General features: G+C 45.3%; 2 protein-coding genes across 2 annotated transcripts; both read left to right on the forward strand.

Moving 5' to 3' along the window:
• The first annotated feature begins 478 nt into the window (after positions 1-478).
• LOC120994578 (rho guanine nucleotide exchange factor 19-like) lies at positions 479-56,241 on the forward strand. Its single transcript, XM_040423250.1, has 16 exons — positions 479-1,014; positions 27,547-28,046; positions 30,253-30,564; positions 30,698-30,794; positions 33,797-33,981; positions 35,333-35,580; positions 39,062-39,222; positions 39,669-39,821; positions 43,036-43,165; positions 44,404-44,478; positions 46,935-47,024; positions 47,156-47,319; positions 52,776-52,934; positions 53,744-53,823; positions 54,048-54,152; positions 55,525-56,241. The coding sequence occupies exons 1-16, from the start codon at positions 1,010-1,012 to the stop codon at positions 55,680-55,682; spliced, it is 2,622 nt and encodes an 873-aa protein (XP_040279184.1). The 5' UTR covers positions 479-1,009; the 3' UTR covers positions 55,683-56,241.
• A 19,431-nt stretch (positions 56,242-75,672) lies between these two features.
• Positions 75,673-83,214, forward strand: LOC120986822 (rho guanine nucleotide exchange factor 19-like). Its single transcript, XM_040415527.1, has 12 exons — positions 75,673-76,253; positions 76,869-76,933; positions 77,034-77,275; positions 77,430-77,590; positions 77,687-77,839; positions 79,109-79,238; positions 79,315-79,389; positions 79,976-80,068; positions 80,866-81,026; positions 81,345-81,506; positions 81,996-82,079; positions 82,925-83,214. Exons 1-11 carry the CDS (start codon positions 76,228-76,230, stop codon positions 82,057-82,059), a joined length of 1,332 nt encoding a protein of 443 aa, XP_040271461.1. The 5' UTR covers positions 75,673-76,227; the 3' UTR covers positions 82,060-82,079; positions 82,925-83,214.
• The last annotated feature ends 60,965 nt before the right edge of the window (positions 83,215-144,179 follow it).

Here is a 144,179-nt window from a genome sequence, read left to right on the forward strand (position 1 = left end):
CCCTTCCAATACCTGCATGTCTGGCTTGGGGGAGCACTGGAGAAGGTTTAGCCACTGTGAGGACAACAACCACCCTCATTGCTACAGCCTCCAATGCGGACCTGCACAGTGTACAAGCTTTCCCAATATACCATACCTTTAACCCTGTCACCGCTTGGGTTTGCTGGTGCTTGGGTCCAACTCACTAAGAGTTGGCAACTGCTCTAGGGATGGGGGTCTAAGTTGATGTGTTTGCTTTCAGCCTGATGGTTGCGTAAAATTTAAAAAGTTTCAGTCTGTGGGGTTTAGTGGCGGCGTGACCCTCGTTAACCCGTTCTTGGCCACAGTTGAGCAGGGATGCCCCCTCCCTTTCCCCTCAGCCTGGCACAGCTCTCCAGTCTCTTGTGTGATGAGACATTTCTTCCTCCAAAAATCTCCCTGTTATTTTGGGAGCTGCCAAACCAGTTCTGAGCTTGTGAGCAGAGACATGTCTGGAGGGACTGGGAGAAGAAGGGAGGGGGCTGGGGCGTGTGGCTGGGACATGTCAGCACAACACTAGGAGTCGGGTCTCCCTCCTCCCCCCTGTGCTGTGTCCCCAGTGTACACACACTCCCAGGCTCACACTCTGTACACACTGGCACCCAGGCCGGGCACACACAGGCCGAGGATGAGCGACAGGTGCTGAGGATGACCTAGCTGTGGGTACGCAGGAGATGCTGGGGGGCCACGACGCAAGACGAAGAAAAAAAACCCTGGGATTGTGCAGCAGCTCTGCAGCAAGGATGAAAGAAAAGGGGTCAACTACATAACCATCCGAGGGGGAGGGAAAGAGACAAAGGGGATGTGAGACTGGGACTTACATGGAGATACTGGAAAGCACCTGTTGGAAAGAAAAAGCCAAAACGAGGGACACCCCAGGCGACAAGTAAAGCCCAATCAGGCAGGGGGCTCGGTGCCGTAGACCCAACGCCATGTTCCGTCTGAAGACCCAGAACCCACGAGCAGATGGAGCCGGTGAAGGACTCGCACAATGAGGTACTGTGTCCCGCTCGTATCTTCTAGAACATTAGTCGGGGCCCCATCAATGATACTTTTGTTGTGTGCAGGGTCCCGCCGCAGTCCAGTGGATTCCCACACTCATCCCCCCACACCCTCCACTTGTTGATCCGAAAACTTTCAGCCAGTTTGTCGGAAAGGCCCGGTTGGGATATTAAAAGTTCTGTTCGGAGCCCGAGGGAGATGCACTTATGGTTAGGGAGTAATTGTAGGTGGGGGGGGGGGGGACATTGAAAAGATGGGGGTGGGGGGTCCATTACTTTTGTTTGCTTGCAGGGAGAAGTGAAAGCGTTGCCTGACAAACTTGTCACTGTTATTCTCTGTTAATCCTTTTGTTCCCCCCGCTGCTGCTGACAATGAATAGGGGGCTCTCTGCTCGCCGTACTGGGAGAGGAGGGGGGGGGGGGGGGGGGGGGGGGGCTTGCAGCAAAACTTTCTGCAGCAAGCAGAAAGTGAGATGTAGATCCAGCATCGGGGTATGGATTTTTTGGGATGTATTATGTACATGTGTGGCAGTCAGATCTCGGCTGCGTACAATGGATTTTCCGCTATAGGTGACTCTCGGTTTCTGCACACTCAGCATACGTCCTGACCGTTTGCTAAGGAGAAAGTGATGAAATATTTAAAGGGCCAGTGCCCAGTCTTCATCATTGTGAAAAGAAATGTTCTTAGACACTTTGGCCTTCGTGTGCTTATGGAGTTGCACCACTTTTTGCTGCATAATTTTGGGGCATTTCCAACACACTTTTTCGCAGGGCTTGGTTTGAAATGTGACAAGGTGCACCAAAAATGTGCCAAATATTTTTATGGAAAAACTATGCAAACAGGTGGTTTAAAGGGGAGTTCCAAGAGTTTAATACTAATGATTTGTGGGGGTCTGACTCCCAGCACCCCCGCCAATCAGTTGTTTCAAAAGACCGAGATGTTCCGTGAGCACAGATTTGTCATGTGGCCTAGGGGCAGCTCAGTCCCATTCAAGTAAATGGGGCTGAGCTGCAAAACCAAGCATGGCCACTATCCAATGGACGGCACTGTGCTTGATAAGTTGCGAGGAGGTCGCGGGGCAGCGGGAGTTGGACCTCGGGGGTTAGTATTAAACAACTCATTTAAAGTTACACACAAGTGCCTAAAATTGTGTCGCTGTGATAAATTTGGGCATTTTCTGACTCTATGGTTTAAAATTTAGACAGCATTTAAGAAAATGTCAGCCTTTGTGTTTCAAATTCTTGTCTTCAAGATCTTTGCATGCTATCAGTGAACAGAAACTTCCTTGTTTCCATGCAGAGGCTGAAAGCCCATCCTGATCTGACACAGGTGCAGAATTCATGACAAGAAGCCTGGTTTAAGTAATAGGCTATGGGCAACTCAGCCAGTGTTCCTTTGCACCAGTTTTGATAAATGTCATCCAGTCTGTTTTAGTGACCTTAGAGCCTGGCCCCCTGACATGTGGAGGTTTATAATGTCCTCGTAGACAGTGCGAGGGTAGGAGTGTAATCCATCATGGACTACCTGATGTCATCAATGTGACATCACAGCGCTAGACTCACAATTCTGTGTTTGATAAAACTGGGACAAAACCTGTCACTAACGTATTACTGGCCGGGCGTCGCACATGTGGATGCAACTGCCTCAGGGGGTGTCTTATCCCAATATGAAGAATACAATCAGGGCCAAAAGTTTTGAAAGTGACAGTGCTTCAGGGTTTTTTCAATCTTTTTGTAAGATGTCTATGGAACATTAAAGTACAATTATGAGCACGTTTTTTTTTTTTTTTGACTTTTTTTGACAAATCCATCCAGTTTATGTAAAGACCCAATCGGGCAGAAAGCGCTGGTCTTCATATCCCCTGCGCTGCCACAGGATACGCCCTAATTTATGACGAGGCGGCAGTCCAAGCGACTGCGTTCAGCAGTCCAGGTGCCTAAACAGAAATCTACGGTAGCTCAGAGCTGCCGTAAATTTCTAGCTTCATTTGAACCAGAAAATTGGCGTAAATGAAGATAAATTTGTCGCATCAGCTGGCCACACCCCCTTCCCAACCTTGCCACGCCCCTTTTCTGAAAAGTGATGAAGGCAGCGTAAAAAACTTGACTTTGCAACACCACTTTTTGGGCTCATGACAACCCATTTTTGTCTAATCAGTGCTTGGGGTTTATATCAATTTCTGACTTTTTGTTTGGCGATAGGTTGAGATCTGGGAAGTTTCCTGCCCATGGACCCAAAATTTCTGTGTTTTAGTCACTGAGCTTCTTAGTTCTCACTTTTGACTTCTGACATGATGGACACCATGCTTGAAGAAGCATTGTTCATCACCAGATTGCTCCTGCATGGGTGGGAGAAGTTGTTCCTGGATGGTTAGAAGTTGCTTCTGAATAGGATGGGAGAAGTTGCTCCTGAATGGTTGGGAGACGTTGTTCCTGGATGGTTAGGAGAAGTTGTTCCTGGATGGTTAGGAGAAGTTGCTTCTGAATGGGATGGGAGAAGTTGCTCCTGGATGGTTGGGAGAAGTTGCTCCTGGATGGTTGGGAGATGTTGTTCCTGGATGGTTAGGAGAAGTTGCTTCTGAATGGGATGGGAGAAGTTGCTCCTGGATGGTTGGGAGAAGTTGCTCCTGGATGGTTGGGAGACGTTGTTCCTGGATGGTTGGGAGAAGTTGTTCCTGGATGGTTAGGAGAAGTTGCTTCTGAATGGGATGGGAGAAGTTGCTCCTGGATGGTTGGGAGAAGTTGCTCCTGGATGGTTGGGAGAAGTTGCTCCTGGATGGTTGAAATCCCATTCGGTTTTCGTGGCCATGTTCTTAGGCAAAACTTTAAGTGAGCCCACTTCCTTAGAGGAGAAGCAAACCCACATATGAATGGTCTCAGGATGCTTTAGTGTTGGCACTCACAGTGATAGGAAGGCCTTTAGAGGATGGCCTGATGTCAAGAAGGGCAGCAAAGAAGCCACTTCTGTCCAAGAAAAACATTAAGGACACACTAACATTCTGCAGGAAGTACAGGGATTGTACTGCAGAGGACTGGGGATCTGACTCTTGGCAACCTGCCATCAACTATTTAAAAGGGCCATGGCACTATGGCAAGCACGGCATCTCCTGAAAGTGTAACTGACGTTTTATTTTTATTTGTGTAATGTATAGGGGCAGTGATACTGACCATTTTGTAATATACTTTAATTACTGAAATCATACATTTCTATTAGAAAAATAGCCCCAAAGTGGCCCATTTTGAGCCTTAGGCCGCTTGCACACGACCGTTCTGTTTTTTTGCGGTCCGCAAACCGCGGATCGGCAAAAAACGGAAGGCCTCCTTGTGCCTTCCGCACTTTGGCGAACGGAACGGGTGGCCGTCAATATAAATGCCTATTCTTGTCCGCAAAGCGCGGACAAGAATAGGACATGTTATATTTTTTTAGCGGGCCCGCAGAACTGAGCCACGGATGCGGACAGCACACGGAGTGCTGTCCGCATCTTTTGCGGCCCCATTGAAGTGAATGGGTCCGCATCCGAGCCGTCAAAACGGAGGCTCGGATGCGGACCCAAACAACGGCCGTGTGCATGAGGCCTTAGCAACGCTTCTCTGTCTTCTGTTTACATAACACAGTCAGTGCTAGCAAGTCTCCACTGTTATGTAAACAGAACACAGAGGAGCGTTGCTAAGTCTCAAAATGGGCCACTTTGGGGCTATTTTTCTAATAGAAATGTATGATTTCAGTAATTAAAGTATATTACAAATATGGTCAATATCACTGCCCCTACCCATTACACAAATAACAATAAAACGGCAGTTACACTTTAAATGTTTACCAGGCATAGCTCATAGTTTTAGTAGAGCCTGTGTCTATCATTGCAGTTCAGAGCAGATCGGACCCATGCATGTTAAAGTTTTATCCCATCTCAACATTTGTGGCCTATCACTAGGATATTCAACAAATGTCAGATAGGAGTAGGTCACATTTCTGGGACCCGCCGTCCTATCTCCAGAAGGGGACCCCCAAAGTGAAGGAAAATGCACCGTGGATGCATGGCATCCTTTCCCTTCACTGCTGTGGGACTCCGGTGCGTACCTGCTATATATATGGATGGCATACCTTTGACACTATCTATCCATGTATGTCACAGCTATCTGTCGGTCTGTCTCTCATATCTAAAGTATCTTTATCTATCTATTTAAAAAAAGAAATAAACCGTCGCACTTCTCCACAATTACATATATCCATCTATTATCGATCATATGTATCTATAAATGTATCTATTTCATATCTATATATCTATCCATCTATTTTCATGTTTATCTACCATCTATATATCTATACTGGAAATACCTGGATATCTGCATTGATTACTGATAAAATGTAGTCTGATTGATATATATGCCAGAATTAGGTTGGTTCCACACATATGTTTTTATTTTTGGCCCATATGCAGCATTTTTTAAAGGCCTTTTTTTCCCACTTTTAGATTTGCGTTAAAATCTTTTTGCATGTCACTTTCTGTGTTGTGTTACATGGGCACACTCAGCTGATTGTATATTTTTATGAAATAAGAAATATCAGTCAAATTTCCCTTATCTCCCTTTAAATATAAGGCCGGGTTTACATCACCATTTATTTTTCTGTTCTTGTGAACCGTCAGCGGAACAGAAAACATAAACCAAAAAACGGATCCTGTATTTTAAGCTTCCGTTAATCATTCATTCACATTTTGCATCTATTTTAGCCATTTCTGTCTGAGATCTGTCATTTTAGATATGACGTAGGTTTAGTAAATCTGCCCAAATTTCTTCTCTTTTTGAATCCACTCCTGGCTTTAGCTGCACTGAACCTGAAAGTAGAAGCCCAGCACTGGGGTACATCTTAGTTTACTTTATGGGCTCAATAAAAGACATGGATGGTACAACTGATTGTATCAGTATCTATCTATCTATCTATCTATCTATCTATCTATCTATCTATCTTATATCTATCTATCTATCTATCTATCTATCTTCCTAGTATGTTTCAGTACATATAATATTTCATATCCGTACATGATTTGGGGGTCACAGTAGGAATTGTGCGTCCTCCTAAGCAATCCATTGGCACTGACACTTGGAAAGTCTTCCCCAGCCTTTGCAGTAGGTTTTGGAGCTGGAGACAGAGCCTGCGGTAATATGGATTACCACACAGGCGAGACACAGCACCCGGCGTGACTCATGGACCTCAGAGCTGGAAATGTATGTGTGTATACTGTACATCTCACTTCTCACTGACAGCATTCCTGTTCTTCTGTACCACGGGGCCAGTGTATCTAATGCTCGGGTGTAGCTATAGGGGAAGCGGCTGCTTTGGGGCCCTGACCCAGAAGGGGCCCATCCAGAAGGAGGAGGACAATTTTTTTTTGTCAGTGCCCCCTCAACAGTATTACATAATAAAATTATATACAGTGACAGTATAGACCAGGGGTGGCCAACCTTACGGACACAAAGAACCAGAAAAAATGACACAAGCTATACATCGCGCGGTTGTGATATTTTTTTCTGTTACGGCGTTCACCGCATAGGAAATATTTTTTAAAATTTTAATAGTTCACACTTTTTGGGGCATGGCGATATGTAATATAATTTTTTTTTATTGTTTGTAAATGTTATATGTAAAATTGTGAAAGAGAGCGATTTAAACTTTTAGCATTTATAATTTTTTTTTTTACTTTAGATTTTTTTTTATTTACTATTTGTCCCCTTACGGGCTAGAACCCTTGTCCTATTCACCCTAATAAAGCTCTATCAGGGTGAATAGGACTTCACACTCTCCCCGCTGCCCTGTGCATAGTGCACACAGCAGCAGGGAGCTTACCATGGAGGGCTTCAGTAGAGTCCTGGCTGCCATGGTAACAGATCGGAGCCCCAGGATTACACTGAAGGGGCTCCGATCGGAACTGCCACCAATGAAGAGGGGGAGGGGACCCTGTGGCCACTGCCGCCAATGATACTAATACTTGGGGGGGGAGGGGGGCACTGCGCCACCAATGGCTAGAATTTATAATACCTGGGGGGGCGCACTGCGCCACCAATGAATGTAATTAACACATTATTTCAAGTATAGGAGGCAGCAGGTGCCGGGGGCGGTATCACATACCCGACACCCGGCCTCAATAACAGGGCATGCGATCCACCAAACCGCGGCAAGTAACCCCTCAGGTGCGGCACCTGGGGGGTTAATTTCCGTTATATGGCGGATCACATGCCCTGTTATTGAGACCGGGTGCCGGGTATGTGATACCGCTGCCGGCACCCGCTGCCTCCTATACTTGAATTAATGTGTTAATTACATTCATTGGTGGCGCAGTGGCCACAGCCGCTCCCCTTCTCCTCCCAGCTATCTCCCCATTGGTGGCAGCGGCAGCCGCGTCACAGTGTAGAGGGACTCCCTCCTTCTCCACTGTGCTAGTGAAGAGAACATGGTACGGGCTGAGAGCGGCGCATGCCATGTTCTCTATTAGGCTGCGCAGCTGCTTCCCACCTCCACCGCAAGAGCCGCACTTGAAGCGGCAAAGAGCCGCATGCGACTCGAGAGCCGTGGGTTGGCCACCTCTGGTATAGACAGTGTAGGCAACGGATGGAACAGCTGCCGGGCCTGGTCTGAGAGAGCGATCTTTACTAGTCACGGGAATGGGGGCGGCATGAAAGGAAGGGGTTGCGAAAAAATTACTGGGGGGCCCAGTCATTTCTAGCTACGCCACTGGCTCGGACACAATATTATTTTATTCAGAGGTTCCAGTGTTTTTTAGGGTAAGAAAACCAGAACCTGGTCTCAAACTGACTAATTTTCTTAAATATCAGCAGGTTTCTTTCAAGATTTGCCAAGATATGTTTGAAACCAGATCCACCATAACTATCACAGCTCTATTATGATCAGAAGCCAAGATGCTAGTATGAACAGAGCCTAAACCTGTCATGTGCGATATTGTCTGCTGAGCTGCTGTATCTAAGTCTAGGTTTTGTGATACTGTCTGCTGAACCTCTGTATCTAAACCTATCATGTGAGATGCTGCCTACTTAGATACTGTATCTAAGACTGAAATATGTGATACAGTCTGCCGAGCTGCTGTATCTAAGCCTATTATGTGTGATGTCAGCTGAGCACTGTATCGAAGCTTATCACATGAGACACTGGCTGCTCAGCGGCTATATCTAATGCTGTGTGATGCTGTATCTAATCATTAGTGATACTATCTGCTGAATCTCTGTGAGCCAATCATGTGTGATGTCTGCTGACCTGCTGTACCTAAGCCTATTATGTATGATACTTTCTGGTCAGCTGCTGTATCTCATCATATCATATTTGATACCATCTGCTGTATCTAATCTTATCATGTCTGCTGAGCTGCTGTATCTAATCCTATCATGTGTGATACCAACTGATGGATCTAATCCTATCATGTGTGATACCATCTGCTAAGCTGCTGTATCTAATCTTATCATGTGTGCTGAGCTGCTATATCTAATCTTATCATGTGTGCTGAGCTGCTATATCTAATCTTATCATGTCTGCTGAGCTGCTGTATCTAATCCTATCATGCGTGATAACATCTGCTGAGCTGCTGTATCTAATCCTATCATGCGTGATACCGTCTAGTGCTACATTCCGTTTCCAGAGACTTCCTCCGTGCATCTTGTTATGTGCAGGTGAGCGACTTGTCACCTGACACGGGCTGGGGTGGGGGCCACACATTCTTCAGAGTCTATAACATGCCAGGGGCCGTGCTTTTATCTTGTCCTCCGGGAGCAACGCATGTAACCTCAGAAGCATCAGCCCCTGTAAATCCTTCACATTTCACAATCATTATCCACGTTTCAGTGAGTGGCTTATAAACATCTCCCTGAAATTCACCCCAATTACTGCCTCTTAGGCGATTGTTATGTATGTAAAGAGTTAATATGTTTTAAACTTTCTCTTAAGACGCCTTCAAGCCTAAATAGCAGCCGTGAGCGGCAGAGAAGCCGCGTGTTATAGGGGAAGCATTTATCTGCACACACCAGACTTCCCGTCAGGAACCGCTCTGGATGACAGCGCACTGAGTCGGGGATTAATGTGGTTTATGTAGGAGAACAATAGATTAAAGAAATGGAAATGGACAGAGCACACAGCACCGACACGTGTAATATCACACATGTACGGTAATACGGAAAGTCGCCTGTGTAATATTACGCGTAATACAGAAGCTCCCCATGTAATACCACTTATCGCTCTCCATGTTAATATCACACATGTAATACAGATGCTCCCCATGTAATATCACACTAAATACAGATGCTCCCCATGTAATATCACACATGTAATACGGAAAGTCGCCTGTGTAATATCACACGTAAGCTCCCCATGTAATATCACTTATCGCTCTCCATGTTAATATTACACGTTATACAGATGCTCCCCATGTAATATCACACATGTAATACAGATGCTCCCCATGTAATATCACACTAAATACAGATGCTCCCCATGTAATATCACACATGTAATACAGATGCTCCCCATTTATTATCACATATGTAATACAGATGCTCCCCATGTAATATCACACATGTAATAAAGATGCTCCCCATTTATTATCACACATGTAATACAAAGGCAACCAATGTAATATCACACGTAATACAGAAACTCCCCATGTAATATCACACATGTAATACAGATGCTCCCCATGTAATATCACACATGTAATACAGATGCTACCCATGTAATATCACACATGTAATACAGATGCTCCCCATGTAATATCACACTAAATACAGATGCTCCCCATTTATTATCAAACATGTAATACAGATGCTCCACATGTAATATCACACATGTAATACGGAAAACCGCCTGTGTAATATCACACGTAAGCTCCCCATGTAATATCACTTATCGCTCCCCATGTAATATCACACATGTAATACAGATACTCCCCATGTAATATCAAACATGTAATACAGATGCTTCCCATGTAATACAGATGCTCCCCATGTAATATCACACTAAATACAGATGCTCCCCATGTAATATCACACATATGCTCCCCATGTAATATCACACTAAATAAGATGCTCCCCATGTAATATCACACATGTAATACAGATGCTCCCCAAGTAATATCACACATGTAATACAGATTCTCCCCATGTAATATCACACTAAATACAGATGCTCCCCATGTAATATCACACATGTAATACAGATGCTCCCCATTTATTATCACATATGTAATACAGATGCTCCCCATGTAATATCACACATGTAATAAAGATGCTCCCCATTTATTATCACACATGTAATACAAAGGCAACCAATGTAATATCACACGTAATACAGAAACTCCCCATGTAATATCACACATGTAATACAGATGCTCCCCATGTAATATCACACATGTAATACAGATGCTACCCATGTAATATCACACATGTAATACAGATGCTCCCCATGTAATATCACACTAAATACAGATGCTCCCCATTTATTATCAAACATGTAATACAGATGCTCCACATGTAATATCACACATGTAATACGGAAAACCGCCTGTGTAATATCACACGTAAGCTCCCCATGTAATATCACTTATCGCTCCCCATGTAATATCACACATGTAATACAGATACTCCCCATGTAATATCAAACATGTAATACAGATGCTTCCCATGTAATACAGATGCTCCCCATGTAATATCACACTAAATACAGATGCTCCCCATGTAATATCACACATATGCTCCCCATGTAATATCACACTAAATAAGATGCTCCCCATGTAATATCACACATGTAATACAGATGCTCCCCAAGTAATATCACACATGTAATACAGATGCTCCCTATGTAATACAACACAATTTAACAGCACCTTGCAAACACAGAATATATTAACTAATTTCACTATATAACATGAATATGAGATACTAAGCAAATATAGTTTGATCAAAATAGGATGTGCCCATCCACCACGGCAAGGTGACTTCTTTCTGGATAGGAATCTACTCTATATGATACCTCTCCATGTGCCAACCGGACTCTAATTAATTTAGTTAGAGCAGGCTCCACATGTATACTGGATCTGCTCTGTGTTACCTATCTTTGCACCAGCAGTTCTGAAGTGAATTCAGAGAGAGCAGACTACAGCTATATATTGCACTAATTAAAACAGCCTGTGGAAAAGATGGGTAACGGCCCATTCACACGACCGTATATCGAACCGCAAACAGCCATTGACTTGAATGGGTCCACAATCTGCAAGATACAGTGCGGAACGGAGACATGGATCGGAAACCCATAGAAGCACTACGAAGCACTTCCGTGGGCTTTTGGGTCCGTGCCTCTGCACCACAAAAGATAGGACATGTCCTATCTTTTGCTGTATATTGCGGATCGTGGACCTTTTCAAGTCAATGGGTCCGCGTCGCAATACGGGATTCACATAGCCAGTGCCCATGCATTGCGGACCGCAATTTGCGGTCTGCAGCACGGGCACGGGGCACACAAGGTCGTATGAATGAGTTAGGAGTGCACAACCGAAATAGAGACAGCCACACCTCCGAATGCATACTGCAGAAACAAAAGACAAAGTTAGTCATTACATCCTGTAAAATGAAGTGCGCAGGTGCGCATCGCCATGGCCGAAACTACAAAAGTAAAAGCAAACACAATGCAACAGCACTCTGCAAACATAGAATATATGAACTAACGCTATATTCACTATAAGAATTAATATGAGATGCCTAGCAAATATATTTTGATCAAAATCATTTGTGCCAATCCACCACGACAAGGTGGCTCCCTATGTAATAAAACATATGTGACACAGACGCTTCCTATGTAATATCACACGTAATACAAACGTTCCCCATGTAATATCACACATGTAATATAAACGCTCCCCTTGTAATATCACACATGTAAGACAAATGCTCCCCTTGTAATATCACACATGTAAGACAAATGCTCCCCATATAATATCACACATGCAACAAAGGCGTTCCCCATGCAATATCACACGTAATTCAAATGCTTATTATGTAATACAGACACTTCCTATGTAATATCCCACATGTAATAAACACTCCCCATGTAATATCCCACATGTAATAAACACTCCCCATGTAATATCAGACTAAATACAGATATTCCCCATGTAATATCACACATTTAATATTGTAATAGCAGATGCTTCCTATGTAATATCACACATGGAATACAAATGCTCCCTATATTACACACTCAGTATAGAAGTCCCCCATGTGATATCACATATAGAATGCAGAGGTTCTCCTGTGTAATATCACATGTGTAATACATTCTCTGTGTCCTATACATGTAGTAATAATGATCCCCCCCCTATGTAATGGAATACAGTCTCTGTGTAATCACACATGTAGTAAAGATACTGCCCCCCATGTAATATCACACAACAGTGCAGATATCATCGGTACAAGGGTACAGCCGGGGCCGTGATATGGTCGGGTTGCGGTCGTGCTGCTTTTCTTTTAACTAAGGAAGACCGCACTGTAGTCGGTCTTCATTGTTAATGGATGAGCGGCACATAACGCTGCACTTTTTGTCTGGTAAAATATCAGTTTTTCTAACGGAAATCCACATGACCCCTTATAGGTCTGTCGGACGCCATTTGTTACCGTTAATTGACGCCGCAGATGACTCTGTTTTTTTTATTGCTCTGCTCTTATAACAGAGCAAAACAATGGAAATTGAAGCACTGGTGTGAACCAAGCACAATACTGGCGGCCCTGTGTAATACAACACACGTAATATATCATACATGCAATACAGACAGCCCACCGTCTAATACAACACACATAATACAGACAGTCATCTGTTTATCACACATGTAATACAGACAGTCCCCAGTGTAATATCATACATTCAATACAGACAGCCCACCGTCTAATACAACACATGTAATACAGTCTCACATGTAATATCACACAGGTACTACAATATGGAAAAAAGGTTATGATTCCTCAGTGGTTGATACCTTTTACTGGCTAACACGGTACAAATATACACTCACCTAAAGAATTATTAGGAACACCTGTTCTATTTCTCATTAATGCAATTATCTGGTCAACCAATCACATGGCAGTTGCTTCAATGCATTTAGGGGGGTGGTCCTGGTCAAGACAATCTCCTGAACTCCAAACTGAATGTCAGAATGGGAAAGAAAGGTGATTTAAGCAATTTTGAGCGTGGCATGGTTGTTGGTGCCAGACGGGCCGGTCTGAGTATTTCACAATCTGCTCAGTTACTGGGATTTTCACGCACAACCATTTCTAGGGTTTACAAAGAATGGTGTGAAAAGGGAAAAACATCCAGTATGCAGCAGTCCTGTGGGAAAAAATGCCTTGTGGATGCTAGAGGTCAGAGGAGAATGGGCCGACTGATTCAAGCTGATAGAAGAGCAACGTTGACTGAAATAACCACTCGTTACAACCGAGGTATGCAGCAAAGCATTTGTGAAGCCACAACACGCACAACCTTGAGGCGGATGGGCTACAACAGCAGAAGACCCCACCGGGTACCACTCATCTCCACTACAAATAGGAAAAAGAGGCTACAATTTGCACGAGCTCACCAAAATTGGACTGTTGAAGACTGGAAAAATGTTGCCTGGTCTGATGAGTCTCGATTTCTGTTGAGACATTCAAATGGTAGAGTCCGAATTTGGCGTAAACAGAATGAGAACATGTATCCATCCTCTGATGGCTACTTCCAGCAGGATAATGCACCATGTCACAAAGCTCCAATCATTTCACATTGGTTTCTTGAACATGACAATGAGTTCACTGTACTAAAATGGCCCCCACAGTCACCAGATCTCAACCCAATAGAGCAGCGGTCCCCAACCGCCGGGCCGCGGCCCAGGACCGGGCCGTGGAAGATTGTTAGCCGAGACGCGGCGATCAGGGCAGTCTTTAACTCTGTACTAATGAAGCGCTTCATTAGTACAGAAGGACCAGGGAGCGGTGAAGGATCTGTACTCACCGCTTCCTGGTCCTCGGCTCGGCTATCGGCTGTGCAGGGCTGCGCACAGCGTGAGGTCTCTCTGTGCGCCGCTATACACAGCCAGCCGACAGCAGAATGAAGAATGAAGAGGATCGCGATGGTGACCAGGAGCAGGAGAGGTAAGTGTTTTTTTTATTTTATTTTATTTGCACTGGGGGCTGATGGCTGACCTGGGGGACATGGGGCTGACATGAGGGGCTAATGGGGGGCTTATGGCTGACATGAGGGGCTAATGGGGGGCTTATGGCTGACATGAGGGGCTAATGGAGGGCTTATGGCTGACATGAAGGGCTAATGGGGGGCTTATGGCTGACATGAGAGGCTAATGGGGGCTTATGGCTGACATGAGAAGCTAATGGGGGGCTTATGGCTGACATGAGGGGCTAATGGGGGCTTATGGCTGACATGAGGGGCTAATGGGGGCTTATGGCTGACATGAGGGGCTAATGGGGGGCTTATGGCTGACATTGGGGGGGTTTATGGCTGACATTGGGGGGGTTTATGGCTGACATTGGGGGCTGATAGATGGCTAAAGGTTTGGGGGTTGATCTGAGCCATCTGAGGTCTGATTAACATTGGGGGCCTGATTGCTGGTCTGACCTGAGGTGTAATGAAAAATATTTTTTTCTTATTGTTCTCCTCTAAAACTAGGTGCATCTTATAGGGCGAAAAATACGGTACAGTGCAGCAGAGACCAGTGCAGCAGAGACCAGTGCAGCAGAGACCATAGTCAGTTTATATAGTAATTATATACTGTAGTGTTATATATTTTAATATGCACCTTGTGTTTTGTTATGCACGTGAATCAGTCAGCCCCGCCCACCCCCTAAGACCCCCCCAGAACCACCGCCCCCTTCCCCCCCCCCCACCCGGTCCCTGGGAAAATTGTCTTGCATCAAACCGGTCCTTGGTGCAAAAAAGGTTGGGGACCACTACAATAGAGCATCTTTGGGATGTGGTGGAACGGGAGCTTCGTGCCCTGGATGTGCATCCCTCAAACCTCCATCAACTGCAAGATGCTATCCTATCAATATGGGCCAACATTTCTAAAGAATGCTATCAGCACCTTGTGGAATCAATGCCACGTAGAATTAAGGCAGTTCTGAAGGCAAAAGGGGGTCCAACACCGTATTAGTATGGTGTTCCTAATAATTCTTTAGGTGAGTGTATATATATATATATATATATATATAATTTTTTTAAACTTTTAACATGTAATACAGACAGTCCATATAATATCACACTTGTAATACAGACAGCCCACTGTGTAATATCACACATGTAACACAGACAGTTCCACGCATAATATATCACACATGTAATACAGACAGTCCTACTTATAATATCACACTTGTAATACAGACAGTACCATATATAATATCACACATGTAATACAGACAGTTCTGTGTATAATATCACACATGTAATACATACAGTCCGTCGTCTAATATCACACATGTAATACAGACAGTGCCCCGTGTAATATCACACATGTAATACAGACAGTGCCCCATGTAATATCACACATGTAATACAGACAGTACCATATACTGTATAATATCACACATGTAATACAGACAGTTCTGTGTATAATATCACACATGTAATACAGACAGTTCTGTGTATAATATCACACATGTAATACATACAGCCCGCCGTGTAATATCACACATGTAATATTGAGATGTGACCATGTTATTTCTGGCGGTTTGTTATGTTCTGAGAACGCTACTCTTATATAATATGTTCTTGGAGATGTAACAGATTATTTCTGCTGCGCATATAATTAGTAGGAAAGTGATCTGTGATAATTAGGGGATTTAGTGTGGGGTATCAGCCACTTTACTGGGAGCAGGAGCCAGAGAGATTACTATGTACTGGGCCAGCGGCCATACTCTGCAGACCCCAGGGTGGAAAATGTGAGCACAGGACCCAGGACAGGAGCCAGCTGTGGCCGGCGCTGAGTGGTACAAGCACCATCATCGTGTTACATGTTACCCCGCACTCGGCAGTGATCCGTCTTCACATCAGTATCAACAACAAATGTCAAAATCTATTATTACCCTGCACAGTTATCAGTATGTGCATATGTTATGTGTATACGCTGCTCTTTCTTATCAGCCTCTTAAAGCTTTGACAGGATTATTGGACAGACATTTACTGTATAGCAACGATTACGACATTTTCAAATATTTTTCAAGCCTATTGAATGATTATATCAGTGTTTCCATACATGCAATTAAAGGGGTGGCCCATCTGGGGATTGATGGCATATCACTAGGATATGCCATCAATGTCATATAGGTAAGGGTCCCAGGGATAGCTCTTATGTCCAGAACGGGGCCCCAGAAGTGAACAGAGAGCCGCTATGGGAGTTTGGAAAATACATAAATAAATACAGCACCAGAACCAAGCGCATTACATAAATACAGCACCAGAACCAAGCTCATTACATAAATACAGCACCAGAACCAAGCTCATTACATAAATACAGCACCGGAACCAAGCTCATTACATAAATACAGCACCAGAACCAAGCTCATTACATAAATACTGCACCAGAACCAAGCGCATTACATAAATACTGCACCAGAACCAAGCTCATTACATAAATACTGCACCAGAACCAAGCTCATTACATAACTACAGCACCAGAACCAAGCGCATTACATAAATACAGCACCAGAACCAAGCTCATTACATAACTACAGCACCAGAACCAAGCACATTACATAACTACAGCACCAGAACCAAGCTCATTACATAAATACTGCACCAGAACCAAGCTCATTACATAAATACAGCACCAGAACCAAGCGCATTACATAACTACAGCACCAGAACCAAGCACATTACATAACTACAGCACCAGAACCAAGCTCATTACATAAATACTGCACCAGAACCAAGCTCATTACATGAATACAGTACCAGAACCAAGCGCATTACATAACTACAGCACCAGAACCAAGCTCATTACATAAATACAGCACCAGAACCAAGCGCATTACATAACTACAGCACCAGAACCAAGCTCATTACATAACTACAGCACCAGAACCAAGCTCATTACATAACTACAGCACCAGAACCAAGCTCATTACATAAATACAGCACCAGAACCAAGCTCATTACATAACTACAGCACCAGAACCAAGCTCATTACATAACTACAGCACCAGAACCAAGCTCATTACATAAATACTGCACCAGAACCAAGCGCATTACATAAATACTGCACCAGAACCAAGCTCATTACATAAATACTGCACCAGAACCAAGCTCATTACATAAATACAGCACCAGAACCAAGCTCATTACATAAATACAGCACCAGAACCAAGCTCATTACATAACTACAGCACCAGAACCAAGCACATTACATAACTACAGCACCAGAACCAAGCTCATTACATAAATACTGCACCAGAACCAAGCTCATTACATAAATACAGCACCAGAACCAAGCGCATTACATAACTACAGCACCAGAACCAAGCACATTACATAACTACAGCACCAGAACCAAGCTCATTACATAAATACTGCACCAGAACCAAGCTCATTACATAAATACAGCACCAGAACCAAGCTCATTACATAACTACAGCACCAGAACCAAGCTCATTACATAACTACAGCACCAGAACCGAGCGCATTACATAACTACAGCACCAGAACCGAGCTCATTACATAACTACAGCACCGGAACCAAGCTCATTACATAACTACAGCACCAGAACCAAGCGCATTACATAACTACAGCACCAGAACCAAGCGCATTACATAACTACAGCACCAGAACCAAGCTCATTACATAAATACAGCACCAGAACCAAGCTCATTACATAACTACAGCACCGGAACCAAGCTCATTACATAACTACAGCACCAGAACCAAGCGCATTACATAACTACAGCACCAGAACCAAGCTCATTACATAAATACAGCACCAGAACCAAGCGCATTACATAACTACAGCACCAGAACCAAGCTCATTACATAACTACAGCACCAGAACCAAGCTCATTACATAAATACAGCACCAGAACCGAGCTCATTACATAAATACAGCACCAGAACCGAGCTCATTACATAACTACAGCACCGGAACCAAGCTCATTACATAACTACAGCACCAGAACCAAGCGCATTACATAACTACAGCACCAGAACCAAGCTCATTACATAAATACAGCACCAGAACCAAGCGCATTAGATAACTACAGCACCAGAACCAAGCTCATTACATAACTACAGCACCAGAACCGAGCTCATTACATAACTACAGCACCAGAACCGAGCTCATTACATATATACAGCACCAGAACCAAGCGCATTACATAACTACAGCACCAGAACCAAGCTCATTACATAACTACAGCACCAGAACCAAGCTCATTACATAACTACAGCACCAGAACCAAGCGCATTACATAACTACAGCACCAGAACCAAGCTCATTGCATAACTACAGCACCAGAACCAAGCGCATTACATAACTACAGCACCAGAACCAAGCTCATTACATAACTACAGCACCAGAACCGAGCGCATTACATAACTACAGCACCAGAACCGAGCTCATTACATAACTACAGCACCAGAACCAAGCGCATTACATAACTACAGCACCAGAACCAAGCTCATTACATAACTACAGCACCAGAACCGAGCGCATTACATAACTACAGCACCAGAACCGAGCTCATTACATAACTACAGCACCAGAACCGAGCTCATTACATAACTACAGCACCAGAACCAAGCGCATTACATAACTACAGCACCAGAACCAAGCTCATTACATAACTACAGCACCAGAACCAAGCTCATTACATAACTACAGCACCAGAACCAAGCTCATTACATAACTACAGCACCAGAACCGAGCGCATTACATAACTACAGCACCAGAACCGAGCTCATTACATAACTACAGCACCAGAACCAAGCCCATTACATAACTACAGCACCAGAACCAAGCTCATTACATAACTACAGCACCAGAACCAAGCTCATTACATAAATACAGCACCAGAACCAAGCTCATTACATAAACACAGCACCAGAACCAAGCTCATTACATAAATACAGCCCCAGAACCAAGCATGGTACATATATACAGCAACAGCTCAAACGAATAGCTCAGTACAGATACCATTTGCATAGTCCGGTTAAATCTTTCCCGAGGTAGTGGACTCCTGACGATCTGATATTGATGATATCATGATATCAATATCAAAATCTTGGAAAAACCCTTTAAAATAAAGGGCCACATACAGTGGTTCTAATGGCAGTGCATCCTATAGATAGTGCCACACTCTGTGCCACCATATTTAGTGCCCCTGTATATACTGTCACACACCTTGTGACCCGTGTTTATAGTGCCAGGTTCTGTGACCTGTTTACATAATGCCTTTTTGCCCAGTGCCCCTTTATATGGCGCCTCTTGATCTGTGCCCTGTATTCAGTATAGTGCCAGGTTCTGTGACCCCTTTATTTAGTGCCTTTTTCTCTGTGCTCCTTGCTTTATGCCCACTTTATATACTGCCAGAATCTGTGACCCCTATACTAGTGCCTTTTGCTGTGTGCCCACTTTGTGCAGTGCCAGGTTCGGTGTCCCCCATGTATAGCACTTCTTGCCCAGAGGTAGAAACATAAACGTCTTTCTTTACTCAAGTGCAAAATGGGAGTTGTAGTACATCCAATTATAGTCACAATTCGAAATGTACGAAATGTTATGGCCCTCTTTGTACACTATTTTACTAAAGTCTCTCTCAGTAGAATCTATGGCTGTCAACGGAACCTTGGCAATAATCGCTGTAATGTCCACTGCAGGATACAGAGTTTTGAAGGCATGTCTGGCCAGGATGTGTCCAAGTGTAAATGGTGTCTTAGCAGTGTCCCTCACAGCAGTAAATCTGAATTGCTGTAGTAGCAGGTTACCTTGAACTCCTTTGCTTAGCCACGGAGATTCCAAGTTCTCCTTTATCTTTGTCTCTTTCTGTAGATCTTGCAGATCTTGTACATCTTTCTGGACCTTAGAAGATGGAGCACATGGACTTTGCTTCCTCTATCACTCTAAATCTCCCTAGAACCACCTCAAGTTAGGGTTGGAGCTAGCCGCCTATAGGAGCTGAGACAGGATTGTTAAGCTTGGCGTGCCATCCATATATAGGTATATACTGGGCATAGCTCAGAGGTTCGAATCCGGAGTTTGTATGTTCTCTCCGTGTTTGCATGGGTTTCCTCCCACACTCCAAAGTGCTGGGGTCCTAGGTTTGAATCCGGAGTTTGTATGTTCTCTCCGTGTTTGCATGGGTTTCCTCCCACAGTCTAAGGATGTACTGATAGGGAACATAGATTGTGAGTCCCATTAGCTTGATGCTAATGTCTGTGAAGCGCTGCGGAATATAGTAGCACTATATAAGTGCATAAAATACTAATACATAACAATACAATATATTACATAACAAACCATTTGCAGATACCCCCTGCTCGCGGCTACTGCATAGCGCCATGTTCTGGGCACCTTTTCTTTGGTGCCAGGGTATGTGCTCTCTATTAGAGCTTTGAGGATCTTAGCGGGATGACAGAGGCGGAGCTAAGCAGAATGATGGGCGCGGAGGACAGCAGTGCTGCAGGCGCAGGGCGCGAGATCCAATGAAAACAACATGTGCTATAGAAATAGTGAGAGTTTCAGCATTCCAGAGGATTTTTGGGCAGGTGTGGATGATCTATCTTCACTCTGCTAAACTCTCTCACACCAGTGTAAACTCACCGGGGGAGATTTATCAAACTGGTGTAAAGTAGAACTGGCTTGGTTGCCCATAGCAACCAATCAGATTCCGCCTTTCCTTTTTCACAGCTGCTTTGGAAAACGAAAGGTGGAATCTGATTGGTCGCTATGGGCAACTAAGCCAGTTCTACTGTACTTAAGGCTACATTCACATGTCAGTATTTTTCTATATCCCGATTTTCGGTCCGTTTTTTGCGTATCCGTTGTTCCTGAAAATGTTTCCGTATGTCATCCGTTTTTTGCGGATCCGCAAAAAACGGAAACATGTATAAATTTCAATAAGCAAATAAAGTTGTTTGGATTTCTTTGAAAACAAAAAATAAAAAATTAAAATGTAATTTCCAGGAACGGAATCCGCATAAAACGGATGACATACGTAATGACATCCGAATGTCTTCCGTTTTTTGCGGATCCATTGACTTTGTATTGTACCAGGATCCGAATTTTGCGGAAAAGAATAGGACATGTTTTATATTTAAACGGACATGCGGAACGGAACAACGGAAACGGACAGCACACATTGTGCTGTCCGATTTTTTCTAGGACCCATTGAAAATGAATGGGTCCAGATCTGGTCCAGATCTGTTCCGCAAAAAACGGAACAGATCAGGAAAGAAAAAACGGACGTGTGAATGGACCCTTACACTGGTTTGATAAATCTCCCTCACTGTCCTTTAGGCCATCAGTACACTGCAGACAGCCTCAAGTCACCTCTGAGAGGCGGCAGTGTTACATCCCAGCATTCTTCAGTTATGAAGGAGCATCCTATGAATGCTTCTTGAGGCTGCCACATCCTGAGAGGAGTCTTGTTTTGTTCCTTGGGGTCATAATGATGGAAGATGATGCGGCTCATAGAGTCCGTGAGTCAGTGCAGCCTCAGGCTCCAGTATGGGGAATATTTTTCTCACCTAACCTTCTATCACTGACATGCTCCCATCTTGTTAATGACCATGACCTGGAGGAGACAGTTGACCTCATTTCTTGCAATCTGACCTCGGCCTGATAAGTGGAGAGAATCCCTGCGGAAGTGTCCCTCCAAAAGATGAACCTGTGTCATCTGTGCGGAGGGTGAACACACTATAGAAGACTAGCTTATGAGAGCATAGAGGATAATTCCCAGACCTCTGAGGAAAAGTGAACATATTGCCTAATATGAGGCAACCTAAACACCAGACTGTGGGATAAAGAACACTATGTGTGTATGAAACGAGGGTGGGATTATGCAGAACAATTTATTTCAAGAGAGGATGGATCTAGAATAGAAGGATCTCAGACTATAATGAGGGATCCACATGGGATTATAGTCATCCATTGTGGATCCCTTAGCATTTTGGCAGGAGCTTTTTCCCGCCTAAAAGTGGTTGCCGTCGTTGGGCAGATTTGCCCAGGGTGGTAACATCTCCTGGATTGGTTAACATTTTGTTGCCATCCCTTGGCAGAATTTCCCAGGGTGGCAACAGGGTTCAATTGGTCCGGTATTCCAGCCAATCAGTCGCTCTGGCTCAAGGAAGATTTTCGCTGGCCCTAGTGACAGCTATTTTATTGGGAATTAGGTCCCTCATGTGACCAGGGGTTTGACGTAGAAAATAGACTCATCCAGGGGCCTGTGTGACTTACCTGTCAGAATCTGAAGATTGTGGACAGACTTTCACACTACTATTTCCTTATGATTCATTGTTAATCTGGGATAAAATTGCTTTATGGGCATTTTAGTGGTAGCGCTCGAGGGGTTGGTTTGATAAAGTTATTCAGTTGTTGACTGATTATAGTTTATTAATTTTTATGAATGATAAAAGTTCATTAATAAAAGGCAGCAGCCCATTCATTTCTATGTGTCTTTTATATATTTGCATTTGGAATGGTATTAGGTATGACTTGTAATCCCATGAAGTACTCTGTGTAGGACGATGAGTTATATATAATAATGTATCCTAAGTGCAGTGTGAATGGTGATGTACAGGGCGTTGGATATATCAGAGTATCAGAGCGGGGTTACAGAGAGACTATAAAATTACTTCGGAAAGTGTGGGCTACTACTAGAACATGGTGGAAGGTAAAGGGTTCATTCACATTCGCGCCTCTTTGGCATAATGTACACCTGCAGATGTTAGATGGTATTGCAGCGGACACATTTTGGCAAAAGAATAGGATTTTTTATATTTCACAAGTAGTCAAGGATAGAGAGATTAAGTCATTCACAGAGTTATCACATAATGTAGAAAACCTTTCATGGTTTAGGTACCTTCAACTGCGTTCAGCATTATTTAGTCTGGACGATAAACTGGTGTTGGATATAGATAGCTCATCCTTTTTGAATGATTGGATAGGGAGGACACCCTTTAGAATGAAGATTTCAAATTTAAGGCACGGTTTTGTGATACACAGTCACCAGGACAAAGAGCCTGGGAGTCGGATTGTCCGAATATACAATTAGAAGGATGGGGGAATATCTTTGCGAATTTAGGTTCACTATCCCAGAACTTTAATCATGTTCTAGTACATTTTAATATCTGCCATAGACTATATGTTACCCCTACATGGCTAAATAAATGTGGGTAGAGGTACATCCAAGTGCCCTAGATGTGACACCTCAGGTGCGGACTATCTCCATATGATCTGGACCTGCTCAGAACTTATAAAATACTGGAATAGCATTAATAACTTCCTTACTTATAAACTTAAAATACGAATACCTTTTGAACCACAAGTGTTCTTGCTTAATGAGTTTTCCACAATAAATAGCCATAAGTATCAAAAGATCCTCCTAGGCTGGATACTGCTGCTAGCTAGAATTTTGGTTAGTCGGACCTGGTTTGCTCGGCACACCCCAGAACTAAATACATGGATAAACCTAGTTAATAAGGTAAAAAACTACGAGCAAATTCTGTACAGGCAGAGAGATGGGGATGAGAAGTGGATTAAGATATGGGGCGGTTGGAAGACTTGACTCTGTCTCTGCCCCCTTTTTTTGGGGGGGGGGGGTTGTACAGGGGGGGAGAGGAGGGCGGACGCATCACCGGTTTAGGGTGGGAGGGAGGGGGGTTGGTTCGGGGAATAGGAATAAGGGGAAAATATATTGAATATGTGGAGTATTTACTTAATCTTTTTGTTTATTGTAACTTTTTCTGATATATTAATAAAGATAATTAACAAGGGCTCTTTCACACTTGCGTTGTTCTTTTCCGGCATAGAGTTCCATCGTCGGGGCTCTATGCCGAAAGAATCCTGATCAGGATTATCCCAATGCATTCTGAATGGAGAGAAATCCGTTCAGGATGCATCAGGATGTCTTCAGTTCCGGAACGGAACGTTTTTTGGCCGGAGAAAATACCGCAGCATGCTGCGCTTTTTGCTCCAGTCAAAAATCCTGAACACTTGCCGCAAGGCCGAATCCGGAATTAACGCCCATTGAAAAGCATTAATCCGGATCCGGCCTTAAGCTAAACGTCGTTTCGGCGCATTACCGGATCCGACGTTTAGCTTTTTCTGAATGGTTACCATGGCTCCCAGGACGCTAAAGTCCTGTTTACCATGGTAAAGTGTAGTGGGGAGCGGGGGAGCAGCACACCCACCGTCCGCGCGGCGCATGGGGCGCCCCGACGCCACCCCGGGAGCCGCATGCGCGGCAAGCACACTGCTCCCCCGCTCCCCACCACTACCATGGCAACCAGGACTTTAATAGCGTCCTGGCTGCCATAGTAACACTGAACGCATTTTAAAGACTGATCAGTCTTCAAATGCTTTCAGTTCACTTGCGGTGTTACGGATCCGGAGGGCACCTCCGGCAACGGAAGTGCACGCCGGATCGGAACAACGCAAGTGTGAAAGAGCCCTTAAAAGGAAAAAAAAAAAAAAAAGAGTATTGCATGCAGATGATATCATCTGGGTGGTAGGTGAAGGATGATATACTGTATTTGTCTAGTAGGTTCACGATGATATATCTAGGTGCCACAGTCAGGATGATAACTCTGGGTGGTAGTTTCAGGAACCTGTCTGGGTATTGACTGCAGTAATATATCTGCTATTAAATGCAGGATGATATACAGGTATCTAGGTGGGATCCCAAACCTGTTCACCCCTGGTCCCAATGTTATCCACAAGGTCCAGAAGAGCCCAACATGTAGGAAGGCATAGGAGAGCCCAGTTGTATCATCATGAACCTAACACACAGATCTATCAAACCGAATCATCTGATAGATATGAGTGGTAGGTTCAGGAAGATAGATATGGGTGGTAGGTTCAGAATGATAGATCTGGGTTGTGTTGTATATCTGGGTACTGGTTGAATGGTGATACATCTGGGTCTAGGATAAGGTACAGTACTGCTTATCTGGTACTCTTGATATACCTAGACATGGCTGATATGCAGTGATATAAGCTCTGGGCTGTGCAGGTCCAGGCAGTGACAGACATCTGGCCCTCATGTGATCAGAGGAAGAATTTAATCATTTTCAGTCTGCATGATTTACATCTCCTGATTTCACTCACCGCTTCCACAGAGGGTGTGAATTTTGAATTTTTGGGTTCCTATACGGAATTATACGCGGACTATTCTGTTTCCAAGGAAAAATTCACTCCATGGTCCAACCTCAGCCAAGTCTCCAACACACTAGTGTTACAAAAATGTATATCTGTAACGGCTTGAGAAAAGGAAAATAAAGCAGAGGAACGCTAGGATAATTTAAAAACACTTATTTTATTACTTATACTCAAAAAAAATAATCCAGCATATTAAACAGCACATGTGCAGATGCTGGCCAAATATACCAGAGCCTGACTTTTTCCCTTGCTTCATCTGGGGCATGGTCAGGTAAGACTGAATTAGCATGCTATATAGGTAGCAGTGAATGAATACCACACCCACCAATTACAAGGTTTGAATATTCTAACTGTACTTAAAACACATATTAAAAAAAGGTAGATACACAATTTCCAAAATGTAAATATAAAAAAAAAATAGAATAAAATTAGCCCTTTAGGTAAACATAACTCCCATGTACATGGAGATTTCCCCATAATTCACGTCATCTCGGGATCCCCAATCACATGTCATAGAGCAGCAAATAGAAAGGTTTGGATCTCGATCTACTAACAGTAATTAACCCAGATGGCATTTAATTTCAAATTCTAAATTAATACCTTCCGGACACAATGTTTTCTAATGTATAAATCCAAAAACCTTCCTGTTTATTCCGTTTCTTATTCTCATCTTCGTCCCTCCACCATCCCTTTACTAACTCTATACCCCAGAAAACCCACAAATATTGCACTAGACCAACAATTAATGAATTAAATCATGACTTTATTAGAGAAATAGATAATACACTTAAAAAACATATAAGAGGGACATACCTAAGATAACATGGTGATACTAAGGTAAGGTACTACATAATATTATGGCACATATGGTACCCTGCCAGATATTCCCACAGACATAAAGATCTCTGGACTAATCCTGGGGCCAGCAAAAATAGGTAACAGCATGCAATTGAGATAAGAAAAAACAGAACATATTGAGCAAAGTAGAGCACCCCGATGTACGTTTCACATGAAAGCTTTGGGTGCGAAACGTACAAGGGGGTGGGTTATTGGACATATATGATGGTATAATATGGTGAACACAGATCTATAGAATATTGTCAGCAATGAGTGGTAGGTTGGACAATATAATATGGGGGAAATGAGTGCAAAAATGTTTGAAAATGTGACTAAAAATGCTGGACATAGGATGATATAATAGGTAGGACATTATAACATGTTGGATACTTCTTAATATATTTTGGATATGTGGCAATATATTGGGTGATATGCTATACATATCACAATATGATCAGATTGATATCTGGGAAAACTGCAGACAAGTCATCACCTTGATCTCTCTGTCATGTTCCTTGTTCCTGGACGTGTTTAGGTAGGTGGTATGTATAACATCCACATGATGTCAGGTTCGAGCAGAACATTGCCCAGAACATCACAATGCCTCTGCCGACTTGTCTTCTTCTCATAATGCATCCACAGGCCATCCACATGATGTAATATGATTTAACCATTGCTCAATGGTCGGCCATACTCTGACCAGTCAGCGGCTACAGAGTAAGCTGTGATGTCCTGTGTCGCTGGTTCACTAGTTGTCCTCCCTTGGACCATTTTTGGTAGGTATGAACCACTACATACCGGGAACACCCAACAAGACTATACGCTTTGGAGATGCTCTGACCCTGTCGTTAGACATCACAATCTGGTCCATGTCACAGTCGCTCAGATCCTTACATTTGCCCATTTTTCCTGCTTCCAAAATATCAACTTCAAAAATGGGCAGTTCACTTGCTGCCTAATATATCCCACCGCTTGTCTTCACTTCACCAGTCAGTGGTTAAGGCTGTTGCTGTATGTCCAGGACATTATAATGAGCAGTGTATGTTCTACAGTATGTAACAATAGTGGACTGGAGGAGAGAACATCATGGCTGTACGTTATCAGTTATAGGGAATATATATGCACCTAGACTAAGGATGGACAGAATATTGGGGGCAGTTGTTCTGCTCAAGGTAACAATGTGATTTTTAGTAGCTCAGCAGCAGAATAGACATCTATAGAAAATGACCCAATGGTTTATATTTTTGTCTGTACAATTTCTATGTTTCTTGACATTCACTTGCTGTTTTTTCCCCAGGCCCGGTCTCCCTAACACAATATTCATGGATTATCAAGCCCTCCCTGATTTCCAGCCACACCGCAGCCCAATACCCTATGGGCGTGAAAGCAGCATGGTGCCCGGTATTGGAGATCCACCTCCCAGAGAGAGGCATCGGGTGGTTATGTACCAACAGGAGAGTTTGGCTTTTGGTGGTGTCCCCCCTCTTTGCACTGAGAGACAGTTGGGGTTCAGTACTGTGCAGAGTCCTCTCAACTCTGGGATCGCTGGAGTGACAAACCACATACAGGATCACTGGATCATGGGTTTCCACAACAAAGGTTTGGACCATATCATGGAGACCCAGACCCAAGCCAGAGATCAGCATCATCTCTCAGAGGACCTAACCTTACAGGAACAGAAGAACAGCAGCACAGAGAGTGACAGTGACCATCCCGAAACTCCATCTGTCTCCAGCCAGGAGAATGCAAGACCTGTCTGCAGAACTCCACGGAGCTCAGAAAGAGCCAAATCAGCCTGTAAGTGGCCACCACCAACTAACATATCCCCTATACATGATTGCGAACTGACTGTCGAGATTGCTGTCACTAAAATGTTTTTGACAGGACTTAGATATTGATGACCTATCCTCTGGTACACACAGCCACCTCACTGATCATCTGTTTCGGGCAGCGGCCAGGAACAGAAACCATTACATAGATGGACCTGGAAGCAGAAGGCTCCGTCCACTGTGTAGTGGTCGTGCCAGGGTACTGCAGCTCAGCTCCCATTGAAGTGAAACAGCTGATCACTGGAGGTGCCAGTTGTCAGACCCTCATCTATCTGATATTGTTGACCTATCTTAAGGAAATACCATCTAGACCACCCTCTTTAAGAGGCACAAGCCTCTTAAAAAAAATTGGTGTATCCTTGGGTGGTTTGTGAACCAGAAAAAAGAATCTACACCTATAAGGAAGCTGGAATAGATTTCTGGCGTAATATACAAAATCTTTCTGCTACACATGTCGTTAAAGGGGTTATCCCAAGTCTAAAATATCCTCCCCAATGCCCAGACCCCTCATATACATTATACTTACCTACTCACCGGCACCCGTGTCGCTCTGGATCCCTGCACGGCCGCCACTGCATCTCCCCGTCACGTGGATTAAAACATCCGTCGCCAGATGTTTTGATGTGCGTGACGGGGAGATGCAGAGGTGGTCGTTCCGGGACCCCGAGCGATGCGGGTGTCGGGGAGCAGGTAAATATAATGTATAAGAGGGGCCTGGGCTTGGGGGGGGGGGGGGATATTTTAGACTTTGGATAACCCCTTTAAATGAGATGGAACATGGAGGTCTCACCTGCTGCCCACTCTCTGTAAAAGTGGTGACGATGGTGGAGAAAGCCAAAAAGTTATAATGTTTGGTCGAACCAGAACTAGCCACCAATGTCAGATAGGTGGAGGTCCCACCTCTGGGACCTGTTCTTATCTCCAGAACAGAACGTCAATACACCTGTCCCTGACGTCTCTGATTCTTGCACCTTTGCCTTGCGCTTCAGTACCCGGCGCAGGTGACAGAAGCCCTTTAAAATGCATACTACACAGATTAAACATATACGGTCATATGAATGATCAGTAAATTACCTGTTCAAGGTTTTATGTTGAACATTTTTGGTGATGTTATTTTTAATTTTCAATGTTACTATCTATATATAAAATATCCTAAAATCCCAGTTCTCTCACTGGACACTGAGCCTCCTAAGATATATATAGTCGAGACGTCCTGTCCTGAGGAGATAACTTTTTAACAGTCATCTCATTATCACAGACAGGATTACAATGAAAGAAAACACAGGATCCACCATTCACAATAGGTGATGTCACAGCTTATCTACTCCTCCTCCCTGCACAATGCCCGCTTCACAGATCACAGACCACGTCTAGAAAACTCTCCCATAAAAGTCAATGAACATCTCATGGTCCATGTGTTGCTGTTACAGTATAACTCTAAATGCTGCTAACTGCATCTCAGGAAAGTTGGCCGCCCCTTAATCATGTATTGAAAAAAAAAAGAATTAAAAAAAGCTATAATCCCCCCCCAAAAAACCAATGGTTTATTAAAATTCCAATTCCACCTATATTAGTGAAACATATAGGTGATTATATTCCCTTTCAAAAGGACGCGTCCCCTCTCCTGACATGTCTGCTTTAGTAACTTTTTGTATTCCTCATGTAATTACAATTCTGGAGCATCTATTGTTATGACTCTATGTTGTACCATTCCTTTATTATTCCTGAATTGCTAGCAGTTTTCAATGAAGGTCCAGATGGGTGTTACCAGTTGGGGGATGTCCTTGTTCAGTGCTGCCAGACTGTGCAGGGACACACCCTTAACTGGTAACACCCATCTGGACCTTCATTGCAAACTGCTAGTAATTCTAACTCCCAGTAGGAATAATAAAGGAGTAGCACAACATAGAGTCATAAGAGTCAATGCTCCAGAATTACTTTTGATTTGCAACTTGGCTGTAAAGAAAAAAAAACTGCCAAACCCACACTGGTCAATTTGTGTGTTGATTTTTTTGCGATAGTCTGTCACAATTATTAGATTTCATGTCGAGCAACACATGTATCCTTATGTAGGAAAGTACTAGTTTAAACCTAATAGACTTGTGTCTGTTTTTCACTATACCATGTGAATAATATGGCACGGCTGACGGAACCATTGCACTTATTTCCCACAGGGCGTAAACTTCGTCTGTACCTCCCCGAAGTCAGCAGCTCCCTACCTTCTCCGTCAGGAGAGGAGGATGCCGTGTTTCCTGAACCTGAAGACCCCACTCCTCCAGTGACTGAGGAGAAAGAGCCTCCCGAGGTTCTGGAGGTGACGTCACCCCCCGGTAAGGTGGAGCAGGAGAGGTGGAGATTCTCAGCCACGGAACTTATATCTAAACTGCAGCTCACCCAGCGGAGGAACAACTTCACTGCCAGGCTCGGCAAGTCCCTGTCCACCAAGATCACCTTAAGAGAGCGAGGGGCGTCTGCTGGACATGAGGGTGCGTACAAAGCCTAGCAGGGCACCTGACACGTCATACCATGCCTCACATGTGATCCTACTATATACATAAGATACACTATGATGGGGAATGTAGTGCTGTGAGGTTCTCTGAACTGTTTGTCAATTTATAGGAAAATCCGGGAGAAGGGAAAGAAGATGCAACAGTGCGGGCGTGACCAGTCTTCTTCAACCAGCCACAGTGGACACAGCAGACACCTCATGGCTCAGGTTAGTACAAGATCCGGCTGTGCATAGTGATCTCTGCAGGCCCTGTCAATCAAGAAGAAGAAGAAGGAGGAGCAAGGATGCACACAGCAGCTTGGGTCCGCCCTCGGTGCACTTTACTGCTCATTTGCATATGGATTAAAAGTATTATGATTACAACAAATCAACGAATCACTAAGTGAAAGATATCGTTACATTTTTAGCTGAACTTGCCCTACAAGACACTGTGCCTGGTTTACCAGTGAAAGACTCCCTTTAAAGGGGTTATCCAACCCCTAAAATGCCTCCCCATATGCCCGGGCCCCTCACAGAGGAAGGGGGGGTTACAGCCTATAGCAGGCCGTGACAGAAACGAGCCCCTCAGCAGGCCGTGCGAGCGTCAGAAGTGATGCGGGTGCCAAGGAGCCAGGTAAGTACAACCTGTGTGAGGGGTCCGGGCATATTGGGGGAAGGGGGGGATTTAGGGTTTGGATAACCCCTTTAACTCCTGTGCTGAGCCCACTCCATACGTAGCGAGTGCTGGTGGTGTAATACAGCCAGCACCCTGTCTCAATGACCAAGATTAGGGATAACGCCAGTTCCGGACAATAACCCCGCAGATGCCACAGTCAATAGCAACTAGGGCATCTGAGCGGTTAGACAGAGGGAGGTGGCTCCCACTGTCCTCCGATCATAACCCCTGCGGAGTAATCGCGGGGCTCTAATGTCACAGTAAGCTTGCCTATGGCCTGACAGGCAGCCTGTCAGAATCCCATTGACTGCAATAGTTTTCTATTGCAGTCTATGATACAAGCCAACAGGAGATCGCACATTCAAGTCCCCTAAGGAAAATAAAAATTACAATAAAATATTAAAAAAAGTTTTTAGAAAATGTAAAAAAACACAAAAATTTTAATCACTATTTTTTCTAGTTTTACACTTAAAAATAATCAATAAAAAAAGATCTGAGCTAGTAAAATATAAAAATATTTTCCTGTGCAGTAAATGCCGTCACAGAAAAAAAATAAAAATGGCTGATGCTGTTTTTTTGGTCTCCTCGCCCCTCAAACAAATTTTATAAAAAGTTGTATGTATTCCATACATACAATAAACAACTCCTCACACAGCTCTGTAGACAGAAATATGAAAAAGTCATGGGTGTCAGAATATGGTGATGCATAGAAAAAAGTTTTTTCAAAGTTTTTTTTATTTTTTTCAGAGCAGTAAAACATAATAGAAATTATAAAATTATTATCGCTGTAATTGTACTGTCCCGCAGAATAAGGTCGTCATGCAGTGGCGTACATAGAGAAGTAACATGGGGGCGTCGCGGGTGAGGGCCGGATGTGTTCAGGGTGCATTGCGGGAAACCCACGCGAGTAGGCACGCAATTGCAGTCAGTTTTGTCTGCGATTGAGTTCCGATATTCAGTTTTTTCCGCGTGAGTGCAATGCGTTTTGCACGCGCGTGAGAAAAGACTAAATGTGGCACCCAGACCCAAACCCGAACTTCTTCACTGAAGTTCAGGGTTTGGTGTTCTGTAGATTTTATTATTTTCAATTATAACATGGTTATAAAGGAAAATAATAACATTCTTTAATACAGAATGCTAAGTATAATGTCAATTGAGGGTTAAAAAATAATAAAAACATAACTCACCTCATCCACTTGATCGCGCAGCCGGCATAGTCTTCTTTCTTCTTCTTTCAGGACCTGCAAAAGGACCTTTGATGACGTAATCAATTCAGCAGGACCTGCGCTGATTATGTCATCAAAGGTCCTTTTGAAGGTCCTGAAAGAAGAAGAAAGAAGAAGATAGAAGATGATGCACGATCAAGTGGATGAGGTGAGTTATGTTTTTATTATTTTGTAATCCTCAATTGACATTATACTTAGCATTCTGTATTAAAGAATGTTATTATTTTCCCTTATAACCATGATATAACGGAAAATAATACAGTGAATTGACTTTAATGGGGTCCGGGGTTGCTCATCCCTATCATCTCCTAGCAACCATGCGTGAAAATCGCACCGCATCCGCACTTGCGATTTTCACGCAGCCCCATTCATTGCTATGGGGCCTGCGTTGCGTGAAAAACGCAGAATATAGAACATGCTGCGATTTTCTAGATGGCCGCTAGCACATCCGCAATACCCAGTCCCCATAGCTCTGTGTGCTTTTATTGTGTAAAAAAAACGATTTGATACATATGCAAATTAACCCGAGATGAGTCCTGTAGGTGAGATGAGTCAGGGACAGGACTCATCTCAGGTTAATTTGCATATGTATCAAATCGTTTTTTTTACACAATAAAAGCACACAGAGCTTTGGGGACTGGGTATTGCGGATGTGCTAGCTGCCATCTAGCAACCCATGTCCTCAGCTCTATACACAAACTCCCCATGACAGGTTCCCTTTAAATAGGCCTGGGTGGCAATACCAAGCGCAACCACTATACAATGTATGGCGCTGTGCTTGGTATGCTGTGAGAGTAGTGTCTAAATCCCATGCGCCATAAGGGTCTTGTGATGTCACATGACATGGGATGTCCCAGCAGGGTAATATCTACATCCCATATGCTCTGGTAATAAAGATTAGTAATATAATGGAAAAATAATAATAACTAATGGTACTAACCCTAATGAACCGAGGCCTCCTATATCACATGACCTTGATGTAACAAGGTCCTTACGGCAAATGGGATTTAGACACCACCATGCTCACCGGAGTGCCGCAGCCTCTTCAATCAGCTAATTGGCGGAGGGGCTGGGTGTCTGACCCGCACCTATCCTGAGGACAGGTCTTCAATCTCAATGTCATCAGCCAAAAGTAATATCGGACGACTGGTCGGTCTTCCATGGGAGAGTGTTTCGGATATTTGCTCATTACATTTCCTTCTCCCAATGCTCAAAGAACAGACTCTTTGTTTGCTCCATTTAAAGGAATTTTTCACACTTGCCCTTCAATTGTCTCCACTCCCTGCCTCCCCCGGGCCGCCTCACTGAGTCTTTTTTTACCCTTTCAGGAACAAACTGACAGAGGGTGGGGAGTCCAGTCCCGTGAGGCCATCCAGCCAGGAGGCCGAGAGTCACAGCCATATGAGAGAGTCACCTTGTAAAGAAAGACAGACTGGGTGTCGGAGTGATTCAGAGAAGACAGACAGAAGGCAGTCATACTGTGAGAGGAGGCAGTCACGCTTCCTGCTGAGCTGTAAGACTTCATTATTATTTGTATCTGGTGGAAACCAATAATGGTAATTGTGAACATTTTTGAGATCATTTATTAAGACCGGTCTTTTAAACGACGGTCTTAATAACCCCCGTGCTGGCGCTTTCTGCGTCTGTAGAGGTGCCGGCCTAAATCTAGGCCAGCTCCCTTGCTGGTGTACATTTAGCTCAATTGATAAATGAGACGGCCAGGCGGCCGGCCTGTCCTCTTCCCCGCCGACGCCATGCCTCCTATTTTAGAATTAGAATACGTGGCGTGGATGGGGAAGAAGTCACAGATTCGGCGGCAAATCCCCTTTCCGACCGAATCTGCAATAGATATACACCAAAAATCGGCATATATCTATTCATAAATGACCCCCTTTGTGTCTATGTATGAGACAATGAGATATAAGAATGCTCTCAAGTGGCCATCGTCCACAAGATCACAGTGCCTCTACCAGCAGAATAGTGAGTGCAGCTCTGGAGTATAATACAGGATGTAACTCAGGATCAGTACAGGATAAGTAATGTAATATATGTACACAGTGACTGCACCAGCAGAATAGTGAGTGCAGCTCTGGAGTATAATACAGGATGTAACTCAGGATCAGTACAGGATAAGTAATGTATGTACACAGTGACTGCACCAGCAGAATAGTGAGCGCAGCTCTGGAGTATAATACAGGATGTAACTGAGGATCAGTACAGGATAAGTAATGTAATGTACACAGTGACTGCACCAGCAGAATAATGAGTGCAGCTCTGGAGTATAATACAGGATGTAACTCAGGATCAGTACAGGATAAGTAATGTAATGTATGTACACAGTGACTGCACCAGCAGAATAGTGAGTGCAGCTCTGGAGTATAATACAGGATGTAACTCAGGATCAGTACAGGATAAGTAATGTATGTACACAGTGACTGCACCAGCAGAATAGTGAGTGCAGCTCTGGAGTATAATACAGGATGTAACTCAGGATCAGTACAGGATAAGTAATGTAATGTATGTAGACAGTGACTCCTCAAGCAGAATAGTGAGCGCAGCTCTGGAGTATAATACAGGATAAGTAATGCAATGTATACAGTGACTCCAGCAGCAGAATACTGAGTGCAGCTCTGGAGTATATTATGAAGTGTAAATCTTTTAGCAAAACAGCTATGAAAAGATATTCAGTAGGTTGGGCAGTGTCCTTGTGGTCAGTTTGCCTCTGCATGGTCTTTGAGATAACCATACATCCTGTCCACCAATAGCTGTTTTTATCTGTTATGACTCCCTCTTTAGCCCCCAGCTGATTACACACCCCCTTGTGTGCCCCCCCAGTAATATTGCTGGTGCTGTCTTGTCTTCAGCAATCCTGTATCAAGAGTACAGTGATGTGGCCATAAACCGAGAGCTACAGCGGCAGAAACGTGAGGACACCACCGGAGAGGAAGATGATGTGTCGGCAAGTCCCAAGAGCAACCTATCCCCAAGCAGCTCCTTCCGCTCCCAGCGTTCGTCCCGAGGTTCCACATTCTCTCTGTGGCAGGATATTCCAGATGTGAGGTGCAGTGGCCTGCTCAATACACTGACCATCCAAGAGAGGAAACTACAAGAGGTACTATATTATGTCCTGTCCTATAATGGAGCAGAACAACTGAAATATAAATGCTGATGTGAACCCAGCCTTACTCATTCCCTGAGGTCATGTCCAATTACAAAGTTGAGCGGAGAAGCTATACCTCTTCTCCTCTATCTGCCCCCCCTTCCAAGCTGGTCAGCTGAGGAGGAAGGGGGCTGCTTCAACCTGGAATATCTCAGGCTGTATAGCACCTAGAGATATGAAACAAGAACTCATCTGCAGAGTATCACAATTTATAGGGTACAGCAACCTAAAGCACATAAACAATAGGATAATCTTCATTATCTCCAAGGGGTCTTTCAGTACCAAAGAATTGCTAATGCAGGAGGCGGAGCCTGCTTATATAACCCCCTAGTCAGCGATGACATCACAATGCCCTCTGTCACATCATCAGCAAGTACAAGCTGACCAATCACAGTGCAGCTTTAATGTTTCCAAAGAAGGCTGTCCTGTGATTGGTCACTTTAGGCAACATGGACAGTTTTTCTGTTTGCATACATGTGACCCATCATCTTTGGACACTTTTAATTAGAATCATCACCTACACTATAGAGATACACTTTACAGAGGACCTTACAGAAAGCAAGGTGGCTGGAGCTGGAGAAGATGGGAGTGGTGACGGTGGCCACGAGTGTGGCTGTAGTCAGAGTTACCAACCAGAATTTTTCTTGACAATTTATCCCAAAATTACAGCCAACATTCTTTTTACGCCAGACAAATTGGAAAACCATAATGAATGATAAAGATGATAAGTCATACATGTCTATAGGTTAATATATTGATAAACCTCATTACCAGCATTTACTGTGAGCTGTAAAATGATAATTACCACCAAAATAATCTAGTCAAGTATCACCAGCCTAAAAAAACATAATGGATAAAAAAAAATTCAGGGAACCAGGAAAAAAGTTGTCTATTTTTACAGACTGTCCAGAATTTTTTAGACGGTTGGCAACCCTGGCTGTAGTCCTGGTGGCTAATCCCTCTTCCTCTAGCTCTCCCTGGGCTACGTGTTCAGTTAATGGTGGTGCACAACCCTTCTCTCTCTGCTTTGGGGTCTCCTGCCTGTTGGTGGCTAGGGTTCCCTTGGTGTTAGGAGGATGAGCAGTAGGGCAAGCGTGCAGGCCGGTGGAGGCAATGATCAGGCCCCTTTTGATTAGGATAAATAGGAACTCTCCTTTGCTAAATAGATGATGGGAGTCATAGTACAAATACATGTGGCAGGCACAGTCTTGAGATATTTCACAGAGTAGGTTCTTCCCAAAAGCTCTATATATAAAGTGGCTATGATGGTACTAGTACTCCCTGCGTCTCTCTCTAGATACACTATACAATCTTTCCAAATAACCACAGGCATGCAATCACTCTCACTATATTTTCTGCAGTTCCCAGTCACAGGGTGCAGTCCTTCAATGGATGGCCATTCCATCTCAGAAGTGTGACGGGCGCCTGAAGCAATTGACCCATTCCGCATGCAGTAAAGTCTATTGCCATACACATACATTTACCTTACAGACTCTGTCCAGCAGCGTCAGTAAGAAAATGGTTCTCAATCTTCTGTAAATATTCAGTGCTTTCTTTCTGTCTGGGAATAATCCTTAGTTAGGTTGCTTTCTGTCAGTTCTCCACTCCCAGGAATAGTGTTTTCCTGGATACGCTTCTATTTAGGCCTACTTTTCAGCAGCACTCAAACATATCTTGTCTGTAGCTTTGCTGACTAAGCACTCAATACTCTAGAAGCCAGGGGGTTGGACCAACCTGTAACAGCCAGTTTAACTTGTTCCTACCTATACACTGCCTTTTGGGATACACAGTGCACAAATCATAAAAGTCAACATTTTGAAGTGATGAACCTGAATATAAAACTTTTAACAGTGAATCACAGTATTAACCCTTAACCAGTGAACCACTGAGTCACTGCATAGCGCCATTGTGGTGCTGTAGGTCTGCAGGAGAGAGGTCTGGACTTAAATGCCTCTCACACTACTACTAAATTTAGAGTCAGGAATTTGCCCTTGGCATACTTGCCACCTCCCCAGGAACCTCTGTGAAGCTCCTGGAAAAATGGGAGATTTCCTGAACTACCAAAGTCTCCTGAACAGAGAATAGAGAGCTGCTTTCTCCCATAAGCTCTAGCTTTATGTGATGCCTGTATTGTACATCACCCCTGACACCTTTACCTGCTCTTAAAGGGTGGGATACATCACAAAAAGGGAGTGTGATGTGCCATAAAGGGGTGGGGCCTATGTGCAAGGGTGGAATTTGGGGAAAAGGGCTTGTCCTCCACACCTGAAAAATAAATTAACTCAAGAGACCCTACAGCAAGCCATCTTCTAAATGTTGGTAAATATGCCCTTGGGTAATGGTGGGGGTCAGGTTTGGGTGTTATTACACTGATATAGTTTGGAAATACATCAGCACTGTGCTGTCAGATTCACCCTGAACAGCTTAGCAGATCCTATATTAAATTTCCATCTGTTGCGCTGCATTGTTCACTGGATCTTTGTCTCCTCCTCTCTCTATCCTCTCTCCTGTCACCAGCTCTATGTCTCATCCTCTCCATCTCATTTGGCCATTCACCAGCTGTCTCCTCCTTTTCATCTGTTTCTGCCATTTACTAGCCCTATGTCTCCTCCTCTCCTCTTGTAGACATTCATCAGCATTATCTCTCCTCCTCTTTGTCTCTCCTTGCCATTCAGCAGTTCTATACCTCTACCTCTCTTTCTTTTCTCCCCATATACTAGCTCTATGTCTCCTCCTTGTCATCTCTTTGTGCCATTCACCGTCTCTATGTCTTCTCCTCCCCATCTTTTCTCACCATTCACTTCCTCTATGTTTCCTCCTTGCAATCTCTTCTCACCATTCCCTTCCTCTCTCTCTCCTTCCCATTCCCTGGCTCTATGTCTCCTCTCTGTCTATCCTCCCCATTCCCTGGCTCTATGTCTCCTCTCTGTCTCTCCTCACCATTCCCTGGCTCTATGTCTCCTCTCTGTCTATCCTCCCCATTCCCTGGCTCTATGTCTCCTCTCTGTCTCTCCTCATTATTTCCCGGCTCTATGTCTCCTCTCTGTCTCTCCTCACCATTTCCCGGCTCTATGTCTCCTCTCTGTCTCTCCTCACCATTCCATGGCTCTATGTCCCCTCTCTGTCTCTCCTCACCATTCCCCGACTCTATGTCCCCTCTCTGTCTTTCCTCACCATTCTCCGACTCTATGTCTCCTCTCTGTCTCTCCTCACCATTCCCCGACTCTATGTCTCCTCTCTGTCTCTCCTCACCATTTCCCGGCTCTATATCTCCTCTCTGTCTCTCCTCACCATTCCCCAGCTCTATTGTCTCCTCTTCTCGGTCTCTTCTCACTATTCCCCGGCTGTATGTCTCCTCTCTCTTCACCATTCCCAGGCACTATGTCTCCTTCTCTGTCTTTTTTCACCATTCACCATCTATATGTCTCCTCAGGCTAAATTCGAATTAGTGACCTCAGAAGCTTCGTACGTGAACAGTTTGTCCATAGTTGTGGATCATTTCCTGAACTCTCCAGAACTAAATGAGTGTCTCGGCGCCCAGGAGAAGCAGTGGCTTTTCTCTAAACTTCCAGAAGTGAAGGAAATCAGTGAGAGGTGAGGACAAAATGTTCACCCCCATTTTCACCCCCATTTTTCTATTGTGCCCTTTCTATTGTGCACAATATTGGTGCTGATTGTGGAGCACCACAGATGTAATTTTCACATTTTTCTTCTAACTTTCACCATTCACATCCCTATATATTTCAGTGTAATGATAGGTGGTGCACTCCCAAGTGGTGTCTCAGATCAGTGATCTCAGTGATCACAGCGACAGAGCAGCTTTGGCATTTTTACATTTTGTTCCCAAAAAATGTCATGCTGAGCAATGTTTGGAAGGAGCAATTATTTACCCTGACTTGCATGCAAAGTGTGAACCATCTTGGTTTAGAAGCTTCAGAACACTGACTGTTTCCTATGCCAATTTCAACCACAAGGGGGCAGCCAGTTAAGTCGAAACAACCAATGTTTGTGTTGAGTACTTCTTCTCTGCACCACAACAGGTTCCTGACAGACCTGGAGGTCAGGCTGGAGGAAGACATCTTGAGATTTGACGTTTGCGACATTGTGTTACGTCATTGTCCAGAGCTGCGTCGAGTTTATCTTCCATATGTCACCAATCAGGCCTACCAAGAACAAACCTACCAACGGCTGCTGTAAGTGTCGCCTCCAGTAAATGTAGAAGGGCAGATCACATGACTACATGAACAATGGGGCAGAGATGGGCCAACCTATAATTTGTCATCCTGTACTGGGTTTGCTGGAAATCAAGGGTTAGGTGGGTGAACATTGGATTGAGTGTAATATCGCAGTGTGAATTACACCCCTCAACACTGAAATTGCAACACCAAGAAGGAAAAGTAATGGAATTATGAAAATCACAGGATCAACAGACATGTTAATGATATGCAAATGTTAAAAAAAAGGAAATACATGCACTTGCACACCTTGGCATGCTATCAACGAGGTTATTAATGGTTATCTGAGGAATGTTCTGCCACGCTGAATGCACTTGGGCACACAAATCATCAAGATCCACTGCTGATAGCTCCCTTTGCAACTGCAGACCAATGACATCCCAGTAGTTCTCTATGGGAGACAAGTCTGGAGATGTTGCAGGCTATGGTAGCACGTTTAGGCCATGCAGACTGCTTACAGTAGCACGAGCAACATGCGGCCTGACGTTTTCATGTTGAAAAACGGCTCCTTGGTCACTTTGGAGAAATGGTTGTCCCACTGGTTCCACGACCAAATCAATGTAACTCTGAGTTGTTAGTGTACCTGAAATTAAGATATTGGGTGGGGTCCAGTCCATCTACCATATATTATGCCACCCCACACCATAATCCCGGGAGTAGGACCAGTGTGACATTCCTATGTGGAGGCTTCTTCATGGTGTTGCCCATGTCGTCTCCAGACCAATGTGTGCCTATAATTGCGTCCGAGACAAAAGCAGGAACCATTGCTGAAGAGCACAGACCTCCATTCCAGACTCCGATGTCGTCTTGCTGTGCTCTATGACAGACTTTGAGAGTGGTGGCATAAGGTCAATGGAACATCTGGAGCTGGATATCTGTCTCACAACCCAATGTCGTACGAACACCTTCTGATGGTTTGTGTAGACACTATTTGCTGCCCTAGACTTAGGATGTGACATCCAATTTCACTTGCAGTATAGAAGGGATCACTATGGTGAAGGCTGCGCTGCAGGAATACTTTGAGGTTATTGTGGGTTCGTCCTCAATACATGCAGTATGGGAGGCCATGAAAGCCTATCTGAGAGGAATATTAATTAAATCCATTAGTAGGATTAAATCTAGGCCTAGGAAGATATCCGAATGCAGGCGGCGGAGGAAGCCTTTACTCAGGTTCTGTCAATAGAAAATGGAGAGGGATTGCGAGTTGCGCAGGAGGCGCTGAGATGTCATCTCCTTTGAGTAACGGAGAGGAAAAGCCTCTTTTACAAACAAAAGTTTTTTGAAGAAGGGGAAAGAGTGGGGCACATGCTCTCTAGGATATCCAAAGCACAGAAGGGTTCTACTTGTATTATGGGGCTAATGGATTCGGAAGGAAAGCTTAGACAATATACTAGTAGTATTTTGGAAATCCTTGGTGGTTTTTAATCCTCTTTATATTCCTCAAAAACATCATGTTTGGAATCAGATATTAGAGAATTTTTGCATGAATTAGATCTCCTGAGACTGTCAAATGAGGACTGTACGCTATTAGATGCCCCCTTAAAATTGGAGGAATTAGAGGAGTCAGTGAAATCCATGGCTAATGATAAGGCGCTGGGGCTGGATGGTCTACCTGCCGAGATATATAAAAAAAATTCTGAGATATTGCATCCTGAGCTGTTGAAAGTGTTCAATCATTCCCTGGAGATAGGTTATTTGCCTGATTCCATGCAAGAAGCGCTAATTGTGGTTATCCCCAAACCGGGTAAGGACCCAAAACTGCCAGATTCTTACAGTCCTATCTCACTGTTGTCCACGGACGTCAAGATCCTAGCAAAGGCCTTGGCTATGCGCCTATCCAAAGTTATATTGTCTGTAATCAACCCAGACCAGACTGGATTCATGCCCCAAAACTCCACTTCTATCAATATCCGTAGAGTCTTTACTAGTTTGCAGATACCAGCAGAAAATGTGGGAGATAGGGCCATTTTCTCACTGGATGCGACCAAGGCCTTTGATAGTGTCGAATGGCAGTTTTTGTGGTGTGCGCTTAATCAAATGGGATTTGGGCAAAAATTTATATCCTGGGTAAAAGTACTTTACTCAAGCCCAAAGGCGAGAATCAGGGCAAATGCCCTCTGTCGCCGTTGTTGTTTGCTCTGGCGATAGAGCCATTGGCTGCTGCAGTGCGTACGTCTCATTCTATACAGGGATTTCGGTATGGTACAGTACACATTGAGGTGGCGATGTATGCAGACGACACCCTGCTGTTTTTGGGTGACACATCTACATCACTAGTTGCTGTAATGTCTCTTATTTATAGGTTTGGGCAGTTTTCTGGTTTAACAACTAACTGGCATAAATCTGAACTAATGCTCATAGATGGTCAGCCAAGATCACCAGTGATAACTGACAGAAATATCCCATGTGTAGAGACATTTAAATATTTAGGTATTAACATATCTCCTAAAATTAAGGATTTTGAGGAGTTTAATCTTACCCCCACTACTAACTAAATTTCGCAATAAAGTTAAGGCCTGGTGTAAACTTTACTTGTCAGTGGTGTGGAGGACAAACCTTCTTAAGATGGTATTGATGCAGCAGCTTTTATATGTTTTCCATAATGCCCTGGTCTGGCTGCCAAGGGACAGGTTTAACAAAATTAACTCAATATTTAGGCATTTGATATGGCGCAAAGAAAATAAAGATTCATGTCCCACCTCTGTTCACCTATTTCTGTCATTCCAGTTAGTCATTGTTCTCCCAACCACCGGGACACACAAAGTTAAATCTCTCGGCTTAGGCACGTATTGATCTGACGGAGAGATAAACTAAGTTCTCTCAGTGCAAGACTTCTGTCAGTCTCAGTTTGTGACAAGTGGCAATAACTGTCACGTGCACATCGATGAACAAAAGGCATCTTTGTGGTTTCAAGTGGCTAAAAAACTTTGCTTTTAATCTGGCTTTTATGCCTCTCCTACATGCCACAGATTGGAGCTAGTTGCTTGAAAATGCGATCATCTGCAGATCTTAGAGACACCTCCTACTTCCTTGATTGGCATACCATTATGGCTTGCCCTTGGTGTTGCAATTTCAATGTTGAGGAATGTATTTAGAATAACTAACCTTAGCCAACCAGCTCGTGGCCCTGTGTACAATGTACAGTACTGTACGGTATATATTTCTCCTCCAGACAAGAGAACGCTCGTTTCCGTGGTGTCCTGGTCAAACTGGAAGAGGATCAAGTCTGCCAGCGCCTGCCCCTGACATCCTTCCTCATCCTGCCCTTCCAGAGGATCATGCGTCTGAAGATGCTGGTAGAGGTAGGTGATTGGATGTACCCGGGTATGTTCTGGGCATGGGCACCTCATAAGTGTCCCTTCTTTATGGAATATAGGTAGCATTAAGGAAAGGAAACTCTCTTTAATGGGGTTGGGCCATCTCATATATTGGGGGCATATTGCTAGGTTGTGCCCCCAATGGTTGATAGGTGCGGGTCCCACCTCTGAGACCCGCACCTATCTCTAGAATAGAGCCCGCAAACTGAAGGAGAGCGAACCACGCATGCACGCCCACCCTTCATTTATTTCTATGGGGGTGCCAAAAATACGCGAGCAGCATGCTTGGCTATTTTCATAATTCCCATTGAAATGAACAGGAAGTGCACTGCACAAGCGCGGCCACTGCTCCATTCACTTCTATGGGCTGACAAAAATACAGCGCTCTGCTATTTTTGGCAGATCTATAGAAATGAATAGAGGGCTGCTGTACGAGCGCGGTGCGCCCTCCTTCACTTTGTGGGCTCCGTTCTAGAGATAGGTGTGGGTCAGAGAGATGGGATCCGCGCCTTTCAGACACTGGAGGCATATGTTAGCAATAAGCCCCCATTGTACGAGATCCTCAGGGATGTGGTTCTGGAAGTAGAAGGTAATATATTGCTCACTGTTATGAGCCATTTCAGGTTGGAGAGCGGCTAGATGTAGGATAGATGAATATAACTGTGAAATGAAAGATATTTTCCTAGCAGAGATTTAAAGGGGGTCTGTCACCAGGAAATTCACTTTTATGCCTTGTAGGGCTGGATCAGCTGAATGTAGTGATGCATTTCACTTAGCAATGCATTGCTTCATTCTGGAGACAAAGTACTTTTAATCCATATGCAAATGATCAGTTAAGTGCACTGAGGGCGGGCCCAAGCCACTCTCTGCACCCTTGCTCCTCCTGCTTCCTCTGCCAGCTCCTCTCGTCTTAATTGACAGGACCAGGTGAGATGACTGTGCTTGAACCTGAGTCTGTCAATCAAGAAGAAGAGGTAAGGGCTGGCAGAGAAAGCAAGAGAGAAAGAGAGAGGCAAGGGTGCACAAAGTGGCATGGGCCCACCCTCAGTGCACTTAACTGATCATTTGCATATGGATTGAGTGAAAGTGTCCTAACATTCAGCATAGCTAGCCCTGCAAGGCATGGTGCCGGGACTATCAGTGAACTTCCTGGTGACAGACTCCTTTTAACACACGATCCCTCCTCCCTAGTTCTAAATTGTCCTGTCCCTATATCTCCACAGAACATCTTGAAACACACGGCCCCTGGGTCACACAATGAAGAAACGGCGAGCCAAGCCTTCACTGGACTCAAGAAGGTAACAAGAACCATTACAGGTTAATAGTGCTACATAAAAAATGATGTAAAATAATAAGACAGCCGTGTAATCAAGCTGTGGCCCTCAAGATCTGCACAGATGGTTTGTATACAGTACATGCAGCTACCAACAGACCAATGCACGTAGCTCCTCCTTGTAACATCAGTGTCTGTCCTCAAGAGCTCACAATCTAATCAACCTATCTCACACAGTGTATCACTCCCATCATCCTTGTCTAATCTACTGATCTCATTAACATGCTGGGGGAGAACTTCATATGTAGCCAGTGACGCAGGTATATGCACACGACGCAATTTGCGGAACGGCGCGGACAGCCTTTAATATAACTGCCTATTCTTGTCCGCAAAGCGCGGACAAGAATAGGACAGGTTATATTTTTTTTTGCGGGGCCACGTAACGGGGCAACGGATGCGGACAGCACACGGAGTGCTGTCCGCATCTTTTGCGGCCCCGTTGAAGTGAATGGGTCCGCACCCGAGCCGCAAAAACTTCGACTCAGATGCGGACCCAAACAACGGCCGTGTGCATGAGGCCTTATGGTGAGAAAGGGGAAGCTTATACAAACACGGGAAGAACATACTAGTTAGACGACTCATCAGTGCTGACATCTGCCTCTGTGTACACATCACGTGTATTGTAGACTGGTTACTCGGGAGGTGACAGGCGGTTGAGATGTGACACCCCAGTGTGATTGTATTGGGAGAGGGGGTTGTATTTGACATGGCAGGTCTGCTGAACATGTGGGGCCCACCTGGACATCCGTGTGCAGCAGATGGCAGTCATTTAGTGCGGTATGGCAGTATAGTATTATAAAGCAGTCCCATCACAGGGAGAAGCGGGGCATGAAGGAGGAAGGTTAATGAGGACCCATGACCATGACATGGCTGAAGGCGAGGTGCTACCTTATGTATATTAGTAAAGCTTATCTCCACCAAAGGCAACAGAGAATAAATGTAATAAAAGAGCATCATTTTCCTCCCTTCTTTCTCTGTTCTGATGACCCTAAAGCAGGGATGCTCAACCTGCGGCCCTCCAGCTGTTGTAAAACTACAACTCCCAACATGCCCTGCTGTAGGCTGATCGATGTAGGCTGTCCGGGAATTATGGGAGTTGTAGTTTTGCAACAGCTGGAGGGCTGCAGGTTAAGCATGCCTGCCCTAAAGACTGAGAAGAGGAATTAGATGGAGCTACCCTTTAAATATACATGATAAAACATGACTGGTCAGGGTCATAAACTAATTCATATTATATTCAGTGATGTCAGTAACAGGGGGCGGGGCTGTGACAACCTCTCAGACATGATATAGAGGCTGGTTGTCAGCAGTAATAGATGAGTAGCTGCTCCTGTAGTATAAGGTGTGAGGATCTCATGTCTGATCACAATGTAATTATAGGGGTATTCCAACCTTAGACTACTTTCACACTGGCATTTTGGTTTCCGTTTGTCAGATCCTAATGCATTCTGAATGGAAAAGGATCCGCTCAGAATGCATCAGTTTATCTCCGTTCCGTCTGCTTTGGAGGCGGACACCAAAACGCTGCTTGCAGCGTTTTGCTGTCCGCTTGACGAAACTGAGCCAAACGGATCCGTCCTGGCACACAATGTAAGTCAATGGGGACGGATCCATTTTCTATGACACAATCTGGCACAATAGAAAACGGATCCGTCTCCCATTGACTTTCAATGGAGTTCATGACGGATCCATCTTGGCTATGTTACAGATAATACAAACTGATCCATTCAGATCAGTTTTTGCAGATCCATGACAAATCCGCCCAAAACGCGTGTATGAAAGTAGCCTTAGACATATATGGGATGTCCACCTCTGGAATCTGAACCTGGTACAAATAGCCCCGACCTATGTCGCGGCTTGCTTGGCTGTTTTAGTAACTCCCTCAGAAGTGAATAGATAGAGTCACAGACATGCCCGGCCACCTTTCCATTTCTTCTTTGCCTGGATGCACCGGCCTGTGGATATTCCATGTAAATACCCCACTAAAGCCTCATGCACACGACTGTATGTATTTTGCGGTCCGCAAAAAAAACGGATCTGCAAAAAAACAATACAGATGACGTTCGTGTGCATTCCGTATTTTGCGAAACGGAACAGCTGGCCCGTGATAGAACAGTACTATCCTTGTCCGTAATGCGGACAATAATAGGACATGTTAAAAAAATTTGCGGAACGGAAATACGGACATACGGAAACGGAATGCACACGGAGTAACTTCCTTTTTTTTTTCGGACCCATTGAAATGAATGGTTCCGTATACGGTCCGCAAAAAAACTGAACGGACACGGAAAGAAAATACGTTCGTGTGCATGAAGCCTAACAGTGGAATTACAGATTCAGGGTGGATTTATTTTCCTACTCGAAGCAGGAGATGCAGAGGGCAGACTGTAGTGTATTTAATGGCGGCCTCTTCTTGCGCAGTTGGTGATGGAGTGCAATTCTAGCGTCCAGTCCATGAAGAGAACCGAGGAGCTCATTCATCTCAACAAGAAGATTCACTTTGAAAGTAAGGTGAGGAGATGAGTGCGCTGTGGGCGGACTGTGGTGGAGGAAAACCGCCTAGGGTAAAACGGATGGACTGTTACATCAGTCTGCACCGCTAATTAATCACTCCGGGACTTTATATCCTTGTCTCTTTGCAGATTTTCCCACTGATCTCGCAGTCTCGCTGGTTGGTGAAGCACGGGGAACTGACAGAACTGGACATGCAGATTCCGAACACGGCCGGATCACGCTTTAAACTCTGCCCGAAACCTGTGTATCTGCATCTATTCAATGACTGCCTCCTGCTCTCCAGGAAGAAAGAGTAAGTGCAGGCACGCTGGCACCATGTACGAAATAATTGTGGTGGAATTCTAGCTGAAATCGATTTAAAGGGGTACTCCGAGACCTGGAAACCTTATTCATAGGGGCAGAAGGAATGCAGGAGTTTAAAAAAAAAAAAGACTCACCTGCCATCTGGCGATCCACTTCCGTCACTAGGCTCCCTACTCCTCTGCTTCTGGTCCCTGTCGGACCCGTGATGTGTCACTGCTAGAAGCCTGAGTGGCTAGTGGCCTCAGCAGTGACATGGGCAGGCACGGCACATAACAACTGCCACGGCTGAGGCCACTGAGCAGTGACGTGTGTGTAGACCGTGCGCCACAAGTCCAGTGGGGATCGGAGGCAGAGAAGAATATAGCCCGGCACCAGAACCGGAGCGCTGGCGACAGGTGAGTCTTTTTTTGACCCCCCATATGAAAAGGAGCTCCCAGTCTTGGAGAAGCCACTACCCCATGGGTGATACTTACCTACAATGTATTTTCCGTTTTTTAGCTCTGTTTCCTTTCATGGTCTGTTGGAGTCTGAAGTTGTGTCAAATCCATTTCCTGTGTAATTAGAGCATCGGGATCGGGCTGCTTTCCTGTTCCCATGATTTATACTGAAGCTCTGCTTGCTCAGATTGGCTGCTGTATATAAGCAGGAATTGAGGTGTAATTATCTCACGAAGAGATGATTACATTACAGTAATGAATAAACTACAAGTAACTAAAGGGCCCTTTACACTGGCTGAGAATCCACCAGATAATCGATAACAAGCGTTCATACGAGCGATTATCTGGCGGTGTAAAGGTGCCGGCGATTAACCAGTGAACAAGCAAAACGCTTCTTCGTCGTGCAATAGATCATTTGTGCGGACGCAAAAATCATTGTTCTCCGGCGGCAGATTGTGCTGTCTAAACACGCTCTGCTGCCAGCAAACGAGTCTGTGTGGGGACGAGCAATGGCATTAGCGATCACTGCTCCCCATACTGTGGAGGAGATCTCCTCCACTGACAAGCAGAAGGAACGCTTTGCCGGGGAGGAATGCTTCCTTCCTGACAATCGTCTGCTGTATCGTCCCGTCTAAAGGGACCTTAAACCACCAGTGAGAAGAAGATTATCTCGAAACCACAGACCAAGGAGAGGAGCCGCGATAAGCGGAAGGAGAGTCTTGGTAAGGTTGGAGACCTAGGAGAAGATTTATAAAAACTGGTGGAAATAAAATGTGACTTCATTGCCAAAAGCAACCAATCAGATTCCACCTTTGACTTTCCAAAGGAGCTCTGAAAAATGAAAGGTGGAATCTGATTAGTTGGTAGGTGGGCGACTTAGGCTACTTTCACACTTGCGTTTGGAGCGGATCCGTCTGGTGTCTGCACAGACGGATCCGCTCCTATAATGCAGACGCTTGCATCCGTTCAGAACGGATCCGTCTGCATAACTGGTTTTTACAGATCTGATTTTTCACTTCGTAACTCAGATCCGACAGTATATTCTAACACAGAGGCGTTCCCATGGTGATGGGGACGCTTCAAGTTAGAATATACTAAAAGAACTGTGTACATGACTGCCCCCTGCTGCCTGGCAGCACCCAATCTCTTACAGGGGACTGTGATCCGCACAATTATTGTGCGAATCATAGCCCCCTGTAAGAGATCAGGTGCTGCCAGGCAGGAGGGGGCAGACCCCCTCCCTCCCCTGTATTAAATGTGACCAGTGCGGGCCCCCTCCCTCTATATTCATTGGTGGCCAGTGCGGATTCCCAGTATTAAATGTGACCAGTGCGGCCTCCCCTCTTCGCCCCCCCTAATTAAAATCACCCCCCCCCATCATTGGTGGCAGCGGAGAGTTCCGATCGGAGTCCCAGTTTAATCGCTGGGGCTCCGATCGGTTACCATGGCAGCCAAGACGCTATTGCAGTCTTGGCTGCCATGGTTACTTAGCAATAAATAGAAGCATTATACTTACCTGAAGAGCTGCGATGTCTGTGACCGGCCGGGAGCTCCTCCTACTGGTAAGTGACAGGTCTGTGCTATAAGCAATGCGCTGCACAGACCTTTCACTTACCTGTAGGAGGAGCTCCCGGCCGGTCACAGACATCGCAGCTCGCAGGTAAGTATAATGCTTCTATTTATTGCTAAGTAACCATGGCAGCCAAGACTGCAATAGCGTCTTGGCTGCCATGGTAACCGATCGGAGCCCCAACGATTAAACTGGGACTCCGATCGGAACTCTCCGCTGCCACCAATGATGGGGGGGGGGGGGGGTGATTTTAATCAGTGAGGGCGAAGAGGGGAGGCTGCACTGGTCACATTTAATACTGGGAATCCGCACTGGCCACCAATGAATATAGAGGGAGGGGGGCCGCACTGATCATATTTAATACTGGGAATCCGCACTGGCCACCAATGAATATAGAGGGAGGGGGCCGCACTGGTCACAATTAATACTGGGGAGGGAGGGAGGGGGGCCGCACTGGCCACCAATGAGTTAAATACAGGGGGGGAGGGGGGGGGTCTGCCCCCCCTGCTGCCTGGCAGCAGGGGGCAGTCATGTACACAGTTCTCAGTATATTCTAACTTGAAGCGTCCCCATCACCATGGGAACGCCTCTGTGTTAGAATATACTGTCGGATTTGAGTTTCACGATCTAACTCAAATCCGATGGTATATTCTAGAGGCGTTCCCATGGTGATGGGGACGCTTCAAGTTAAAATATACCATCGGATTGGAGAAAACTCCCATCTGATGGTATATTAATAGGGGACTCCTGACTTTACATTGAAATTCAATGGGGGACGGATCCGTTTGAAATTGCACCATATTGTGTCAACGTCAAACGGATCCGTCCCCATTGACTTACATTGTAAGTCTGGACAGATCCGTTTGGCTCCGCACGGCCAGGCGGACACAAAAACGCTGCAAGCTGCGTTCGGGTGTCCGCCTGCGGAGCGGAGGCCAAACGGTGCCAAACTGATGCATTCTGAGCGGATCCGCATGCACTCAGAATGCATTGGGGCTGTACGGATCCGTTTGTGAGAGCCTTCAAACGGAGCTCACAAGCGGAACCCCGAACGCTAGTGTGAAAGTAAGCCAGTTTTCATAAATTTCCCCCAAAGGAATGAATTCTATGGAGGAGATTTGTCAAAACTGGTGCAAAGTAAAACTTCCATGGGTACCATAATCAGGGGGCCCCTTCACTAAACAGTCAGTCCCTTCAACTGGACTAGGGGGAGATTTCATTAAAAATGGTGCATAGGAAAACTGGCTTAGTTGCCCATAGCAACCAATAAGATTGATCCTTTCATTTTTCAGAGCTCCTTAGGAAAATAAAAGGAGGAATTTGACTAGTTGGTTTCTTTGCCCACAGCATGACCAATCAGGTTGATCCTTTTATTTTCCAAAGGAGCCCTGAAAAATAAAAGGGCCCCCCTAGACTTCTTTATAATGAAGGTATTCACAGCGACTTCAGAGGTGTGCAGTCAAGCTCCTGTCCCGGAGATGTGGCACACTTGCACGCCAGTCACGAATATCCGTGGCATTACAGCCATATTTGCCTTTCAGACTCGTGATTCACATCACAGCGTAGTCAGGGTCGTGTGGGGCCCCGCTGTGAGGCCCTTACATGACAGATTTATACATTTTTCAACATATTCCTTTACTCAGGTTCCTAAATAGGTGAGGAGCTAAAAGCAGCACAAGCCGTAATCAGTGACGTCAGCGCTCAGTCCCCGTGTCCTCCGCAGGCCCTGGTTACTAAGCAACAGCTAAAAATACCCCCCATATGATAATATCCTTCCGCTACCTATGTCTACAGCCTGGGGCAAAGTCATGTTAGGGAGACCTGAAATGTATTAAAGGAGCTGTGCTTCTTTGAGGGGGAGGGGGTTTGGCAAACACCCCCCTCTTAAGGCTAGGTCTACACGACGACATTTGTCGCGCGACTAGGGCACAACTACACTGCAACATTTGTCGCGCGACATTTTGTTGCACCAATTTCGTGCAACAATTTTTTATAACGGTAGTCTATGGTGTTGCACTGCAACATGCGACATGCTGCGACTGCCACGCGACACCATAGACTACCATTATAAAAATTGTCGCGCGACATTGGTGCGACAAAATGTCGCGCGACAAATGTCGTGTAGGCCTAGCCTAAAAAGACGTGAACAAAAGCATACTTACCTCCTTCCTGGCGACAGCTCACGGGTCCTCGGCTCCATGGCCTCGGCTGCTCCGCTGGGCTTTCTGGATGTAAACTTCCTGTTTGATGCGGTCAGCGACCGGCTGCGACTGCCCCCCCTTGGGTCACGTGACCATTTGTCACCGGGAAGCTGGTCACTGCTGCAGGTAGCGATTGGCTGCAGCAGCGTCAAACAGGAAGGTTACATCCAGAGAGACCAGAGGAGCAGCTAGTGTTGAGCGAATCGAAGACTTTGATCCGAATTTCAGGAAATATTCGATTCACAGTGAAGCTGAATTTCCTCATGATTCGCGGTAACTAATCTACATTTCCTGAAATGGCGCCAAAAAAAACAAAACATACTCACGTCATCCATTTGCTCTTGAAGAGGCCGTCATGGCCATCTTGAGTGAAGATACTGCGCACAATCTCGTTTGGTGACGTGTGACGTCACTACTAGTGTTGAGCGAACTTCTGTTTTAAGTTCGGCGTCTAAAGTTCGGCTTCCGGTTAGCGGAGGATCCCGATATGGATTCCGAATTCCGTTGTGGTCCGTGGTAGAGGAATCAATAATCGGCCATTATTGATTCCGCTACCACGGACCACAACGGAATTCGGAATCCATATCGGGATTCTCCGCTAACCGGAAGCCGAACTTTAGACGCCGAACTTAAAACAGAAGTTCGCTCAACACTAGTCACTACACCAGTGTACTGGTGGGCCACGGTGACGCCATCTCTGATGACGTCACCGCGCCCACCCAGCATGATGATGATGCTCTCCGCAAGCAAATAGATAAGGTGAGTATGTTTTTTTTTTTTACCGGATTAACCCCTGAAAGCCCACAATTGTAGCATCAGATGCCACGATCAGCGACGGACGCAGCAATGACGGGGCTGGCGCAATCGCCGTTCCCCATCATTGCTACCGCTATATACAAAGGAATGCGCTTTGTTATGAAGTAATTCGTCACAAATCGAATGTCTTTGTGAAATTCGGCGAAGCAACAGATTCAAATTTTTCATAAATTCGCTCAATACTAGGAGCAGCCATGGAGTGGAGGAGCCAGGAGTCAGCCCTGGGAAGCAGGTATGTTTCTTTTCACAGGTCTACTCAAGAGGGGGGGGTTAACAAAAAAAAACACAAAAGTGCACAACCCCTTTAAGCCCTGCATACAGAATGCAGACTGTCCTGGGGTCACTGTTATCTCACGTGTTTCCTCATCACAGACTCCTGTTTATACTTTCCTTCTTTTCTTTCGGATCATCTTCTCTGCAGGTTGGGCCGGTTTGCCGTCTTTGCGCACGCGCAGGTGTGTGACCTAAAAGTGACAGATCTGAGCTGGAAGCTGCAGGAGGTTCCTGGGGAAGTGTTCCACGTCCATCTGTGCCACGAGCAGAAACCAAAGCACCAGATCCTACTTCGGGCGCAGAGCGAGTAAGTGAGGGGGAGTGCACACTGCGGTACATGATATATGGGGTGCAGGTGTGATTATTATGGGGTACACCGAGGAATATCATCGGACACCGCGCCACATACGTAGCTAAAAAAAAAGGCATGGCGCGCACTGATCGATGAACATGAATGGGAGGTTCTTTGTATACTGTACGTTCTTATTAACATGCATAGGTCCACTTGTCACCTTCACAGCGATTACTTTCAAGTGGGTGCCTACACTATTGGGTGCAGCACCACCACAGCACCCATGGGGGAGGCTAAAATGTGTACGGCCAACATAAAGGGGTATTCCGGTTGGTAAAAGTTATCCTTTATTCTGTCCAAACTAGATTGGTGGGGGTCCTACCGCTGGGACCCCTGCCGATCACGAAAAAGGGGGCCCGCAACTCACCTGAAATGACCGGAGAGGGCGGTCGCACACGCCAGCGGCTGCGCTATTCATTTCTATGGGAGTTCCGGAGATAGCAGAGTACAGCACTCACCTATCTCTGAAACTCCCATAAAAATGAATGGAGCAGCTGCATCTGTGACCGGCCGCTCCGGTCATTTCATGAGGGCTCCACAGGGTACCCCTTTAAAAGTTCCCTGTAATTTGATATAAGGCAGGCATGATCAACCTGCGGCCCTCCAGCTGTTGTAAAACTACAACTCCCACAATGCCCTGCTGTAGGCTGATAGCTGTAGGCTGTTCGGGCATGCTGGGAGTTGTAGTTTTGCAACAGCTGGAGGGCTGCAGGTTTAGCATGCCTGATATAAGGCATCACTGATCTCGCTGTCTCTCCCCGCAGGAGTCAGAAACAGCGCTGGATCTCAGCCATGTGTCCTTCAAATCCATTCAGTGACCTCGAGAACCTGACAGAAGGCGAAGGTGAGGACACAGGGGGATTATGGGGAAAGGATTTTTGACAGTTGAGAACACAAACAATCAGTCTGATTTAAAGACGATAAACCTGACATTCCAAACAAGGATCATTTTAATCAGATACAATTACAGTTCTTTGTCTGCTCCTTGTAACTCAAGAAATAATGTCTGCAGTTCTCCTTCCCCACCATAACATTCCCCTCTTTCTTATCAATTTTCTCTTTCTTTAGATGCCCCGCAAGTGCAGTGCATCAAGGGTTATACCGCACAGGAGCATGACGAGCTGACCCTGGAGAAAGCTGACATTCTCCGCCTCACCGCCAAAACAAGCGATGGTAAGTGATCACAGCAGATTAAATGCATTAAAATCTCTCATTTCATGAGCAGTATTATAGTAGTTATATTCTTGTACATAGGAGCAGTATTATAGTAGTTATATTCTTGTACATAGGGGCAGTATTATAGTAGATATATTCTTGTACATAGGAGGCAGTATTATAGTAGTTATATTCTTGTACATAGGAGCAGTATTATAGTAGTTATATTCTTGTACATAGGAGCAGTATTATAGTAGTTATATTCTTGTACATAGGAGCAGTATTATAGTAGTTATATTCTTGTACATAGGAGGCAGTATTATACTAGTTATATTCTTGTACATAGGAGCAGTATTATAGTAGATATATTCTTGTACATTGGAGCAGTATTATATTAGTTATATTCTTGTACATAGGAGGTAGTATTATAGTAGTTATATTCTTGTACATAGGAGGCAGTATTATACTAGTTATATTCTTGTACATAGGAGGTAGTATTATAGTAGTTATATTCTTGTACATAGGAGCAGTATTATAGTAGTTATATTCTTGTACATAGGAGCAGTATTATAGTAGTTATATTCTTCTACATAGGAGCAGTATTATAGTAGTTATATTCTTGTACATAGGAGGCAGTATTATAGTAGTTATATTCTTGTACACAGGAGCAGTATTATAGTAGTTATATTCTTGTACATAGGAGGTAGTATTATAGTAGTTATATTCTTGTACATAGTAGGCAGTATTATAGTAGTTATATTCTTGTACATAGGAGGCAGTATTATAGTAGTTATATTCCTGTACATAGGAGCAGTATTATAGTAGTTATATTCTTGTACATAGGAGCAGTATTATAGTAGTTATATTCTTGTACATAGGAGCAGTATTATAGTAGTTATATTCCTGTACATAGGAGCAGTATTATAGTAGTTATATTCTTGTACATAGGAGCAGTATTATAGTAGTTATATTCCTGTACATAGGAGCAGTATTATAGTAGTTATATTCTTGTACATAGGAGCAGTATTATAGTAGTTATATTCTTGTACATAGGAAGCAGTATTATAGTAGTTATATTCTTGTACATAGGAGGCAGTATTATAGTAGTTATATTCTTGTACATAGGAGCAGTATTATATTAGTTATATTCTTGTACACTGGGGCAGTATTATAGTAATTATTTTCCAAAGGAGCACAGGAGTTACTCCCATTGTAACGAAAATATGAAATATGTTCTGCATCCTGAGGCATAATGGGAGTGACATTTAGTATATGATAATATCTCAGAAAATTAAGAAGATGCAGAGTTACCTGTGTCCTAGGTTGACATTTACATGACTGTATGTTCTTGCATGGGGCAGTCACACAACGTGTATCCTATTTTTGGCAGGATGGATGGAAGGTATTCGGCTTTCAGATGGAGAGAGGGGCTGGGTGCCAGCGACTCATGTGGAGGAAATCACCAGTAAGAACGCTCGGCTGCGCAACCTGCGGGAGAATAAGAGAATCAAGCATGCCACTAGCAAACTAGAGATGAAACCGCCATAGCCCGGAGACCCCTCACTATCGTGTTCCAATGGGGGTCGTGGTATACGCATAGAATATTATAATGTCCTGTACATTTCAGCAGACTTTCTGTAGTTGGACTTTTAGTCCTGTGTGCTCATGGGGCCCCCAATGCTTGTGGAGCCCTTATACCTTTGTGGAGATACGGAAGTGGCCTTTCAACCTGTCACACAGGACTGCTGCAATTTACCCCCTGATCCAAGGATGGAAAACGTTACCTGGTTCTCCCAAAATCCACCATTATGGTGCATGAGGAATACTATCGAATTACCTTTCCTAGAAGTGACACAGGCACTGTCTGTTCGGGATCACCCAGTAGAAAAACCTGCAGCACGATAGTGACAGAAGTGCCAAGAATTTGCCAGTACTACAAGGATCGAATATTCCGGCCAAATGTGTCCATGTTGGGTGGGCTGAGACCCTATGACACCATAAGAATATAATCTGATTAGCAAGAGGTCCAATGAATCTCCTTCTTACACCACAGAGAACTCTGTAAATAGCTCTACACTGCCTTGTAATTAAATCTTCTTCAGATGAATGTCTGTGTTATTTCTTAGGCCTGAGAACAACTCATTTTTAGTTATTGGTTGAACGTTTCTTATAGATCTGTGCCTCAGGGTGCAGGTATTGGCATCCCTCGAGGTGCGTCTCCATTGCTACAGTATGTCCATGTGCAGTAACAAACACAAGACATGGAGAGATGAAAGGGGCAGAAGGAGAATTGGAAAATTTCTGTAAATACTAAAATGGGTGCTTGATCTTCAGAGTCTCCAAAATGGCTGACAATGGTCACTTCATGTCTGTGGAGCACAACCTTCTGCTCCACTTAGGCCGGGTTCACATCGCCGTTTATTTTACCGTTCTACTGATCCGTCAGAAGAACAGAAAAATAAAGAAAAAAACGGATCCTGTATTTTAAGCATTCGTTATGCTCAGTTATGCACATTTTCCATCCATTTTAGCCATTTCCGTCTGAGATCCGCTATTTTAGACGGGGGAAAAAAGTCCTGCATGCATCTAAAATAATGGCTCTCAGACGGAAAATAGCCAAGGGTACTTTCACACTAGCGTTATTCTTTTCCGGTAAAGGGTCTCAATACCGGAAAAAAACGCATCAGTTTTGTCCTAATGCATTCTGAATGGAAAGCAATCCGTTCAGTATGCATCAGGATGTCTTCCGTTCCGTCCCTTGTGCGGTATTTTCTCCGGCCAAAATCCCAGAACAATACCGCACTTGCCGGATCCGGCATTAATTTCCATAGAGATGTATTAATGCCGGATCTGGTACCAGGTGTTCTGGAAATTGCTGCATCGCTGGATCCGGTTTTTCGGTCTGTGCATGCGCCGGGATATAGGAGGAGCTACTTTCTTTTTTGATCTTTGATCCAGGTGATACCAGATGAGACGGATCCAGTATTTCAACGGATCCGGAAAAAAAGGTTATCTGTTCGTATACGGGTTGCCGGATTCTAATAACGCTAGTGTGAAAGTACCCTAAAACGGATGGAAAATGTGCATAACTGATGCTTAAAATACAGGATAATTTATTTTTTTTCTGTTCTTCTGGCGGATCAGAAGAACAGAAAAATAAACGGTGATGTGAACCCGGCCTAAGGCTCCATTCACACGTCCGTGGTGTGTTGCGGACCCGCAAATTGCGGATCCGAAACACACCCGCCCGGCACCCCTATAGAAATGCCTATTCTTTTCCGCAGCTGCGGACAAGAATAGGACATGTTCTATCTTTTGCGGAGCTGCGGACCCGAAGATCGGGGCCGCACTCCGCAAATGCGGATGCAAACAGCACACTGTGTGCTGTCCGCATCCATTCCGTCCCCATAGAGAATGAATGGGTCCGCACCCGTTCCGCAAAATTGCGGAACGGATGCGGACCCATTTGCGGACGTGTGAATGGACCCTAACAGAGATTTGGGGAAAGTTAGGTTGATTTAAGGTCTCCAGATGATCTTACAATGATCCTTCAGATAAATTTTAGAGAAAGTACAGGGGCTTTGCGGGTTAGATATTGATGGCCAGATTCCCCCTGATCTCCCACCATTCCTCCACGACTTCTGTTTTCTATCATCCACTACTCCCAGCGAGTCTCACTACTTCAGCTACGAGGCTATGGTTTCAGCATGGTGGCTTTCGCTTTGCAGACATTGTAGACCCATTCACTAGGGACCTGTTACCTTTCTCAGCTGTTCAGAGCCTTCCCTCCTCGACCAATTACTTTTATGTCCAGATTAGACATTTTGCCCAATCTATCGTCTCGGGGTTCAATGTCTCTCTCCCGACGGCATTTGAGCGCCTTTGTAGAAGAGGGGTGCCTATGAAGGGATTGATATCTGAGATTTACTCTATTTTGTTGATCCCCTTCCCAGAACGGATTCATAGACACTCTTACATGGTCCGATGGGAGTAATATTTAGGGAGAACTCTACCAGACGCACTGTGGCTCCTTATATGGAGGAGAGCAGCGAAGTCTTCAATCTCAGTTCTCTGTCAAGAGAACCAGTATAAGATTTTAATGTACTGGTACCACACTCCTGATCTCCTCCATAGATTGAATCCGGCAGTCGCGGAGGTCTGTTGCAGATGCGGGACAACTAGGGGAACGCTGCACCACATGTTTTGGGACTGCCCTTTAATACACACCTTCTGGTCCAGAGTCAGCGCTCTTCTGAGTGATATTTTTGGCTGCAGTATACCTCCTGATCCCATATCCTTCCTGCTTAATGTTACACCAGCACATATAAGGAAACATTCACTTAAACTGTTAATACAAGTACTGACTGCAGCTCGCTGCCTTATCGCCCGCTTCTGGAAACAACGTGACCCCCCCAAAAAAATCTCCGACCTATATGCTAGGGTGACGGAGATCAGGACCCTGGAATACACGACTGCTATGTTCCAGGATAAAGTAGATCTATTTCACGCCATTTGGGATGTTTGTGACAACTATTGGCCACTAGACAACCCTGAGATGAGCCCAAGAAAATACTGTAACGCCCCCCCCTCGCACTTCCCTCCCACCTGATGTGTCTTTGTATGTATTGTCTACATTCTCTATGACAATCCTGTTCTAATAGGATTCAATGTAGTTCATACTCACCCTAAGGCCTCCTGCGCCCCGTGGTCGTGCAAATTGCGGGCCGCAATGCACGAACACCGTCCGTGGGGCAGCCGCAGCAGATCGTGGACCCATTCACTTTAATGGGTCCGCGATCCGGTCGTTCCACAAAAAGATAGGACATGTTCTATCTTTTTGCGGAACGGAAGTATGGGACGAAACCCCACGGAATCACTCCGTAGTGCTTCCGTAGGGTTCCGTTCCGTGCTTCCGTTCCGCACCATTCCGCATCTCCGGATTTGCGGACCCATTGAAGTGAATGGGTCCGCATCCGTGATGCGGAATGCCCACGGAACGGTGCCCGTGTATTGCGGCGGCCACAGAGCGCACGGAGGCCTAATAATAGATTCATGTAGCTACTTCCTCAGGAACATTCTTTTAGGGTTGGAATACCGTCGATAAATGTCTCTTCTTATTTATTTATTTTTTATTTTCAACTAAATGAGTACAAGACGCTGGATTTCCACAAGACGCCTTTATTGGTTTTTTGTCTGTCTTCTATTGCACATACCATCTGATGTTGTATCATGTGGTTTTTTTTGCTGACTACTTTGTGCATTTTGCCTTGTTCACTTTATTTTGTACAAGTGTGCATACAGTTGAAACAGATTTGTACTGTTGTATTTCATTACAAATGGCACCAGATACTGTAGAGCAGACGGGGCAGGAAGCAGAAACCTCCATCCACTGTGCAGTGGCTGTGTTGGAGTATAGCAGCTAAGCATCCATTCAAGTGGATGGCCGATGCAAGAAATGACACAGTGCATGGCACCTTCTGTCCACTGTATATTTTCTGGCACCGACAACTGGCCGAAACAGCAAATTGGTAGGAGTTCTGGGTGTCAGATCCCCAGCAGTCTCAGGCCTAGTTCACACGAACGTGTGTGATCCGTGGCCGTATTGCGGCCCACAAATTGCGGGCCGCAATACACGGCCACAGTTCAGTGTGCATTCCGCATCACGGATGCGGACCCATTCACTTCAATGGGTCTGCAAATCCGGAATTGCGGAACGGCCGCACGGAACGGGACCCCTCGGAAGCACTACGGAGTGTAGTTCCCGTACTTCCGTTCCGCAAAAAGATAGAACATGTCCTATCTTTTTGCGGAACGGGTGGATCACGGACCCATTAAAGTGAATGGGTCCGTGATCTGATGCGGCTGACCTACGGCCGGCGATTTAGCATTTGTGGGCCGCAGCACGGACACGGTTCACACTCGTTCGTGTGAACTCGGCCTCATATTGATGACCTATAGGTCCTTTAAAAATCAAGCCAATTTTTTTTTCAAAAAAGAATTGCAGTGGGAACCTCAGCCATTGACTGGCTGCAGCGATGACCTGCTTCAGCAGTGACTGGCTGAGCAGTATTCCCAACCATTTGCTCTCATGTAGGGACGTCGGCAGGAAGTGGAGCGCAGTGGGGACCCAGGCACCGTCAGCGACAGAGATTAGGGAGTATTAGCTCTGATATTTTTTACATTTTTTTTTATCCCACTGCAACCCTTTTTTTTAGCCTGGAATATCTCATTTAGGGCTCGTTCACACGACCGTTGGTGTCCCGTTCCCGTATTGCGGACCACATTTGCGGATCCGCAATACACGGGCACCGTTCCGTTGTCATTCCGAATCACGGATGCGGACCCGTTCATTTCAATGGGTCTGCAAATCCGGAGATGCGGAACAGAAACATGAAACGGAACACTACGAAGTGCTTTCTGGGGTTCCGTTCCGTGCCTCCGCACCGCAAAAAGATAGAACATGCTTTATCTTTTTGCAGAACGGAGGGATCGAGGACCCATTCAAGTGTCTGCGATCCCCATGCGGACCCATTCAAGTGTCTGCGATCCCCATGCGCCAGCCCAACGGAAGGTGCCCGTGCATTACGGACCGCAATTTGCGGTCCACAGCACGGGCACGGGCTTCACACGTTCGTGTGAACGAGCCCTTAAAGGGGTTGTCCAGGATTGGAAAATCATGGCTACATTCTTCAGATGTGAAGCTGCTTCTGCAAGAAAACAGCTATATTATACTCATCCTGGACATCCCCCGTATGGACACATTGTTTTTTCTTTTCATAAATGCTGCAGACAGACGTTACATGCTGGCAAATAGCAAATTATAAAATGTCCTATACGCACTGTGTTTTTTGTAGTTGCATTTTGAGACAGTTTCTCGCTGGTCTTAGTTGTCCCCCCCCCCACGCTGACGTAGTATGTAACTAATTTATGACGAGGCGTGGGCCTTATCATAGATTAGGTGCATAGATGGCAGCCTGTGTGCCTCTCTTAAAACATACGCCAGCCATTGGCTATCGTAGTTTTTCATCTCTTTTTATCTTGTTTCCAGCTGAAAAAGTAGTAAATTTGCCAAGGCCACTCTGGTGTTAAAATAGTCACAAAATGCCCTTTGCAACTATTTTTACGCCAGGTGAACCTAATAAATGAGCACTACTGTGTACATACATTGCATTACTTGTACTTATCCTGAGTTACAACCTGTATTATACTCCAGAGCTGCACTCACTATTCTGCTGGTGGAGTCATTGCGTACATACATTACATTACTTATCCTGTACTGATCCTGAGTTACATCCTGTATTATACTCCAGAGCTGCACTCACTATTCTGCTGGTGGAGTCACTGTGTACACACATTACTTATCCTGTACTGATCCTGAGTTACATCCTGTATTATACTCCAGAGCTGCATTCACTATTCTGCTGGTGCAGTCACTGTGTACATACATTACATTACTTATCCTGTACTGATCCTGAGTTACATGCTGCATTATACTCCAGAGCTGCATTCACTATTCTGCTGGAGTAGTCACTGTGTACACACATTACTTATCCTGTACTGATCTTGAGTTACATCCTGTATTATACTCCAGAGCTGCATTCACTATTCTGCTGGTGCAGTCACTGTGTACATACATTACTTATCCTGTACTGATCCTGAGTTACATCCTGTATTATACTCCAGAGCTGCACTCACTATTCTGCTGGTGGAGTCACTGTGTACACACATTACTTATCCTGTACTGATCTTGAGTTACATCCTGTATTATACCCCAGAGCTGCATTCACTATTCTACTGGTGCAGTCACTGTGTACATACATTACTTATCCTGTACTGATCCTGAGTTACATCCTGTATTATACTCCAGAGCTGCACTCACTATTCTGCTGGTGCAGTCACTGTGTACATACATTACTTATCCTGTACTGATCTTGAGTTACATCCTGTATTATACTCCAGAGCTGCACTCACTATTCTGCTGGTGCAGTCACTGTGTACATACATTACTTATCCTGTACTGATCCTGAGTTACATCCTGCATTATACTCCAGAGCTGCACTCACTATTCTGCTGGTGGAGTCACTGTGCACATACATTACTTATCCTGTACTGATCCTGAGTTACATCCTGCATTATACTCCAGAGCTGCACTCACTATTCTGCTGGTGCAGTCACTCTGTACATACATTACATAACTTATCCTGTACTGATCCTGAGTTACATCCTGTATTATACTCCAGAGCTGCACTCTTGTTGTTTGCTATAGTAGTCAGCTATAGTAGCAAGCTGGAGGACAGACATCCTGCTGTCACCTACCCTGTTCAGCCAGATGAGGTTCAGAGAGCAACAGTCTGCAGGACAAGGTAAAACACATTCAGAAATAATGACGTGGCAGCGCTCCATGTCTCACAGCCCACTAATAATACTGCGGAGCATTCACAAGTGATAAGCACACAAGAACAGATCGCACCTCCAGAAATAAAAAGCTGTGGGAGAATTTCCATAAATCCTGAATCCAGTGTTGCATTTATGACCCAACTTAGAAGATGTAATTCAGTGTCACTAGCTCTAACCACTAGGGGGCAGTGTAGGATGCACATAGCAATGGCCAGGAAATTGCTAAATAGTAACTAACACCCAGAATACATGATGTATCAATCTAGAAAGATCATACCTAGTTCTAAAAAATTGGTTAAAGGGTTAAACCCAGCCTTTTTGCACTTTAGTGTACGGTCTGGCATCGTTATCCTGAAAGAAAAATGCTACATGCTGCGGTTTTCTGTCCAGCGACTAGAAAATCATGGGATACGTTTTGGCATCAGTCCCCAGTTCCCCCCATTGATTCTGTGCTACTCTGGATAGATATAACGGAAGCTGTATATATAGGAATCCAGCCTTAGTGCTCATGCACACAAACATATTTTTTTTCCATGTCCGTTCCGTTTTTTTTCGCAGGCTGTCTGCGGAACCATTCATTACAATTGGTTCACCAAAAAAAACGGAAATTACTCCATGTTCATTCCATTTCCGCATGTCCGTTGAAAAATAGAACATGTCCTATTTATTGTCTGAATAACGGACAAGGATAGGACTGTTCTTTTAGGGGCCAGCTGTTCCATTCCACAAAATAAGAAATGCACACGGACGTCATCTGTATTTTTTTGGAGGATCCGTGTTTTGCGGACTGCAAAATACATTAGGTCATGTGCATAAGTCATTAAAGGGATTGTCCATGAGAGGTCATCAATATCTAATCAGTGGTCTGACGCCCAGCACCCCTTCCGTTCATCGGTTGGAAAAGGCCGGGAGAGCACTGCATCTTCTTCTTTGGGCTCATGCCCACGAACATAAGGGCTCCGTGCCCGTGCTGCAGACCGCATACGGCGGGTTCCGCAATACACGGGACACCGGCCGTGTGCATTCCGCATCACGGATGCGGACCCATTCACTTGAATGGGTCCGCAAATCCGGAGATGCGGTGCATCAATATGAAGAGGCCACAATTAGTGTTGAGCGAACTTGTGTTCTCAAGTTCGGCGTACAGGATCGGGTTATCTAAGAATTCTGTAATGGTTTCCGCTACCACGGACCATAACGGAATTCTATGACGGCAGGCACCGCGGAAGCCTATAAGAGGCATAATAGAAGTCTATATAGCCATCAATGAACACAATGGGCAATCTAATGATTGACATTTATAGTTACCCAGGGTGACTTAAAAAAAGCAAAAAAAAAAAGTTTAAAAAAGTTTTTACAAATAAAAAAATATAAAAGTTCAAATCACCCCCCTTTCCTTAAAATAAAAATACTTAACCAATAAAAAAAATAAAGATCATGGGCATCGCCGCGTACGAAAATGCCCATACAATTAAAATATAACAATATTAATGGCAAATGGCGTAACGGGAGAACAGACAATTTGCCATTTTTTGTCACTTCCAACTCCAAAATTATTTTTGTTATAAAAAGTGATCATAAAGTCGCACGCACTTCAAATTGGTATCATTGAAAAGTACAGATCGCCCCGCAAAAAAATGAGCCCTCACACAGCTCCGTACACATAACTACAAAAAAGTTATTTTTTTCCTCAAAGGTTTTACATTTTTTTTCAGTATTAAAACGCAAGTAAATTATGCAAGTGTGGTATTGTTGTAACAGTACTGACCTGGAGAATGAAGATAACAGGCCACTTTTACCGCATAGTGTACGGTGTAAAAAAACAAAACAAAAAAAAAAAAACTTTGTCAGAATTGCATTTGGAATTTTTTCCCCGCTTCCCACTACATGGTATGCAACTGTAAATGGCGCCATTAGAAAGTACAACTTGTACCACAAAAAAATAAGTCCTCACGAGGCTATGCGAACGGAAAAATAAAAAAGTTAGGACTATGGGAAGGCAGGGAGTAAAAAACGAAAACACAAAAATGGAAAATCTCATGGTCCTCTAAGGGGTTAAAGGGGTATTCCAGTTATGTTAGATCAGTTGGGGGTCCTACGGATCACAACAACGGGGACCCCGTACCCCTCAGGGTCCCCCTAATTTAACAGAGCATTTAGTCTGTCATGCGCTTAGCCACTCTATTGATTTCTATGGGATTTCTGAAGATCAAGTACAGCTCGGCTGTCTCCAGAACTCCCATAGAAATCAATGGATCAGGGTCAGCACATGCCTACCAGCTGTTCTGTGCATTTTAAGGGGGACCGAGGGGTACAGGGTCCCCATTCTCGTGATCAGTGAGGGTCCCAGTGGTAGGACCCCCACTGATCTTATAGTTATCCTGTGGATAGGAGATACCCCTTTAATGTTTTCCCTGGAACTCTGCACTTTCTATGAGTTTAGTCTAAAACCCCAGACTCCAGCTTTGATTGGTCCCACCCCAGGTCTTCATCCTAGCCGGGAACCTGAGGTTACTTAAAGTCAGAGCTTGGGCGCAGCCTCCCCACCTGGAAGACAGGTGATTGCTTTTAGGTAAGTTGCAGCCATGTGTGTCTAGTCCTGGTGAGATGCATATGGTGAATCCCCCCAATATCAGCTCACTGGCTCCAGAGGGGTCTCCAAATTGGAGACGCCTTTACCTGTGCTTCTTGTTTGCAGGTAACATTTCCTGTGAATTCTCCCACTGTTTACTGCCTTCATCCGATATTTTCTACATCGCTGCAGTTTTCTATGGGATGGTGGAGCGCTGATCATGGCTATATTTTAGTTTTTGCCTTCATATAGATATATGGTATTGATAGGAAAGGCTACATTCACACGACCATATGTGTTTTGCGGTACGCAAAAAAATGGATGACGTCCGTATGAACGGATCTATTGTAACAATGCCTTTCCGTGTTGGCGAAATGCACAAGAATAGGACATATTCAATTTTTTTTTTTTTTTTTTTTGCGGGGCTACGGAACGGACATATGGATGCGGATAGCACACAGTGTGCTGTCTGCATTTTTTGCGGACCCATTGAAATGAATGGGTCTGCATCCTATCCACACAAAAAAACAGAACGGACACGTAAACAAAAAACGTTCGTGTGAATGTAGCTTAAGGCCACAAAACGCATACATGTCGTGTGAATGTAGCCTAACTGTGGGGGAATATAATTGCCGATGCACGTGGTGAGGTGTTTTATTGTGCTGTACACAACTGCCACATAATCTGCAAAATCCCTAGAGCCTTAGGGTATTTTCACTCATTTTCTGTGAAAAAAAACAAAAACCTTCCCATCAGGTTTTCTTGGATGAATTTTTTTTTTTCCGGATGCATTTTTGGTGCTAAGTGCTATGACTAGAAACGGTCACTAGAGGGTGCTGTGAACTCACAAAACTGGTCTGATATCCACCAGACAGATGTATGCACTGTCCATCCGCTTCCCTGCCCATGCTGCTACCGTTTTGTCATGTTGGAAAAGTGCAGTGAACGGGGAAAAGTTGCAAATTTTACTGCACAAATGGCATCAGAAAAAATGTGTCCCCTATTTACACCACAAACGTGTCAAATAGATTACTAAATGTCCCCCACTGTCTGTAGTATCTGCTCTTATTCTGTATATACGGACACTGCACAGTACCACTTCTCCTGTCCTGTATACTGGGTGTAATCCTCAGTATCTGCTCCTATTCTGTATATATGGACACTGCACAGTACCACTTCTCCTGTCCTGTATACTGGGTGTAATCCTCAGTATCTGCTCCTATTCTGTATATATGGACACTGCACAGTACCACTTCTCCTGTCCTGTATACTGGGTGTAATCCTCAGTATCTGCTCTTATTCTGTATATATGGACACCGCACAGTACCACTTCTCCTGTCCTGTATACTGGGTGTAATCCTCAGTATCTGCTCCTATTCTGTATATATGGACACTGCACAGTACCACTTCTCCTGTCCTGTATACTGGGTGTAATCCTCAGTATCTGCTCTTATTCTGTATATATGGACACTGCACAGTACCACTTCTCCTGTCCTGTATACTGGGTGTAATCCTCAGTATCTGCTCCTATTCTGTATATATGGACACTGCACAGTACCACTTCTCCTGTCCTGTATACTGGGTGTAATCCTCAGTATCTGCTCTTATTCTGTATATATGGACACTGCACAGTACCACTTCTCCTGTCCTGTATACTGGGTGTAATCCTCAGTATCTGCTCCTATTCTGTATATATGGACACTGCACAGTACCACTTCTCCTGTCCTGTATACTGGGTGTAATCCTCAGTATCTGCTTTTATTCTGTATATATGGACACCGCACAGTACCACTTCTCCTGTCCTGTATACTGGGTGTAATCCTCAGTATCTGCTCCTATTCTGTATATATGGACACTGCACAGTACCACTTCTCCTGTCCTGTATACCGGGTGTAATCCTCAGTATCTGCTCTTATTCTGTATATACGGACACTGCACGGTACCACTTCTCCTGTCCTGTATACTGAGTGTAATCCTCAGTGTCTGCTCTTATTCTGTATATATGGACACTGCACAGTACCACTTCTCCTGTCCTGTATACTGGGTGTAATCCTCAGTATGTGCTCTTATTCTGTATATATATATACACTGCACAGTACCACTTCTCCTGTCCTGTATACTGGGTGTAATCCTCAGTATCTGCTCTTACTCTGTATATATAGACACTGCACAGTACCACTTTTCCTGTCCTGTATACTGGGTGTAATCCTCAGTATCTGCTCCTATTCTGTATATATGGACACTGCACAGTACTACTTCTCCCGTCCTGTATACTGGGAGAAATCCTCAGTATCTGCTCTTATTCTGTATATATGGACACTGCACAGTACCACTTCTCCTGTCCTGTATACTGGGTGTAAGCCTCAGTATCTGCTCTTATTCTGTATATAAGGACACTGCACAGTACCACTTCTCCTGTCCTGTGTACTGGGTGTAATCCTCAGTATCTGCTCCTATTCTGTATATATGGACACTGCACAGTACCACTTCTCCTGTCCTGTATACTGGGTGTAATCCTCAGTATCTGCTCTTACTCTGTATATATAGACACTGCACAGTACCACTTCTCCTGTCCTGTATACTGGGTGTAATCCTCAGTATCTGCTCTTATTCCGTATATATGGACACTGCACAGTACCACTTCTCCTGTCCTGTATACTGGGTGTAATCCTCAGTATCTGCTCTTATTCTGTATATAAGGGCACTGCACAGTACCACTTCTCCTGTCCTGTATACTGGGTGTAATCCTCAGTATCTGCTCTTATTCTGTATATAAGGGCACTGCACAGTACCACTTCTCCTGTCCTGTGTACTGGGTGTAATCCTCAGTATCTGCTCTTATTCTGTATATAAGGGCACTGCACAGTACCACTTCTCCTGTCCTGTATACTGGGTGTAATCCTCAGTATCTGCTCTTATTCTGTATATAAGGGCACTGCACAGTACCACTTCTCCTGTCCTGTATACTGGGTGTAATCCTCAGTATCTGCTCTTATTCCGTATATATGGACACTGCACAGTACCACTTCTCCTGTCCTGTATACTGGGTGTAATCCTCAGTATCTGCTCTTATTCTGTATATAAGGGCACTGCACAGTACCACTTCTCCTGTCCTGTGTACTGGGTGTAATCCTCAGTATCTGCTCTTATTCTGTATATATAGACACTGCACAGTACCACTTCTCCTGTCCTGTATACTGGGTGTAATCCTCAGTATCTGCTCTTATTCCGTATATATGGACACTGCACAGTACCACTTCTCCTGTCCTGTATACTGGGTGTAATCCTCAGTATCTGCTCTTATTCTGTATATAAGGGCACTGCACAGTACCACTTCTCCTGTCCTGTATACTGGGTGTAATCCTCAGTATCTGCTCTTATTCTGTATATAAGGGCACTGCACAGTACCACTTCTCCTGTCCTGTGTACTGGGTGTAATCCTCAGTATCTGCTCTTATTCTGTATATAAGGGCACTGCACAGTACCACTTCTCCTGTCCTGTGTACTGGGTGTAATCCTCAGTATCTGCTCTTATTCTGTATATAAGGGCACTGCACAGTACCACTTCTCCTGTCCTGTATACTGGGTGTAATCCTCAGTATCTGCTCTTATTCCGTATATATGGACACTGCACAGTACCACTTCTCCTGTCCTGTATACTGGGTGTAATCCTCAGTATCTGCTCTTATTCTGTATATAAGGGCACTGCACAGTACCACTTCTCCTGTCCTGTGTACTGGGTGTAATCCTCAGTATCTGCTCTTATTCTGTATATATAGACACTGCACAGTACCACTTCTCCTGTCCTGTATACTGGGTGTAATCCTCAGTATCTGCTCTTATTCTGTATATATGGACACTGCACAGTACCACTTCTCCTGTCCTGTATACTGGGTGTAATCCTCAGTATCTGCTCTTATTCTGTATATAAGGGCACTGCACAGTACCACTTCTCCTGTCCTGTGTACTGGGTGTAATCCTCAGTATCTGCTCTTATTCTGTATATATAGACACTGCACAGTACCACTTCTCCTGTCCTGTATACTGGGTGTAATCCTCAGTATCTGCTCTTATTCCGTATATATGGACACTGCACAGTACCACTTCTCCTGTCCTGTATACTGGGTGTAATCCTCAGTATCTGCTCTTATTCTGTATATAAGGGCACTGCACAGTACCACTTCTCCTGTCCTGTATACTGGGTGTAATCCTCAGTATCTGCTCTTATTCCGTATATATGGACACTGCACAGTACCACTTCTCCTGTCCTGTATACTGGGTGTAATCCTCAGTATCTGCTCTTATTCTGTATATAAGGGCACTGCACAGTACCACTTCTCCTGTCCTGTGTACTGGGTGTAATCCTCAGTATCTGCTCTTATTCTGTATATAAGGACACTGCACAGAGGGGTTTTTCTGCATATTAATGTGTATTACTGCTTATGTTCAGAGGGTGCTGTATGTAATGTGTACAGGTCCCACTGTAAGAAGTAAGTGCGTTGTGAGAAAATGCACGATTTTTCTGCGTGAGTGCCAAGTGTTTTAATGCGTTTTGCACGGGCGTGAGAAAAATCGGCATGTTTGGTACCCAGACCCGAACCCGGACTTCACAGAAGTTGGGGTTTGGGTTCGGTGTTGTGTAGATTTTATTATTTTCCCTTATAACATGGTTATAAGGGAAAATAGCATTCTTAATACAGAATGCTAAGTAAATTAAGGATTGAGGGGTTAAAAAATAAAAAAATTAAATTAAACTCCCCTCATCCACTTGTTCGCGCAGCTCGGCTTGTCTTTCTTCTTCTTTGAAGACCTGGGAGAAAAGGACCTTTGGTGACATCACTGCGGTGATGGACCATGTGATGAGCGCAGTGACGTCACCAAAGGTCCTTTTCCTCCCAGGTCCTCAAAGAAGAATGAATCGGCAATGCAACAAAAACCAGGTTGTCTGAGCAAATCAGTGTTTCCTACTCCAGATATGGAGCTGTTCTGCAGAAAACGCTGTCACCCGGAGTCTCCTCCACCGGTGGAAGTGACGGTGAAGCGGTGTGCCTCCTGCCCCGAGGCCGGCCAGCCCCTGGAGAACCTGCACACATTCAGGGAGGAGAGGGGACTGCTGCCACGACTCTTCGGTCACAAGAAGACCAGAAAACATGTTAGTGGTGGAAAATGGAAATCTTATGATGATGTCACCATCCGGTTAATGACCTCACAGCAACAAGGAGCCCTGAACCACAATGAAGGTAAGTCAAGGATCTTAAATAATAAATAATAAAACTCCTTAGTAAAATAAAATTTAAAGGTCATTGAAAAGTCCTTTTACATGACCCGAGAAATGGGGAGAAGTGTTTTACGTTCTGGCTGGGGATTGAGGAACTCCATCTCTGAGTGCGAAATTGTAGAAAACTGCGGCACTCCAATGACTTAGAAAAACGTCACATTTTATTCACACCGAATATTGCGACATTTCGACCTTTTAGGTCTTTATCGAGCTCAAACAAACATACCAATAGTGAACATATATAACCACAAAACATCTACAATTGGTTAGTGTTGTCTCCACCTTAATTGAATATAAACACCTCCCCCTTCAATTTAAAAAGAACTTATCCTTCTTGGTCAGCCACATAATTTTATAATCCCATATCAAAACATTAATCCAATCAATCCATTGCTCCATCTCTTACCCTTGTCTCAGGCCGTAGGATACATCCATGGCGGGTGTTGTATATTCCATTAACTCATGTAATCCGCACCACACATGGCGTGTCATCGTATTACCTCCGCGCATGTGCTGCTACCTCATCAGTGACGTCTATCACATCAGACAGCCGCCGTCATCCTGAGCGGTCCTTCTCCGATTCCGCCCTTCTCGGTCACGCGTGTCTTCCCTTGTTCTTCCCCATGACCGGCATAGACCTCACTGCGTAGCGGTACTGTACAATGCGCTTGTCTGCAATTATCACTGAACATTTTTCTTAATATCGGGCATCCTTTAAACACATGATCCCATTATTAATTGAAGATTTCCACTCTCTCATCTCTTATTATAGGTATCCCCTTTAAGAGGCGTATATGGGTTTTATATGCGAAAAAATAGTGCCAGTGCCGTTCACTGTCCTCGATGGGTCGCCGGCTCGCACACCTATCATTCCCCAGCGGGGCTGAAACCCAGAACCATGTCATAACCCAAGGGCGCATCTATGCATACATCCATCACCTACATCTATACATACACACATGGGGACCGACAAACAGGTATGTCATCCATCCTCCACGTATACATACATACATACATACATACATACACGGATGAAGCAATCAAAAATTGATAACTTTCAGGGCTTATTTATTGAGAAAACCTATCACTCACTCCAGGCTTCTTTATTTTCACTAATCCTTTATTCATATCATATTTAGGCTGGTTGCCCTATGCCAGTCATTCTCCCCCGGCCACAGGCAGCCGGCCATATGTTAGATCAGGTCAATTCCACCTCAGTGACCTCTAACTCCTTTTCTAAGGAGGGGATTTATATTCCATTTTCCCTTTTAGGGTTTAGGTCACCATCAGATTTTATGACTCCACTGCCCGCACTTCATTCCACTCTACTCACATGCATCTGATATCTTTCCACGCCCCCAATTTACAACCTTTGTCATTTAAATCTACTGTGCGCCCAGGGGTGTGACATCAGGTCCACATAACCTCCCCATCGGAGATAAGCGGTGCGCTCGCCCAGCCATCGCCTCTCGGTGTGTCCAACTCCACCACTATTTCATCATTACTCATATTTGATGATCCCCTCTGTCCATATCTTCAAATAATGTCCAATATAAAGAACACACAATCCTTCCTCCATGGATGTTATTCCCACTGCCTGTACAGAGATTCCTGTGATGTAAATAAAAGACAAAGAATATGAAAATTTAAAACAAACACGGCTTATAGCCGGGCACTTCTACTTCAAAATAATACACTCATCTCTCTACAGGGTTAAAAGAGAGAACCCACTTTAAATTCTCTATTTAAGCCTCTTGGTTCCATTGTATCCAATTCAAATATCCATCTTAGTTCCTTCCTCTTCAACAGTTTCTCTCTATCTCCTCCTCTTGTTAATGGCGGAAAACCATCTATAATCCTAAATCTCCACTGTGAGATGTTGTGTCTATCTTACAAAATGTTCTGGTACCGGTAGGTGGATCTCCTCCCTATCTTCCTGTTCCTGCCTCTTCGCTAGCAATTCCCGGATTGTGCATCTATGTTGATCTATCCTATTCTTGCAGGGCTGCGTGGTCTCTCCTACATAAAGTAGGCCACACGGGCACTGCAAGACATAGAGAACGTATTGTGAATTACAAATGAAAAAATCCTTAATTGTATATTTCTTTCCTGTTCTTGGGTGACTGAAGGAGCCCCCCTTGATTAGGCTGTCGCAATTGCAGCAGCCCAAACAAGGGTGACATCCCTTCTTGCCCTCCTGTTTCTCCTTCACCCTTAAAGTGGGTTCTCTCTTTTAACCCTGTAGAGAGATGAGTGTATTATTTTCAAGTAGAAGTGCCCGGCTATAAGCCGTGTTTGTTTTTAATTTTCATATTCTTTGTCTTTTATTTACATTACAGGAATCTCTGTACAGGCAGTGGGAATAACATCCATGGAGGAAGTATTGTGTGTTCTTTATATTGGACATTATTTGAAGATATGGACAGAGGGAATCATCAAATATGAGTAATGATGAAATAGTGGCGGAGTTGGGCACACCGAGAGGCGATGGCTGGGCGAGCGCACCGCTTATCTCCGATGGGGAGGTTATGTGGACCCGATGTCACACCCCTGGGCGCACAGTAGATTTAAATGACAAAGGTTGTAAATTGGGGGCGTGGAAAGATATCAGATGCATGTGAGTAGAGTGGAATGAAGTGCGGGCAGTGGAGTCATAAAATCTGATGGTGACCTAAACCCTAAAAGGGAAAATGGAATATAAATCCCCTCCTTAGAAAAGGAGTTAGAGGTCACTCAGGTGGAATTGACCTGATCTAACATATGGCCGGCTGCCTATGGCCGGGGGAGAATGACTGGCATAGGGCAACCAGCCTAAATATGATATGAATAAAGGATTAGTGAAAATAAAGAAGCCTGGAGTGAGTGATAGGTTTTCTCTATAAATAAGCCCTGAAAGTTATCAATTTTTGATTGCTTCATCCGTGTATGTATGTATGTGTACGTGGAGGATGGATGACATACCTGTTTGTCGGTCCCCATGTGTGTATGTATAGATGTAGGGGATGGATGTATGCATAGATGCGCCCTTGGGTTATGACATGGGTCTGGGTTTCAGCCCCGCTGGGGAATGATGGGTGTGCGAGCCGGCGACCCATCGAGGACAGTGAACGGCACTGGCACTATTTTTTCCCATAGAAAAAATATATACGCCTCTTAAAGGGGATACCTATAATAAGAGATGACGAGAGAGTGGAAATCTTCAAATAATAATGGGGTCATGTGTTTAAAGGATGCCCGATATTAAGAAAAATGTTCAGTGATAATTAATTGCAGACAAGCGCATTGTACAGTACCGCTACGCAGTGAGGTCTATGCCGGCCATGGGGAAGAACAAGGGAAGACTCACGTGACCGAGAAGGGCGGAATCAGAGAAGGACCGCTCATGACGGCGGCTGTCTGATGCGATAGACGTCACTGACATAGGGGCACATGCGCAAAGGTAATACGTGGACGCCACACATGCCATGTGTGGTGCGGATTACATGAGTTAATGGAATATACAACACCCGCCATGGATGTATCCTACGGCCTCAGACAAGGGTAAGAAATGGAGCAATGGATTGGATTAATGTTTTGATATGGGATTATAAAATGATGTGGCTGACAAAGAAGGATAAGTTCTTTTTAAATTGAAGGGGGAGGTGTTTATATTCAATTAAGGTGGAGTCAACACTAACCAATTGTAGATGTTTTGTGGTTATATATGTTCACTATTGGTATGTTTGAGCTCGATAAAGACCTAAAAGGTCGAAGCGTCGCAATATTCGGTTTGAATAAAATGTGAAGTTTTTCTAAGTCATTGGAGTGCCGCAGTTTTCTACAATATTGCAATTTGAGGAGTTCCGAAAGCCAGGACTCAACACTGTGGGCACCGCCACAAAACAGAATAGCTGAAAGGATTCAGTGAGTAGTGCTGTCTTGTATATTTCTTGGAGTAGATCCATCTCTGAGTGATCATCTGTGGAGAGCACATGTAGTGTCTACATCAAAAAATTTCTCCTGAAGATTCTACAAAATCCCTAAGAGGTTTCTCCTCTCTCGGACCATGTGATCAATTTTGGCTGACTGAGCTCAAGGGTTACAGGGAGAGCAGCCATTGTTGCACAGTGTATATAACGGATTAGTGGGGATTAGTGTGTCTATACCGCACATCACCGGGAGCATTGTGTGATCAGTAGAGATGACACTGAAGAGGTGAAGGATGTTATAGCTGGATTATCCCCCTGTGTATAGATGAGGGGGAACCATGTAACAAACAGATTATTTTGTGTATAACAATGACCAAGTGCTCCATGAACAATGTCCTTACTCTAGAGTGTCCTCCAAGGTGTTACACAAAGGACACACAAATCCACTCAAACACGGCCTTTGTACCACTTGCTGGGACACCAGACAAGAATATAACGTATTCTCTTTATTCTTTTCATTCCCTGACCGTTCCGCAATTTTGTAATAAGGTGATCTCCCCCTTACGTCCTATGATGGCGATTTTCATAATGTGCTGATGGTGAGTTCCATCACTTGTGTTCCGCTCACAATTCTCCTGCTGCAGTACCTAATCTTAGTGTTCCCTTTGCTTGTTCAGTGTCTGCACAGTGAAGGAGGTGTAGGGTTTATATACATTTCTGTAGAGTATACGGAGATGCCGCAAAATACAACCATGAAGCATTGCACCAGGGTGCAGAGCATTAGGTCATCTCAGCTATGCCAGTGGCGGTGCTTGTCAGCACAGTGCAGATGGTTTCAAGGTGGCAGCAAACAGCAGAGTTATACCTGCAGCTGTGGATGAGACAGAAGTAGAGGACTGTGGGAGTAAACCAGAGTAACCGGGGGGAAACCCATGCAAACACGGGGAGAACATACAAAATGAAGATGATCCTAGTGGTAGTGCTATCTAGGACCACTGTGCTAACCCCTGGCCCACTGTGCTCCTCTTCATCTTCAGACCCTGTGCATGGAGCCTATGCAGTGATGGCTAACCTCTGGCACTCTAGCTGTGGTGAAACTACGACTCCCAGCATACTCCATTCATTTCTATGGAGTTCTGAGAACAGCCAAGCAAGTGTACATCTTGGAAGTCCTAGTTTAACCGCTGCTGGAGTGCCAGAGGTTAGCCATCACAGCTATAGGGCTTCTTTAGTATGGAACTGTACATCCTCTATGCAGTTCCATACAGGCTCAGTTGTGTCTGTATACAGGTTATCTACCTGCCTATGCAGACATGGAATCTAATGGAGAAGAAACAAAAACCTTTCTATGATTTCAGAGACATATAGCGGTAGACAGCTCATGCACTTTTACAGTAGCTCTGTTAAGGTACCATAGAAAATGTAATAGCCATGTGGATGAGACCTACTGTAAGTAAAGAAAAGGATTTACAAGGTTACTAAGCAATATGTGAAGATTACATCCATATGTATAGTGGTTCCAATGATTTAGAGGTATTAAAATCCTCCTCTTCAACTATTGATGAGAGTCCTAACTAAAATAGTTTTGGGATTAGATATGGTCTTTATCTTCTGTGTAGTTTGGGTTGTCCTTGGCTGGTTCTGATGTCTTCACAGTACAGAGGCTGGATTTAACAATAGGTAGAAAGGGACAGTGGCATCCAAACAAAAAATATTGAAAAGTTGATTGTAAATCATTCAGTAGGTGAACTTGATGGATCTAAAGTCTTCAACAATCCCATCTACCAACCTCCTGTCAGTACGACAATAACTCCTCTATGTGTTTCTTCTACGGAACCCAAAGACCATGAGGACAAAAATATTTATAACCAGGAGGCTTCTCCAGACACCACCTCACAGAAGCCATCTCCCGAAGTAAAAATTCTTAAGGAACAGAACATGACCACAAGCCCCCGAGAAACCAGGTACATTTCACCAAAGATTCACATGTTGGGCATATTGTAGATGCAGAGTATTCCTACTGCCCATTCTAATGTTCATTTTTGGTCTTCTCCATAAATTTTACTGATTGCCACCATAATCCTCCAGCAAAAATCATCTAGCTCAAACATTTCATTATACATGGAGTCAAATATTCTGTAATGGCATGGTCAGCCAAGACATTTATGCAATGTATTGTGAGTGCATGAGGGTTGATACCTTTTAATGCCTAACTGAAAAGATGACACAATTGCAAGCTTTTAAGACTACTTAGGCCTCTTCCTCGGGCATCTTTTAAGACACTGTGTGAATCTTCAGATACTGTCTTGAAAGGGTACTTGATATCCATTAACATTGTAAGACTGAGGAGTCCATTTCTCTGAGTGGTTCATTAAATTCTTTACATAACACTGGCCACACATAAGAGTCACTAAGGGGTCACAAACCTTGATCATTATTGATCAGACCCTATAACCCAGCATTTGTCCGATCTCCATGATCTGTGATGAGATATTACTTAAAAGCTCCCCTGAGACCACTGAATGTGATCGATTTGTTGACCTGGACCTCTGTGATGATAACTATGTCTTTGTACTTAGCCTGATTGGAAGACTGATGGAGTCTCGACGGTGGAAGCGGAAGGAGTCTAAGTTTGTACACACACGTTAGTAGAGCATGTCTTTGGGGTTCCCTCTACTTGGTGGTATGGTCTATATGTCCTTGGATCATTCATATTCTGTGTCTTTTTCCCCCCCTTGTTTTAGAGCCGCTTTATCAAGACTACTGTATCTATTACACTAAAGGAGCTCCAGGCTTGCCCCCGAATGTCTTCTCAATAGACACCTCGCTTTCTCTTGCGGGTCAAATATCCTCCGCTCTACTTGGGAGTCATGTGAACAATGCAAGCCCCCCACATTACACCTCATCCTTGTGGCAGGAACTCCCAGAAGTAAAAGAAAAAAGAATTGCTCAAACAATGAGCCCCCAAAAGCGGCAACTCCAGGAGGTATGAGAGCACTGACTGAATGATCCTTGTATGGAAGAGGTTTTTCTAGCATTGGGAATTCCTCCCTGAATCTATTCTATACTTTATAAGATGCCTTAATTCTGAATGAATAGGCCTGTGGGGTTCTTGTTCGTTATTTTGAGTCTTTCCACAGGCCATTTTTGAGGCGGTGACATCAGAGGCATCCTACCAGCGCAGTTTGTCTGTAGCAATTGGTCACTTCCAGAAATCCCGGCGACTTTCCGAGTGTCTGAGCACCTCGGACAAGCACACCCTGTTCTCCAATCTCCCCTGTGTTCGGGAGGTCAGTGAGAGGTCCGTGTCACTGCACTGTTTTATCAGCAGTGCTTGGAACTACTATGTTGGCATTTTGATAAGTTCAGAATTGATTTTTGTATCTCCAATGTCTAGATTTCTTCTGGATCTAGAAGAAGGTTTGGAGAAGGACATATATCTGTGTGATATTGGAGATAGGGTTCTGCGGCACTGTCCTGAATTCTGGAGAGTTTACATTCCTTATGTGACCAACCAGATGTACCAAGAAAAACTGATGCAGCAACTGATGTAAGTCTGTTTAGGAGATGGAGAAAGAGACAAGTCTCTGCCTCGTAACCATGTCTAAGCCCAGAATGGCCCATAGAAGCATAGTATTCATGGGGTGTAACATGAAGTTCCTGTATCCATATGTCACTTATAATACTAGTATCTTATAACAAAAGCCTTTGGGCGACAGGGCCTTGGTGCTACCACTGAACCTAAAGCTACAACTTTTGCTACAAAGTTTGCTGAAAGTGCCCAAGTTACCCTGCCTCACTCGCGCCTAACTCCGGCCAGCCCTGTGGCTCTGTGACATCACATTTCCGTATAGGCCTTTCGCACATCACTGCCGGGCCCAGGCATGCGCAGTGTTCTACCCACTGTGGGCAGAGGCACAGATATGCAGTGCCCATGCGCCAATTTTACACCAGTAACTCAGAACACTGCGCATGCAAGGGCCCGGCAGTGATTCGTGAATGGCCTATAGGGAAATGTGATGTCACAGAGCCACAGGGCTGGCCGGAGTTAGGCGCGAGTGAGGTAGGGGAACTTGGGCACTTTCAGCAAACTCTCTGCCCCTTGGCACTTGCGATGGCTCATTAGCATATCATAAAAACTACTTTTCAGGCGATTTGGATGATCTGAAAAATGAAACAAAGGTACCATCTGTGTTATGTCTTTGTGTCCCACTGAACTGTGATCGGTTTAAAACCGGTCAGGTTGGTGATAGACTCCCTTTGAAGTGCACTCCCCGCTAAACTCACAGGTCAGCTCCATCCAAGCCTGGTATCTACAACAGAAATCTATGATGCTGTGAGTTCGGGTCAGTAGATAGGGCAATTACACAGAGAATAGAAGACTGGTTTGTCCTGCTAGAAGTTGTTATAAATTTTTTTCAGCTGTTTCTTGGTTAGATCTGTTTAGGAAAGCAAGAGGACTACAACCAATATGGTTGTCATTACTGCTCCCAAGAGGTCACGAAACTACAGTTGTAAACTGCAGACTTAGCTGTGTACTGAATTACTGGTGACGGGGCACAGTTTGACTGCAGGACCACACTGGTTATCGCCCAACTTTTCCCAGGAACTGACAAATAGAAATGTTATTAGCTGAGGATGTTTATGAGATGTCTGCAGATCCTCACAGACTCATGTTCCAGGTCACTAGACCATCAAATGTGTGATACGAGCTGCTGGTGTTCATAAGGTGGGTCAAAACAGACTCTTCCTGTTATACCTGTCAAGTTCTGATCTATCCAGATGTTGACCGTTCCTCTCTCGTCTCCTCTTCCATCAGTCGAGAGAATGGAAGATTCCTGCAGGTTCTCCAGAAACTGGAGGAGCAACCAGTGTGCAAGAGACAACTCCTAAAGTCTTTCCTAGTTCTCCCGTTTCAACGGATAACACGGCTGAAGATCCTGCTGGAGGTAGGAAGGGGGTATCTTTGTCATGTGGGAGTTTATCATTTCCTCCTGATTTCCAACCAATGGCATTTCCTTGCAGAATATCCTGAAGTTGGGCCAGAGTAACGCAGAGTTGTCATTATCTGTACAAAATGCTGTATCTGCTGTTGGAGAGGTGAGTGCTGGAGTAGTGATAGGTCCAGGGAATGCATTAGTCTTTTCTATGAAGAACTTTTTGCATCTCCTTTTCACTATAATGTAAAGTAAATGAACATATGGGGCCACCAGTAGGAATTAGGTAAACTGTTCTTGGGCATTTGGGCCTCCACCACTTTTAAAGGGTATTGAATCGATCTACCATCAATAGCTATGCTAGCATACTCCTTTAAAAGGTTTTCTCTATCTGGTCTCCCTAGAATGTGTGTAGGTACCTGCATATTTTTCCCCCTTCACTTTAACTATATCTGCTTTGCAGGAAACTGCATCTGGAGACCACATGGTTGACCTTTTTCTGTTTGCATAGAAGTAGTCAAAGGTGAAGGGCAATACTCAGTGTGGGCTACCATTGCTACTCCCATCCTAATTATCATGCCGATAGCTGCCAGAAGTTTTCACTTGAGGTTTGCTAAAAGACAAAATTGACCACTTTCCACTAGGATCCATCACCTAGATGTCTCTTCTCTTGGGATGAATAATGCATCACAACCTCAAGAATATCTGAGGTAATGCTCGCTATAGACCCGACTGTTTTCTATCCACAGATTGTGTCTCGGTGCAATGAGGGGGTAAGATGTATGATGCAGACCGAGGAGTTGGTCTTACTGGAGAAGAGGATGGATTTCCACCACACAAAGGTGAAGAGTTCTCCTTTTATCTTCACGTAATCTCATGGTTTTTATCCTCGTACCCCATATGGTCATTACAACATATGGTCAGTCTCGCATGTGCTCACGTATGATAACCCAATAGGAAAAATAAAGAAAATTGATCTTCTATAATTGTTCCATACATAGACATTATACTCGCATAACTCCAGCTATATGGTTACTCATAGTCACTGATTTGGCTCTCTGTATATAAGTATTCAGTGCCTCAGGGTATGCACAGAGGATGGATGCTGGTCTTTGCCATCCAATAAAAAAAAATGAAGAAATCTTATTTCATTAAATTCTCCCCATAACAGCAAGATGATGCAAACACAATTAACGAAATCGAGGTGCAATCACGATAAGACTCAATAAATCTTGATTTGGAGACTTACGACAGAGGAATAGAAATGGTGTGGACTGTAGGCACATTTAAAAGTAAGAAGATTTATTCTCCATAATTACAAAAAAATATTAAAATACAGGGATATGGTAATACAAAGGTCGCTGAGCTCATGGCCCAACCCAGGGTTGGCCTAACTTCAGGCTTCTCTCGGGGTTGGACTGTAAGTGCAGCAGTCTTTTTATTACTATATGCCTGTATTTTAAAGATTTTTGTCAGTATGGAGAATAAAGCCGCCTACTTTAAAATATGCCTCTTTTTTTTAATTGGCTTGATCTTTGCTGGGCCCACAATCTCCATTAACTGGTGCTTCCTCCATGGTGAATTCTCCCTTGCCTTAGACTTCGACTGTATTGTAATTGCTGGACCCCTTCTTTTGCAGTCTCTTCCCCTCATCTCCAGGGGTCGTGTCCTTGTTCAGCATGGAGAACTGGTGAGGATATTTTTCCAAGAGTTGGGCACTGGTCATCGACCACGTCTTGCCAGCAAACCTGTCTATCTCCATCTTTTCAGTGATTTGCTGCTTTTATCCAGCAAAACAGAGTAAGTGTGTACTGGGGAGCTGAGGCATTATTCCTACTAACAAAACACTGGTAGCACAGGTGAAGTCGCTGGACAATGTGGTCATGTGATAGACGGGATGTCCTCCCATCATGGCTGTGGCTTTACAGCACTGGGGACCCCGGAAAGTGACGTTTCTTATGAGCACAGTCAAACTAAGTCTTTATATACTGGAAAACTCCAAAATGGTGGAATTCTAGTTCCACAAATTACCATCCAGCTGATATCCAGGTTTAGGATACTACATGTTGAGGTCTCAGTTACTCATGGATTATACAGTCTTTTCTTCTCTTCCCCCAGCACTGGTCGCTTCCAGGTAACTGATTATGCTAGACGAGGGCACGTGAAAGCAGACTATGTTAAGGCCAAGGCCCTCGGCCTTCCCACGCTGGTCTTCTTACTGCGTCTGTCTCAAAACCACAGTGGCTTGAGCTGTGAGATCGTCCTGCAGGCTCCTAACGAGTGAGTTCAGGCCACATTTGACTATTAGAGACCGTTATGACCAAAAGCACATCGACAAGGGGTGCAGACGCTGCAGTCCTATTAGGAACCTCTGCTTCATAAGACATCAAAAAGGAAGATCCATGGCTCATGTGGGTTTGGCCTCCTAAAAAGATCAGGGCCAAGGTGCTTCAACCTACTTACCTAGCTGTAACAAGTCACCCTATGATTCTTCAATATGTAGCTGAGAATTTGGATTGGATCTGTATTTGTCTACTTATTGCTGGAAATGGAGAAGGTGCAACCAAAAGGGCAAGAATTGGTGGGAGGGGGAAGTTGTCTGGCATAGTTTTCATGCTAAAGATCTACAGGGCAACGTCTGACCGGTGCCCCTTTATATCCCGTGATGTAATACTGATGGGGTTGGGATCAAATATAGACTCATAGGGACTTGCAAGGCCTGACCTAGTTCTGCAGCATTAACTCTTCCGCCATGTTCTATATTTCTAGATTGGAGAAAGAACATTGGATCTCCCAGATAACTCAACAGATGTCACAGGAAACGAGCTGCTGATTACCAGCGATGAACATGCGGTAACGTCTCAATATGGTCCACCTATTCCCCCGACATTGCATACTTGTCAACAACTCTATATTTTAATGTGGCATACACTGCCATCACTTTCCTCCTTCAAAATCTCACATTTCAGGCCCCCTTCCAAAATAGCACACATTTCCAACCTCAATCTTCATATGTTCCTTGCGTATTTCATAGATCCTGGCATCCTCCAACTACTCATTCCTTCCCCAGTAAAATTTCTGATGACAACTGGTGAAGTGTCCCGTGTAAACAGCAGATTTTCCAGTTCCCAGGGTTATTTCTGTTATACACCTGACGCTTCTTCAGAACAGGGGGCAGCTGTATACTGAGGAGGGCAGGTGCACCGTTCTGTACAATGGATGCAAAGTATACAAGATGGTAATGCTCATCTGGCCACCGAGGGAGACACTGATTCTCCTGTCACTTTCCTGTATATGCCACCGGCCAGTAACCTTTATTCTGCTAACTGGTAATGCTTTAGGATGGTCCCCTGGATAAATGTCCAGAGCACAGGAGCAGATTTATTTCTCTTGGTCACAATCACTGGAGCACTTAATTTAACCATTCATTTTTTCTCATTCATTATTGCCACCATCTAACAACGATCAGCCAAGAACGGTCAGTTTGCCTTCTTATTGTGAAACGCTGCTCTGACTACGGTCCGCCATCTATGGCCTCAGTAATGCATTCCTGTAGTGCCTGCACTGACTAATTAGCAATATTGTACCAGTGAAGGACGATATATTATAGGATTGTTCTGAACCATTGATTGGAACAGTTCGGGGGTCGGCGACCTTTACCACTATTAATGTCACTTATGTCAGATTTTGCTTTGCAGGATTTAAGAGAATACCACAAAAACGCTGCTCCGGGGACCCGAGCTGAGGGGATTTTTACGTACAAAATGTCAAACATTGCATCCTCTGTCCGTAGTCAGAATGGCCTGTATTGTATGATGGAGGAAGAGCAGGACAGGATTGTGGTCGTCCTCAACTAGGCTCTACCCACCGTTTTTTTTATTTTTCATTTTAAGCCTACGGCTAGGTCTACACGACATTTGTCGCGCGACAATATTTATAATAGTCTATGGTGTCGCGCTGCGACACGACAGTCGCAAAAAATCCATTTGAAATGGGTTTTTCTGCAACTGTTGCGTTGCAGTGCGACACCATAGACTATCATTATGAATATTGTCGCGCGACGCATGTTGCAGTGTAGTTGTGCCCTATGTGTCGTGTAGCCTAAATCTTAAAGGGGTTGTCTCTCACTTCAGCAAGTGGCATTTATCATGTAGAAAAAGTTAGTACAAAACAAGATGTATTGTGATTGTCCATATTGCTGCCTAGATTAATCACATTATACATGGCTTGTTTCCATGGTTACGACCACCCTGCAATCCATCCGTGGTGGTCGTGCTTGCACACTACAGGAAAAAGCGCTGGCCTTTCTGGTGGTTCAGGACCAAGGGAGCTCGCATAGGCTGGTGCATTTTCCTAAAGTGTGCAAGCACGACCACCGCTGCTGGATTGTAGGGTGGTCATAACCATGGAAAAAAGCAGTGTATAATGTGATGGAAAAATGAATCTAGCCAGCAAAGGAAGCAATATGGATAACAACAGTACATTAGTAAGTGCCTTGTATTAACTTTCTCTACATGATAAATGCTATCTGCTGAAGTGAGAGAACTCCTTTAAACTCTGCTGATTGAGCAGATGCCTATCCCTTGGTTATGGAGACAGTAGTCATTTGATTTCTACTATGGAGCCCTGGTTGGAAAAACACCCAACCCAAGAAAAGTGTTCTTATTGTATCTGTGGCGTTACTTGTAGTTACTGAGACATTTGTCCCTGTTCATTTTTGTGTCTTATCGATGTGCTGAATAAACATCTATTTTATAGAGATGACGGCGAGTCCTTTTCCTTCCAGTCCAAGCCGCATATCCTGGTCAATAAGGAGAGCTCCTACAGATTATCAACAGCTAAGTGCAGTACCAGATCCTGGCAGCAGGCGGCAGCAGTGGTCCTATGGAATCCCACACTGACGTTAACCCTTTAGAACAGGGTGCACAACGTTTTCTGGTTTGGGGCCATGTTGTCAGACAGAAGCAATCCCAAGAGCCAAAAATAAAACTTAAAGGGGCATTACTAACTGAAATACTGTATTTATGGCATACGGATATATAGTAAATGGCATACAGGTCTTATTTTATTCATTTTACTCACTTCTATAGTGCTGACATTTTCCGCCGCACTTTAGGGTCCATTCACACGACCGAATCCGTTATTGCGGACCGTACATTGCAGATTTGCAAAGCCAGCCGCGTGCGTTATGCACTTTGCGGATCGGAACATCCTTCCCGATGATACAATTGCCTATTCTTGTCCACAAGAATAGGACACATCATTTTTTTTTTTTTTTTTTGTGGGTGCCATGGAACGGACCTACGGATGAGGACCGCACCCCTGGTGTGCTGCCTGCATCTTTTGCGCCCACGTTGAAATGAATGGGTCCGCATCCGATCTGCAAAATTGTGGAACGGATGCGGACAGAAAAATACGGTCGTCTGAACGAGCCCTTACGGACATGATCACTTGTGGTCTTCAATAGAGCTCACAAGCGATCAATATGTCTTTGGCGTGTGGGAGGAAAACCACACAACACGGGAAGAACATACAAACGCCATGCTTGGTTGGATATGAACCTCAGCGCTGCAAGGTACCAGTGTTAACCCCTGAGCCACCACGGTTACACTTCCAGGACTCCTATCTAATGGGAGGATATATGAAAAATGTATGTCTGTCTTATGGCTGGTGACATGTATGTTTGGGGGCCGCCCAAAATGGTATCGAGGGCCGAGAGTTGCGCAACCCCTGCTTCAGAGTGAACAATGTATTTGTCATTAGCAGGAAGAGAAAATGACATCAGCTTCTCCCTTTTGGGGGAAACGTCAAAGAGCTTTGTCAGAGCATGACCAAGATGTGTTCCACTCCATCTGCCACTAGGGGCAGCACCGTACTAGAATTCCGTCTGGCCCTAATTGAAAAAACAGATTTGTGGTGCTAAAGTGTATTTGTGTCCACACCTAGATATTACATTTATAGCAGCAACGTATTCTGCAGTGGGATGCAGGAGCCCTGCTGTACCACAAGTCCCAGCACTCCTTCCTGTACTCGTGTTGCTGCCTGCTTGAACTTGGCTGTATTTCAGATACCAGTTTGATAAAAATGACTCATTACATGACTATTTCCTCCTAATGTAAATACACCGAGAGCTGGAGGCCATCACTGAACCGCCCCAGAATGTCGCCTTTATACCCATCATAATCCACAACCTGAATGTGAGTGGTTGTCACAATGACATATTGCTCTTGGTTGGATTCAAACCCAGACAACAGTGCTCCAAGGGGGTCGTTGTGTAGGAACCAAAATGACTGTAAACAAAACAAAAAAAATACATGAAAATGATTAATGCAAAAGTTTCAGGATAGCGCATGCACCAACCTCTGTACGGATGCCGCCCTCACGGTCAGCTGGTGGCACCAGGGCCTGCTTCTCCCTCTCTTGTGGGGGGCGTCATGTCTGTGATTGAGCATCATCCACCTGTCCCATCCATCACTCTCCCATTTTTCTCTTAGGGAGAATCTGTTCTGGAATGAAGTCCCCTTTCTCCGCAGGTTGTGCTCTTCAATCAGCCTAATGTCTCTGAGGACCTCTTCTTCTCCTCCCGCCCTGAGGGTCTTGTGGGAATCATACACCCTAGCCGTTGTAGCCTGCACAGGCGGGATCCATATTTCCTCTCTAAATGCCTCAATATGACCCCCATTACATCAACTACAGGGCCGATTTGAATGCCAAATCGGCTTAGATTGTGAAAAACCAATGTCAGTATAAGAATCTGTCCAAAGGGGGCAAAATTGGAAACGATGAGGGAATGCTTGCATCGTGGTATATCGCATTCAACAGGTCTACGCGGTGGAGCCCCCCCAGTACCAGTTGTCATGCGACCTGGATACGCCTGTGTCCTACATTACTCTTTTTTTTTTTTCCAGTTTTGTAATTGCTGTCAAATCTAAGGTGACCATAAAGTCCTGGTATCTATATTGACCAATTACCGACCCATTCCCATCAGCGCGGATGGGCGTCTAGTTAACCCCTCCACTCCTGAGCCAACCTTGTAGCGCAGGTTTCTGCATTTCTAATTAAATTGGAGGATTGAGATAAAAGGAACAAAAACAACTTCCATCAAAGAGATCAGGATGAGGAGATCATAGGAGATATGGTGGAGGGGTAATTACCCACTGAATAGAGAATTTGCTAGGGGGGGGGAGGGAGGGGAGTGGTTCTCCTCCCTGCACCTTACAGGAACCATAAAGTGACATAAGATGTGCAGTTCACAGGGACCTGTTACTGGGAGAAGGAGGTGGGCCGCTCATCGTAAAACAGAAGGCCACTTCCTCGGACTCATGAAAGTGTTCACAAATTGCCCGGCAATAAGGCCATCATCGTGGTGTGACAAGAAGTATTATACTGGCCCAACCGGAGTGGGGGAGGGAATGCATACACCCTCTTCCTACATGCCACAAGGTCAGGACTTCAGCTGGGGGGGGGGGGGTGCTTGTGCACCTCAAGAAGTCTTGTGACTACATCCTGCCTTTTGGTTCAATGGGAGTGAAAAGGAAAGGTTTTGAGAATAAAGAACCTGCAACTTTCAAAAGGGCTCCACAGCAAAAAATCTAACTGGCGCCCCTACTGGCAGGAGCGGACTGGCCATAGACCCTACAGGGAAATTTCCCAAAATTTCTGCCTGAGCCCTCCTCATGGCAGCCAGCTGGACACCTGACTATCTGATGCTCTCGGTAGTAATTAATGCTAAGAGCATCAGGTACTTATGCGTCTGGCCAGTGGCCGCCGGTGCTCTCCTGAATTCAACGGTATCACCATCCTTGCATCCTTGGGACTGTGATACAGTTGAATAGTGAAGCAGAGGCGGCAGAATTTTGTGCCTCGCCTTGATATTTGGTTCTGCTGGGGCGGTATCTTTTGTTGCACTATGTTGTCTCTGCCTACTCGTGTTGTCCGCTCTTCTGTCAATTTGAACCCACCTAAAACTCGGGGCCACTTTTAGATAAATTTTTTCCAGGGCCACTTTAACCTCCCAGTCCGCCCCTGCCTACTGGTGCAGTTTTCACGTCGTCATACCGGGTGCTTTCCGGCCCCCCGTCCCCTTTGTACTGTTGTCGCCCCTCGTGGAAGTAAATGGCGGCATCGCCTTCTGGGTGTCTCCTCTTGCAATGTACCCCCCTCTTCTCCCAAAGCAGCTGCCTTCTTCCTCCGTGCTGGGAGGTTCCATTGAACATGTCCAGGCCCATGAGGATGTGCCTTCGCCTTCCACAGTATTTTTGCACCCCCTCCTCCATTAAATCTCGTAAAGGATCCAAGAATATATGATATAACAAATATTTCCCTTTGTGTACAGGACGCAGTTATCCAGGGGCTGGCGCCTCACACTTGGCCTCCCTGTTTCACCTCATTTACTCAAACCTGTCGGACGAGAACTTTTCCTTGTTCTTCATTTACTTATTTTCAGCGCTTTCACAAATGTGACCATGGAAGTGAGCGCAGCCGTTCAGTCGTGACTGTTGAGCTGCTGTGAAGGCCGCTCTTCCCCTGGCTCGGCATAGGCAAATGTCAGTCTTGACTGCAGATCTGGCATTCTATTCATGAACCAGAAATCTCAGGATTAACAGAGGCGTAGGTCCTACTTAAGCTACAGAGCATGGAGCTGTGAAGGGGGGTTACTGTGCTGTAAGTGTTCATTATGGGGACTGTGCCCTTTTCGTCTTTTTGCCTCTGCCATCTCGTTATTCCTGTTTATAATGGGGGGAAATGTCAGCGCACAGTGATTTTCCCTGGCATCAGCTGATGATGCCCCAAGATGACCTAATTCTGACGAAATTGGCTCAACCGTCAATCTATTATCTCCATGAGTCGTCCTGTTTTCTTAAGCGGTTCAAGTTTCTACTTGGCTTTTCAATTCTGTTCCTGGTAAAGCTGAGTGACCAAAGGGGCGGACACCCAGCTACATCCACGAAATCGCTAACTGGGCTTTGCCGTGAGAAGCAAAACTTGGTGCAAAAACTGAGATATGATCGCAACGTGTGAACACACCCTTAACTACGTCTCGGATCTATTAGCCCGCATTGCTTTGGATTATTATTATGTATGATATAATAAAATGTGCGTTCCCACGGTCAACTCAGCCGCCTGGGGCCCGGGGCCACAGTTATTTAGGTTCTGCTGGAATGCTGTCTGATCTCTTAGTCATAAAGGAGGAAGGAGAGAGATTGGGAGGCCAAAAAAAACTATAATGATGTTGTAATTAAACCTCCTTACTGCGAGTTCCATCCATTTTAACAGCGGCAATTAGTCACGTGACTCAGGTATGACATGTATGGTGTGAGGGAACTTTAGAGGGGTTTTTCACCTTCAAGGATCATTTTTGGTCTTAGAGATGAGAACTGGACCATGTTACCGCGTCGGCCCAGAGAGACTCCGATCGCACCCTGTGTGAATCGTACAGAAGACTGTGGATACCCAGAGGTGATACGGTTTTTGTCTTTTATGCTCAGTCACTAGTGGTGGAGCCTGTGTCCAGTCAGTGGCATCACACCATACCCTGGATATATGGCGAAGTCTTGTTAAACAGGCTGATCCCTGTCCCCAGAGGCCTGTCCATCTGCTGTCCTTCCTGTCTGGACAGGAGGCAATCACAGCAAAGTGGTCTTTACAGGCAGACGGTCGGATCTCCAAGGAGCAGTAATTAAGAGCAATGACTGATAATAAACTGCCCATTTCAAGTCAACTATCCATTTTTTAATGCCTCAGATCTGATCCTGGAATAGCTGGTTGACAATCAATGTGGCCACCATAGGAAAGTTTGTAATATACTCACCATTCCAACGTTGCATGGAATTGGCCTCTGAGGAACTCATGTGATGCTCCTCTTCTGAAAATTCTGTTTCCACCTAGGTCATGTCCTTTGTTAGGTTTCTGGCCTGAGCCACGGACAGGTCGTTGTGGACATGGCCAGAACTATTCCTCGCTGAATCCACCTCATCTGCGCATGCGCCATGGAGAGAAATAGTTATGGGTGCCAGAAAACCCTTTCGGGAGAAAAACCTAAAGGGGTTATGCCCCGAAAAATGTTCTACAGGTTTTAAACCAGCACCTGGATCTGAATACTTTTGTAATTACATGTAATCAAAAAATTAGCATAACCACTGAATTATTTAATAAAATGTATCTGTATGGCGCCACCTATTGGTTTTTTTCTTATTTATTTGTCCTGCTCACTGAGAAGGACACACATGCTCAGTTTCATCCTTTAACTACAGCAGAATGCAGCAGAGAGGACACTCCCATTGGAGCAATGAATGGAGAGATCTTTGGATCCATGTGAGGTACAGGGCAGGTTCTAGCTTTGTTAGAAAGAGATTGCCATGTACTATATGATGTCTGATTTACATTTTTTACATTAGTCATGGGATAACCCCTTTAACTTGTTGCTCCTACTGGCCACTGAGGACTCGAGGCTGGGGCCACAAAATGACTTTGCCTGTAACTCACGTTGCTGCGCTGCTTGAATCACAACTAATTAAAGTGGCCCTCAAACTGCTACAACACTTGCAAGATATCCAAACCTTTTAGAATCCTTGGGACTGTCAAGTAACAGTCTTGGCAACTTGTGGATTGCAACACAATTACATTTACTTTCATTATTGGTGACCACTTGACAGGTATCCATAGCCTTAAAGGGCATCTGTCAGCAGTTTAGTACCTATGTGCGCTTGGCAGCTGAAGGCATCTGTGTTGGTCCCATGTTCATATGTGCCCGCATTGCTGAGAAAAATGATGGTTTAATATATGCAAATGAGCCTCTAGGAGCAAAGGGGGCGTTGCTGTTACACTTAGAGGCTCTGCTCTCTCTGCAACAGCCGCACTCTCTGCACTTTGGTTGACAGGGCCAGGCAGTGTAAATGTGATCATACCTGGTCCTGTCAAAGTGCAGAGGGCGCGGCAGGTGCAGAGAGAGCAGAGCCTCTAGGTGTAATGACAACGCCCCCGTTGCACCTAGAGGCTCATTTGCCTATATCAAACTTTATTTTTCTCAGCAATGCGGGCACATAGGGACATGGGACCAACACAGAGTGCACATGTAACAGGTCAGCCAGTGTCATAAGTGCAAATCTGCTGACAGATGCCCTTTACACTGCTCTGAAGAAATGAAAGCTGTGCCATGATGGGTGGTTATGGACCGCAGGGTAAGTTTAACCTTTACACATTAGTGTTTTGTTGGCTGCACCCACAGTTTTTGTTATGGGGCGCCCTCCCCCAACAGATGACTTGGGGGAGAAAAAGACTAGAAAAATGAAATTTTAGCACACTACTCTTGTTCTGCCAGGTGATAAGAGGCGACCAGCTGTCTACCAGCCGCTTCTCTCCTCAATAAAAAGACATGCACACTGAGTTCAGCCGAGCATCCATATGTATGAGTTAGTCTATTAAAGGGGTACGGGTACCTACAGACTGGCACAGTTCAGACCAGTCAGGACGTGGACAGTGATGTGGAGGCCTGCAGTGGCTCTATGACAAGGTTCAGCAACCTTCGGCACTGCAGCTGTTGTGCAACTACAACTCCCAGCATGCAAAGCTGTTCAACTGTTCTCTGAACTTTCATAGAAGGTAATGGAGCATGCTGGGAGTTGTAGTTTGACAACAGCTGGAGTGCCGGAGGTTGCTGAACCCGGCTCTATGATAAGGCTGAACGAGGCCTCAGCAGTGTTGTCATATGGACTCTGGAGCGAGGACGCTGCAAACGTTGGGCCTGGACCTCATTTGGGATTTTTCACATGTATGGGAGGAGGGTCACATAATCTCAGATTTCTCATTATGTCCTAATTAGCAGCAGATTTGTGTTTCACGTTGTCACCCCCCGCCAGCCCTTTCAGCCGCTGTGCTGGGTTGATCGGAGTCCTACGCGCTGATTCGGAGTGGTTCACACGCGGCAGACATATTTAATTGGGGTCTTGCGAAGCCATTTTTGTGGGAATCACGGCAAACAGACTGATAATGAAGTGCGAGGAAAGTCTGCTAAAGCCATCAAGCCGCAGCGCTCCACCACGGGGATGATTTACTGTATCAGGAATGAGGGGGACACGACGGCGGCGGCGGTGCAGGCCTCTGCCCTTCCTGCTCGGCGTCTTACCCGTCATGGAAACCTGCTGCGAGGCCCTGCCCCCCGCACGCAGGTCGTTCAGCATCTGGCAGCGGTCCCGGCTCCTGGTAACGGGGGTCTTAATAAGATCGAATTCAGAACCTTCTTTCCTGAGCTCAAATAACTCGCAGGACTGCAGACACAGGAAACGGCTGAAGGAAAAATTATTAAGTAATGTCAATGGCAAGAGAACGGCGGCAGCACAGCAGGAGCGGCCATACTGGGCCATTGTCATGGAGATCTGCACATTCCTCAAGTCAGGGTCAATGAGACTCAGGAGGCTGCAGGGGATTTCTTATGGTAACTGGGAGCAAAGATACTAACGAGTATATCCCTGGCCTTGCTGTTCGATGAGGTGCCTTCTCAGGATGTCAAAGGGACGTTTCCAGTCAATAAAGCTTATTACTTGTATTTCACAAAGCTGAGGGTTTGTTACAATGTATCGGTGAATGTGAGTGCTATCAGCCTGGCGTTCAGAACAGGAGTAACACTGCAGACATCTTTACTCAGCAGTTTATCGGCTTTTGGATGCAATTAAGGGCTCATGCACACGACTGTATGTATTTTGCGGTCCTCAAAAAATACGGATGACGTCCCTGTGCATTCTGGATTTTGCGGAACGGAACAGCCGGCCCCTAATACAACAGTCCCATCCTTGTCCGTAATGTGGACAATGATAGGACTTGTTCTATTTTTTTTTGAGGAAAGGAAATACGGACATACGGAAACAGGATGCACACGGAGTAACTTCCGATTTTTGGGGACCCATTGAGATGAATGCTTACGCATATGATCCGCAAAAAAACTAACGGAAAAGGACAAGGAAAGAAAATACGCTCGTGTGCATGAGCCCTAAGAAGGCTTCTATTCACTGACAGCAAGTGGATATCTTCAAATGGAGGGTAAAGAATATACAAAGTCTATTAGAAAGCTGCATCAGAGTTTCATTATATTGGACACCGGACCTTTAGGTCCCTTTCACATGAGCGAGTTTTCCCGCGCGGAGGCAATGCGTGAGGTGAACGCATTGCACCCGCACTGAATCCTGACCCATTCACTTCAATGGGGCTGTGCAGATGAGCGGTGATTTTCACGCATCACTTGTGCGTTGCGTGAAAATCGCAGCATGTTCTATAGTCTGCGTTTTTCACGCAACGCAGGCCCCATAGAAGTGAATGGGTCTGCGTGAAAATCGCAAGCAAGTGCGGATGCGGTGTGATTTTCACGCATGGTTGCTAGGAGATGATGTTAGAAAATAGGGATGAGCAACCCCCAAAGTCAATTTTCTGTATTATTTTCCCTTATATCATGGTTATAAGGGAAAATAATAGCATTCTTAATACAGAATGCTTACTAAAATGTGGCTTGAGGGGTTAAAAAAATTTTTAAAAAAATTAACTCACCTTATCCTCTTGTTAGCGCAGTCGGCATCATCTTCTTTTAGGACCTGCAAAAGGATCTTTGATGACGCGATGCAACGGAATCGCAGTCAAAACTGACTGAAACTGCGCGCGCACTCGCGTGGGTTTCCCCGCAATGCACGCGCGACGCATCCGGAGCAAATCTGGGACGCCCGTGTGAAAGAGGCCTTACAGTATCTCTAAACAAACTGGTAAATGTGAAGACAGGTTGTTTTTTTTGGAAAGCCACCACTGCAGCCCCTTGAGATGTGGTCACTGAGACCCCAGAACGGTAGAGGTGCCATATGTCATAGAAAGATGTGCATCCCCTGCTCTTACACCGACCCAAGTCTAGGCCATTCTAAAGAGGGAGACATTACTTGTAGAAAGTGCTGAATTGGTGGAGGCTTTATCTACTTTTTGCGTCTTTTTATGCATTAGATTCCATAGCTGGGGGCCGCAGGCACAGATTCTCCCTATTCTATGGGCCCCCTGCTGAGGCTGACCGGGGCAGCTCTTTGACAGTCACTATTCTGCCGCAGCTTGTCGCTCCACCCAGTGTTGTTCAGAGCACATTTTTACGAGCTTCCAGGCGGAAAACAACAAAAGCTGAAAAATTCCCCGGGTTGAATTCCTTGTGATTATATAGAATCTGTGCTGGAAGAGAGCCAGGACAATATGGCCGCCAACCAGCCCCACACGTGGATTTAACCATCTGTGGTGAGAGCGCAGCAGCAACAGAGCCGCTCCGCTGCACCCAATATCCTCCGCCAAATTACAATGTCCAATGCGTGAATCGAGAGTTGCTGGAGAGTGTAGCCCCCGACATAGAAATCGGTCCTCAGTAAATACCAGTCACTTTCCTCTGTTACTGGGAAAGCTGGGTGATCACTTAATTGTTGTGTGAACAGTAGCTAATTTCAGACTAAAAAGTCTTCTGAAAACGGGGAAAATTTGCAGCAAATCTGAATGTCGGGCATGTGGAATTTGCAAATGGATTTCTCCATGGTGTCATCCACAGGTGTCATCCAGCTTTCCAGGAATCCTGATAACTTTGCCTGGCTATGCAGTGATACGGTCCCTGTTTTTGTCACTGTAGAACCAGGCATGTTGTCACCCCCTTTTCTAGACATACACGCAACAAGGACAGACCTGCCGATTCCAGGACTTTTTCCCACACTGAACGTTCTAGGGTCTTATGTACATTGTTGTCTCTTTGAATTCTGTACTATTCAGCGCATAAGGGGTTAGCAGTTCGCTGGGTCGATGTTCTGGGGAGTGGATGGGGCGATGGACGCCAGCTTGCACGCTGGGATGAGCTGAACTCCTGTTTTGTTTGGAGACAATGGTCTGGAAGCCAGGGCTTATGCCATGAATGGCCGGCACAGAGTATCTGGCTGACTCCATCCTGTGCCAGGCCTTTCACAGTGTCAGCCGTTTCATTGCACCGACACGGCTAACACAAACAGGAAGTTCAGGGGTCGCTTGATATTAGCTAGGCAGCACCTCCAGTCACGTGGCTGTACAGGTGAATGATGGGGGTGAGGATCTAGAACAAGGATGATGAAGAGGAAATGACGTGAGGTTTGAGCATGGTGGTCAAGAGAATATCACGGTTATGCCACATACATATATACACAGCCGTATTCCTTTGCTTCCTGGCCACTAACCTTACCTCGCTAGCCACCTCTACAGCTTACTTACCTTTGTTGTTGAGAAGCACATGCAAGCCCACTTACCTTTGCTGACTCATGCCCACGAACGTAAGGGCTCCGTGCCCGTGCTGTGGACCGCAGTTCACAGGCTCCCTCCATACAGGCTACTTACCTTAGCTCCCAGACTGACTCCGCACAAGCCACTAACTTTAGATCCCAGGTCGCCTCCGCACAGGTCACTTACCTCAGCTCCCAGGCAGTCTTCAATCGCTTACCTTAGCATTCAGATCAACTTATCACAAAGGCCGCAAAGGCCACTTATTATAGCTCACAGGTTGCCTCCATACACACCACCAACCTTAGCTCGTAGGCTGCTTCCACACAAGCCGGTTACCTCAGCTGCCAGGCCACCTTTAAAAACGTATGTTAGCTCCCAGGCCGCTCTACATGGGCCACTTACCTTAGTTCCCAGGCCGCCTCTGCTCAGGCCCTATTACCTCAGCATTCAGGCAGTCTGATAACACTTACCTTAGCTTCCAGGCCGTCCCCGAACACTTCCTTAGTTCACAGGCTACCTCTACGAAGGCCTTACCTTAGCTCTCAGGCTGACTCCGCACAAGCCACTAACTTAAGATCCCCGGTCGCCTCTGCACCGGGCCCTTAACTCAGCTCCCAGGCTGCCTTCAGACACTTACCTAAGTGCCTAAGGCAACTCCTCATGGGCCACTATCTATTGCTCACTCATTGCCACCTCTGAACACTTACCTTTACTCGCAGGCCGCCTCCGCACATGGCACTTACCTATGCTCCTAGGCTATCCATGCACAGGCCACTTACCTTTGCTCCTAGGCTATCCATGCACAGGCCACTTACCTTTGCTCCTAGGCTACCCATGCACAGGCCACTTACCTTGGCTCTCAGGCTGCCCAAACACAGGTTACATACCTTTGCTCCCAGGCTGCCACAGTAAATGCCACCTACCTTTGCTCCCGGATTGCCTCTGTGCATGGTACTTACTTTGCGAGTTGGCTGTCTTTGCATGGTGACAAGAATCCAGCTTGGCTCTCTCCATGTGCCACATATCATCCAGGTTGGCTTTCTTTACCTGGTACCTAACTTCCAGTTTTGCTCCATTTGTGGTACCTACCCTTCGCGTTAGCTCTCTGCGTTGTACCCACCATCCGGCTGGAGTCTCTGCTTGTGGCACCTATATTCCAGGTTGCTCACTTCCCCCCTTGTGGCACCCTACCATGCAAGTAGGCTCTCTCTGCATGGCATCGACCTTCCACGCTAGCTGTGCATGGTACATATAATTAATTTATTTACATTCATTCATTGATGTGTAAGCAGTATTAACTGACCTTATAATGGAATACGTGGGGTATAATCAGAGCTTCTGCTGGCTGTGAGCTGCTAACAGCTAGAGAATGTGTCCGCTGTTATCTCTAATCAGCTAGAATTCAGTTTCTGTGAACCACGGGGCAGTATTTATGTAATGCAGCTTTTATTAGCTGGCACTTGGCATCTATTATGGTAATAATCTATGAGCGACCCCCTGCGATGGAGAGCAGGGATTACTGATGACTTAAACTCTTTATGGTGGGATGAACCCCCCGCAGTCGCCGGGTGTGACATGAGCGGATTGTCAGCGTGTTAGAACGCTGGGGATTAATAAATCCTCCTTTGTCGAGAGCCTTGTTCATAGAGGGGGATCTTCTGATCCTTTAAAAGACATTCAAGTCACAATCAGACTGAGACGCCTTTGGGGAATTAAGGTCAATGAAGAGCAGTAGGAGAAAGAAAACTGCTTGTCTTAGAGTGAATAAAGGGGTCCTGAGATGCTCATTCACTACAAGCGGAGAGGTCTTCCACCCAGGATGTAGGAAGAATCTCCAAGTCCCAGGCCTGGGGGGGATTCTGTGGCCTCTAGAGCTGAGGACATGATTGTCCAGGTACGCATAGGTTATACGGTATCATGAAGCGCCATGCATCGGTGGAAAATATAACTGGCTTGCAGATCACTTTCATCTCAGCAGCGGATCGCTATTGTCGGGAACGCAACTGGTAATCTGGGCCTTGGCTACAAGTGGAACATCAAATCTAAAAGATCCCAACTGATAAAACAAGGTCAGGAAGGAAGTCTGGAGGTAGATTGGGAACCTTTATCCGCCATGACATGAGGGCTGGGACGAGGCTGTGGTCTGAGAGAAGTAGGCGACTTTCCATGACGGAGTTTGCGTTCGGCCCCATCAGGATGTTATAAATAAGTCCTTCCTTTGCTCAGGTGCCCTTGTTCCTGCGCTCGGCCTCAGTTGTGGCTTGGGCTTATTTGTTTTAGATAAGGCTTCTTCCTCTGCCTTTTGATGTTTGCCGCAGTCGGTTCCTCCTCTTTTCTTATTCTGTTATCTTGACATTTGCTTAAGTCTTAACTGTGACATTCAATATAAAATATCCTTGCCGCCAGCGTGTCACCGCGCCATCAAAGCCACCTGTATGTCACACATTCACATGGGAAATGACCTCTAGGAATAATGGAGACCTTGTGGAAAATATAAAATACATCCCCCCAGGATTTCTTCCAGGCCTCATGCACACATCTGTGTCCGATTTGTGGTCTGCAAAATACGGATGCACACTGAGTGCCGTCCTCATTTTATTGCTGACCCATTAACTGCCATGGGTCCACATTTTGCAGACAGGTATAGGACATTTTCTATCTTTTGCAGAAAGGACATTCAGATTCGGAAAACACACAGATGATTTCCGTGTGTTTTCCGCATCCGTATTTCTGTTCTACAAAAGGTAAAACATGTCCTATACTTAATATTTTCGCCAAATAGTCAGTCAAAAGGTCTTTCTATGAAACGTTTCCAAAAAGATCTTCCGGCCATCGCCCGGTTTCATTGAGCATGTACGGCCAATATGGACTAAAACGTGTATGATCGTTCCCCAGATACATGTTCATTCAACTGCTGTTCAACCATCAACCGACTTCTATCTAATGTGTAGGGCACCTGAGGGGTTAATTGACACGGTTCGGCGGATGGCCGTGCCCTTTCATTGAGGCCGAGTACTTACATGGCATTTCCACCATACATAAACACCTCCATTCACACTGTAAGATTGATTTTCGGTTTCATGCTGGGATTACTGCAAAATGCAGCCTTTTTTTTATTTTTATTATTGTGACAAAACCATTTTAATCATTTATACAGCAACCACATACCGTACAGCTTTAACAATTGGGTTAGGCATAACCGTTTCATTTTCCGCTATTATGATCCGTCAGAAGAACAGGGGGAAAAACAGGATCCTGTAAAAAAAAAAAAAAATATGGATCCTGTTGCATCCGTCATGCACATTTGGCATCTGTTTTAGCCATTTCTGTCTGAGATCCGTTTTTTCAGATGGAAAAAAGTACATTTTTTTTCCGTCTGAAAAAAACTGAAAATGAAATGGTGAAGTGAAAATAGCCTAAGGCCTCCTGCACACAACCGTTTTTTCCCCCCGTTTACTGGCCGTTTTTTGTGTTCCGTATACGGAACCATTCATTTCAATGGTTCCGCAAAAAAAACTGAATGTACTCCGTATGCATTCCGTTTCTGTATTTCCGTTTTTCCGTTCCGTTTAAAGATAGAACATGTCCTATTATTGCCCGCAAATCACGTTCCGTGGCTCCATTCAAGTCAATGGGTCCGCAAAAAAACGGAACACATACGGAAATGCATCCGCATGTCTTCCATTTCCGTTCCGTTTTTTGTGGAACCATCTATTGAAAATGTTATGCCCAGCCCAATTTTATCTATGTAATTACTGTATACTGTATATGCCATACGGAAAAACGGAACGGAAAAACGGAACAGAAACGGAAACACAATGGAAACGGAACAACGGATCCGTGAAAAACGGACCGCAAAACACTGAAAAAGCCATACGGTCGTGTGCCACCATCTATATGGCTGCTACTCTGCCTTCTACAGACAATGCCACTCGGCTTTGCCAAACCCCTGAACGGCAATTCTGCCACAATACAGTGAACCTTTAAAAAGTTGGTTCGCGGGAACTGAAATGGCTGCTATGGGCAATAAAGGCATCATTTTCTTCAACAACACAAAAAGTGACCCAACCGTGACTCTGGACTTTTAATCAAGGATGACCTCCATGCCTCAGTGATGGCTTTAATGACAGGCTGAGCTGTAGCCATGTCTGTCCTCCCTATGTGCATATCGCCCCCTTAGTCATCCCAGGAGCTGACGATGAGCCTCCGTAGGCCGCAGCCTTCGTACAGCTAACAATTTACCCGGTGTTTCACGTGTCAGACCATTTACGACCTTCACAAAATGCTCCGAGGTGACAAACAATCAGAGCAGCGGCCTCTGAAACCGGTAATTAGTGCCCAGGTTCTACAGCACGCGGTGACCCGGGTGACTCTGCCGGGAAGGCACTGGTGACTGTACGGCTGAGAATGGATGGTCCCGACTACTGAGCTGTAAATCCATCCTTCAAAATACCAGGCTTATAAGTATCAAGGAAAAAAATAAAAGCAAAAAAACTTTACGATCGGCGCCTGCGGCGGCCTCTATATAAACAAGTTCCACGCTGCCGCAACCTGTCTACTGTGAGAGTTTACAAGCAATGATCTGCAAACACAGGAGGGGCGACTGCAGCTTCTACTTTCCCCCCCCCCCCCAAGAAAATTTTTCCTTTTGGCAAATATCTACAGGCCAACCCTGTTCTACTGGTTCAGCAGTGAACGGCGCAGCACCCGAAGCCTCTAAGCCAGGTGTCATGAGGCAAAACCCATGAGAGGTTGGTGCCTCCTGGCCCTAAAAATACCAAGGTTGGGTCAGGAACGATGGAAGTTCAAAGCTCTTCAGACCACGCCAGCCATCGGAGGGGCTGACACCTGAAGATGGATGAAGCACTAGACTGGTGCAGGTCACACGTAATAGGAACACCGTGCCCAGGGAATATTTGTCCCTGATAATGTCCGATATGTACAAGGACTTCAACACAGACTCTGGGTAACAAGTTCTGCTAATGTACGATGGGTTGCACCCTATGCATCCACCTCACCTCTGATGAACTTGCTGGATTACAGAGGTTAATGTAAAAAAAAGACCCCCTCATCATTGTACTGTAAAATGAAAGGTTCTGCAATTTTTTTAATAACCTTTGGCCCCGATTTATCAATCCCGGCGTGTGCTACACCAGTCCCTACGCTGCAGTCCTTGCGCCAGACTGAAACCTACTCCAGCGCGTTGCCCGGTGTAGAGTTCAGTCTTCATTTACTCCAGATCCTGGCATAAATGATGATGAATGTGCCGGAGCCGATGGTCCTGTCCTCATCATGCCCCCTTTTTTGGAAAGTGAAGAAAAAATGGCAGTTGCGACTAAATCTAGTCACAACGGACTTTCATATGTACAGCGCTATGGAATGAATGGCGCTATAATAATAATAATAATAATTTAAAAAGTCCTAAAACTCTTCAATGCCAAATCCATGTCGTAGAGGAGTGATAAATCTTCCCCTTTGTGTTTCCTTACCGTATTCAATACGTCTGCTTACAGTAAGTGGGGGTCATTTACTAAGGGACTTTAAAAATGGTCGCAAGTCCCTTTTTTGACCGGCCATGCAACAATATTTAGTCGCACACCCGGTTTACATTATGTTCGTCAGTTGCATGGGACATGGGTGGAGCGGGGGCATGACGAGGGGTCGTGCCATTTATTAACATTTACACCTGGAAACAGGTGCAAATGTTAGCCTGGGGCTGTAGTAGTTTTGCATGGGCAGCCGCAGTGCACCTCGACATAGATTAGCTGAATCTTATGGCAGCTTACGGAAAATCTAAAAAATGTAAAAAGCCGGTTGTGTAAAACAATCTTAGGCCTCCTGCACACGGCCGTTTTTTTTTCCCGTTCACTGGCCGTTTTTTGCGTTCCGTATACGGAACCATTCATTTCAATGGTTCCGCAAAAAAAACGGAATGTACTCCGTATGCATTCCGTTTCCGTATTTCCGTTTTTCCGTTCCGTTTTAACATAGAACATGTCCTATTATTGCCCGCAAATCACGTTCCGTGGCTCCATTCAAGTCAATGGGTCCGCAAAAAAACGGAACACATACGGAAATGCATCCGTATGTCTTCCGTTTCCGTTCCGTTTTTTGCTGAACCATCTATTGAAAATGTTATGCCCAGCCCAATTTTATCTATGTAATTACTGTATACTGTATATGCCATACGGAAAAACGGAACGGAAAAACGGAACAAAACGGAACAGAAACGGAAACACAATGGAAACAAAAAACGGAACAACGGATCTGTAAAAAACGGACTGCAAAACACTGAAAAAGCCATACGGTCGTGTGCAATAGGCCTTACTTATATCCAGAGGCTAAAAATCCATTTAAGGCCTTAGGCCTCATGCACACGGCCGTTGTTTTGGTCCACATCCGAACAGTAGTTTTGGCGGCTCGGGTGCGGACCCATTCACTTCAATGGGACTGCAAAAGATGCGGAGAGCACTCCATGTGCTGTCCGCATCCGTTGCTCCGTTCCGTGGCCCTGCAAAAAAAACAAAACATGTCCTATTCTTGTCCGCGCTTTGCGGACAAGAATAGGCAGTTATATTAAAGGCTGTCTGTGCCGTTCCGCAAATTGAGGAACGCGCACGGGCGCCATCTGTGATTTGCGGACTGCAAAACACACCACGGTCGTGTGCATGTAGCCTTAAGCCTCATTCACACGTCCGTGTCAGTGCTCAAATCCGTGAGCAGGTGGTCAGTGATGCATCAGTGAAGCTGTCCGTGAAGGATCCGTGTTGGGTCCGTGTGTCTGTTTTTTGCTGTCCGTGTTGCATCCGTGTTTCACTGACACTGAACAGCTGAAAACTAATTTTCAATTAATCTTTTTTTAAATGATCCGTGAAACACGGATGGCATCCGTGGTTTTCACGGACCCATAGACTTTAATGGGCGTAATGGATCCGTGAACACGGACAAAATAGAGCATGCATCCCCGGACCCACGGACCGTGCTAAAACACTGATGTGTGAATACACACATTAAAATGAATAGGGACGTGTGCTGTCCGTGGAGAACACGTACAGCACACGTCCGTGAAACACTGACGTGTGCATGTAGCCATATTCACACACACAGTCAGTGTTCGGTCAGTGTTTTCCATCCAATTTAGGCCACTCTGGGAGTCTTTAACACCTTATGATCTTGTTAGTTTAGGTCATCAGACCTGTGTTTGGACCAGAATTTGCAGCCTTAGGCCCCATGCACACAACTGTATTTTTGGTCCATATCCAAATGTCATTTTTTTGCGGATCGGATGCAGACGCATTCATTTCAATGGGGCCGCAAATAATGAGGACAGCACATGGTGTGCTGTCCGCATCCGCACGTCTGTTACACCGTTCTGCAGAAATAATAGAACATGTCCTATTCTTGTCCATTTTGCGGACAAAAATAGGCATTTTTAACAAAGGGTGGGATATGCGTAAGGGAAAATTTCAGAATGCACACGGATAGTATCCGTGTTTTGCAGATCCGCGATTTGCAGACCACAAAACAGATCCGGTCATGCGCATGAGGCCAGTATTTTCATCAATTGAAACTGGCCTATGTAGATGCCAGTCGGGGCTCTTTGGTTGACCAACCTCTATTTGATGCTACAATCTAATTTTGCATTGACTGCAGGAGGCCGCGCTTCCATAGTGTATATCTGTGTATCAGGTACAGCAGTGAGACTCATACTGAAAGCATCTGTCAGATAGAGATCTTCCTGAGTGCCATTATCTACAGAGCAGACAACTGCCGCAGATCTGGTGATAACCAATGATGAGCTTTCTTCTGAATCGCTCATCTCTCGGTGTGCGTGGAAGCGCGCCCGGCCTCCTCCCCTGAAGGTCGTGTTACCGGCTCTGAGCGTGGAGGTCACTTTATACTTCCTGACACAACAATAGCCGCTTGTGTTATCAGTGCTTGAGGAGATATCCACAGTGTTCTCACCTGGAGCCTCCATTATGGCGCCAGCGAGTGGACCTGTATGTGAGATAGCAGGAGACGTTCCTACTCCACAGAGGGCAGGAGAAAACAGACCTGATATAGCTCCCTCTGGAACTCATGGTCTGGGCACTGCAGGGTTCACCACTTATTAGCCTCGTCTGTGTGTCGGACGCACTTTCTGGGGATAGAACAGGGACCCTTAAATTTCTACGGGGACACACACCTGTATTTTCTGTGGATCTACGTGGCTGTTCGGCAAATTATAGAACATATCCTATTTGTGTCTGTATTGCAAAGAAGAATAGGCTACTTTCACACTCGCGTTTGGTGCGGATCCGTCGTGGATCTGCACAGACGGATCCATTCAGATAATACGACCGTCTGCATCTGTTCAGAACGGATCCGTTTGTATTATCTTTAACATAGCCAAGACGGATCCGTCATGAACACCATTAAAAGTCTATGGAGGACGGATCCGTTTTCTATTGTGCCAGATTGTGCCATAGAAAACGGATCAGTCCCCATTGACTTACATTGTGTGCCAGGACGGATCTGTTTGGCTCAGTTTCGTCAAGCGGACAGCAAAACGCTGCAAGCAGGGTTTTGGTGTCCACCTCCAGAGAGGAATGGAGACTGATCGGAGGCAAACTGATGCATTCTGAGCGGATCCTTTTCCATTCAGAATGCATTAGGGTAAAACTGATCCGTTTTGGACCGCGTGTGAGAGCCCTGAACGGATCTCACAAGCGGAAAGCCAAAACGCCAGTGTGAAAGTAGCCATAGCTGTTTGTCCCTGAGCAGCAAATAGGTGTTTAGACAGCACAGGAACGATGATTTTGGGTGCCAGCTGAAAAACACGATTACCCAAGGAACAAGCGTTTGCGCATTCATCAGGTGATCGTCGGTACCTTTTACACAGGCAGATTATCCGGAAGGAGTCTTTATACAAATGCTCATCCTCGATAATCTGCCGGATCATCGGTCCATGTAAAAGGACCCTTAGGCCCCAATCACATGACCATAATTTTTGTTTACATCCGATCTGTATTTTTTTCAGTTCGCACACATCCTCATCTGTATGTCTGTTCAGCAGTCTCGCAAAAAAGATAGGACATGTCCTTTTCTTGTCCATTTGGCAGACAAGAATAGGCATTGTAACAATCGATCCGCAAAGAAACACGGATGCAGCGCAGATGTCACATGGACGTCGCCTGTATTTTTTGCAGACCACAAAATACATACGGTGTTGTGAATGCACCGTAATAGGAGTCAATAAAAGGAAAGACAGGTAAGGCCTCTTTCACACGAGAGTGACGGATTAGGTCCGGATGCGTTCAGGGTGCGTTCAGTGAAACTCGCACTATTTTGCAAGCAAGTTCAGTCAGTTTTGTTTGCGTTCAGTTGTTCAGTTTTTTCAGCGCGGGTGCAATGCGTTTTGATACGTTTTTCACGCGCGTGATAAAAAACTGAAGGTTTACAAACATCTCTTAGCAACCATCAGTGAAAAACGCATCGCACCCGCACTTGCTTGCGGATGCAATTTTCACGCAGCCCCATTCACTTCTATGGGGCCAGGGCTGCGTGAAAAATGCAGAATATAGAACATGCTGCGATTTTCACGCAACGCAGAACTGATGCGTGAAAAACAACGCTCATGTACACAGACCCATTGAAATGAATAAGTGTGGGTGCTATGCGTCCACGTCACGCATTGCACCCGCGCGGAAAACTCGCTCGTGTGAAAGGGCCTAAATGTTCTCACCTGGCTCACGTTCTGCTGGTCAGTTCAGACAAGCTGATCTATTTCGATGAAGACGACAGACCGGATGAATTAGCGCGGGTGGCTGTGGATCACTAAATGTCAAAAAATAAAAGTTACATAAAAGAAAAAAGAAGAATGGACAGAAATATATTTACGGACAGAAAGTTATTTAGTGTGTATGGAGACCCGTGTCCTGCACTGGTCTGCATTATAGAGCCCCCTTCATCAGCCGTGACCGCAGGGTCACCAAGATAAATATTTGGCCATTTGGTGACAGTGGGTCATGACCCAGACAATCCTTAATGTAAAGTTAATGGCTTATAGACAGGTAGTAAAATTAACTCGTTGTATATACCATAGACAGAGCTAGTACTGCAATTATTTTGGGGACAGGAGCACAACATGGCGACTTAGATTATCTCCAACTATGTAAATACTGTATAATGCAATGGAGAAAAGTAGAGGTGAGCGAATTTCATATTTTTTTTATTCGTTCACGCTTCGTTTGGTGGTAAAAGCAGAATTGTATTATGAATTCCGTTACCACGGACCATAACACAATTCCATGACGGAATGCCTTTAAAGGCATTCTGTTAGGCCCCTTTCACACGGCGAGTATTCCGCGCGGATGCGATGCGTGAGTTGAACGCATTGCACCCGCACTGAATCCTGACCCATTCATTTCTATGGGGCTGTGCACACGAGCGGTGATTTTCACGCTAGGTGACGATCGGGACCCGATCATTATTATTTCCCCTTATAACATGGTTATAAGGGAAAATAATAGCATTCTGAATACAGAATGCATAGTAAAATAGGGCTGGAGGGGTTAAAAAAAAAGAATAAATAATCTAACTCACCTTAATCCACTTGTTCGCGCAGCCGGCATCTCTTCTGTCTTCATCTGTGAGCAATAGGACCTTTGATGACGTCACTACGCTCATCACATGATCCATCACCATGTTATAAGGGGAAATAATACAATCTACACTACAACTAACCCAAACCTGAACTTCTGTGAAGAAGTTCGGGTCTGGGTACCACAGTTGGTTTTTTATCACGCGCGTGCAAAACACAAAACTGAACATCGGAACGCAATCGCAGTCAAAACTGACTGCAATTGCGTACCTATTCGCGCGGGTTTGCCGCAATGCACCGGGACGCATCCGGACCTAATCCGGACACGCCCGTGTGAAAGAGGCCTTATTCATTCCGTCATAATAGATCTCCCCTGCATAACGGAAACGGGATGGATCCGTTATGCAGGCCATAGACTTCTATTATGACGGAATGAATAACGGAATGCCTCTAAAGGCATTCCTTTATGGAATTGCGTTATGGTCCGTGGTAACAGAATCCATAACGCAATTCTGCTTTTACCACCAAAGGAAGCGCAAACCAATTTCATAAAGAGAAACTTGCACCGGATGCCCCATGTTGTAGGTTCCAGATGTGACTGGGTCCAAATTTGCAATATAAGGCCTCACGCACACAACCGTATTTTTCAGCCATGTGCTATCTGCATTTTGGTTTTCAGATGGCACACTGGCCCATTCATTTCTATGGGGACATGCACACAGCATATTTTTTCCATGTGGCTATACCTCAAATTATAGAACATGTCCTATAGCCCTTTCAATTGATGGGAGTTAGAAAAATATGGATTGCATACAGAAGGTAATTTGCAAATTTGTTGTTTGCGGACCGAAATACTGACGCGGCTGTGTGCACGAAGCCCAGGAGCGCAGAAGTGCAAAGGCAAATGATGTTCAGTTCACAATGATGTCAAACTAGACATATCACATATTGTAATGTCATTATTATATAAAGTGGGATGTCATCATCATATAAACTGCAAAAACAAAACACTAAGTTAGTCAGCGCGTTCTAGAAAATGTAGTAAATGCGCAGGTGCGCGCCGCTCTGGCTGAAAATACAATGCAACAGCGCTCTGCAAACACTGAACATACAGATTGTATATACAGACTGAATCTATTTGTGCTGGTCACGCACTCTTAAAGGGGTTCTGCAGTTTTTTAACCTATTGATGTATCCGCTTTTTTTAATGAGTGCAGTATATACAGTGGTGCTTGAAAGTTTGTGAACCCTTCAGATTCTACTATATTTCTGCATAAATTTGACCTACAGCTACATCAAGTCTTAAAGAGGACCTTTCATGGGTCCAGACATTATGAAATAGCAGGTTATGTAGGGCATAGTGCAGGGATATAATATCGCTTGCTAGTTTGTTTGGGCGCCGATGTTTGCCCGCTGTGCCCCACGTTCACTTTTCCTGCCTGGTATGCTAATGAAGAGCATCGGTACAGGGAGGAGGAGACTGCCCTGTTTCTCAATGGACGTCTCCTTCTCCCTGGCTGTAGCGCGGTCCGCGGGCCAGGGAGAAAAAAAAAACAACTCACCTTCTCACTATGTTGTCCTGTTCATACCCATAATACTCGAGTGTACAAAGTAACTCGTCTTGTAGGATACTCACATATAGCTCACCACTGAGACCACCATCAATCCTGGTCAAGTATCCAACGTCTTTGGCTGTGAAACAACCTCATATCATCAGGCTTCCTCCACCAAACTTAACAGTTCCTTCAATTTCTCGATCCGTTAGCCCCCTTTCCCTTGTTTCTTCCAGACCCATTGGCACCCATCAGAGCCAGTGATGGTCAGTTCGCAGTGTTCGCCAGCGAACACATGCGGGCTGCCATCTTTAGTAAGGTAGACTCACCCATCCGGCGATGCACAGGTAAGCCCTTACCTGTGCCTGTGCCGGGAGCCGGTCTGAAATCAAATGCAGTCACCGGGAGCAGGCAGTTCCGAGAACAGCCCGATGAAGGCCCCCGGCAGCTGTTCTCGGAACTGCCTGCTCCCGGTGACTGCATTTGATTCCAGACCGGCTCCCGGCACAGGCACAGGTAAGGGCTTACCTGTGCATCGCCGGACAGGTGAGTCTACCTTACTAAAGATGGCAGACCGCATGTGTTCGCTGGCGAACACTGCGAACTGACCATCACTGTTCAGAGCCCAGTCTATTGACTTTCATCTCATCGCTCCAAATAACTTGTTTCCAATCTTTTACCGTCCACTGTTCATACATTTTTGCAAACTCGAACCGACGCTTCTTATGACAATATTAAAGTCAAGGCTTCTTCACTTTTTTTCGGGCCACCATTCCGGACTTGTGTAATGTGATCTCACTATTATGATGCCACCTCCACTGCCATGTTTGTCGCACCAAAACTGATAGACCTTGTGATGAGCCGACTTGTTGACTCTGATATTTGGCCCAGACGTCCACCTCTTGGCTTTGGATGGACTTAATTTTGTGTTCTTCCTGGCGATCACATGATGCAGTTTGGCAATTTTCTTGGTGGAGATACCGCTATCAAAGAGCTGGATGATACTGTCTCTGTTTTCTTGGGCTGCTCCTGGATTCCAACCAGTGATGTTTCACTTGGGAATCAACCTAATAACACACTGAGCTATTAGGAAATGTGTATATATATACTGTATACACCATCATCTCATACATTGTATGTGCCCATCTTATATACTGTGACATCATCTCATACATTGTACTGTCCTCATCTTATATACTGTGACATCATCTCATACATTGTACTGTCCTCATCTTATATACTGTGACATCAACTCATATATTGTACTGTCCCCATCTTATATACTGTGACATCATCTCATACATTGTACTGTCCTCATCTTATATACTGTGACATCATCTCATACATTGTACTGTCCTCATCTTATATACTGTGACATCATCTCATACATTGTACTGTCCTCATCTTATTTACTGTGACATCATCTCATACATTGTACTGTCCTCATCGTATATAATGTGACATCATCTCATACATTGTACTGTCCTCATCTTATATACTGTGACATCATCTCATACATTGTACTGTCCTCATCGTATATACTGTGACATCATCTCATACATTGTACTGTCCTCATCTTATATACTGTGACATCATCTCATACATTGTACTGTCCTCATCTTATATACTGTGACATCATCTCATACATTGTACTGTCCTCATCTTATATACTGTGACATCATCTCATACATTGTACTGTCCTCATCTTATATACTGTGACATCATCTCATACATTGTACTGTCCTCATCTTCTATACTGTGACATCATCTCATACATTGTACTGTCCTCATCTTATATACTGTGACATCATCTCATACATTGTACTGTCCTCATCTTATATACTGTGACATCATCTCATACATTGTACTGTCCTCATCTTATATACTGTGACATCATCTCATACATTGTACTGTCCTCATCTTATATACTGTGACATCATCTCATACATTGTACTGTCCTCATCTTATATACTGTGACATCAACTCATATATTGTACTGTCCCCATCTTATATACTGTGACATCATCTCATACATTGTACTGTCCCCATCTTATATACTGTGACATCATCTCATACATTGTACTGTCCCCATCTTATATACTGTGACATCATCTCATACATTGTACTGTCCTCATCTTATATACTGTGACATCATCTCATACATTGTACTGTCCTCATCTTCTATACTGTGACATCATCTCATACATTGTACTGTCCTCATCTTATATACTGTGACATCATCTCATACATTGTACTGTCCTCATCTTCTATACTGTGACATCATCTCATACATTGTACTGTCCCCATCTTATATACTGTGACATCATCTCATACATTGTACTGTCCCCATCTTATATACTGTGACATCATTTCATACATTGTACTGTCCTCATCTTATATACTGTGACATCATCTCATACATTGTACTGTCCCCATCTTATATACTGTGACATCATCTCATACATTGTACTGTCCCCATCTTATATACTGTGACATCATCTCATACATTGTACTGTCCCCATCTTATATACTGTGACATCATCTCATACATTGTACTGTCCCCATCTTATATACTGTGACATCATCTCATACATTGTACTGTCCCCATCTTATATACTGTGACATCATCTCATACATTGTACTGTCCTCATCTTATATACTGTGACATCATCTCATACATTGTACTGTCCTCATCTTATATACTGTGACATCATCTCATACATTGTACTGACCCCATCTTATATACTGTGACATCATCTCATACATTGTACTGTCCCCATCTTATATACTGTGACATGATTTGGGACGTCATTGTCACATACAGTGTGATATCACTTTTATACATTGTTACATCATCTCATACATTGTACTGTGCCCGTCTTATATACTGTGACATCATCTCATACATTGTACTGTCCTCATCTTATATACTGTGACATCATCTCATACATTGTACTGTGCCCGTCTTATATGCTGTGACATTATCTGGGACGTCATTGTCACATACATTATGATATCACTTTTATACATTGTTACATCATCTCATACATTGTAAAGTCATTATCTGTTACACTGTGATGTCATCATTTTATACAATGTGACATGTTCATTCTGTAGGGTAGTCTGTGACATGATTGGTAGTGAGGGGATGGTTCAGGTGAAGTTTTGTACCAGAGACTATGCCCTTCAGGACCCTGTTGCGTTCCCCAAAAAACAGGTATATTTCCTGGGGAAGTTGCTTGTCACAAGTCATCGGAAGCTGGAATTAAGCTGAGCTCGCTACAAAGAAATCCTGTGTTTGGGCTCAGTGCTGAAAGATCAGATTTCCTGACACCTGTAAACCACACAGGAAGAGCAGAGCAGATAATAAGCAGGACGTGTGGCAGTGCTGGAATCACAGGCTGAGCCCATTCATTATCAGGCCCCTATCCCAGGATGCAACAGGTTTCACACATCGCTGCTCGATCCATCAGCTGCACCCCCTGCTTCTGCAGAATCCTAATTACCAGTGCAGATGGCAGGAGACCCCAGAGGCGGAGCGTGGCCCACAGGTGTCTGAGCCCCAACGCACTTGAGAAAGAGGGGTAACTTCCTTGAGTACTGCTCTGAGGGACCAATGTGTGAGCAAATATGCCCTGCAATACCAGTCCCTGAGTCGTCGTCTCCTGTGCTGTTAGGCTCCATTCACACGTCCGTGGTGTGTTGCGGACCCGCAAATTGCGAATCCGCAACACACCCGCCCAGCACCCCTATAGAAATGCCTATTCTTGTCCGCAAGCTGCGGACAAGAATAGGACATGTTCTATCTTTTGCGGAGCTGCGGACCTGAAGATCGGGGCCGCGCTCCGCAAATGCGGATGCTGACAGCACATTGTGTGCTGTCCGCATCCATTCCGTCCTTATAGAAAATGAATGGGTCCGCACCCGTTCCGCAAAATTGCGGAACAGATGCGGACCCATTTGCAGACGTGTGAATGGAGCCTTAGGAATTTCATTCAGTTATGTCTTATTTACCTCTGTTTCTTAGAAGGATGGGTGACAACCAATATGGATGCCATTTGAGCTGCCTTAGGGGTTGTCATGACTTTTCCAGAACCATTGAAGGCAAATCTGCCAAATTATATGGGGAGGAATCTGTGCTCTTCATAGTGCTACCAAACTAGACCGAAAGAGAAAACCCGGGTGACAACCTCTGTGGCCGTAACGGTGTTCATATAAGTGGTCACCCAAGTGCTGAGCAGACGACACAAAAATTAAAATTTCTGGATTTTTTTATTTATTATTATTATTCTGAGAAAGTGGTAAAGGTTTAAAGGGATTCTCTGGGACATTGATGGACTATCCTTAACCACCTCAGCCCCCAGTGCTTAAACACCCTGAAAGACCAGGCCACTTTTTACACTTCTGACCTACACTACTTTCACCATTTATTGCTCGGTCATGCAACTTACCACCCAAATGAATTTTACCTCCTTTTCTTCTCACTAATAGAGCTTTCATTTGGTGGTATTTCATTGCTGCTGACATTTTTACTTTTTTTGTTATTAATCGAAATTTAACGATTTTTTTTGCAAAAAAATGACATTTTTCACTTTCAGTTGTAAAATTTTGCAAAAAAAATGACATCCATATATAAATTTTGCTCTAAATTTATTGTTCTACATGTCTTTGATAAAAAAAAAATGTTTGGGTAAAAAAAAAATGGTTTGGGTAAAAGTTATAGCGTTTACAAACTATGGTACAAAAATGTGAATTTCCGCTTTTTGAAGCAGCTCTGACTTTCTGAGCACCTGTCATGTTTCCTGAGGTTCTACAATGCCCAGACAGTACAAACACCCCACAAATGACCCCATTTCGGAAAGTACACACCCTAAGGTATTCGCTGATGGGCATAGTGAGTTCATAGAACTTTTTATTTTTTGTCACAAGTTAGCGGAAAATGATGATTTTTTATTTTTATTTTTTTTTTCTTACAAAGTCTCATATTCCACTAACTTGTGACAAAAAATAAAAACTTCCATGAACTCACTATGCCCATCACGAAATACCTTGGGGTCTCTTCTTTCCAAAATGGGGTCACTTGTGGGGTAGTTATACTGCCCTGGCATTCTAGGGGCCCAAATGTGTGGTAAGGAGTTTGAAATCAAATTCTGTAAAAACTGACCAGTGAAATCCGAAAGGTGCTCTTTGGAATGTGGGCCCCTTTGCCCACCTAGGCTGCAAAAAAGTGTCACACATCTGGTATCTCCGTATTCAGTAGAAGTTGGGGAATGTGTTTTGGGGTGTCATTTTACATATACCCATGCTGGGTGAGATAAATATCTTGGTCAAATGCCAACTTTGTATAAAAAAATGGGAAAAGTTGTCTTTTGCCAAGATATTTCTCTCACCCAGCATGGGTATATGTAAAATGACACCCCAAAACACATTCCCCAACTTCTCCTGAATACGGAGATACCAGATGTGTGACACTTTTTTGCAGCCTAGGTGGGCAAAGGGGCCCATATTCCAAAGAGCACCTTTCGGATTTCACTCGTCATTTTTTACAGAATTTGATTTCAAACTCCTTACCACACATTTGGGCCCCTAGAATGCCAGGGCAGTATAACTACCCCACAAGTGACCCCATTTTGGAAAGAAGAGACCCCAAGGTATTCGCTGATGGGCATAGTGAGTTCATGGAAGTTTTTATTTTTTGTCACAAGTTAGTGGAATATGAGACTTTGTATGAAAAAAAAAAAAAAAAAAAAAAATCATCATTTTCCACTAACTTGTGACAAAAAATAAAAAATTCTAGGAACTCGCCATGCCCCTCACGGAATACCTTGGGGTGTCTTCTTTCCAAAATGGGGTCACTTGTGGGGTAGTTATACTGCCCTGGCATTTTCCAGGGGCCCTAATGTGTGGTAAGTAGGTAAATGACCAGTGAAATCCGAAAGGTGCTCTTTGGAATATGGGCCCCTTTGCCCACCTAGGCTGCAAAAAAGTGTCACACATCTGGTATCTCCGTACTCGGGAGAAGTTGGGGAATGTGTTTTGGGGTGTCTTTTTACATATACCCATGCTGGGTGAGAGAAATATCTTGGCAAAAGACAACTTTTCCCATTTTTTTATACAAAGTTGGCATTTGACCAAGATATTTCTCTCACCCAGCATGGGTATATGTAAAATGACACCCCAAAACACATTCCCCACCTTCTCCTGAGTACGGAGATACCAGATGTGTGACACTTTTTTGCAGCCTAGGTGGGCAAAGGGGCCCATATTCCAAAGAGCACCTTTCGGATTTCACTCGTCATTTTTTACAGAATTTGATTTCAAACTCCTTACCACACATTTGGGCCCCTAAAATACCAGGGCATTATACCTACCCCACAAGTGACCCCATTTTGGAAAGAATAGACCCCAAGGTATTCGCTGATGGGCATAGTGAGTTCATGGAAGTTTTTATTTTTTGTCACAAGTTAGTGGAATATGAGACTTTGTATGAAAAAAAAAAAAAAAAAAAAATCATCATTTTCCACTAACTTGTGACAAAAAATAAAAAATTCTAGGAACTCGCCATGCCCCTCACGGAATACCTTGGGGTGTCTTCTTTCCAAAATGGGGTCACTTGTGGGGTAGTTATACTGCCCTGGCATTTTCCAGGGGCCCTAATGTGTGGTAAGTAGGTAAATGACCAGTGAAATCCGAAAGGTGCTCTTTGGAATATGGGCCCCTTTGCCCACCTAGGCTGCAAAAAAGTGTCACACATCTGGTATCTCCGTACTCGGGAGAAGTTGGGGAATGTGTTTTGGGGTGTCTTTTTACATATACCCATGCTGGGTGAGAGAAATATCTTGGCAAAAGACAACTTTTCCCATTTTTTTATACAAAGTTGGCATTTGACCAAGATATTTCTCTCACCCAGCATGGGTATATGTAAAATGACACCCCAAAACACATTCCCCACCTTCTCCTGAGTACGGAGATACCAGATGTGTGACACTTTTTTGCAGCCTAGGTGGGCAAAGGGGCCCATATTCCAAAGAGCACCTTTCGGATTTCACTCGTCATTTTTTACAGAATTTGATTTCAAACTCCTTACCACACATTTGGGCCCCTAAAATACCAGGGCATTATACCTACCCCACAAGTGACCCCATTTTGGAAAGAATAGACCCCAAGGTATTCGCTGATGGGCATAGTGAGTTCATGGAAGTTTTTATTTTTTGTCACAAGTTAGTGGAATATGAGACTTTGTATGAAAAAAAAAAAAAAAAAAAAAATCATCATTTTCCACTAACTTGTGACAAAAAATAAAAAATTCTAGGAACTCGCCATGCCCCTCACGGAATACCTTGGGGTGTCTTCTTTCCAAAATGGGGTCACTTGTGGGGTAGTTATACTGCCCTGGCATTTTCCAGGGGCCCTAATGTGTGGTAAGTAGGTAAATGACCAGTGAAATCAGAAAGGTGCTCTTTGGAATATGGGCCCCTTTGCCCACCTAGGCTGCAAAAAAGTGTCACACATCTGGTATCTCCGTACTCGGGAGAAGTTGGGGAATGTGTTTTGGGGTGTCTTTTTACATATACCCATGCTGGGTGAGAGAAATATCTTGGCAAAAGACAACTTTTCCCATTTTTTTATACAAAGTTGGCATTTGACCAAGATATTTATCTCACCCAGCATGGGTATATGTAAAATGACACCCCAAAACACATTCCCCAACTTCTCCTGAGTACGGCGATACCAGATGTGTGACACTTTTTTGCAGCCTAGATGCGCAAAGGGGCCCAAATTCCTTTTAGGAGGGCATTTTTAGACATTTGGATACCAGACTTCTTCTCACGCTTTGGGGCCCCTAGAATGCCAGGGCAGTATAAATACCCCACATGTGACCCCATTTTGGAAAGAAGACACCCCAAGGTATTCAATGAGGGGCATGGCGAGTTCATAGAAATTTTTTTTTTTTTGGCACAAGTTAGCGGAAATTGATATTTTTTATTTTTTTCTCACAAAGTCTCCCGTTCCGCTAACTTGGGACAAAAATTTCAATCTTTCATGGACTCAATATGCCCCTCACTGAATACCTGGGGGTGTCTTCTTTCCGAAATGGGGTCACATGTGGGGTATTTATACTGCCCTGGCATTCTAGGGGCCCTAAAGCGTGAGAAGAAGTCTGGAATATAAATGTCTAAAAAATTTTACGCATTTGGATTCCGTGAGGGGTATGGTGAGTTCATGTCAAATTTTATTTTTTGTCACAAGTTAGTGGAATATGAGACTTTGTAAGAAAAAAAAATAATAATTCCGCTAACTTGGGCCAAAAAAATGTCTGAATGGAGCCTTACAGGGGGGTGATCAATGACAGGGGGGTGATCAATGACAGGGGGGGTGATCAATGACAGGGGGGGTGATCAATGACAGGGGGGGTGATCAATGACAGGGGGGGTGATCAATGACAGGGGTGGTGATCAATGACAGGGGGGTGATCAGGGAGTCTATATGGGGTGATAACCACAGTCATTGATCACGCCCGTGTAAGGCTTCATTCAGACGTCCGGATGCGTTTTGCGGATCCGATCCATCTATCAGTGGATCCGTAAAAATCATGCGGACGTCTGAATGGAGCTTTACAGGGGGGTGATCAATGACAGGGGGGTGATCAGGGAGTCTATATGGGGTGATCACCACAGTCATTGATCATGCCCCTGTAAGGCTTCATTCAGACGTCCGGATGCGTTTTGCGGATCCGATCCATCTATCAGTGGATCCGTAAAAATCATGCGGACATCTGAATGGAGCTTTACAGGGGGGTGATCAATGACAGGGGGGTAATCAATGACAGGGGGGTGATCAGGGAGTCTATATGGGGTGATCACCACAGTCATTGATCATGCCCCTGTAAGGCTTCATTCAGACGTCCGGATGCGTTTTGCGGATCCGATCCATCTATCAGTGGATCCGTAAAAATCATGCGGACGTCTGAATGGAGCTTTACAGGGGGGTAATCAATGACAGGGGGGTGATCAATGACAGGGGGGTGATCAGGGAGTCTATATGGGGTGATAACCACAGTCATTGATCATGCCCCTGTAAGGCTTCATTCAGACGTCCGGATGCATTTTGCGGATCCGATCCATCTATCAGTGGATCCGTAAAAATCATGCGGACATCTGAATGGAGCTTTACAGGGGGGTGATCAGGGAGTCTATATGGGGTGATCACCACAGTCATTGATCATGCCCCTGTAAGGCTTCATTCAGACGTCCGGATGCGTTTTGCGGATCCGATCCATCTATCAGTGGATCCGTAAAAATCATGCGGACGTCTGAATGGAGCTTTACAGGGGGGTAATCAATGACAGGGGGGTGATCAATGACAGGGGGGTGATCAGGGAGTCTATATGGGGTGATAACCACAGTCATTGATCATGCCCCTGTAAGGCTTCATTCAGACGTCCGGATGCGTTTTGCGGATCCGATCCATCTATCAGTGGATCCGTAAAAATCATGCGGACATCTGAATGGAGCTTTACAGGGGGTTGATCAATGACAGGGGGGTAATCAATGACAGGGGGGTGATCAGGGAGTCTATATGGGGTGATCAGGGGTGATCAGGGGCTAATAAGGGGTTAATAAGTGACGGGGGGGGGTGTAGTGTAGTGTAGTGGTGCTTGGTGGGACTTTACTGAGCTACCTGTGTCCTCTGGTGGTCGATCCAAACAAATGGGACCACCAGAGGACCAGGTAGCAGGTATATTAGACGCTGTTATCAAAACAGCGTCTAATATACCTGTTAGGGGTTAAAAAAAACACATCTCCAGCCTGCCAGCGAACGATCGCCGCTGGCAGGCTGGAGATCAACTCTCTTACCTTCCGTTCCTGTGAGCGCGCGCGCCTGTGTGCGCGCGTTCACAGGAAATCTCGCGTCTCGCGAGAGGACGCGTATATGCGTCCAGGAGGAATGAATCAACCACCTCCAGGACGCGTCTGTGCGTACAGCGGTCCGGAGGTGGTTAAAGGGGTTCTTCAGGAATTAAGAAAATGAAAATACTTAAATATTACTTCATTATAAATATATTCCCAAATACCTTTCATTAGTTATAATGGCTCGTCTTGTCTGGGGAGCAATCATCAGGAGAAATAAAATGGCCGCCGTCCTATTAGTACACACAGAACCTGTCCTAATCACACAGGAGGACAAGTTACTTCACAACACTGAGGTAAAGAGCTGCCTCATCATCCGCTCTGCTCTGCTCGTCAGGGATTATGATCCTGAATACAGTTTAATATGGGCATCAGCTGAATCTCTGTAGGAATGGAGTTCATGAGGAGACATGAGGTACAGTCTCCATTACCACAGACTGTCCTGTCTGTCCTTCATGTCTCCTCATGCACTCCATTCCTACAGAGATTCAGCTGAAGATCTTCTCATCTGTATTCATGATCATATTCCCAGATAATCAGGATTAGACTAGATGTTTAGGGGAATCTATCCAGCATGGCAGCATGCTTACTCCAAAACTGATTTCTGGAGGTGACAGACTCCCTTTAAGTGACCATGCATATAACCGTGCCAGTTTTGCAGATCATAAATCGCGGATCCGCAAAACACAGATACCGATGGTGTGCACGCATGCAATGCACTGCAGACCCATTTACTTCTGCGGCGCAGCCTCGCGGACCAGAAGGACGGTCGTGTGCATGAGGCCTTACTGTGCTGATCGGCAGGGGTCCAGAGGTCACACCCCCATGCTCTATCCTAACTACAAGCCAGCAATGTTAAAGTCACAGAGTATCCTTTGGCGCTGTTTACACCTGAGGCCCCTCCGTTTCTTGGGAGGTCCCCGCTGTCACAGCACGCAGTCTGTTTGCATACATGTCAATGTGCTTGTGTAGATTATAACGAGCCTAGTAATTAATAGGATGATTTTACAGGGGGGGGGGGGGGGGGGGAATCGGGGTCCTCACAGCTACATTAACACCTCAAATGCGTGAACAAGGAAGTGTAATAAATCATAAAGCTATCCTCTATCTACCCCATGGCGTGCCATCTGTGTATGCCCATTATGTGCCAGCGTCAGTGTTGCGCGTGCGGAGGCAGGGACGGGTCAATACGTCCCTAATCTGACCAATGTCGGGGCATTTAAACGGGAACTACTTGTGACATATCGCTGATCCGCACTGCTGCAATTGTGTTCCCTCAAAGGGTTAATCCAGTGACGACCACAGCAAAAAAAAAAAAAAACAAGTAAAGCAAGTCCCTGACCGGTCTGGTCTGATGAAACAAATTTACACCGGTGGTAAACGCTGTGACAGTAACATATTATTAATCGCTAATGATCGCCATTTCCCCTCGTTTTGTCATCAGTGACCATTACACGTGTGACCGGCTGGACAAGGGAGCAATAATAATCCTAATTATAATGGAAGTCATCCTCCTCCTCCTCCAGGGCTGTGTGCCTACAACACATCCCCTCCCCCGCTGCACACAACACACACTTCCTCCCTCTTGTTACATTCACAGCTCCTCTCAATGGGACAGGAAGAAAGTGCGAAATGACAGATTACAAATGGAAGGCGGGGGGGCGGGGGGGGGGGGGCGTATCGGGAGGAATGTGCGATATGACAAATGGACGAGTAAGGGATTAGAAAGCAGGGGTGCCGCAGCAATGAACATGACCTGAAGTTACACCTTCTTCAAGCTACAAAGTGGACGTTCTCTGCAGCTCGCCTCTTGTATTACAGCTCTGTCCCTTTTACTTTACACTGCGCTGCAATACCAGACGCCACCCATGGACAGGTGTGGCGCTGTTTTTCTCATCCTGTGTAACTCATTGAATAAAACTGAACTGGGACTCGGACTCTAATGCATCACAATCCCGTCCTATATCTACACAGTCCACACGGTGTATGCGGGCAGGATATTCCTGATCTTCTGAATCACGAGAGATAAGGCTGTTTGTGCAGGGAGGGAATCAGCGCCGGAGACCAAATACTAGGGTCCAAACTGTGAACCATCACCTGTGCAACTATCGGAGGAACGGGAAGTCGCACCCCTGACAAGTGTTTCCTAAAGAGACGACAGTGCACATTACATAGAATTAATCAGATATACACATAATGTTACAGATTGGGCGGGGCCGTGACAACCTCTCAGACATGATATACAGGCTGGTTGTCAGCAGTGATAGATGATATAGCTGCTCCTGTAGTATAAGGTGTGAGGATCTCATGTCTGATCACAATGTAATGATATTATATCAGTGATGTCAGTGACAGGGGGCGGGGCTGTGACAACCTCTCAGACATGATATACAGACAGGTTGTCAGTAGTAATAGACTGAATAGGTTACTATAGTATAAGGTGTGTGGCTCTCATGGACGTGGTCATAAAATGTGGTAGGACTGAAAATCTGTCACTGGTAATCTGGTCTGCATTACGGGGCGGTCTTCTCAATGAGACAGTCTTTTGGAGGGGATTCACTGTATATGTCTGTGTGATATTATCTCGCTCAGGAATAATCTGTACATGTCCTGGACACTGGGATTGTGTCCTCCTGTCGGTGACCACCCTGCCGCAGACATATACACTTACCAGACCAGGGAATATTATGAGGTTAATGAGGCATTAGAGGGTTAACTGGTGTGAAATGACTCTGCAGCCCTGGGATCAGCAATGGCTGAGGCCTGTGTGACTTTTGAGCCCATGGACAAGAGGACACTTGTTTGCAGAATATTAGCATTTCCTATTACCCAATAATCACCTAATCGGATTGTCAGGCACAGGCTGTAATTACAGGCTCTCTCCACAAGAGCGGAACACAAAAACAGTCACAAAAAACATAAGATTCTATTATCTCAGGAATGTTCCCAGCTACCTAATCCGATCCGAAGAGCTGACGTATTCACTTCTCGAAGCTTGATCCAGAAACTGCATTGTACATGGATTCACAGTTGTGGGGTTCGCATGCTGAGCCCCCGAACCCACTGCTTAGAGAAACGGGATGTTAAAGGGGTTCTCTCACCTCAGCAAGTGGAGAAAGTTAATACAAGCCACTTACTAATGTATTGTGATTGTCCATATTGTCTCGTTTGCTGGCTTCATTCATTTTTCCATCACATTATAGACTGCTTGTTTCCATGGTTACAGACCACCCTCAAATCCATCAGCAGTGGCCGCGCTTGCACACTATAGGAAAAAGCGTCAGCCTCTCTGGTGGCCGGGACCATGGGAGCTCTCATAGGCTGGTGCTTTTTCCTATATTGTGCAAGCACGACCACCACTGATGGATTTAAGGGTGGTTTGTAACCATGGAAACGAGCAGTGTCTAATGTGATGGAAAAATGAATCCAGCCAGCAAAGGAAGCAATATGGATAATCACAATACATTAGTAAGTGGCTTGTAGTAACTTTCTCTACATGGTAAATGCCACTTACTGAGGTGAGAGAACCCCTTTAAAGACCCTTTCACCACCAGGTTACAGATCTGAGCTTCTCCAAGGGGACAGGCACTGTTCTGGAATGTAGGGGCCCCTGGAGCTCGTCACAGCTCCCCACCAATAAAGACTTCTGACACTACTGTATGATACATCACTCTGGGGGCTCATCGTCAGTGGGGTCCTCCTGTAGCCTATAGATGGACACGGGGCACCTGCTCTGCTCACGTCCAGGTCCACATGTCATACGTGACCCTCTGCTTCTGTAGACAGGTGAGATGGTCGTTCTGTGTTGGATCAGTAGACACTTACGTCGCCAGCATCGTCCTCGCTGAATGAGGTGATGGCGCCGATCACACAGCAGGGTCCGGGCTCTGGGTTTATCAGAAATAATTGCGATCTCCCAGGAGGGGATTTTCATTACATGTCTTAAAGGGGCAAAGTCTTAAAGGGGTATTCCGGTTGTTACAAGTTATCCCCTATACACAGTCTAAGGGCTCATGCACACAACCGTATGTATATTGCATCCGCAAAAGATACGGATGACGTCCGTGTGCTTTCCGTATTTTGCGTAACGGAACAGCACGTGCCTAATAGAACAGTCCTATCCTTGCGGACAATAATAGGACATGTTCTATTTTTTTGCGAAACGGACATACGGAAATGCAATGCACACGGAGTAACTTCATTTTTTTTTTTTTTGCGGACCCATTGAAATGAATGGTTCGGCATACGGTCTGCAAAAAAAACGATACAGACACAGAAACACACAGAAAGAAAATACGTTTGTGTGCATGAGCCCTTAGGGATAACTATTGAATTGGTGGGTTATTTTTTTTTCCCTCCTTCTCTCCCCCGATGGTCCTTGTTGTTTGGGTGGGGTTAAAGTTGGGTAGGGGTGAAGGGGGTGTTTTTTTGGGGATATGTAGCGGAGGATCCCGATATGGATTCCGAATTCCGTTGTGGTCCGTGGTAGCGGAATCAATAATGGCCGATTATTGATTCTGCTACCACGGACCACAACGGAATTCGGAATCCATATCGGGATTCTCCGCTAACCGGAAGCCGAACTTTAGACGCCGAACTTAAAACAGAAGTTTGCTCAACACTACTCAGGATCGGTAGGGGTTCAACACACCACACCCCCGCCGATCAGCTGTTTTGTGTAGCTTCGTCGCCAGAAGTCGGAACTACGGAGCCCCTTTAACATAGTAGTGGACAGCGCTCGCTACGAAGTCAATGGCCGCAGTGACCGGAACAGCTGATCGGCGGGGATCCAACACCCTGCACCCTGGAGAGGTCACCACGTAAAAAAAAGATGAGCAGCCCATTTAAGGATATATGCAGACAGAAGCATACTTCGGATCCTTATGTATTACTTGCTGATTTTGTAACGCATTTTGACGCGGATGAACATGTTGCGGATTTCAAAATCCGCGCTGCAGGTCAATTTCCACGTGTGGATGAGATCTTGAAATTCTCTTCTACTTAGCTGGTACTTTACTACACACGAAAATCCGGGCACCGTGTCCATATATACGCTAAGCTATAAGGGTGTATAGTCTGTTCTGTAGCCTGGTCAGGGATCTTCAGCGGTCTATATCGTACTGTATCGTGCACCCATGAACCCTTTCATCGAAATTGCCTACGATCACTTTCCCATTGTCTGAACTGAAATGGGAAATCTGCTGTAATAGAGCTCGGACCGACGTCAGTTCGGAAACTAATGGGAGTGTGGCGCTCCGCAGGGAACCCAAGGCATTTCAGGTATCAGATTCGCTTCATCGGTTTCAGAAGTCTCGTTGCTTACGACCAAGGACATTTGCACAATTTTCCTCCCTGAGAGAGTCCGAAGAGCTGCTTACGTTTTGGGTCATGTGATCGAACCGCTGAAATATGTTTGCAGCGCTCCTGCGGACTCATGTCATGTGACATTCACATGGGGGGTCATTTATGAACAGATATACATCACTTTTTCCCCTTTTCCAATGCTCACGCCAAGTCTAAAAAAAACGGGGCATGGCGTGGGTCATTTATCATTTTCTACGCTTATTTCAGGCGTAGAAAATGGTCTCAATCTACGCCAGCAAGGGAGCTGGCATAGGTTTAGTCAAGTGTAAAGTCCACCTGCGTTATGTACAGGTCGGCGCCTAAATCACTGGTGCTCATAAACGTCCCCTATGGTTCCCACCTCATTCCCCTTCCGCACAAGTCAATGGCGATGAAACGGAGCCTCTGGTTGCTTTTAGCCTGTACAAATTCGATATAGGAGGGGTTATCCCATGACAATCTCTTTCTAACCAACTAAGGCTACTTTCACACTCGCGTTTGGTGCGGATCCGTCATGGATCTGCACAAACGCATCTGTTCAGATAATACAACCGCATGCATCTGTTCAGAACGGATCTTTTACATAGCCAAAACAGATCAGTCTTGAACACCATTGAAAGTCAATGGAGGACGGATCCGTTTTCTATTGTGTCAGTGAAAACGGATCCATCCCCATTGACTTACATTGTGTGTCAGGACGGAGAATCCGCTTGGCTCAGTTTCGTCAGACTGACACCATAACGCTGCAAGCGGCATTTTGTTGTCCGCCTCCAAAGCGGAATGGAGACGGAAATGACGACAACCCCGGAACAGATGTCCCTTCATAGAACAGTCCTATCCTTGTCCTTAATGCGGACAATAATAGTACATGTTCTATTTTTTTTGTGGAACGGAAATACGGACATACGGAAACGGAATGCACACAGAGTAACTTAGTTGTTTTTTTTGTGGACCCATTGAAGTGAATGGTTCCGCATACGGTCCGCAAAAAAAAAACTGAACGGACACTGAAAGAAAATACGTTTGTGTGCATGAGATCTAACTCGGTGGTAATACTAAATGTGTAATTACATGCAATTACAAAAGTATTCAGATCCAGGTGATGGTTTGAAAAATGTAGAATATTTTTCGTGGGACGACCCCTTTAAGTGCGAGGTTCTATGGGAATGCCCCACAGATTCGGTGGCTCACTGGGGCGTGACAAATGTTGCCATCCAGCCCTGCCGCCTTGGGTACAATGCGGTTTTTAGCTGTAGGACGCACTGAATGTATCTGGCACGCAGCACACAGTGAATGTAGGAACGCTTCCAAATGAGCGCTGTCACATTTAACAATATTGGATTTATTACGGGCTGTTCAGGCCACAGATTCATGGAAACTGCGGACGTCGGGGGTTAACCCTTTCGTCACTGACAGGGACTTTAATTTGGGTTTGCCTTGTATCCTTTTCCTATAATGTGCAGTGTTGTGTGCCTACCAGTGAAATCACACTCCACGCCCGTACCCGAGGCGGACTGGTAGCTTAAAGTGGTCCTTATTATTGTAGGTGGAGCCATCAGAAGTAGGCGTAGTCGGCGAACCATTAGTCGTAGCCACCAGAGAGTGTCCTCCATATAATGTACAAATCAGAGCATGCATTTATATACAGAGTGGCCAACAGTCCCGAACTTGCAGGGACTGCCCCTAATTTTCAGAGACAGTCCTGTCTAATTCAGGCTGCCCCAAGCCAACAATGGGTGTGGCTTATGTAAGCCACACCCCTAAAATGGCCGTTCCTGGGAGGGTTTGTGGGCGTTCCCAGAGACGGGGCCTAAGTGTTGCTTAATGTTGGTAAGTAAGTAAAATGCAAGCCACAGCCCCAATGTAGAAATGCCAGTCTAACCCACTCCACCAGACTGCCCCCATAACATAGATAGTGCCAACCAAATGTATTCTCATATACGCTTCACCAGGAGCCCACACTACTCACATGTTACAGCAGGCATGTACAGGAGCACACGCGTGAACTTACCTTGCGTGTCAGCACTCGGCTCTATCAACAGCCAATCAAAACAACTATTCTGAAACAACCAATCCCAGCGGCTCCTCTGATACAAGCATCGTCGTGATTGGCTGGAACTGTCTCATCTTACATTGGATAAAACATTGCAGTTGCAGATCAGTCCCATGCACGGGGACTGGCCCTGGGGGGCAAGCATACACCACAGGCTTACGAACACCAGTCTATTCTTCTCCTGTTCACCTCCCCTACCGTATAATGGCAAACGCATGAAAATACATTGGCTGTTGGTGTTTTCAAGTGCGCTGGCACCCACGTAAGCAGCCTGTCAGCAGAGGTGTTCTTACCCACTTGAAGATTTTTAGAGGACAGGACTCAGTATCTATTTACAGGGAGATCTTCTAGGTAGGCTCACTTTATCGGCCATTTCCGCATACGTTCTAAGGTGGATACTGCTCCCTAGGGCACCTCAGGCCGATATCGTCATACATAATTAAAGACTACCTGACTCACCCTAAAAAGCAGACCACCTTCCCCAAAAAGCACAACCCATAAGCTGCCCCTTAGTATCCTTATATGACCCTAAACTAAAATGAACACATTAGAGCCTCACTGGTGAGAAGGACAAAAAAAAAAAAGTCGCTAAAATACGATTAATTGATACTTCAAATAACTACATTGCTGCACATAACACCTCCTCAACAGCAGCAAACAAAAACCACAGTGCTGCACATAACACCTCCTCAACAGCAGCAAACAAAAACCACAGTGCTGCACATAACACCCCCTCAACAGCACCAAACAAAAATCACAGTGCTGCACATAACACCTCCTCAACAGCAGCAAACAAAAACCACAGTGCTGCACATAACACCTCCTCAACAGCAGCAAACAAAAACCACAGTGCTGCACATAACACCTCCTCAACAGCAGCAAACAAAAACCACAGTGCTGCACATAACACCTCCTCAACAGCAGCAAACAAAAACCACAGTGCTGCACATAATAACTCTCCAACAGCAGCAAACAAAAACCACAGTGCTGCACATAATAACTCCTCAACAGCAGCAAACAAAAATCACAGTGCTGCACATAATAACTCCCCAGCAGCACCAAACAAAAACCACAGTGCTGCACATAATAACTCCTCAACAGCAGCAAACAAAAATCACAGTGCTGCACATAACACCTCCTCAACAGCACCAAACAAAAATCACAGTGCTGCACATAACACCTCCCCAACAGCAGCACCAAACAAAAACCACAGTGCTGCACATAACACCTCCCCAACAGCAGCACCAAACAAAAACCACAGTGCTGCACATAACACCTCCTCAACAGCACCAAACAAAAACCACAGTGCTGCACATAACACCTCCCCAACAGCAGCACCAAACAAAAACCACAGTGCTGCACATAACTCCCCAGCAGCACCAAACAAAAACCACAGTGCTGCACATAATAGCTCGTCAACAGCACCAAACAAAAACCACAGTGCTGCACATAACACCTCCCCAACAGCACCAAACAAAAACCACAGTGCTGCACATAACACCTCCCCAACAGCAGCACCAAACAAAAACCACAGTGCTGCACATAACTCCCCAGCAGCACCAAACAAAAACCACAGTACTGCACATAATAGCTCCTCAACAGCACCAAACAAAAATCAGTGCTGCATATAACACCTCCTCAACAGCAGCAAACAAAAACCACAGTGCTACACATAATACCTCCTCAGACATGCCAACAAAAATACTTCAGTGCAACACAAATTTAATATGATGGGTAAGATGTCACCCAGAAGGAATTGGGCAAGCTGGTACTTATAAGAAATGATAGGCAGCATGGTAAACAGGGGGAACTCTGGCCAAACTGACAAGATTTGATGTGCATTTGCCACTGAAAATTTGCCCGCAGCATTTTACTGCCACGGATCAGCCTGAAATATCTACAGGGGACTGGTCCAGTCTGCCCCTGCCTGTGCTATTGGTAGCATCGCTCTTGCTTCACTATCCTGCTGAGCTAGGAAGTGGGCTGTGGGTTGTCTCAAACATTAAAGGAGGTTTCTAGACTCCTAATATTGATGACCTGTCTTCAGGATAGGTCATTAACATCCGACTGGAAAGAGTCTGACACCCTTCACCCCAATGATCAGCTGTTCCCTGCAGTCTGATGCTGGAAATAGCAACATGAATGGATAAGGAAGCGCAGCTCCATTCAAAGTGTAGTGGCCGAGCTGGGTTACTGCAGGTAACCCACTCACGTTGTGTACTAATTGATCATATGACTGTACAATGCACGGTGTAAATACACACTTTCGATAAGGCAAATCTTCTGAACAAGCTCTGTACAAAAACTGAACAGGCAGGAAACCCTGAAGTGGCAGAACAGTGACTGCAGCTCTAGAGTATAATTCAAGATGCACAAGTATGTCATTCAAGATCAGTATATAAGTAAGTAGTGTAATTTATGTACACAGTGAGTGCAGCTCTGGAGTATAATACAGGATGTAACTCAGGATCAGTACAGGATAAGTAATGTAATGTATGTACACAGTGAAAGCACCAGCAGAATAGTGAGTGCAGCTCTGGAGTATAATACATGATGTAACTCAGGATCAGTACAGGATAAGTAATGTAATGTATGTACACAGTGACTCCACCAGCAGAATAGTGAGTGCAGCTCTGGAGTATAATACAGGATGTAACTCAGGATCAGTACAGGATAAGTAATGTAATGTATGTACACAGTGACTCCACCAGCAGAATAGTGAGTGCAGCTCTGGAGTATAATACAGGATGTAACTCAGGATCAGTACAGGATAAGTAATGTAATGTATGTACACAGTGACTGCACCAGAAGAATAGTGAGTGCAGCTCTGGAGTATAATACAGGATGTAACTCAGGATCAGTACAGGATAAGGCTACTTTCACACTTGCGTTCGGAGCGGATCCGTCTGGTGTCTGTACAGACGGATCCGCTCCTATAATGCAAACGCTTGCATCCGTTCAGAACGGATCCATCTGCATAACTGTTTTTTTCAGATCAGATTCTTCACTTCGTGAAAACTCAGATCCGACAGTATATTCTAACACAGAGGCGTTCCCATGGTGATGGGGACGCTTCAAGTTAGAATATACTAAAATAACTGTGTACATGACTGCCCCCTGCTGCCTGGCAGGTGCTGCCAGGCAGCAGGGGGCAGACCCTCCCCCCTCCCCTGTTTTTAACTCATTGGTGGCCAGTGCGGCCGCCCCCCCTAATTAAAATGACCGACCCCCATCATTGGTGGCAGCGGAGAGTTCCGATCGGAGTCCCAGTTTAATCGCTGGGACTCCGATCGGTAACCATGGCAACCAGGACGCTACTGCAGTCCTGGCTGCCATGGTTACTTAGCAATTTTAGAAGCATTATACTTACCTGCGATGTCTGTGACCGGCCGGCCGCTCCTCCTACTGGTAAGTGAAAGGTCTGTGCTATAAGCAATGTGCCGCACAGACCTTTCACTTACCAGTAGGAGGAGCGCCCGGCCGGTCACAGACATCGCAGGTAAGTATAATGCTTCTAAAATTGCTAAGCAGGGATGGACTGGGACAATAAAGTGGCCCTGGACTTCAGCCAGACCGGCCCACTTTATTTTTCCCAAACACACTCAAAAAAAAACATGTGAATGGCGCTGTTATGGAGGGGATCTGTGAATGGCACTGTTATGGAGGGGATCTGTGGATGGCACTGTTATGGAGAGGATCTGTGGATGGCACTGTTATGGAGGGGATCTGTGGATGGCACTGTTATGGGGGGGATCTGTGGATGGCACTGTTATAGAGGGGGATCTGTGGATGACACATACCGTATATAGCATCTTATGCTATGTGTCATCCACAGATACCCCTCCATAACAGTGCCATTCACAGATACCCTCCATAACAGTGCCATCCACAGATCCCCCCCATAACAGTCATCCACAGATCCCCCCATAATAGTGTCATCCACAGATCCCCCCATAACAGTGTCATCCACAGATCCCCTCCATAACAGTGTCATCCACAGATCCCCCCATAACAGTGTCATCCACAGATCCCCCCCATAACAGTGTCATCCACAGATCCCCCCCCATAATAGTGTCATCCACAGATCCCCCCCATAATAGTGTCATCCACAGAACACTGTTATGGAGGGGGATCTGTGGATGACATTGTCATGGGGTGGATCTGTGGATGACACATATAGCATAAGATGTTATATACGGTATGTATCATCCACAGATTCCCCATAACGGTGCCATCCACAGATCCCCCTCCATAACGGTGCCATCCACAGATCCCCTTCCATAACGGTGCCATCCACAGATCCCCCTCCATAACAGTGTCATCCACAGATCCCCCTCCATAAGTGTCATCCACAGATCCCCCTCCATAAGTGTCATCCACAGATCCCCCTCCATAACAGTGTCATCCACAGATCCCCCTCCATAACAGTGTCATCCACAGATCCCCCTCCATAATGGTGCCATCCACAGATCCCCCCCATAAGTGTCATCCACAGACCCCCCCCCCCATAAGTGTCATCCACATGACAGACCCCCCCCCATAACAGTGCCATCCACGGATCCCCCTCCCTATAACAGTGCCGTCATCCATAGATCCCCCTCCCCGCCACTCACAGTAGTATACATTAATAAATCGGTATCCTGCAGGCTGCAGACAGTAACTTTAATTTTAACACAGCGCTCATCTCTTTACTACCTTACATTCAGCTCCCTCCAGCCTCCAGTAACAAGTGCGGGCGGCAGCGCTCACTCACTGACGTCACGCGCCTGCGCCGCCTAGTGGGAGGAGCAGGCGTGTGACGTCAGTGAGTGAGCGCCGCCCCCACACTGCCTGCTGTTACTGGAGCTGAGTGTCAGTGTAAGATAGTAAAGAGATGAGCGCTGATTTTAAAGTTAACACACTGACAGCAAAAAAATTAAAATGGCTCGGGACCGGCCGGGCCCCCCCGGGGTCCGGGCCCCTTACTGGGGTATCGGCTTTACCCCCCTGATGGCGGCCCTGGCCGGCCCATAATTCGATCGGCCCACCGGGATTCTCCCGGTACTCCCGATGGCCAGTCCATCGCTGTTGCTAAGTAACCATGGCAGCCAGGACTGCAGTAGCGTCCTGCTTGCCATGGTTACCGATCGTAGTCCCAGCGATTAAACTGGGACTCCGATTGGAACTCTCCGCTGCCACCAATGTTGGGGGGTTGGTCATTTTAATTAGGGGGGGGAGGGGGGGCCAGCCGCACTGGCCACCAATGAGTTAAAAACAGGGGGGGAGGCCGCACTGGCCACCAATGAGTTAAAAACAGGGGAGGGTCTGCCTCCTGCTGCCTGGCAGCACCTGCCAGGCAGCAGGGGGCAGTCATGTACACAGTTCTTTTAGTATATTCTAACCTGAAGCGTCCCCATCACCATGGGAACGCCTCTGTGTTAGAATATACTGTCGGATCTGAGTTTCATGATCTAACTCAAATCTGATGGTATATTCTAACATAGAGGCGTTCCCATGGTGATGGGGACGCTTCAAGTTAAAATATACCATCGGATTGGAGAAAACTCTGATCTGATGGTATATTAATAGGGACTCCTGACTTTACATAGAAAGTCAATGGGGGATGGATCCGTTTGCAATTGCACCATATTGTGTCAACGTCAAACGGATCCGTCCCCATTGACTTGCATTGTAAGTCTGGACGGATCCGTTTGGCTCCGCACGGCCAGGCGGACACAAAAACGCTGCAAGCTGCGTTCGGGTGTCCGCCTGCTGAGCGGAACGGAGGCCAAACGGTGCCAAACTGATGCATTCTGAGCGGATCCGCATCCACTCAGAATGCATTGGGGCTGTACGGATCCGTTCGGGGCCGCTTGTGAGAGCCTTCAAACGGAACTCACAAGCGGAGCCCCGACGCTAGTGTGAAAGTAGCCTAAGTAATGTAATGTATGTACACAGTGACTCCACCAGCAGAATAGTGAGTGCAGCTCTGGAGTATAATACAGGATGTAACTCAGGATCAGTACAGGATAAGTAATCTATGTACACAGTGACTGCACCAGCAGAATAGTGAGTGCAGCTCTGGAGTATAATACAGGATGTAACTCAGGATCAGTACAGGATAAGTAATCTATGTACACAGTGACTGCACCAGCAGAATAGTGAGTGCAGCTCTGGAGTATAATACAGGATGTAACTCAGGATCAGTACAGGATAAGTAATGTAATGTGTGTACACAGTGACTCCACTTTTTCTGCCACTTGATTAGCTATTGATGGTTTAATGAACAACTTTAATGTGAAGTTCACCCACAAATGAATCACACCTAGTCCAGACCGGAACCTTACTGTGTACCCTGGTTACGGCGTGAGTCACTACTTTCCCATAAGTCAAAAAGGTGCCATGCATTTTACTGGGATGAGAGCACTCGGGGTGTTTTGGCCTCTGTTTATGGTTACAAGTTTTATCTATAGGATTGTGGTACCTTTGAAGGAAGGAGGCAGGTGTGGTGCGGTGCAGCACAGGAATTTGATGACTCTCGTGTCAGAAATGTTTACTGAGTAGAAGTGAAAGTGTTAAGCATGGGAACAGAGAGCAGGACACATAGCTGGTGTGCCACACACCTGCCCCAGCAGCCGCCACATGTACTAATATATATATATATATATATACACTGTGTACACAGAACAGACCCGGGCGGCTATATGTGGGTTACATAACAGATATATACTGATCAAGCAGCCAGATCCAGCTGCCTACATCAATGAAGAGGCTAGCTATATACTGATCACATTCATAAGCTGACCATACACATTGCAAAGACCCGGTCAACTACGGTTCCATTCAGACAGTATTTTTTTTTTTTATTCGCATTCGATCCGATTGTTTGCGGATCACACACAGACCCATTCATTTCTATGGGTCCACAAAACCATATGTCCATTCTGCAGCCCCACAAAAAAGATGTCTGTTCTCCGGACAAGAAGAGGGATTGTTATAATGGGTCTGCAAACAAACGGGTCCATATATTGTAAGTACATACAGTCGTGTGAATGAAACCCTAATCCTGGATAACATGTCCTGTGTGTATACTGACCATTCACATAGGTCCATCCAGACCCCACACAGAGTCCTCATCCCCTGCATACAGGACATTTCCCATCACTAGACATCGCTCCTCCTGCAGCAGACACACATGTCTCCATTAGATACGCCATCCCCATAATCTCCAGGAATATTTCACTTCCATCTGTTTCCACAAAGCAGAAAATCTCCTCCAGCCACAGGACCGGGATTTATGGTCTCGGAGTGAAGGGGCCATGGCTTGTTTTCATAGAGCAACCCTCTGATTTACGATGCCAGTGTATACAGAGGGCTCTGTGCCCGAATAACGAGCAGCAGAACAGACGACCACACATGTAACGACTTTATCAGTGCCGTCTGATCGTTTCCAAATAGCTGAGGAAAAATCACAATGATATTAGGATGGTTTCACACTAAGTTTTTTTTTTTTTTTTAAACACTGGTTACGTGGTAGCCAATAGGAAATTATAAAACGCTGTGGCATTTTAAGACAGCTTCCTGGCACTGCTTTTGTCCCTTGAGGTTTTTTCAAAGCACACCATGCTCTGAGTATGGTGTTTTTTTTTTAGCAGTTTCGGCTACTTTCACACTCGCGTTTGGTGCGGATCCGTCATGGATCGGCACAGACGGATCCGTTCAGATAACACAACCGTCTGCATCCGTTCAGAACAGATCCGTTTGTATTATCTTTAACATAGCCAAGACGGATCCGTCATGAACTCCATTGAAAGTCAATGGAGGACGGATCCGTTTTCTATTGTGCCAGATTGTGTCAGAGAAAACGGATCCGTCCCCATTGACTTACATTGTGTGCCAGGACGGATCCGTTTGGCTCAGTTTCGTCAGACGGACACCAAAACGCTGCAAGCTGCGTTTTGGTGTCCTCCTGCAAAGCGGAATGCAGACGGAACGGAGGCAAACTGATGCATTCTGAGCGGACCCTTTCCCATTCAGAATGCATTAGGGCAAAACTGATCCGTTTTGGACCGCTTGTGAAAGACCTGAACGGATCTCACAAACGGAAAGCCAAAACGCCAGTGTGAAAGTAGCCTTACCCATACGCTAAATAAGTCTCGAAATGAACGCAAGTAAAACATTGTGTGGCTGAAAGACGGCACCCCAAAAAACGTCTGAATTTCAAGTTGTTTTTTTTTGCAAACCCAAAAAAATAAAAAAAATAAAATGCCCCAGAAAAACTAAGGGGGTCATTTGATTCCCCCCTCGGCTGCCAGAGCATGCACATAATTTATGATGAGGCACATGCATCTACGACAGTCTATGCACCTGGTCCCGACCCCCACCACTCCCAAGTGGCTGGGACGGTGTGAAAACCCTCAGGCGACAAAATATTGTCGCATGGGCATTTAAAAAGTTGAGGCTTTTTTTATGCCAAAAAACTGGCATAACAATCTTTGTACAAGACCCCCTAAGTGTTGATGCACCCTTGTTAGTCCCTGTTCACACGGAAGCTTTTGTCAGCGGAATTTGGCGCGGAATCCTTGCCAAAAAGTTGCGTCGGCTGTGTAGAATCTGCTTCCCATAGTTTACAATAGAAGGCTGCACTGCCATTCATCCTTCAGTCATAGCTATAAACTTGTGACCACCCTTGAAGGGGTATACCCATCTGGACATTTGTGGCATATTCATAGTATACAGTATGCCATAAATGGCCAGTAGGTGCAGGTCCCACCCCTGGGTCCTGCTCTTATCTCAAGTATGGGGCTATGTCGTGAACGAACGTGCATCATCCTTTACATTCACTGCTATGGGACTTCCAAAAATAGACAAGCACTCGGCTATTTTTAGGGAGTCCCATAGAGGTGAATGGAGGGGTAGCCACACAAGTTTGGCTTCCTCTCTATTCGCTTCAGGGCCCCGTTCTTGAGATAATAATAATAATAATAACATTTATATAGCGCCACCATATTCCGCAGCGCTTTACAAATTCATAGGGTTCATGTACGAAACCAAACTAACTGGCTAATGTGCAACTGAAACACTAGGAGTCAGGGCCCTGCTCGCAAGAGCTTACAATCTATGAAGAGGACCTGCACCTATCTCACATTTATGGCATATCTTATGTCCAGATGGGTGAAGCCCTTTAAGGGCGTTCACAGGTAACAACAGCTACGATGTCTACATTTCCGAGCGACCACCGTGGTAAATGATCTCAAAGTTCAGAGATATACTGTTTATCGATGACTAACATTCGCTCTTGATACATCAGTCCGTTACTTAACATATGGAGGTAACAGGCTGATAGCCCTGATGCTGGACATGTGGACACCGGCTGTATGCCGCAGCCCCTCACCCGGCCCTGGATTCCAGGTAAACTGTGACAGCTTTCTCTCATGTGTCAGTGACAGAGGACTGGACGCTGCAGGACGCTCCCTGGGGGTCCTGGGATGTTGAGTGACACAAGTAGATCTATCATTGCACCCCTTACAGCTCCTTCCACTGGTGAGGGACGGACATGAAAGAAACATCCCATCCATTATCCATCTGTCAGTCCAGTCCACGCTGCCATCTTTTCACTGGGAGCCTTGCTGTGGATAGATGGATGAGCGGCCATCAATCATGGGCCCATGTCAGGCCTGTATCAATGAACAAAGTCACAAAGTGTTAAAGAGACACTAAAATAACACGAAAAGCGGCATAAATCTCACATCAACAAGACCAAAAGTATCCAATGCATCATCGTGCCCTGACAACAAGCTACCAGCAGTATAATGTATACCGCAATACGTCCTGATGTCACTGATTATAATCAGGGAGCATTGTGCCTTGTATGGAAAGTGTAAGACATGGCGGATATAGGACACTATAAAGGGTACTTTCACACTTGCGACAGAGTGATCCGGCAAGCAGTTCAGTCGCCGGAACTGCCTGCCGGATCCGTCAAAACGTATGCCAACTGATGGCATTTGTAAGACTGATCAGGATCCTGATCCATCTTACAAATGCATTGAAATGCTGGTGTTCAGTTTTTTTGGCCGGAGATAAAATCGTAGCATGCTGCGGTATTATCTCCGTCCTGAACAGTCAAAAAGACTGAACTGAAGACCTCCTGAACGGATCGCTCTCCATTCAGAATTCATGGGAATAAAACTGATCAGTTCTTTTCCGGTATAGAGCCCCGAGGACGGAACTGAATGCCGGAAAAGAAAAACGCAAGCGTGAAAGTACCCTAAGGCAGGCTCTGTAGATAGTGGCTTATCATATCCTCATAATGTTCAGTTGGGGGAGCAGATATTCCAGATAGTAAATGCCAATACCACTCTCCATAGAGGCTGTGAGCTTATTCCGGAGGACGTCTCCCAGCTCAGGACCATGACGGTATGGTGTGATGGATGCTCTCAGGTAACGTGACATCCTGGCGACATGACGGAACGTGCTCAGGAATTCCCCACGGTGTTGAGTCTGCGGTCGAGAGTCGCAGCCTGGAAGTCTCCAGCATTGTCAGAGACAACGTGGGAGATCGAGGCGTTAGCAACAGCGTTGTCCCCTCCGCCACGGACCCCAAAGGTCTTCTGTCTAAAAACCATAGGAACTGGCAGCTGGAGGGCAGGATCTGGACCAGTAAATGTGGCATCCCGTCCCAATGGCTGCCTACGGGGCCATGACCCCCTTTAATGTGGTAACAGGAACACTGATCCCCAGGGCTTCTTTCACACACAACTGTTTGTGGCATTTTGTTCTTGGCTTGTAAAAAAAAAAAAGGATTTTTAAAGCGTCTTTTGGGTGGCATTTTTTTTTATAGGCATTTTTGTCTGTTTTTTTATTTATCTATACAGAAGCCTACTGTGAAATGCCTTAAAACAAACCAGGCACCAAAAATGAGGAACAGTGTAACATCACGTAACATCATATTTCTCTACTGCCTTGCTAACATCTGGGCTGCAGGATTTTTGGTGAAAAAAAAAAAAGGCTAAAAAAAAAACTCGTAATAAAATGTGGGCGAAACTAAAAATGTAGGCGTTAAACAGCGGCCACGGTCACTTCAATCACAGCAACTGAATGAGAATTTATCACGTGGTGTAGTAGAAAGATCCGATCATACCGAGCGTTACTGTGATCGCAATGTGACCTTATGGAAGCAAGATAATGGTGCAAAGAGGATGTTAGGCTGCGTATGTGGTCCGTGACATGCGGTGCATTGGTCCCAGACCAACTGCGGCTCATCTGACTCCAACTCATTATATCATAGATCACCATCATGCAGTGAGTTTAGCCCAGGCCGCCACAAGGACCGCAGATCACGTACTGCCATGTGAAAGTAACCTAAGGCCTCTTTCACATGTCAGTGTCCCTGATGACATCCGTGACATGATGGTCAGTGAATGATCTGTGTTTGCTCTGTGTGTCCGTTTTTTTGCTCTCCGTGTGTCATACGTATTCCACAGACACTACTAGGCTGAAAATTAGTTTCCAGTGCATCTCCTACCAATGGTCCGTGAAAAACATGGCACCGAACACAGATGGCATCCGTGTTGTGTCCGCGGTTTTCGTGGACCCATAGACTAGATTGTGGAATCTGTAATCAAGGACAAAATAGGGCATGCTTCCATGGTGTCATCATGGACCCACGGTCCGTGGAAAACCACTGAAGTGTGAACAGACACATTAAAGAGAATCTGTCACCAGGTTACCTGTAACTGAAAGATGTCTCCTTGTCACCATAGTGTAATGCTCTTTGGCTACATGCACACGAACGTACGGTCACAGACTGTGGGGCAGCCGCATGCGGATCGCGGACCCATTAACTTGAATGGGGTCCGCGATCCGCATCCTGACGGTACGCACCGCAAAAAAGTAGTGCATGCGCTACTTTTTTGCGGTGCGGAGGCACGGCCAGAAACACCACGGAAGCAGTAGTGCTTCCGTGGGGTTCCGATCCGTGCCTCCGTTCCACATCTCTGTCATTGCGGACCCATTCAAGCTTGAATGGGACCGTGATACGGAATGCACACGGCCGATGCCCGTGTATTGCGGACCCGCTGTATGCGGGACGGAATACGGCCATGGGGGGCACACGGTCGTGTGCATGTAGCCTTTTTCCCATTCCTATCCGGGCCCCCAATTCAGAGAAATAATGTTTTTAATGCTATGCTAATTAGCCCCTACGTGCAACAAGGGTGGTGCCATTGCACATGTGGCTCCACTCACTTGCCGTGTTGTATCCAGGGTCATTTTTAAAAAGAGTCTAAAATTAAAAGTATGATTTCTGTGAAGTGGGGCACGGATAAGGGCGGGAGAAAGAGCTTCACACTTTGTTGATAAGCGCAAATCTGGTTTTAGTTCCAGGTACCTGGTAACAGATTCCCTTTAAAGTCAACGGGGGGGGGAGGGTCATTTACTAAGACCGTCATTTTTTGACAGTCTTTTTAGTACCTTTTAAGCTGGCTTTGCTTCCAGAAGATGCCCCTAATTTATGACGGGGAGCGCGACTTATCACAAATTAAGTGCATCTTGGGTAGCCTTTGTCTTTGCCGGAAAGGAGTAGGTTTTCGGTAAGTTTTACGCCTTTTTCCTGGCGTAACATTATAAATTGCCTTGCACAGCTCCGCCATTACTTTGTGCCGAACTCGACATGAATAAAGCACATGCGAAAATATTATCTTACAGGTGTTTAAAAAATTAGCAAAAACTGAGCCGTGCAACAATTTTATGCCAAAAAGAAGAGTAAAATGGTTAAAACTATTGGTAAATGACCCCCAATAGATGCATTAGTGAACAGCACACATCCGTGATTTACTGACGTGTCTAAGATACCTAAAGCCTCTTTCACACGGCCGTATTGCGGGCTGCATACGGCGGTTCCGTAATACACGGGGCATCTTTTTGCGGAATGGACGGATCAGAGACCTATTCAAGTTGAATGGGTCTGGATCCGTTCCGGAAGCTGCACAGACGTTGCCCGTGCATTGGGGACTGCAAATTGCGGTCCCCAATGCACGGAACGGAACCAATGCATTAGGCCTCTTGTGGGCCGCAATGCACGAACACCCACCATGGGGCAGCAGCAGCGGATCGCGGATCCATTCACTTTAATGGGTCCGTGATCCGGCCATTCCGCAAAAAGATAAGACATGTTTTATCTTTTTGCGGAACAGAAGTACGGGACGAAACCCCACGGAAGCACTCCGTAGTGCTTCCGTAGGGTTCCATTCCGTGCTTCCGTTCCGCATCTCCGGATTTGCGGACCCATTAAAGTGAATGGGTCCGCATCCGCAATACGGCCACGGTGTGCACACATTCGTGTGCAATAAGCTTTAGGCCGAGTTCACACGAACTTGTGTGACCCGTGCCCGTGCACGATCGCTGGCCGTAGGTCAGCCGCATTGGATCGCGGACCCATTCACTTTAATGGGTCCGCGATCCGCCCGTTCCGCAAAAAGATAGAACATGTCCTATCTTTTTGCGGAACGGAAGTACGGGACGCAACCCCATGGAAGCACTCCGTAGTGCTTCCGAGGGGTCCCGTTCCGTGCGGCCGTTCCGCAATTCCGGATTTGCGGACCCATTGAAGTGAATGGGTCCGCATCCGTGATGCGGAATGCACACGGAACTGTGGCCGTGTATTGACGGCCACGGATCACACACGTTCGTGTGAACTTAGCCTTAGGCTACATACACAACCGTATGTGTTTTGCGGTCCGCAAATTGCGGATACGCAAAAAAAAGGATGACGTTCCGTATAGCATCCGTTTTTTTTGCGGATCAATTGTAATAATGCCTATCCTTGTCCGTAAACTAGAAAAAAATAGGACATGCACAATTTCTTTTGAGGGGCAACAGAACGGACATACTGATGCGGACAGCAAAAAAAAACGAACGGACACGGAAACAAACAACGTTCGTGTGCATGTAGCCTTAGTGTGAAAGAGGCATAAGGTAGACCTTACAGGGAAATTTCCTGTGCTGCTGAGGCAGTATTTTCTGATGGACTGTGGTATTTGGCTCTGCTGGGGTCGTATAATGTGCCACAATATGGCACTGCTGGCCCTGCCTTCCATCAATTTGGACCCAACTACAAAACGGGGCCACTTTTAGTATTTTTTCCAGTCCGCCCCTGCCACAAAGTGATTTGTTGGATCTCCTTCACTTTGCTGGTTCTGTACTACACAGCGGTTTTTCCATTCCTCTACGTGTGCAGGAGGCCTAATAAAGAGAAATACAGAGACATTTATTCAATTTTGGTGGAGGTTTTAAAATTAGGCCTTAAAGGGACACCACCATCCAAAAATGACATACAGTACAAACTGTTCTACAAATTCCTTCAGCATGGGGGGTGGGGGAGCAGGTAAAAGAATCAAAGTACGGGGGGGGAGGGGTGTGACTGGGAGTCAGATGCAGAACATGGACTCCAGATTACACTGAGGAGAGAGATCACAGGAGAGATAGGGCCTGAGAAGAATCCATCATCAGCTCTGAGTTACTGCTACTTATTAAAACCTGAACATAAAACATTTGAGCGGAGTGATCATTCCAATATGTACGATGCATCCCGGGTCAATAGAGACATCTGTCTACAAGGTATTCACTCCGCAGGGAGGGGGTTCCTTCATTTATACAGGAAGAATTCTTTCCAGTAAAGGCAAAAAGGCTGAGGAATGAGTGATAAACATGATGGACAATAGGGGTTGTAGTCCAGATTTTGTGAACTCTGTATAGAATATAACTGTGTTTTTGCGCAGCTTTATACCCCTTTTCCTTCACTGTTCTACCTGTGTAAGTGGCAGTCCTAACTGCAGTTCTTGCTTTCTATTGATGCTTCAGGTAGTTCGGGATGAACACAACACTTAACCCCTGTGATAATCAGCAGTAACAATGCTACCTCTGTGGCTGTGACCAATGCCTATGATGTAGCTCTTAAAGGGCATCTGTCAGCAGTTTTGTACCCATGACACTGGCTGACCTTTTGCATGTGCACTTGGCAGCTGAAGGCATCTGTGTTGGTCCCATGTTCCTTTGTGCCCGCATTGCGGAGAAAAATGATGTTTTATTATATGCAAATGAGCCTCTAAGAGCAACGGGGGCGTTGCCATTACACCTAGAGGCTCTGCTCTCTCTGCAACTGCCGCTCCCTCTGTTCTTTGATTGACAGGGCCAGGCAGTGAAAACATCCATCACACCTGGTTCTGTCAATCAAAGTGGAGACTACGCAGCAGTTGCAGGGAGAGCTGAGCCTCTAGGTGTAACGGCAACGCCCCCGTTGCTCCTAGAGGCTCATTTGCATTCAATTTTTTTTTTATTTTGCTCCTGGCATTGTTGCTCATTAGATGCTTCTTTCACATACGATTATCAGATTATTTCCCATACGGGGGCCGGGGGCCAATTGTAGCTGAATACAGCGGCAGGGAATGTGGTTCTAGGATATGTCAGAGTAAATGCACCTTTAATGGAAAGCAAGATAATACCCCTTTGAACACACAAGAGTGCCCCCCTCTTTGACACCCCCCACCCCTCTCGGTTTAAGCACTTAATTGTGTTTTCATTGTATAGACTTGTATAGAAGTGACAGGGCAGACAATGGCAGCTGCAGGGCCTCTCCAGTCCCCAGTGTGGGAATGGCAGCACTTACCTCTATATACTCCATACATTTCCTGTGTCATCAGCGCCGGACCACAGGGGACAGGAACAGAGAATGCTAAGCACACGGAGCCACGTGACGATGGCGGTGTCCTGCCTGTCCCAACAAAAACAAGAACAAAGGGTTAATGTGGAGTACCTGTATGCATATCCCCCCTGTATATACCTGCCACTGGACCCGTATATACCTGCAGGCCGCCGCCACATGACTCTAGCAAAGTGTGCAAAACAGCAAGAGGGTGTAATGAACACAGATGTAAATCCACTGAGCAAGCGACAGTGTATTAACATGGTACTGGGTAAAAAAAGAGCTTCTGTATCTAAGCTTATGTGTGATACTGTGCTGCCGACCAAATGAATCCCATCCTTACATGTGTGATACTGTCTGCTGAGATTTGTATCCAAGCCCATCATGTGTGATACTGTCTGCTGAGATTTGTATCTAAGCCCATCATGTGTGATAGTGTCTGCTGAGATTTGTATCTAAGCTTATGTGTGATACTGTGCTGCCGACCAAATGAATCCCATCCTTACATGTGTGATACTGTCTGCTGAGATGTGTATCCAAGCCCATCATGTGTGATACTGTCTGCTGAGATTTGTATCTAAATCTATCATATGTGTGATACTGTCTGCTGAGATGTGTATCTAAGCCCATCATGTGTGATACTGTGCTGCTGAGCCACTGTATCTAATACTATCGTGTGATACTGTCTGCTGAGATTTGTATCTAAGCCCATCATGTGTGATACTGTCTGCTGAGATGTGTATCTAAGCCTATCATGTGCGATACTGTCTGCTGAGATTTGTATCTAAGCCCATCATGTGCGATACTGTCTGCTGAGATTTGTATCTAAGCCCATCATGTGTGATACTGTCTGCTAAAATGTGTATCTAAGCCCATCATGTGTGATACTGTCTGCTAAGATGTGTATCTAAGCCCATCATGTGTGATACTGTCTGCTGAGATGTGTATCTAAGCCCATTATGTGCGATACTGTCTGCTGAGATTTGTATCTAAGCCCATCATGTGTGATACTGTCTGCTGAGATTTGTATCTAAATCTATCATGTGCGATACTGTCTGCTGAGATGCGTATCTAAGCCCATTATGTGCGATACTGTCTGCTGAGATTTGTATCTAAATCTATCATGTGTGATACTGTCTGCTGAGATGTGTATCTAAGCCCATCATGTGTGATACTGTCTGCTGAGCCACTGTATCTAATCCAATTGTGTGGCACTGTCTGCTAAGCTGCTGTATCTAATCTTACCGAGCTGGATACTGTACTCTGTGCTGCTGTATTTTATCCTGTCGTGTAATACTATCCACTAAGCTGCTGTATCTAAACCTACCACGTGTGATACTGCCTGCTTAGCCGCTGGATCTAATCCTATCATGTGTAATACTCTCACTGAAATGCTGTATCTAATTTTTGTCATGTGTGATACTGTCTGCTGAGCTACTGGATCTAATTCTGCGAGATACTGTCTGCCGAGCTGCTGTATCTAAGCCATCGTGTGCAATACAGTCAGCAGAGGCTGATTTGGTCCATGTAATTTCCGAGTGAGCACTGCTGATCGGGGGTTAAATGTCTGTACTGGGTTAACGCTCTGGAGGTGATCGCATTCTGACAGGGTCACGTAAAAAGGTGTAAGATCCCCAATCAAGGCCTTAGGGTCCCGGGGGCACAACTGCCAAATACAACTAAGACTTTTAATAGTGTAAAAAAAATAATAAAATCCCCGTCTGCTCAGCGCAGAGCGAGCCCCGTAAACCGTCCTCTGGGAGGATAATGTGAAACACGTGTGGCTTCTGTGCACAGGGCGGCTGCCACTACACAAGACGTCTCTATTTCGCGTTGCTATCGCAGGCGGTCTCGGGGGGCAGATAGACAGAGGTGTTTATTTACACATCAAATGGCTCCCAGAGAGGTGTTTGCAGGTCGGCGGCCATGATTACTAATTGCGGAGAGGATCAGACAACGGGAGTACGATTCAAGTCACTTTCACCAAATTGGGGATGCATTTGGTGAGCCGCGGTGATGTGCGGCCAATCAGGGATCTGCGTTTGATAATCTACATTTGCAAATATATAAAACTACAAATTGGCGTGGTATTAAAAAAGCAGGAAGTGCTCATCCCCGTGTGCAGTGGCGCATCTATACCGGGGGGGGCAGATCCTGCACTTGTGGTCCGCTGCTAATGGCAATCCCCAGCAAAAAAGCATACAATGGAGGATGCCCGCAGCGGACCACAAGTACCACAATAGATATCCTACACAGGAAAACAAATGTGTGGATGTGATAAACAATCAAATAAAATAACAATAACTTTTACAAAGACAGGTGCACTCTGCGGTCTTACTAAACCCTCGTACTGATGTCAAATTGAGAGATTAGCCAACATACCCTACTGTGGAGGACATGTCTGAGCCCGAGCACCGCGCCAAGGTTTCTCAAGTAGCTCGGGACCTCGGGGGGGCAGATCCTACATTCGTGGTCCGCTGCTAATTGCAATCCCCAGCAAAAATGCATACAATGGAGGATGCCCACAGCGGACCACAATATACATCCTACACAGGAGAGCAAATATGTGTGTTTATATATACAGTAGAATTTTTTGGAGGTGTAGAAACTCCTAGTCTGAATGTGCCTTTATTTCCATCCACAGGCAGCATTCTGGTGCACATGTGAGGCCCGGGCTATATCAGCCAGTCTTGGGTGGGGCTCAGAGCTCTCTCCCTCCGAGTCCTCCCAGTGTAAGCATAGCTGCATACTGGAAGTAACTGGGAGTTTGCTGTGAGTCGGACCTTGCGCACCTGTAATTTGCCCACTGGCTCCTGGTATTGCCCATATGGCACAGGTAGGTGAGTGTTAGGTCCCGAGCTACTTGAGAAACCTTGGCGCAGTGCTCGGGCTCAGACATGTCCTCCAAGCAGGATATGTTGGCTAATCTCTAAATTTTACACCAGTATGAGGGTTTAGTAAGACCGCAGAGTGCACCTGTCTTTGTAAAAGTTATTGTTATTTTGTTTAATCTACATTTGCACAAAATTATTATTTGTTGATCATATAAAACATTTTTCTTCGGCCTCATGCACACGATCATATCTGTTCTGCAGTTCGCAAATAGCCTATCCAAAACCAGGATACCGTCCACGTGTGTTCCGCAATTTCCCGTCCGATGTTAAAAATGACTATTCTTGTCTGCAAAACATGGTCTATTTTTATTTTTTTATTTTTGCGAGACGGCGGAATGGACATATGGATGCAGACTGCATACGGTTTGCTGTCCGCAATTTTTGCAGGCCCATCAAAATTAATGGGTCTGCATCCAATCCGCAAAAAATGCTGATCAGATGCGGACCAAAACTTTGGTCGTGTGCATGAGGCCTAATCCTCGACACATTTAAATCGTACTGAGTGGACACTCTACAGAAAGCGCTCGCTCATCTTCATAGCAGTATGATGTCGGCCACTCCAATGACCTCTGTGATAAAACAGTTTGCATGTGTCACCGGATGCCCCATGGAAGAGCAGCAGCCGCCATACTGTCGGAAGTTCCCTGCAGATTGCTAATGAAAAAAGTAGCAACTCGTTGTGACTGGTTAATAGTTGCGCATTTGTTGTGCGGCTCTGCTGTTTTTGGTCACAGCAGCGGCCAATACATGTGACTGCCCCCCCAGGCCACATGCACAGGGTGCCTATCACACGCAGATATTCGTGTGGGAAAATCCGCAGAGTTAGGCCCCTTTCACATGGGCGAGATTTCCGTGCTGCTGCAATGCGTAAGGTGAACGCATTGCACCCGCACTGAATCCGGACCCATTCATTTCTATGGGACTGTGCACAGGAGCGGTGATTTTCACGCATTACTTGTGCGTTGCGTGAAAATCGCAGCATGCTCTATTTTGTGCGTTTTCACGCAACGCAGGCCCCATAGATGTGAATGGGGCTGCGTGAAAATCGCAAGCATCCACAAGCAAGTGCAGATGCGGTGCAATTTTCACGCATGGTTGCTAGGAGACGATCGGGATGGGGACTCGATCATTATATTATTTTCCCTTATAACATGGTTATAAGGGAAAATAATAGCATTCTTAAAGGGGTTGTCCGGGTTCAGAGCTGAACCCGGACATCCCTCCATTTTCCCCCCGGCAGCCCCCCTGACATGAGCATTGGAGCAGTTCATGCTCCGATGCTCTCCTTTGCCCTGCGCTAAATCGCGCAGGGCAAAGGCATTTTTTGGAGATCCGGTGATGAACCAGGCTCTCCATGGGGCTGCCAGGAACCCCGGTGACGTCACAGGCACTGATGGGCGGGATTTAGCGCTGCCCTAGCCAGTAAATCGGCTAGGGCAGCTCTAAAGCCCGCCCATCAGAGCCGGTGACGTCACAGAACACACTGCCGGGCGCAAGTTTCCGCCCGGCAGTGTGTTATTGAAAACAAAAGAGACCTTGCCCTGCGCAATCTAGCGCAGGGCAAGGGAGCGCATCGGAGCATCAGATGCTCTGATGCCAACATCTGGGGGGCTGCCGGGGTACCCCTTTAATACAGAATGCTTACTAAAATAGGGCTGGAGGGGTTAAAAGTCGGCGCAGGCGCAATGA

This window comes from Bufo bufo, chromosome 1, assembly GCF_905171765.1.
Source record: "Bufo bufo chromosome 1, aBufBuf1.1, whole genome shotgun sequence".
NCBI lineage: Eukaryota > Metazoa > Chordata > Amphibia > Anura > Bufonidae > Bufo > Bufo bufo.

Excerpts from the sequence above, each read along its gene's own strand:
- LOC120994578 (XM_040423250.1), top strand. Across the intron at positions 33,982-35,332 it reads GTCACGCTTCCTGCTGAGCT|CAATCCTGTATCAAGAGTAC; the intron begins GTAAGACTTCAT and ends TCTTGTCTTCAG. Across the intron at positions 39,822-43,035 it reads CAAACCTACCAACGGCTGCT|ACAAGAGAACGCTCGTTTCC; the intron begins GTAAGTGTCGCC and ends TTTCTCCTCCAG.
- LOC120986822 (XM_040415527.1), top strand. The coding sequence starts at position 76,228 with ATGACCACAAGCCCCCGAGAAACCAG. Across the intron at positions 79,390-79,975 it reads CTGTATCTGCTGTTGGAGAG|ATTGTGTCTCGGTGCAATGA; the intron begins GTGAGTGCTGGA and ends TTCTATCCACAG. Across the intron at positions 81,027-81,344 it reads CTTTTATCCAGCAAAACAGA|CACTGGTCGCTTCCAGGTAA; the intron begins GTAAGTGTGTAC and ends CTCTTCCCCCAG.